Raw genomic sequence first — 130,717 nt, 5'->3', positions numbered from 1 at the left:
GACAGATAGTTGATTGTTGAGTCTCATTCCCAGGACGTCAAATACTGACATTTTGAGCAGCAAGCAAATGATAGAAAAAGAAATCCAGGCAAAGGGGTGCAGGGATACACCTTTTCTTCCCCATCTGAGTCTCACTTTCTGTCTCTGTCATGTTTTATGTCTTTTACATGGTTTCATCATGTGATTTTGGGAAGGAATGGAATAAAAGGAATAAAGCTAAAGTAACGAGCCTGTTTTGAAAATGTAAAGAGTAGAAAGCTCTAGAAAACTCCTTAAGTACAGTGAGGAAGTATTTTTTACTTCATTGCTTCCCACTTCCTTATTCAAGTATTTTGTTTTATGGTTATAACAATTGAGCATCATATTTTATTCGCATTGATCCGCATAACTCTTGTCTCAAGAAGCAAAAAACCCCCAAAATATTTACCAAGAAAACACTGATGAAAAACATGCATCCACCTCATCCAATGAGCCTTTGCTGTCATATTCTTACTGTGTTTTTCCATATTCCACACTCAGTTCATCAGGGTATTTGTGAGCCGGATTTGATGACACATACAAACAGTTTGTCCTGAATAAAAAAAACCCCAAACAAGCACAGCCAGGAGCTGTTATTGAAATGTCCCTGCACGTGTAAACATACTGACACAGTGATAAAAGAGACAGAAAAATGTGGACATGTTGCCAGAAGTCTCACTGGAACAGGAACAGTTCAGATTTAAGGTTTGGGTTGAAGTAGGCAATCTGTTAGGCCTATTATCTAAATGTTTTGACCAGAAAGCACATTTTACTGTGTTTTTTAGCCATGGTAACACTCTCGCCGGCGTTGGTCTGTCTCAATGCTGACTGGATGGGCTGCCATCACATTTTTTACAGACATCCCACAAGATGAATCCTGCTGAGGTCTGTGGTCGCCTGACTGTTCCTCCAATGCCACCAAAGAGGTTGACAGTTTTTGTTTTGTGTCTAGACATTTACTGGATGGACTTCGGGGAAATTTTGCTACAGATATTTTAAGGTCCCAAGAGAATGGATTCTACAACCATGATTCCCAAAAATGTCGGGGCGCTGTGTAAGCTAAAGTGGCAACAATTCAATCAAGTTGACCGACGGTTTTGTGAAGTGTTCTCGAGCCCATGACGTCATATCTTTTATACCACCATGTGTTTTTTGCCTCTGTCATGCTTAAAGCAGAGAAGGTGAACCCAAATGCAAGAGGCCACAGACAGGCAATTCAATGGCATAACTTCATTCCAAAATAAATCACAGGAACAGTTTAACAGAGCAGATGACTAGAATAAGACTAAACTAATGGCCGGACTTAAAAACAAGCTAAGCAAACAAGGGGATAAGCTGTGGGAGGAGAGAGGTGGAGAAACACAGATGAGGGGAAAGAGCGGATGAAACAAGAGAGCAGGGAAAGAACTGATAGAACATCACACTGAGAACAAGACCAGGCTAATGAGGCTAACACAGGCTGGGTGTGGAGCAGGAAAAAGGGCAGGCAAAAAGACAAAGACAGGAAGTGGAAAGTGACATGAGGATGTCAGCTACAAAATAAAACAGGAAATGACCAAAAACCCAAACCATGACAGCCTCATCCTTGCTTGTGAATGACTGAGCCTTTTTACTATGTCCCTTTCATATCGACTGTTACCAATGAACCTATTTACCTGTGGAATGATCTAAACAGGAGTTTTTGGAGCGTTTCACAACTTTGCCAATCTTTTGTTGTCCCTCTCCCAACTTGTTTGAAACATGTTGCAGGCCACAAAATCAGAATAAATGGATACTTACACAAATTATTGAAATGATGAAGTAAAACATTAATTACATTGTCTTTATATTGTTTTTAATTAAGTTTGAGTCAAAAAGGATTTGCAAATGATCATATTCTTTTCTGTTTGAGTTCTCGCAGTGTCCCAACTTTTATTGGGTTTGTACAAGTTTGTGGACTTCACAGCCTATTGCTTGTTTTAAAGATGTGTTTGACTTTTAATTTTTGCAAAACTAATGATATTCCTTTGGTTGTACTTTGTGTCAAGTGCTAGTTAGCAAAATTAGCATGGCAGCAGGCAAAATACTTTCAACATATTAGCATGCTGACATTAGCCTTTAGCTCACCACTGTGTCCATGTAACCATCACACTCATAGAGTTGCTAGCATGGCTGTAGAATTATAGTCTTTTAAAAATAATAATTGGAGAAAACCCTTCAGGAAACAACTGCTCTACAGAGAGATTTTTTTTTAGTCTAAGAACATTTTATTGAAAGTTTCCTGATCTGAGTAACGCTCTCCTGCCGAGTTCATTCTTTGAGACATCTGATGATTGCCAAACTATAGCCTTGAACAATATGTCAAAGCGAAATCCAGGCGTTTCTCTTCAATGTGTTCCAGATGTTTCGGAAGCAAACATTTCATGTGCAAGCTCAAATCAACAGCTCTGTTGTTAAAACGAACGAAGTGCTGCCGTAAACCTTTTAAATGGGTCTGTTCTAACCCTGACAACAGGTGTCTCATTACTATTTTGTACCTTGTTAGTGGTGGTTCCATTGTGCTGACATGTATAGTGATGCTAAAGTATCACAACTGCTCCACTGTCTGTCAGGAGCAAAGTGTACAGTTGCAGTCGATGACTTGAAAGCTTTAAACTCAAAAAGAAAATCCAGATGTTTCAGTTTGAACCCAGTGACTGGGCCTGATGGTAGTGTTTCAGGCTCTCTCAGGTTTTGGTATGCAACTGGAGCGGTCGGATGATGTCACCTTCTTGATATGTGCCAGGAGGAGACATCATCAAGTTCACTCAGAAACCAAAGACTGACAGAGGAAATTTGAGGGATAAAGCACCACACTGTTTAGAGTGATAATAGCTAATTTAACTGGGAGGTATTTTCAGGCTAATTAAGTTGCGGCTGTGTCTGCCGCACACTTCAGCGACGTGCACCACCGAGTATTAGTTGTGCAAAAAAAGGACTCAATGGCTGTAAAATGACACCTCGGAAAAAGTTCCAAAACCTTGAGGTATCGCCGAAGTAATGCTAACGGTGCACTTCTCCGCTGCAACCCCAGCTTGTGTGAGCGAGGAAGTGAGGGAGATGAAAACCGGTCAACTTTGCCGTCTTCTCGGCTTTTTCCATCAGACACAGCTGAAGCCTGGATGAGCTAACCACCTTCTTTCCAGGAGAAAAAAGCACAGCCATTGAAACCCGTCCAGCGTGGTGTGAAAATGGAAGCCGTATCGTGAAAATGTCTGGAGGCAGAGCGGCGCTACACTTATCGCTTTGTAATGTACCTGTTGCTGCTGGTCTGCTCGTGCTCGAGTGTCATGTTGCAAATCACATTTACATCGCTGAGCACATTCTTCGCTTATTTCCATGCTCGAAACTTCCAAAGCGGTTCACTTGGCTCGTCTGAAGGGGGAAAGCGTGAATTTCTTTTCAGGTCTGCAGAGCTGCTGTAGAGGCACATGGTAAAAGCGTTATGGCCCAAAGTGCCAGCAGATGTCTATAAAAGAAAAAAAAAAGAAAAAGGAAAGAAACAAGATGCTGAGTGAAGGAACGGAGCAGTTTCATGTCTGCTTAGTCTGGGGAGGAAAACTGCCCCTCCAGCCCTATCGACAGGATTCCTCAGGGGACACGAGTCCTGATTTGTTTCCCTTAATGAATTATCGGTCTGAGCTCCGGAGCACAGCAGCAAATGTGTTTACATCCCAGTAGCAGTTCGACTGCACACATGAATCACACACCACTTTGTCAAACATGCCAAGCTTCCAAGTTTTAAATCTCAAAACGTCTCAGTCGTTTCTTAAGTGAGCTTCCTAGAAATATGAAGTCTGCATGTGGAGCAAAGTGATGCCTGAATTTTTTTTGTTTCACTTTCATGGTTTAGCAGACAGGACTGCTGTCTCACTCCTGGACCGACTTGAGTGACATGGACTTGACCTCCGCAGCGCAGAGGATTACAGCGTCCTCCTCCCCGAGCATCTGAGAGAAACAAAGGCAACAGATGGTCGAATGAACACACACGGCAGGTTTGGTAATCCCTCCTCCTACTCCTCCGCCTGCTGACTGCTGACGGCTGCCGGGGCCAACTTGACAGCGGGGCCAAAAGCCGACTTTCAGAGCAGATTTGTGGCTCCATTGACTTAGTTTGAGAGAGAAATCCTGGCACTGTAAGTCAATTCGGGTAATTATTGTAATTATTGTCCTTTCACTTAATTACCAATCGGAGCAATCTGTAATCATCAAGTCTTACCCTGATGGCTTTGCAGAAGTCACGATATGTGTGTTTCTTATTCAGCTTCATCCAGAAACACATGGGATTATGTGGACACTTTCTTCACCTTCGACCCTGTAATGAAGCGATATTTTTGTGACCATTGAATTCAGGTTATGTGGCCTTTTAGTGTGGACAAGAGCTAAACCAAGATTTATTGTCTCCCTCACAAATGGATTCCTTTGAAGGATTTCTGAAGGCCTGAAGAGGTAGACTTCACAAGGAAAAATCAAGTGTACGGAAAAAAACATGATTTACGTAACCTAAAAACCTAATTTTCCACTTTTTTCCTTTAATCTTGGTGTGACCCCTCAAATCCACAGATCCAGACCCCTTTACTGGAAACCACTCATTTTCAGTGACTATGCACACATGTAGAAACTTCGGAAAAATGCTAACTTGTCACGTTGTGAAGCAAAGAAAATGCAAATATTTATCGCTAAACTGTTCCAAACAGACATGTGTGTCTCTCGGCAGAACGTGAGTCATATTTGTTTGTACCCAGAACAGCCATTCTTCATCCTCGGAGGATAAACAGTATACAGTATACGGATGTTTTCAGTGTCAGACTTGTTTTCCTGAGTCCAGTCAGTGTTTGACTTGTCATCTAATAGTTTAATTCGTAGACGACAAACAACAAGTAGACTGAGGCGAAAGGAATTTGAAAGCAATGAAAGAGTTAACTAACCCAGTTTCAGTTAAAAGGGCTCTATGTTACAATTTGTGGCAGTTTACGCTAATTAATCACTTTCATTGGCCATATGTGAGTGTTCGATCGGAACATGAGGTGAAACATGAGGCCTGCCTCGTCTCTCGGCCTGAGGACTGTTTGTTTAAGTCGTTGAACGCAGCTGGACTGTTGATTTCTTTTCCGAAGAAACCAGGTCGGATTTTGTGTGACAGTCAAAAGGATGTGACTTTCTGCACGTTCTTGAGTGCTTCGTCTCAGTGCCTCCGTCCGCCCTGCAAACAGAGAGCAACAGTAGCTAACGTTCGTTTAGAAAATGGAGGCCACTAACGTAAACTAACGATCGGCTTCCAGAACAACACAGAAGTTCCGCAGAACCCCCTTGAAATAAATGGAAAGGAAAAAAGGAGTCCACAGCCGTGCGAGCAGCTTTCGCAAGACTTTGCTCTGGAACTAAATTGGAGCTAAATGCTAACGTCAGCATGCTAACATCACAGTCAAAAACGCTATCATGTAGATTTTCTTCAGTGCGGCTCTTCTAGACTTAGCATTTTTAGCATGTTCACCACTTACTGAGTTTGTTACTGATAACAGTACAGCAGGAGTAAGACCAGGCTAATAAACATTGAAGAGAGTTATATTGTTTCACCGCGGTTAATCAAAGTACTCAGACTTAGCAGCTATTTCAGCATTTCACCAGCATGATTCTTCTTCCGGGGATATTTTATACAGTGACGCACTGACTGAAGTGGCATGTTGATAAATTATTTTCTAAAACATCAATAAGCACTTACTTACAGTACTCCCAGCGCTGCTCCTGCTGTCCTAGTCTACTGTGTTAGCATGCTAGCATTTGCCTGCTGAGGCTTTTGGTTGAGTTCAACCTGCTGGTGGTGCAAGCTAGAAAGCCAGGGGGTTGCCAGCAGTCTTATAAAATGCTTTCCAGCAAAAAGGAAAGCTAATAAATGCCAAAAGTCTTGCCTGTGTGTCAGACAAGATGATCTCCGAAGGCCCTCACAGCAGATTGTTTTCAGGGTTAGAGTGCCCTTTTGGGTCAAAATGACCAAGAGCCCGAAACAACTGACCTGGTGTTGCCCTCCTGTCGGCTGCCCTGACTACACTTTTCTATCTTTCCAATTCTGTGTCTGTCTTTTTGTCCCTCTCTCTGCCCTCCTTCACCTCCCTGTCTTATTGCCCTCCACTCACACATCGATAACAGGGAGGAGGGGTGACCCAGACTTCAGACTGACTGGTTCCAGATGCATCTCACTGCCCAGACATATCAGAAATGTGCACATCAGGTGGCTGAAGGGCTTTTTTCTACCTGGTAGGGATTCCACCTTGGAGCCATGCCTCCTGTAACATATGTTTCGTGTTGCCTGCCCTACAAGTGAAAACATGCTTAGACTGTAAATGTTTCGGAGAGGAGCTCTGGAAATGGGACTTTTCACCTCAGCACTGTCAGTGCTTTTGGTGTTTGTGTAATTAAAACGCCAATTCACGCTCACAATCAGCATCCATTTGTTCTAAAAGTGCCAACGCTCTGAGGTTAAAGGGTCACATCTCCACCTGGCACCAGTGTTTGATCTCAGGTTCATATTAACACTCTTTTAGACACACCTTGTACGGAGGCCAAAAACCCCCGGCTGCACCGATCCAAAGCCAGGCAGGCGTCTAACACTTTGCCTGGCTATGAGAGAGGACATTCCAGTGGGTTGGACCCCAAACGCTTCCACATTCTTCCGGAAAGTCCCATAAAATGTTTTTGCTGTTTTTCAAGTGGGTCTCCTGAGAAGTTAATCAGGTCACAGCAGCCTCAGCAGGGTGTCAACAGGGGACAGGAGTTATCCTCAAAAAACCTATTTTCCTTTCTCTCCTCTGCAGGATTAAAAACAAGCATTTCCAATACTGACTCATCAGTTTGCTCCCAGGATCGTCCACTCAGCATTAATCAGCATTAACAATTCTTTGGCAAAATGAAAAACGGGGAGAGCCAAGAAGTCAGGCTGATGTACAGCTCGGAGCGGCTGCACCAGAAAACAGAAACAGAAACTAATTTTATGGACTTATCAAGAAGATTCATGACCCTGTGTCACGTTTTATTTGCGCTAACGGTCCTAAAACCACACATCAGTTCCATCATGTTAATGTAGTATCACAATAACAGGGTGTGACAAACTCCTCTGACTGGTTTTTTGGAGATGACAAAGACACCTTGTGTGTCTCATCGCATTTCAAGCGGTGAGAATAAACTTCACACTGCAATCTCTCACACTTAGCTGGGAGGAGAACGTGTGATTCATTAATCCTCGTACTTACACATGTCTAATTGGGCTGTGATGTATACGTGCGTGTGGGTGTGTTTTGTTTTTTAAAATGATGGGATCTTTTCCTTGCCACAGGCCTGGACAGGTAATGCATTTGTTGCGTGTGAGTAAAGTCTCCGCGGAGCGTTTTCAGGACGTCACATGGTGAGGACTTGCTTATCCAGAAGAGAAGAGATTGCGAAAGCCAAAGATCTTAAGATAGGGAGCGAGTTACACATGAGGTAGCCGTGGAAATTGCAGGGGCTGGAAGAATAAAGAGAAACAGGCTCCGGCTTAGATCAGACAAATACGAGGCCTGTAAACTGTGCTGTTGCTGTTACATTCGGACCACAGCCTCTAATTGAGGAAGACTTAGAATGAACTAAGTATAGCCTCAGCACTGCTGTGTCGCCACATGGAAACTGCAGTGGTGGTAGTTCTAATCTGAACACTTCTGTATCTTTATAAGCCTTTCATTGACCTTTCTCACCTTTGGTTCATTAAAACTACATTTCTATTCCAGACGTGTTTGCTGAATTTGAACATTTGGGGTTGATATTTTATGGTGACAGAGAGTGAGCTATATGTCAAAGACATTTCAGAGAGCAGAATGAGTCCTTACACAAAGTATCTCCATTTGTGAAATGCACATAAAATGAGTTTACAACTTGAGAGTATGAGTGGCAACAGTATTTTTTCCAGCATTACATGCTCATTAAAAAATAGTCTGCCGCTGGAACTTCTGACACAGTGTCAGGGGTGAAGTACTCGAGTCCAGCCTGGAGAAATTTTGTCTTTTATCTTGGACTTGACTCGGTTTTGTGGTTGTGTTGACTTGTGTTTGACTCAGCTCTCGGTCTTTCTGTTGAAGTCTTTGGACTTGACTGAGTCCAGTTGACTTGACTTTAGAGCACTGTTGTCAGTGTCAATTCCCAATAAAAACACAAAATTCCTAACAGTAGAATCCCCCTATTGTTCAGCCTGGGCCATAGGTTTACATATTGTGGTGTCTCAATGATTCATTCTCACCATAAGTTTGGGGAAATGTAACCTTTTTTGTTGAAGAGGATCCTTTTTCTAACCAGAAACACAAGTCTCACACAAGGAGAAGCCACACTCCGAAAATCTTAGAGGGGGTGAGTTGTTGCGGGGAGATGACAATAAACTGTTGGAGGAGTTTGGAGTTGATTTCTCAGGTCATAGCCGAACAGATCTGGACAATCTGCAACAACTCAACACATGAGATTTCAGAGCGAGACTTCTCCTTGAGTGAGACTTGTATTTCTGGTTACATAAAGGATATCGCTCTTTCACAAAAGTTCAAGGAATAATTTTGGTTACGGTGTCAAAAATATTGTTAGAATATCAACCTCAACCTGTCAGGGGCAAAACAAGCCCTTTTAGGTGATGGAAGTTTGATGGACAGAGTTGCCCCAAATAATTATATTACTGCCATTTCAGTTTGATTGGCAGCTGCCTTTATTTTGGCTTAAAAACTACATAGTCCTCCTTTAACGTGTGTACACCTGGACTTGTCTTGGACTTGACTTACGTGGTCCGGACTGCTTCCCTCCCAAAACTCATCCAAAGAGGACCGGGTTTGGTACAAGTTTATCAAAGCACAATCACACTGAGTCGGAATGGTTCAGGTAGTGAAAGGTTTCCAAAAGAAAGAAGCAGAAGACTAACTAAAACTAAAGATGTGGTTCTGACGTTTGTGTGACTTCTTGTCAACTTCTGTGGAAATTCAAAATCACATCCTGTGAACTGAAGGCGTCTGAACAGCTGCCTGAGATTGCAGTCTAATGAGCTGCTGAGGTGATGAAGTGTTGCAGGATCCAATATGACTGCAGCAGTGATATTCAATCCAAAATTCACATTTTGAATGTTAAAATAGTCACATCCTATATAGACTTTGAAAGGTGCCGGTAAAATGTCTTAAAATGCCACAGGACTGAGATGATACTCCTGTGACCCTGGTTGTTCACTTATGAAAGATAGGATGAGAATAAAAAAACAGAACCAGAGGGAGCTGATGGGTCATTTTAACAATTGTTCTAACTTGTCATGTTGGAGTAATATGAGACGAACAAATATGCTTCAGTGAGCAGTTTTCCAAATAAAGTCAAGATGTAAAAGTCACAGTGGTGAAAATATCATTTCAAGATTGCTGTGAGTGTATTTCAGAGGCTACTGAGACACAAAAAGCACCAGAAGACCACCCAAACTTGGAATCAGGAAGAAATTAGGGCATCCTGGTTAAATATAGCTCAATACGAGGCACAGAGACGTAGACAGATAATCCAGATTAAATGCTCATTACCAGCGATTTCCTAACCACCTATTATTCTGTGTGATCCCCAAGAATGATACAGAAGCTGTCAAAGCCATCCACAACTCATCACGGCGGACTCTGACCGAGATGTGCTCAGCATCAGGTCGGCTGAGCAACACATGATTGGCAGTTGTCGTCTGCACTTAGAAATAAACACAAACCCTTTCTCAAATAAACCGGATGATCACACAGATCGCTCGCACGTCAGACCGAGCTCAAGCGATTCCCAGACGTAAATACTCGAATGGAAACTGAGTGTGTTCTGGCCGTGCGTAAACAGGTATGATTACTGTGTCATCACATTATCTGCTCATGCTAAAGGAAATAGTAGCTCCCTGTTCTACACATGAAGCTGCGTTCCCTGGCCATCTCTTCCCCTCTGGGTCTGGGTCTAGAGAAGTTCCCTCTAGAGACAACAGCCATTTCCTCAGAACACAGTCTGCATTCCTGAGACTCTGTCCAGCCCCTGTAAACAACATTCCTGCTTTGGGAAACAAAAGCCGCAGAAAACCATTATCTTACTGTCCGATCCAAAAGCCTCCTGTCTGAGATCTCTCCCCCTCGTTCATTAATAACTGCCATTTGTTCTCTGTCTTGGCGTTCCCAGCATTTTGTTGGAAACTCTCAGATGAGTTTTGTGACAATGATTGAGCTTCACTGTAGACGACTTAACACATATACACATCCTGTTCTTCCTCTGTTTTACATCGATACTCATTGTTGTCAGTGGCCAAGAGCCTCATAAAGACAAAGGACCACTTTATAACAACAGAGACAAGTAGCTTAAAAGGTCATTTTAAAAGTCTTATCGGTTGAGGGTAACTATAAGTCATGATATTGTATTCATTAGCTCTGTTATGGAGAAATCCCTGTAGCTGTTATCGACTGATTAGTCGCAACCGGAGTCTCTGTTTATTGCACAGTGACAGGTGAGGTAAACAACACTGTGCATCCTGGCAGTTGACTTGGCAGAATTCTGAAAGATCATCTTTTTGTGTTTGGTTCTACTTATCTAGCATACACACAAGCTTAAGCCACCACTTTATCCAAAATCTGTTGAAAATGGGTCATAAGTATAAATATATATAAGTTAACTCCACCAAATGTACACATTAAAGTGTGTTTACAGGGGATTACTACTGCACATGAAAGAGTTCTGGCGCCAGAGGAAGCTGCATGTAATCTTATTAAAAGTGCCCCCATTAATGTCAGCCAGTGGCTAAATTGCATTATGGGTAATGTAGGAGCCAGGTTTTTCAGTGTTGGACAATGTCAAAACAAATGATCAAATTGATACAGAAGAACCAGAAATACATAATTTTTAACATGCCATTTCAAACCCTAGCACCTACAATACCCACAATGCAACTTTATCAGATTATATGCAGCTTCTTCCACGGCCAAAAAAGCCTCCATGTTACTTTTAAAGTGTAAAATTGGTGGAGGTACCTTTAAAGACATGGAGCGATGACGTTTAAGTTCTGTAAAAAGACGTGAGAGAATGTGAACAGTGACAAGTGCAACACTGAAGCAAGTTTGGTCCTTTAAACTTTACAGAAACAACGGGGCTAATCTTTGGGTTTGTTGACACCAGCTGATGAACATAGAGATGAGGAAAATGCAGAGCGATCCGAAGGAGTTAAGTTTGAGCAGTCTCAAAACTCAGTGAGTCAATGCACACGTTGCTAGCCAGCCACAACCAGTGTCTGCACAGCTGGCTTGCTGGCTTTTTGCGGCGAATAAAGCAGAAAGCACAAACTCCAGCTGGCAAATTCATGCAAGTAAAGGCTTTTTCTTCCATCCGAACGCTGCTTAAAGTAACGTTTAACTATTTGTTATGCAGTTTATCATCTGCAGTGACCAAGGGTGAAGACTTCAGGAATTTCCCTCCAATGTATTTTGGTTCTGGTTCAAGGCTGAAACAGCTGACAAGCAAGCAGTCAGTGAAAGTTAGGTACATTCAAAAGGGGAGCAGACAGCCAATAACAGGAAGAGCTCATTAATTATCTAGCCGGCAAGAAAACAAGTAAGAAGGCAGAGGAGTGTTTCTGTGGTGGTATGCGTGTTAAATAGCTTGTCAGGAGGACAGAGATGATCACATGACCGGGGAACAGACCTTCAGCACAACAGAACGTTTTGGCTTGTCATGGCATAGAAAAGCACATGTGTAGCTGACAGCATTAATAATGGCTCTGGTTCACATAAACGGTCGGTTAGTATTGATCCATCTAGATTGTTGCTGTCAGGATCTCTGTCTTCTCTCAACTATAATGGAACTAGATGGCACTCAGCTTGTGGTGCTCAAATACAGTTAATAAACTGAACAACAAATGTCTCTGTCCTTAAACCATGGCCTGGTTACTCCAGATAATCCAGAGACCCTTGTGTTGAGCAGCCCCATGTACAAACTGCTCAGTTTGCTGGTTTGTAATCTGTTTGTGGGGTCGAATACACACAACTGCAACTTTGGTGGTCAAAGTTTCCCAATGGGAAACTCCACGTGCCGCTAGATGTGATTTTTTCCTCACCACCAAAGATCACCTTCCCTTGCATAGAATGGAAGTGAAGCCGGATACGCACCTCTGGCATGGCCATGCACTTTTTAAACAAAATTAGTTTACAGCTAACCAATACTGCCATCTCACCAACCATTGTTAGCTAACGTTACAGCTGAGCTGAGGAGGACGCCACTACATCCCCTGCTGTCATGAGCAAGAGCCTCTTGTCTATAAGAGGATAGTTTCCTTCTGTGCGATGATAAAGTAGGGGGGTATGGTTTCAGGGTGACCTGTCCCTGTTCAGGATCTGCTGTTAAACAGTTCTACAGTTCCAATATCTCCCTGTATGCACTCACAGAGTTTGACGTTTTTGGGTTTAGGGGATAACTCACCGTGAAATCAGTAAAGCGTTTGAACTTTATGCTTTTTAGCCCTGCAGCTCTGCAGACCTTGTGAAGGTTCAGTGCTTACAGCTTAGGGGGAACTGGAAGTGGGTCACGATACCTTTTGGACAGGCAGCATCAGGAACGACAGGAAATGGACAGAAAAAACACAGCAAAGTTGTGCTGAAGCTATAATTATAGCAGTGTCCAATCATAATTCAAAATCATGTGTTGATGATGAAATGATCAGCTTTCTTTTTATAACTGTTAACGATTTGCATGAGATTGTTTATTACTTGTATCATTTTGTTCTGCAACGTATTCAAGCGCTAAGTGGGAAGAATCTTTTGCTTTTCAAACAGGCCAAAAAAAGGGTTACGAAATTCATAAAAATTTAAGCAGCCTGCCATCATCAGATCCCTGACATTGATCAGTGAACGCCTGCAGCTATGTTTTGGTTGCACAAGCCAATAAAATCTCGAACATTCGCCTTCAATTTGAAAAGGAAAAGGAAAAATGCTTGTATTTAACAGACACAGGAATGACCGGTGATAATTTTGACAGTCCCAGCCATCCAGTTTGGTCAGGCTGTCTCAAACCAAAGACCCCACTCCCCCCCCACCCCAATCGCCCCTGGGACGGTCTAATCTGTCCGTGAAATGGACAGAGCAAACGTCAACACTGGAAAACTAACATCAGACTGCAGAAAGTATACAGCCAAGCGTGATTAAAAGGTTTTTATTCCAACAACACAGACGTCCAAGCACCACTGTGATTCACTACTCCCTGATGTACAGTATGTTTTGGTTCAGATGATTTCATACAGTGCGACATCACTCATGTTTAGTGAGCTTGTACTTTGACCAACAACAGCGTTAAAGTAAGAGTGTGACTCAGTTTTAAAAATGGGGGAGTATTTTAATGTTGGAAGAAAATTTCACTTGTCCCCTCAAAGAAAAATCATCCATCACCGAACACAAAGTCAGACACGGCCAGTCAGCTTCATTCAGGCAGCCAGTCGGTCCAAATGCATCATAAGGAGCAACTTTGCCATGAACATTGCATGACACGCGCTTCCTTTTTGTGTTATTATTCAATGATGAAAGAGAAAAATGTCAGGGCCCTGATTTCGAGCATCTGAGAGCTATTTTTCAGGCTTTGTGCTCATTTTGGGGCCGTCTTCTTAAAAGATGGAAAAGTTTCAAGACGTCAAATATTCCACTGGTTAATGTCATTGGGATTTACACCCAGAAACTTGAATAAAACCCAGCCCAGAGCTACATAATACCTCTTTATAATTCCCGTGACAGTTTAATAAGCAGGCCAATGACACTTCAAAGGTGAAATTTAAAACACCAGTCCCTTGATAGCATTATCAAACAGTGCACAAGTAAGAATGTGGACCACATTGCAGGAGTGTATACGCGGACGTGGTTAATCTGCTTCCATCACGCCCTGTGCAAATGTCAGAGCTCAAACACAGAGCAAGGGGAAGAAGATAAGAAAAAAGAAAAAAGGAGTTCTGCCCCGGTTGTTCGGCTGTGGAGGCGTGCCAACGCTTTTCCCCTACAGGCGGCAGCTCTGTGATTCTTTCTTCGCCACGCTCCTTCAAGCATTCCCCGATGGTTAGAGACTAAACTGTGAACAGATATTACCAGCAATTAGACAGATCCCAGTGAATGTTCCAGAGAAGAGCAGAGAAAACATCCACCCACTTTGTAAACAAGTCACATTCCCGATGGCTGACAAGTCCAGAGAGCTCTTACAGTCGCGTTAACACGTATAACGATGGACTGAACTGAGGACCCGGCGCTTCCTATGATACACTAATGTGGCATAACAGTTGCTGCTATTACGTTCAGTCTGAATCTGAAGAACATGTGGTAACAGTTTGCTAGTGTTGAGAATATGGTGACAATGCAATCATCGATGTCTCATGTTGTCCACCCACTGTTTTACATTCTTCAGTTTACAGTTAAGCTCGAAACTGTTTTGTTTTTCCCCCTCACTTTCACTTTCAACTTCTATCCTTCAAATATGGATTATTTACTCCAAAGCGGATTTACAGACAAATTCTTGACCTTTTCTTAGAAAATATCTTTCCCTACTTGTAAGATTTAAATCAGCACAGACTTAGCAAGGGTTAACAAGTATTTATTGGCATGTGTACAATTAAGATGATCCCCTGATGGAGTCCAGACACTGGTGTTGCTCACTGGATGGACGAAGAGAATGGCTGAGATGTGGATGGGTGTGAAAAAGAGTGAGCTTCTGCTGAAATCAGACCTGGTGTGCTGGGGCTGTCGGACCATCCGCATGTTTTCGAAACCTAACCAATTGTTTTAGGGCCTAAACCAAGCAGAGCATAAAGCACAATGTTGTCACAAGAGAAGAATAGAAAGGTCAACCTAAACAAACAAACAAACAAACAAAAAAAGTTGTAACATATATAAAGCTGAGTTTTAACATATCTGTTGTAGTAACATACTTAACTAACATTAACACTGGTGTATGCGTTGAAATGAGTTTGCCAGAAACACAACTGAACATTATGTACAAATATGTCTCCGTGTCAACTTGATCTGTGTTGTGGTAGCCCAAAACAATCAATTATCGCTGCTTCAGAGTACATCATATGTACGGAATGTAGGGGATTTTATCAATTATCGCTACTTTAAAGCACATTTCATTTGGTAAATTGACATGCTGCACACATTGCAAAGTGCTCTTGAGTGTTATTGAAGAACTCTGTTCTTTTCCATCCACTGTATGACTCAAATTGTTATGTGGTGGCCCGTATAACAACGTCGGTGATGAAAAGCAGCAGTGGCAGACAGCTCTGAGTGAATTTCCAGAAGGGCTCTTCCTTAAAATAACTTCCCCATCAGGTCCTGCATACCACGTCTCTGTGTGCTGAGCCCCGTCCCGCCCTGATCTGACCACCACCTCACCCGGCACGTACACCTTCAGGACCACCTCAGGACCACACTTCCTCTGGTCATGTTACAGTTTGGTGCCTTCATTCTCCAAAATCAACAGGGAGGACTTGCACAACTTTTCACCATAATCAAAGACCCACCTTATTAAAATAACAAGGCCCGAAACTTTGTCGAATTGTAAAAACAATTGCCCGTCAACAGGCAGAACATGTTTTACATTTTTTTTACACGTGCGTGCATTCAAACTGATGCAATTTGTTTCCCTGCTTCCTGTAGTGACACAATAAACCCTGGAGGGAGTGCTCCACCCAATCAGCTGGATGGAGCTAGGACACAAACCAGATCTGAAGGCATGACCCCCCCGGCTCCAAGGGAGGGATGACTGGGTCCACCCTGGTGATTTCCTGCCCAGTCCAGACTCATGGCCTCTGTTCACGGTTTTGGAGGGCATTAGGACGGATGAGGGGTTGGCAAGGATGGAGGTCGGGTGGTGAAGGAGGGGATAGAGAAGAGGTGCAATGGGGGGAGGGATGAGGGATGAAAGGAGGGCGGGAGGCAATATTAAACCAGCGCTGTGTTGTTCTTGGCTCACTCTGTAGTCTGTCCCACCCCACTGCAGGGTATTACACACACACACACACACAGACACACAGACACACACACACACACACACACACACAAGCAAAACACAACAGAGATTTCCATGACAATAGTGTTCCAGCCAGTGGGAGTAACAAAGCCGGGTGACCACAGTGCATTTCTCACAGAGGAGGAGAGGTTTAAAGTCTCTCTCAGCGCTGGACCCGAGGAATCATCTGCTCCGTCAGTCAGGCCGCAAAACCAAATAAGCCGCATGGTGACTTTGGAGGCAAGCTGGTGTCTAGGCAGCTCGCGAGTGGGGGCCTGTGGCGAGCTGAGGAATGAGTCGCGTCAGGTTAAAAAATCACGAGAAAATCAGTTGTTGTAGTGTCTCGTTGGCAAAAGGCTGTAGTTACGTAATTTTGTTTTAAAACCATATCATCCACAAGAAACCATCAGTCACCAAGACAGAGAGTGGAACACACAAGGGGTGAACTGGACTAGAGGCCTTATTTTGACCCCTGAAAGCAACAAAATTGTATCGTCCCATCTCGTCAAACACAGATGCTTTGGATTGGTGCCAACCCTAAGAGTCTGTGTTTGACGATCTGAGGATGAGACTCTCCAACTTACTGACTATCTTTTTCCAGGAAGTTGATTTTTTGTTGTTTTAAGGATAATTCCAGTTTATTTCAACTTGTTGCCCATCTTTCCCAACCGTAGCCTAAAAATCGCACGACACTCACAGAGGTCTGTGAACACCGAGCAGCAAAACTTCTTTGGTATAGAAAATGAAAATGAGTGAATTGTAAAATAATTACCCAAACATCCATTACAGTTTACAGACTTTGTCCATAATTTCTGTGGAATTAAGAGATCGTTAGTGACACGCTTCCTGGAATCTTGTAGTTGTACTCAATGAACTCACTGCAGCTGCCCAAGAAATAGTTCTCACAAAGTCTAAAACCACTACATATTTGTGTTTTGCTACAAATTAAACAAAGACGACGTTAACTACTGACTTTTACAGTATGGGCTTTTTATTTGAACCTGCAATTACTAATTTCTTCCTCTTGGGGGCAGCAGAAACAAGCTGTAAGCACACCACTGACATATCACCTTTTAAATAAATATAGCAAAAAAAAAACCAATTCGCAGATATGGACCAATGTCATCATTTATTCTGAGTCGTGTGTGTGTGTGTGTGTGTGTGTGTCCAACCGAAAGGGAAATCAATGCTGCTTAATGATGCACTATGTTCACCAGCTTGTTGCTAACTTTGTGTGCTATTTGGTGCTGGGCAGGTAACGTACAGAACAGCCTTTAAGTTGCATAAAGAGGGAAACAAAACACAGCTGCTGCAGGCTGAAAAAGCTAGCAAAGACTCAGACACGGTGGTAAAAAGTTCAACAATCATTCGTTTAATGAAAACCAGGTTGGTGCACAGAGGGTTTATAAACAGGGCAGAGGTACAAGAATCAGCAGTCGGTAACCAAGGCCCGCCAGTAAAGTGTCACTGAGGTACAAGAGGAACTGGCACAGAGGGAAGGTGACAATTAGACACAGGTACAACACATTAGGGCGGGGCAGGTAATCACACAGTAGGGGAAACACACACGGGCAGGAAGTGCAGGACCTGAGAGGAGACAAGAGGTTAGCATCAACATATAAATAGGGAGGATAAGAAAATGAAACATGAGGAGAAACAAAAAAGTGTAAAGTAACTAACAGGATGAGGCGAGCAAAAAAAAAACAACCAACAACCCAAAAAGGACTCCAAAGGTGCTAAAGCTTTGTACAGCTGAAGGTATGGGGTTAATTTTGTGTGTTTATGCAAAGAAATGTGAGATTGCAAACCTTCCAACAGAGCTTCAAAGAGCCAATAAGGAAATATTTCCCAGAAACTTTTCCATTCCAAAATTAATTGTCAGCATGTTTTCTTGCAGAGACTTTTTAAAAGGAAGGTTAATCAGCACACCTCCGAGGAGAGAGCCAAGCTAAGCTAACCCTGAATCTGAGATCAATTAAATCGGGACATCATTAGGACTGAACAATGCACATGTTTCCTTGATGGTAGGGTTCGGTGTGTACCAGCCATGCTACAAAGAGTTAATGTATAATGTAATTACATGGTATAAGTTGCCTGCTGTGAGTGGAATGCAGCTTGACAGTGTCGTTAATGGTTAGGGAGGCATTCAAGCTACAGTATCCAGGGATTTCACAGCAATGACACTACATAACCTGAAACGGTTACGGTGTCTATTTTCTAAGTCATCTCTTTCTTCTAACTCTTCTTAATGTGTTATTTAACACTGTGAAAATACATTTTCCCCAAATATATGTCTGCAGGTAAAAGGAAATCTGTGGGATAGTTCCAAAAACTGTAAAATTAACAGATTCCTATGGGCGGGACATCAATACTGCTACAATACATTTATTAAGCAACATGCTGATATCCAGGCTTAAGGAACGATTAGTCAGAATTAGTCAGTCTTCAGGACAGTCAGTTAGATCACTGCTAATCCTGCTTCGTGAAATACTCAACAGGGTGCAGCTACATCTGGCGTCGGGCGTGACATATTGTAAATCTTCCAGTCCCCACACTGTCTTTTAAGATGACACTCGACCTAAAAATCTGTATTTTGAGTGCCAAATTACTTCCCAGCAGGTTTGATAGGTGGCTGTAAGTGTTTTGGCTGCAAGAGAACTGTGTGTTCTTAAGTGGATTTTAGTTTGACAAAGCAGACAAAGAGCAGCTGTGGCAATTCAGAACTAAGGCCTCCTCATCCTCAGTTGCAAGGAAAACATGTTTGCAGTCAACGTTTGATATGCTCATATTTTTACATGTCATTGCCCTATGTACCATAATGATGTTTCTGCAAATCATGTCATATAACATTCACATTAAATGTTCATGACCTGACTGGCATATCAAAACGTGGGGAAGGCAAGAATAAAAAAATCAAAAAAAAAAATCCTGTGCTAGCGGTGTAAATGCCAACTCATTGGCTAGCTGTTTGGCTAACTGAGCTAAAAAGCTAACAACGGCTACAGTTATAAACAGAATATGGTTAGCAGCAGTTAACTACTCTTGTGTATATACTGCCCCTATGTGTTTGGAGTATGAGTTCAACTGGTGTCCACTTCTTACATATCGCACCTTCTTGGGACAACTTCCAGCCATGTGGCAACAAAAACCACAATATTTTTGCATTACTGGTTCTCTTGGCTTGGACGCTCTTGACAAAACAATGAATCTTAATTACAGTGATGCAAAAGAAGGGCCAGGGTGACGGTGACTCACTGTCTTTCCTTTGAACTGAACATTTACAAGGAAAAGCCAACAAAACACACCCAGATGCGCTGCGGTACAGTTGGCAACAGGGTGTTCGCAAAACAACAAAAACCTCAATCATGCATCCCTCATGCAGCTGTCTGTGCGTGTCCTTCTGACTGAGAGGCCTTTCTTTCTCCAGGAGCGTGGTTGACTCTCACTCTGGCCCCGGCCCAGCACATTACACTGCTCTCCTGACCCCAACATATGGCCCTGCGGACCCACCTCCAACCTTCTCTGACAGCTGCATGTGTTACATGTGGTTAGAATGAATGTCAGATGATAGTTTTACAGAACAGGCACAAATATTCTTAAGAAAACAACAACAAACAAAACAAAAGCAGAGCTAGTTAGTGGAGTAAATGTTTTTAATGATGATGACTTCTATTTATAACTTGATTTTGAACCAGTTGTCAATAAAATATCTCCACCTGTTTGGTATATCAAACATTTTACTCGTCTGGCTTGGTGTACTTTGGTCACAACATACATTTTGATGGATACCGATAAAATTTATTTGCCCATAATGTCAACAGTGATGGTAGGCCATGAGGTATTTAAAGGAGTAATATATAACATATGGCCAAAATTTATGTTTTAAAAACTAAGCAACATTATCATCACGGTGCGAGTAAACTACAGTGCTGACGTTATGACAAAGATGTCTGTTTACTGTGTTGCAGAGAAGTGTTGCTTAAGTTAGCATGCTAACCAGCTAGCCCCGGCCCGTCCTGTCTTGTAGTACCACTTTGTACCAGCAAGGGGCGATAGTCTGATAGCCCCCACATTTTCAGCTAGATGTCGTATAGGAAATGTCCGCATAGGAAATGTCCAAAATAAACTCACAAAATGTCAAGAAATTAAACACTCTTTATTCTAATTTTCTACCTTAACAGAAAAACACATCCATACACCTTCATAAATTCAAACTCAATAACAAAGTATTGGTTTTTCTTGCCACAATCTCCTGTCTCAAGTCATTGGGTCAGATGAGAAAATATTCCGCCTCTTACTCACCAATGTTATCTGGGACCTTGGATGACAGTCTAAAGACAGGGGCTAGACAAACTCTAGGTCCAGTGGCTCAATTGCCAACTGAACCGTGAGCTAACCGTAGCTAGTCACAGTCAAGGATGGCTAGCAAAGAGCAGCAGTTGTCTGTTACAGGGTGATACTCTGGTGATATGCTGCCCCCTATGTTTTTGGAGCTACCTTCAAATTCTGACTATATTCTACAAGTTATACCTTTAGTTCTTCTATCTTTATGACAGGTAGGCTATGAATGTACAGTAGGCCTATAGCTCAGAAGAGATACTAAACTTCTGGCTAAACTGGTTTTCTCATGGAATTAGCAATATCAGTTCACACTGAAAAGCTGTTTAACCAGGTCACCCAGTGCAAGTTGATGTCAGCAGTCACTGAGGGCCATGAAAGCTTTTACTTTTGCAGCTCTGCTTGCCAAAGTATCTTGTTTTACAGCAGAGACAGCACTTTTATTGGGATAAATAAATGAATGCAACCCACAGCAGCCCATTAGCTGAAAATCCAAATAATGAGACATCCCAGCACTGCCCACGCTGTTTGATTGACGCGTGATCTCTGAGAAACTGCGGTGCAACAACTCCACAGCTTAATACCAAACGTGTTGCCAAAATAAGAACAAACAGGAACTTGTGGCGCGCCACATCAATTAGAGCGAAGTTGACACAGCGGAGGATTCGGTCCGACGGCACCAATCAGAGGTGGTTTTATTTTCAGGCCGTTGACTTCTGCACCAACATGAGAGATGTGAGGGAAAGTTAGGAACAGCATGAACCAAAAAAAACACATCTACGCTTGGAGGGCTTGTCCCTTTGCATGCCACTTACTGCATGTCGAGGGCTGATGGAGTCTGTAGATAATGCAAGTCCAAAGCAAACAGGCACTTCTCTTCTTCTGAGGCTGACCCGGAGCCTGCCTTTAAGAGCTGAAGCCAATGTCAACACAACACGGCTCCGACTGATATTGAAGGTTAACAAGCTGATGTTCTGGGGCTGGAAATAATGCTGACTTAATTGCCCGATGCTTCGCTCGTAAAATAAGTTTGTGACAGCTGAGTTCATACATCTGTCAGATTTGGTACGTTTTGAGCAAACACACTGACATATTTTGTGATCCTGGCAGCCTCTGTTGGCGCTGTATCTGAAACTTTAAAAGCAGTTAAATACAAAACAAAACAATCAGATAAAACACTTTGTCTTGTCGTCGATTTCCACAGTTTAAGAGTTCAAGTATCTATCTTCATGGCATCTCAGAAATGCTTCCTCCTCCCTGCTTTTTGTGTTTTCATTCCTTCTGGTCTTTTGGGAGAAAGGAGGAGTCAGTTTGCTCCAAACTGATGTTGGAAAACATCCGCCAATCAGCGGCTCATTCTCTCTTGACAGGCCAAATTCTTATAAAAGGGGGTGTCCTGCATTAAGTAACACATTTTGATTCCAAAACAAGAATCTGAAGCAGTAATCGGAGATCTGGCGAAAGGCCTGTGGTTACAAGGAAACATCCAAGCATGTCTGTGGTAGAGGACGGAGTGGTGTCAAGTTAGTATCAGGAGAAGGAAATCCTGTCTTCTGCATCTCTACAGGGTTTTGCATTTTTGGTAGGGAAGCTTACATTTAGAACTCCGCAAGCAATCCTTCAACGTCAGAACATGAAATCCATCTCCGAGTTGTTAAAAACACCTCCGACTACATGCTTATAAAGGCATGACAACAACATAATTCTCCTGCAGCTTTTGCTTCGACCTTATAAATGGTTTGTTTTAGTTTAAATGTAGGTTCAGAATCAGTCAGAAATGAGGCAATCAGCATTATTGTGAATGAGTTTTATTTGTATTCTTTGGAGTATTCAATTTTTTGGTCACATTTTGAATCAGGCTTAGTGTCAGCAGCAATGACGTACACTGCCCTTATTGTCTTCCCTTCAGCTTGAGACTTGACATCCACAGCAGCACGGTGACATAAGCAGACACATGTGGAGGAACAGCTGTGCCAAGCAGCTTATGAAACCTGCAGGCTGAGCTGAGACGGACCAGCAGCGAGCCAGCGGCACCAGCAGACGACAGGAGAGCAGGAAAGTTGAGAGAAACACTGAAAGTAAAAGGGCATTCATTGGAAAGAATGACGGATGGAGAGAACCTTGTAAATGCTGATGAATGGCTGCAAGAACTTTTCTGGTCTGATCGAGTGCCGGTTTGCACCCGACCGCCACCTGGTGGTCAAACACACTTAAAGCATCTATTTAAAGGGAGATAACAAAAGATTGAGAGAAAGTTGCTTCTCTGGGAGAAATGGGGAGCTTTCTTTATAATTAATAACCAAAAATAGACAATGTTGTGTCTCTTTCTCAGAAACTCTATTCTTATAGATATATTTCACTTAAAGGAACAGTCTCTTGTTTCTAATGTCCTCTCTTTGCCTGCATTTATCTCCGCCCTTCAATGTAAATAAAGTGTTAAAACTAGTAAATCATTTTACAATATGACTATTTACATTTCCATATTCATGAGTTTGGTTTATGCATCCATTTCCATTACATTTCAACACAACATACATGTACATAATACCAGCTTGAAGGCATACCATGGAATGAAAACTGATGGTTATCAGGTATCGTGTACATTTGCTATTGAATTTTACCACATGTGCTATTATAAATATATATAAATATATGTAAGTTTATATCAAGTGTCATTTCTGTCAGGACATAATATTTTGTGTAATCATGACAAAGTGTTTGTTCAACCAAATAAACCCTTCTGTTTTCTCCTTTAGGGGTCATTGTAACTGTGTAATAATGAGATCAGTGGTATTTTCTGAGATGGTAATCGTATTGTAAAGATCTCATACCATTGCAACCCTGCAAATAAAATAAAAACTAAATCTAAATACATAACACTTAATTCAACAACATGCACAGTGTCATGTTATGCTGAAAGGTAACACAATTGTATGTTAAAGATAACATGCCAAAAATGATCACAGGCAACCAGAATACACAAGCTGTCCTCGGAATAAACTACTTTTGAAAGTAATTCAAATATATAGAGCCACTTTAAACTATATATAAGTAGTGAAGCAGTAAAAGGTTCAGGTAAGAATTGTAGGAAAGTTTTCTTTTCATGTGGCCCATTTCAAAACAAAAGTAAAGGGGCATAATAGCATAAAATATAAAACAGAAAGACACAAGTTCAACCAGAAGAATTCAAACAGCAATAACATAAAACAAAAGAGCAAAAACAAAATAATATGTTTTTATTATTGTCAGTTTATTTGAAAGATCTAATAATGAGAGGTAAAGTTATCCAGTTCCTTTTAAGTCTGGCTGGTTGATTCGACAGATTTTAAGTTATAAGCAACACATTGTTTTTGCCTAAAAAAAAGTTACTAATATTACGAAACAAATGTAAAGTGTCACATGTAATACAACCCTTTTTTCTACCATGTTGAGCCAATGTGAATAAATTGAATAACTTACACTGATTAAATGGAATACAGACTCGTACATAAACCTTTTGTGTGTATTCAATTATTACATATAAGTGAAACACAATGTGTTTTTCAAGTGTTTGTTATTCAAGCATAATACATAACGTTAATATTTTTCAAATGCATTAATAGATCACAAATCTAGTCTTTACAGTCAATCTGACCCTTTACATTGAACTTATTTAACAGAATTTGATGGAAAATGTACATGTAACACATGTAATACTTGAAGCCACTGTGTTCGGCGGGAGTGTATATGGACAGAACTATCCAGTTTGTTCAGTAACAACTAAAACTCCATATTACATTTTAAACTTCACTGCAAACACAAGCCAACACTGGAGAAATGTGCTCCCTGCACTTTTCCTGTGTTTGCCAATGAGCTCCTGCATATTGATCCAGCTGGAGAGGAAGTTTGCTGCTCTGCTACCTAGGCAAGAGTTACGTTACAGTCATAAAGGCAATAAAACATGAACATCTCTGCACTTTCGAGTGACACGCGTCAGATATTTAAAACATTTCTTAATGGGCCAAAGTCAACAACAATAGATCGGCAATGTCACTGATAAAACAATTTACACAGGTTTTGTTGCTTGAACAATTTTATTTCTATTAGTGCCGAGAACAAGCTTAGAGGCATCCTGCAGCTATAGACATTGTTCCAGAATCTAAACATTGCTTTGTATTACCATTACTTTTATAGGCACATTACACTTTAATCTCTGACAAAGCACATGACTCCTATGTATGAAATGATGTATGGGGAGAGACAGAAATAATAAATAATGAAAAATGGGGGATGGCGATGAAACTCAATCACTCAGATGAGTGACAGAGTGGAGTGATGGGCACCTGCACACACACACACACACACACACGCGCGCGCGTGCACACACACACACACACACACACACACACACACACACAAAAGCATACTTTGTAGTTGATCAGTCTAAATAAATGTAGTTACATGTACCTATACCTTTGACGCAACACATGATATATATATTTCGAGACGTTAATCAAGGCCAAAACTCTTACTCAGTAACAGAATATCTACACATAAAACTGTTAAGATGTGGATGTGATAGCCTGAAGAGGGAACCAATATTTTTTATTTCATCTATGTGTGAGAGATAATGTCACTGGAAATACACAAGTCTCCCGAAACACATCACTTCCTGAGCTCTGTGCTATCTGTAAAATCTCTACTAACATTTTCCTGCTCTTAAAACACTACAAAAATATTAGATCAATAGAAGATGAATACTGAAAAGAAATTATTGTATATTCAGTATATGACTAACGAAGAATAAAGAGTCATCGATATACAGTATGAGAAAAGAAATGTACAGCAAATAGTCCAACAGTTTTGAGAAAAATAAATGTTTGAGTCTCTCTTTTCTTTAGTGGATCAAAAAGGTTTTCTGACTCTTTCATTGTACACTTTCAACTTCACTTTACTTACTCAACATTCAACTGCCAGATAACCAGCACAGGTCAGACGTCTAAAGAGGACAAAGACTAGTCTGATTTACAGTAACGGTCTTATTAGTGAAACATACAAAACAAGGAAAACCATCTGTATATTCAGCTTACATAAGGAATGCTTAAAATCAAAAATAGCTTTAAAAACTTAAAAACTCTGTCGATGTCTTCATTTTTAAGTCAATGCAACATAACCACTGGAGCATTCTATTTACTTTTCCCCTCCCTAGCACCAACCAGTTTTTGTTTTATGAATTCTTAATTGCAGACTTGGAAACTGGAAATATCCCAGTTTGTGATGACTTCATCCTTGCCTGTCAGCCGATACGGATGTGTTTAAGTCCAACACTACCGAAATAACGTCCTGCCTGTGGTCTGCAAACCGTGCGGTCAGTGCTGTGCCAGTCCAGTGAATATTTACAAGCACTTTGGAAGCATGCAGAAATAATAACATGACCTGACTCTGACGAGCTAAATTCAATCAAACCTGTTGCAGCAACAAGTACTTTTTAAAACTGTTTTGAGTAGGCTATTAGACCATCTTCTCTCCACACAAAAGTCAAAATGCTAAAACATTATTCTGTGATGACATTAAAGTAATAGTTTGACATTTTGGGATCCAAGTTTATCCACTATCTTAAAGAGGGTTATATGAAGGGATCAAAACCTCTCTCATATTGATCGGTTCAGTATGAAGCCCCAGCCAAGAGAACACTAATTTAACATAGCATAGAGATTAGGGGCAGGGGAAGCTTGCTGGTATTAGTTAGACAGAATCAGGAAGTCACTGCATCTAGCCAAGAAGTCATCAGCATGCAGGCCTCTGTTAAACCACAACATGTTATTTTTACACTGTGGTTGGGTTTTACAAAAGAGACATATAATAACATAACATATAATTATGAGCTCTTACAGGTGCTGGTAAGTGATTATTTGTTGCCATTGGACAGGATCAAGCCTGTCCAATGGCAACAAATAATCTAACCCTGTCTCCCCTTAGTCATTATGTTTAGCATAACTAATGTCTCCAAGCCATAGTTTCATATTTAGCAGAAAGATATGAGAGTGGTATCAATTTTCATATCAAACTCTTAGTCAGAGGGAAGTAGCTTAGTTTCTAAAATGTTGTACTATTCCTTTAAACTGAATTTAGCCCTGAGAAACATAATACAACGGTACCTTAAGAACATAATAAAGAGAAAAAACAAAGAGGCAGTTTTTCATCTTCTTGATGATACAGCATATATTTACCTCAGCATCTATTTACAAGGCTTATCAACTTTCCTGATGAACCAACAACTAAAATCAAACTATCACAAAGACTTTAAATTACCTATCCACTGAAATGAATAATAATGGCCTATGATATCATATGGAGTACAATGACAGAGCACACCCAAAAATACTTTTTGCAAACACATGGCATGTTTATGTCTTCATTTGTGCCCTTTGACAGAGAGGAATGATAAAACTAAAATAAATAGACATGGCATGAGCCTCCTTAGATCAGAAACTGCCTCTATCTTTGCCAATATGTATTCAGTGTTTCATTGCCTGAGAATTTGTCCACAGTTATAATGAGATAAGTAAATAACCAATGGTGTCAAAAAATTATTTTCTTTTAAACTGGTTTGGCAAGAGGTCAATAATACTGAGAGGAATGATTTGAGGAGGCTTCCAAACACTTGAGGATCCACCTCCCTTCTGTGTCCCAATCTCCAAGTGTCTCAGACCCAGTATTGGTTCTTTTTCAGGGCCGGGTTCGTTGTCCGACAGTGCTGCAACAACTCCGGATCTGCATCTTTGGAGTCCATGTTGGACATGGGGATGTTATTGGCTGGGTCAGTTTTGCGAAAAGTTTCAGTGCCGGCCACCTCTCCGTTCTTGGGCTTGATTGCTGCTGTCTGGACATTGTGCTTGCCTGTCTTGTTTTTACGGATCAGGTAGTAGGCCAAGATGGCTGCCAGCAACAAGAGGAGGAGGATTACCAGGATTGGGATAAGAATAGACCAGATGTTTCCAGGTCGGGAAATCTGTGGTGTCCCAGAAGATGTTGTAGTGGGGATATCTTTGCCCCTCCAGCGAGGGCTAGCTGGAGTGACCCGAGGGATCCCATCCACAACAGGGAGGTCATTACTGTCCATTGACGGAGTCCTCAACAGAGTTGCGGGATAGACACCAGATGCATTGTAGGGACCTGTCTGGAAGGAAAGCACACATTCTGCAGGAGGCACCCCGTGGGCTTTGAGAAGGAAGCGGGCTTCATCCTGAGTGACACCACCCCGTGATCCAGAACTATCCAGAATTTCCATAGCTACACGGCCCTCATCCAGGTCCTTCTGGCTGAATACGTCCACTGGCTGGCCTGCACCAGGACTTCCAGACCTCACAAAGCGAGCCCCTTGTGGCTGTTGGATGACAGTGAATGTTGGGGAAGTTCTGGTTTTGTTTGCCAGAGGAGTTGAATCCAGAAGCTTCCTGTCCAGTTGCACAAGAGCACCTTGGGGTAAGAGTGGATCCTGAGCAATGTTGGCCAGCGGTTGGACAGTGATGTTGAGGACCGAGGAGACATTAGCTGCCCGGCTGCGGGCTACAAATGAGACACTGTCTCGAGGTGAAGTAGACTTGACAAAGCGGACACTGACTCTACCTTCTTTGATCTGCTTCTGGGTGAAGGCGGATGTTGGCTGTCGGTCGACCATGACAGCTGCATATTTAGGAACACTTGTGATCTTGTAAAGGATATCTTCCTCAACAGGACCTCCAGTAGTGGCCTTCAACATCTCCTCAGTCACCAGGGTCTCATCATCGCCTTGCTTCACCTTGATCTCAGGGGCTTTGTCAAGTAGCAGGGTACGAGCTAAGACCCCAATGTGGAGTGTATGTGGTTCTGTTTGGTGTCCTCCATCTGACACGATGAATTCCACGAAGCCATCCGCAAGACTGCCATCGCTGTAGAAGCCCACCTGCCCTCGATTGACCATCTCTTGTGTGAACTCAGAAATGGGGTCCATTGTGAGTGAGTCAACCAGTCGACCGTTGCGAGGGGCTTTGGTCACTTTGAAGTGCACCTCATCTGGCGGACTGTCTTCATCTTGAGTGTTAAGATGCTTCTGGGTCAAAATGGTCATTGAGCCTTGAAGAACCTCCAGAAGCATGTCAATAGTGACTAGTTCAGGGGGGTCAGAGCCCCGCCGTTTGACTGAGATGTTAAAGATCTCTTCCAGAACCACAGCCTCCGCAGGTGAAGCCACACCACGATCGTCAGACTTCAGACGGGCCCTAAAAGAGAAGCTATCAAAGGAAGCCCCCGAGTCATCATGGAAATACTCCAGGTTTCCTTGAGTTAGATCTTTCTGCATGAAGAACGGGGCATTACGTGGCAGGTCCTGACCATTCAGGGTGATACGGCCATGGTCAGGGAAACGCTTAATCTCAAATATTACATCTGCATCACCTCGCTGAGCTTCAGGTAGGCTAGCCAGAAGGTTGGAGGCATCAAGAATTGACTCATCAATGACTTTCATCTGGCCCTGCACCATTTCCAGTCCTGAGCAGAAACAATAAAAACAAACAGAATATTTAAAATGTCGTCAAATTCAGTTTTCAAAAATACTTTTTATCCAGTTTTGGCTGTCTCCTGTTGGAAGTTAATGAGGCAACACAGTACATTAAGGCTTTTGGCACATTAAGAGAGACAGATGGAGCGGGGGGCTTGTTAGTTTGGAAGCAAAAGATAAATCCCTTTATGACATTAGATGTTCAGGCAATACAATACTAAACTATATTGTACATGAAAAGATATTCTTAAACTAAAAATTCCCAGCATAAAACATTCACATCTACAATGTGAATTTGACAAGAATGGACATGTTTTTATCATGGAATGATCTGCAGATATCTCAAGATCAGATTCAGTAGAGACCTAGTTGTGACTGCTGGATGGATAAGGATTTTTTATTACAACCAACAAGGCTAAAAAACCAAGTTCGAGTCACAGCAATTGATAGGTGGTGAGGGGCACCTGGGGATATTTCCTTTCAAAAGCAGGTGTTTTTTTTAGCAACACTAGTGGACACTACCAGGTATTTTTGTGGCTATTTGTGTGTCTACACAAATAATAACGATTAAATACATTAATAAATGCACAACAGCTGTGTCAATTAACATTAACATCTGTGGAAATATATATACAATAACTATGGTTGCGTTTAACTACTAATGTAGTGGTCATTTATTTAGATTCTCATTTGATTTTAAAAAACTCGTCCTTCATTGATATTTTGTTACCTTTGTTCTCCCACAGCTGTGTGGAGATGTTGCTGTGAGCAGCATAGTAAGAGACAGTGATGGGAAGGATGTGACGGACATCTGGTGCTGGTTGGGATGACAGACTGAGCTCTATGGAATCCCTCGCCACCCAAAAAGGATCCTCAGGTATCTGGTGCTCGTAGAAGACTGCTCCTGACTCCAGCTACGTATCAGAGGAAACATGATGAACATGTTGAACATGAGGCTTGAATGTTGAGTTGATCAAAATATATTGTGATATAATATCACAATTTGCAAGTTTTACATTTTGGAGTGTTACAATAGTTATCAAATAAGATGATCACACAAATAAAGACAGCCAAGTTAACTTTATTCTGTCTTGACATTTGTGTCTTTTGAAATAAAACATTATTGAGTATAAGTATTGAGACACATAATATGAGTATTCTGGATACAAAAATCTATAATGCTGCCAACAATAGGATTTAATCCATCACTATCTTGTCAATATGAGCTTGATTTCAGACACCTAGTTTGCAGTCAAAGACTCGAGTGATTTTGCAGACAAAAACAACCAAAAAATATCTTATTGCTCTCTTTCCTCTGACTTGTGTGCACCAAAGTAAAATGGGAGCTGAAATGGCCGCAGCAGTGGTTTGGCTCAGCTGGACTGGGATCCGGGTTTGAGAACTGGAATGTGACGGCCTGTGTTCGCTCTCTGAGGTCACTGTGTCCTTAACTCAACCCTCCTCTCTCTCGCTCACAGGGAAGAGTATATTCATGCATGCATGCACAAACACACACTGCTGAATAACTCAAATCCTGTTTTCAGCTCAACGTAGTGTTAGATTTACTGTCACACTCTTAACAGAGCAGTTCGCAGGGAAAGAATTTGTTCTCATGCTCATCCAAGCAGATGTCAGATGTCAGGAAAAGGAATGAAGAAACAGTTTCAAATAAGACAGAGACGAGAGTGAGAACACACTGCCACCGTGCATGGCAGACTGGACCTCAGGTGGTACAACATGATGTACCCCTTAATCTTACTCCAAACCCATTTAACCCCCCCCCCCCCCCCTTTGGTTATATAATCAGAGTAGACAAATGGAAGAGTTTTTTTGCTTCACAGACAAAATTTAAAAGTAAAAAATGCAAAAACAGATTCGATGAACAAACCAACTGTTGAAATGTAAAGACTACATCCTCACAACACTCATTTAAAAATATTTCTAAACATTTCTATTGTGCTCAGGATTCAGAGAACCTTTCGTATTCTTTCCTTTTTGCGTGTAATCTGAATATCATCTTACTTACTGCCACTTGTGTAGTATCAGTAAAAAATGCTGTAATAATGTCCTTCAAGTCAAAAATATAGTTTGCCTGTGCCCCCTGTGTACATTAAAGTACTCTAGACCCTCGTCCAGTATATACAGTGGCTTTAACAGAGACATCGCATAGCATCAGCATATTAGCATGAATGCTCCTGCTAAAGGTGAGCCTTTGCCTCACATGGCACTATGGCATATTCAAGGAGGCCCCCTGCTGGTGAAGAGGAGGAACATTCATAATCTGTACAAATGGACAGTGGTAACAGCTAAGTAACTGAATTTTTGGTACAAATTTAAGTTGCGGAAAGTCAATACGATCCATTTACAAAAACCTCTGTGTGCACTGTTGCAATATGTTTAAATACATCTCTTAAGTAACAGAAATAGGCAAATTGTTAAATTAGTGCAACTCATTGTAATATAAATATAAATGTATTAATACAATATAAATAAATATATATTTCATAACAGTGTCATTCTGAGCAGGCTTTAAAAGTATTCAGATGAAAGGGGAGAGCTGCAACTGTATTTGACAGAAAGACAGGAGAGTTCTGCAGCTGCAATTTGTGTAAAAGGAGGATTATCTGCACTTATATGCTTTAAGGAGTCATTATGTCTTCTTATATGTCTGTCTGGTGGTCTATGCAGCAGACAACTGGAGTGCCTTTAACAGCTGTGACTGCTTAGTTACACAAACCTATTAATAGACGTGTGAGGGGATTTATTTGAAAAAGAAGAAAAATGTATAATAGTTGAATTCAACCCCAGTGCAACTCAGTATTGGTGGAAAATCCCACCAAAAGGTGCCTTTTCCTTTGGTTTTTTGAAAAATATGTCTTGATTGATTGTATTTTACTTTTTACTGTTGCAAAAAATGTACTATTATCATTAAAGTTTAATATAGAACATTAATTTTAAGAAGGAAGGAAAGGTAATTAGTTAAATTCCTCCCTGAAGAAATATATACGAGAAACACACACTCACAGCACACACAGAAAAAGTAATTACCTGTGATTGTGAGAAGCGGGTAATTTCCTCATACTGGTTCCTGTCATTGGCCAGGATGAGTCTTCCCAAACGAGGTGGGCGGATCAGCGAGTAGCTTATCTCATTTCCATCCTCATTGGTTACAGCCCCCAGATTGGCACTTGTAATAGGCTGCCTTGTTCCTGTGGAAACACACACACACACACACACACACACACACACACACACACACACACACACACACACACACACGGTCCTCTGAGTGCTGAGATGATTCTGTGGAAAATGGCCTCTTGGAAGTTTAGCTTGTGAAATTAAGCGGAGTCTGGAGCTGCCTCAAACCTTCGCGGTTACAGTAACTGATGCACATCAGCGTGCAGAAGAGTTTCCCGATGGTGAGAGTTTCATTCCAACATTTTCTATCCAAGCGTTCAAACTCATCTCTTATGTCATGCTTAAGAGTGAAGTTTATTAATAATAGAGATGAGGTTATTTCCTGCACTCACTCAGGAAATAGTTTAACTCTTCAAAACTTTTGGGATGTTCAGTAACCACTTAAACAAAGTGACATTTCATTTCCACAGTAGAGAAACAAAACAACTTTTTCGTGGTACACACAAACATTTTAAATCAAATGTTGACTGTAAGAGGAAGCTTAAAGGGTTTTGTAAGATACAAAGACACAATCCTCATCTTGTGAATGTATAAACACTATAATGCACCCTTGTTGAATTCAAAACACTAAGAGTGTTACACAGCCACAAGCTTCCTTGGTCTGGTATGACCAGTAGTTCATCATAGGGACAAATCTGAGCATAGATAAAGTGTAACTGACATTAATCAGTACATCTTCTAGGTTAATGACTTTTCTCTATTTGTGCCATTGTCAGAAAATGTACATTACACATAAGTCTTCAGAATTTTCAGTTTTAATAGAAAGAAACGTTTTGCATTAGATCACCTCAATTAAAAGTAAGAAGGGAAGAGGGACACTATATTATTGTTTACGGAAATGTCCTGTTATCGAAGAGGTTTTTGATAAAACAGGACATCAGTATGTTTGATTATGATCTTCCTTTATGTCTTAAATATGTCAATTTGGTTAATTTCCTACTATAGATCACTTGACAGAGAGAATAAAAAAGGGATCTATTTTTGTTATAAGCATGCCAAAGATACATTTGTTGGGTTTTGGAAAAAAAACACAGAAAGCATTTCTCAGTAAGTGGTTCAAATGATTTTAAATCTGCAAAAATAGGCAAACTTTGAAATATTTCTTAAAGATAAACTGCTAATAAAAAAAAAACCCATTATAAATACACTGGTTAAAGAAAGACCTATCATTGTTTGGCTGTAATGTCTGGGTCTGAAGGATATCGGGGCCGTACCTGGAAATACCATGAGTTCCTCCTGCGTTACCATGGTGATGGTTAGCGGCCTGGCTGTCACAACAAATCGGTAGAGGGGAGACGTGTGCTCTCCGTCTGTCACAGTGAAACTGAAACCTCCAGACTCCTCACCTGGAGGAACAGAAGAGTTTCGGATGTGAGTTACAGTTCAGCATTCATTTAGTTACTCAGTCTAAAGATTCAATTTTCACTCCTGTTGAAAATACACTTGTGTGAAATTGTTTTGGGCTGGGAGGGTCCACTAGGCAAAACAATCAGATTTTGAATTTCCTCTCATATTTTGATTCAAATAATGCCATATATTCATTTTTTTTTTTTTTTCATTTTATTATATTACTAATTCTGAATGCAGAATATAATTTAAAACTTGCCGTCCAGTTGTAGCCCTGATGGAAACTACACTTTTATCACAATAAATGTTCTTTTATTACTTTATTATTTTTCACTTTTATTACAGTTTCTACTGTATCATGACACAAAATGGCCACAGTGTATCTTTGGGGTTCTCATAGTGTTGTTGATCAGGCCCAGTAATTATTTTTATTACAATTTGATGACTTTCCCAGGTATTGAGAGTTCTGCAGACAAGCCCAGACATTGTAGAAGGTGCTTTAAGAAATGTACTTGTAATACCCACAGTGTAGGATAGAGGTCGCTATAGATCACAGATTCAGATACTATAATGGATGAAAAACCTTTCAAAAAGGAAGTTAGAGGCATCACAGTTACTTCCTGTAGTCCTCGTGTTCCTCACCCTCATGAATGAAGATGACCTCCCCTCTGTTTATGTGAGACTGTGTGAAATTGAGGATGCCCTCCTCGGGCGCCTCTTTCAATGCCACCATCCCGTTGGTGGGCACCTCGACGTTGTAAACCAGTTCCTCTGCAGGGGTATCCTCGTCGTCAGTGTTCAGCATGCTGGAGGTGATATCAGCTTCCTCTCCAGCGAGAACCTGTGAAATATCAAAGACAGTGGGAGAGATAGAGAGAGAGAGAGAGAGAGGAACAGAGATGAATGGAGACCACAGATTACTCAGTCTGAGTTATGTTGGGAGGATTGTGATTCCAGCCAGGAGGGTCAGGAGTTTATTTTGAAAAATATTAGAGGCAGCAAAGTGTATAAAAAGACAATACGATGTTGTCTGAACTTCATAATAGATAGAAAGATGGATAGAAATGATACAAATAAAAGACAAACAGATCCTACAAACATCCTGCCTCCAAAAGTAACTATTTAAAAGGTTAATTATTTCACAGTGGCAGTCTAGACGCTCCTGTTATCAGAAGATGGAGCACAGCAGCACGGGGCTGAATGACTCTGCCTAGTTGGAGGGGCTTTAATGGACTTCTAATGGTTGGCTGGCTGAAAGGAGCATTAATTGAAAGAAATGGGCCAGATCCCCACAAAGACATTCTTAAATAGCTGGATTCAGTTGGGAGAGTGAGCCGAGGGTGCCTCGCAGTGAGAGGTACATATTGATCTGGAAAGCCATTCGCCTGCTGATGCCCCTCCCGCTCCTCTTCTTTCTCAGGACACGGGATGAGGAGTGAGAAGCCTCCGGCAAGAGGAAGAGGAAGAGGAGAGGCCCCGGTTGTGAATATTAAAGCTTCAGGTGTCAATCAGTGAGAGGCTTTTACATTTATAAATTCATTCTGTGGCATACGTGTCAAGTGGTATTCTCTGAGGAAGCACTTGTAGAGTAATTAACTTTTTTTGGTGAGCTAAGTCTCTCTCAACCTGCCATGTCTACATTTGTGCCACTTACTAATTCCCTAAGCGAACAATAATGACTGACCGGCCTTAGAGAGTGGGTGTGTGAACCTGTGGCGTTCAACTGTGGGTTGCATGTGTAAGTAATGAGAAAAATAACCGTTGAGAATCAGCAAAGGCTTAAAAAGTCAACCTGTAATAGATGTGGTAGCCTATAGGCTGGAAACTACGCAGTGAGAAAAAAGATATCTGTACTATTATGAGGGATTTATCTGAAGGTTAATTCAGGTGCAACGCTCATGTTTATCGTTGATTTCTAAATGGCAGAAAATCGCTATTTTCTTAGCTGTGCTATACAAATCTTTGCATGACGTCCATTTGTCGACAGTGCTCCGTGTTGATATTTTCATGGGAACTTGAAAATGCACCGCTAAATTGAGCTGAATAGGCAGGGTGCATTAACGAAAGCTTATTAAGGTATTGAATGCTTCAGGGTGAACTTTCCTCTTGACATGCTGTAATAGCAGCCTAAATACATTGTTTCTAATCCAAACATTGATGAAGTCACTGAAAACAAAATAGACTCGCTCATGGGCAGAAAGTGCCCAGAGATACTCTCATTTACAGTGGTTTTACAGAGGCGGACTCAGGATATTTGAGGGGCAGGGGCCAAATAAAATTAAAAAGGGCAGCAGATGTGTGCGGTTGGGGAACTGGCCTGAGAAAGTTGTGTTACATCTCACACAAGAGGGTACTTCACCACGTTTATTCCACTGGAAGGGCACCCTTGAGAGCACTTTGTCATGTCGAGTCCAAGAGCCTACAGCCATGCTAGCAGCTCTGTGAGGCTGTATAGGCAGAGCGGTGCTTTTAGCTGAATGCTAATTTCAGCATGGCATGCAGACAAGCTCACAATGATGAGCTCTGTTGATGATAAAATACAAAGTAGTGACCTCTTAATATGAAGAGCGATCCTATAACAGAAATGTTTGGGATCAGTTAAGTATCATTTCCGCCTCGATCCACACATCAGTAATTGGAATGTCAATACTAACGGATATATTTTATCATAAAAGAAGAGACAGACTCATTCTGAGGGGGCATCAATGTCTGCATCAAATTTCACTGCAATCCAGCAAACGTTTGCTGAGATGTCTCCTCAAAAATGTTGATCTCATGGTGCTGAAGTGGGAAAAGTTAGGGTGTAGTTGTTGAGGTCTTCTGAAGTGGTGCTATAAATGACAGCCCACATCTATACTGCTACACCGCTTATGTGGCTAAAAAACATGTGTTTCAGTTCCTCCTTTTATATACTTTCAAAGTCATAGATATTTTTTTCATGTTTTGGAGTCAAACATAGAGACCAAACAAACTGACAAAAATTGCTGTCTTTTCCATTCCCCTGTGTCATTTCTGGTATTTCAGACCCATCTCAACTGGTTCAATATAACAAATATGTTTTGAAGTGTATAATTTGGTTGCCATCCAGTCCACTTCTCATAACATCCCATTCAGTCCGACACTCCATCAGAGCTTTATCGCCGACATCCGTTCGAAGCTGTAATCCATCATTACAGTCTTTGATTGTGCCTCTGCTCCTCTCAAATCATAACTTTTAGAACTGGCGACGACTTCACAGACAAGGAGGAGTTGAGATTGTCTGTGTTCACGCACAATTTCTCCTGCTGTACATTAAAGGGATCATTAAAAGCAGGATCTTGTATTCCCGTCTGGAAGTTGTAACTCAGTGTTCCTGCCTTAAAGCACCAACGGTGAGAAATGTTGTCCTTAACCTTTAAATGAATACTCTCATTACTCTCTTCATACTCACTTAGACATGAACATTATGTCAGATGCAAATATATAGAAAACATTTAGCACGACAAGTATTATATCATTAAAAATATATGAGAAGCTTGTCGAAGCAAACTTAATTGTCCACCTTGTGGCATCTGGATGGAAGCAGCAGAAATAGAAAGATGGTCTTCTAATGTGACTCTTTTTCAAACATTATGAGCACTGACTTGACGATTAACATGTCACAATATGTCTAGACGTCTGAGATAGGATAAATGAAGATAAAATACACCTTTATTGATCCCTACAGGGGAAACTGATTGTTACAACTGCACAAGGACAGAAAATAAGCACAGAGAAATAGAGAAAGAAAATAAAAATGTGAAGGTTTATGAAACTAGACAGCAGTGATCAATAGCAGCAGAGTCAGTGCGTCTAGGTGAAAACCAGACTAAATCTGGTTGAACCATTTTCAGACGTCTAAGTTACATATTACTATTGTTTCATCAGCATTTAAATGGCTATTTTCGAATGTGTACTCAGCCCTGCCAGCACTGAATACAGTCATTTAGATGCTTCCTGGGCAGCCGTGGGTGTGGGTAAGCCGAGGTGCTGATGTTTGGAAGTAAACAGTTGGCTAAATTTGGGATATTCCCCGGACAATCAGGGAACGGACGTGTGTGAGGCCTGCCGCTTGCATTTGTGGACAGTGGGGACCGCAGGGAGAAACACTAAAGTACACCTGAATCTAGAATATTTATATATAAAGGAACAGTTCATCCAAAAATGAAAGTTTAGCCATTATCCACTCACCTCCATGCTGATGGAAGTTGGGTGAAGTTTCAGCATCCATGTAACATTTTAGGCGCTGATGTTGGAGACATATTTTTTCACCCTTGATATGTGGGCCAGCTCGTGCACCCATTACAGATGGGGTGCTTGCTAATGCTTTTAGCTCAAGGTGAGGATTTGAGCTTAAGAAGTGTGTCTTTGACATATTTTCAAATCTATTTGGGAACTCTGATCTTTCCCAGACTTTTGTGTGTTTTGTGCACTTCAAAACATCACTCAGGGAGAGTAGATAATGACTGAATTTTCACGTTTGGGTGAACTGTTCCTTTAACATTTGTTTCACATGCCAATTCAAATGTGTTAATATGACAAAGAATTAAAAATAGGCCCTCTGAAATTGCTCTCTGAAGGGTGCGCTTGCCTCATTATCCTAATATATTATCATTATATTAATGTCACGTATCTGAAAATGTCATTTATATATTGAAGTTATTTCTGGGACAATACATAGTCCAACAAATGAATGAATAGGGAAGAATGTCACCTCATCCCACTGTAAACAATACTCCAAGTCAGTGTTAGGCTGCAAGGATATTTTGATATCATACGGGCCCACATCAGCATTTTATCCTCTCTGCTGCTGAAGCCTGCGGAGAACCTGTGATTTCAGGCTTTGTCGAGCCTCTACCTCCTCTGGGCTGTTTACGTCTCGTGCCTGCAGAAAGCAGAGCTGGAAAGTTTGTCTGGGAGCACAACCTCTGTTGGGGGTGTGGAGACTGAACCCAAAAACTCAAATCTGGACAATGTTAGGAAGGTTGAAGTGGATATGCTTGCCTCGAGGCAGAACACCCACCATCCCCTACACATCACGGATGAGATAGATGCTCTTATGCTTTCCTTTCCCTCTGTTTTATCCCTCCCCTTATCGAGAGACAGAGGCTGATAGTCCTTTTGGTAGCTCTGGACATGATATGCAGAGATGACTTAGCTGATAATAGTGCCACCCACCTGGCCAATTTTCTCAGCATTAAGGAGCATTGTTGCAGAAAATCTAGTGTTACAATACCTCACCATTATTCTTCAACCGCGGCTAACAGATCTGATGTTGAGGAAAGGGTGGGAACAAGATAAAATATAGTCTTAATTTGGAGCCCTTAAAAAAAGATTCAGAAACCAGATGCATGGGACACCCAGATGCAACCAGGCTTCTAAATGGGACACTCCGGGCTGAAAAACCAATTTCCACTGTTCTCTCCAGCTGAAAGTTTCAAGCGGGTTTCACCTTTTTACCACATGCTGCACCCCTGATTGGTGTGGTCAGAAGTGTGCTTTGTAGCACCTGTTACCACTTCCAGCAGTGATATCATTTGGTCCAGGAGTGCACCTACATTACTGCAGGAGGGCGAGGAGCTGAACAGCAGGAGGTCAGCTGAAGGATCTTTTGGGGGTGTGATGTCACTTTTCAAACTTGCAATTTGTTCTAGACATCCAGAGCAAAATTAAATCTGAGGAACCCGAAGCACCAACGAGTTTTATACACGAGATGACTTTATTAAGAAGTAAGAAGTGTGAAATATAGTTGGTAAAAACAGAAACCTTTTTTTTTTACCTCTCTTTTCTTCGTAAGGAAAAATCATCTTTCTAACAAAGGCGTTCGTCAAATCTGTGATTTCCTTAGGTGATAATCTTTATGGCCTGAACAACAGACTATATATTTAGTGTTGATGTGTCTAAGAATCATTTGGACTATTTTAAATACAAGCTTAATCTTAAGGAATACATAAAAGATTGCTAATTACGTGCTTAGTGCCAAACTATGCTGGAATGAAAAATGCCTTGGACTGATTTTTTGGCTTGTTTCTAGTGTTTTCCATGACTTTCTATGGAGTCATTTCTAGGGAGTTTGAATTTGAAATGTTCTTTGATTGATAGTCAGTTGCTTTACCAAACGATTATGGGTTAATCATTATTAATATATTGAATATAGTAATAAACCTTATAATGAGTTTTATGTCTTTTTGGATTCTGGAAATTAAAAAATACTTGAATGAATTTCCCCGATCAACTGATGTGAGACAGAGCTTTATATATTTTGGCACTAATGATTATTGTAGCTTGTGATGTCCATGATGAGGCTGATAATACTCATGTACTCAAAACTGATTACCTATTGTGCTGAAATGCAACTCTGTACTCTCTCTTCTCTCTGCAGGAATGAAAATAAAAAAGGGCTTCAGTATTCAAAATGAGGTCAGGTCACTGGGTTCGAAGTATAGTCTGTACTAGATGTGATGGACATTCTAAACACTGCAGAACTCACTCCCTGGCACTAGATGGCCACATCAGCCCACGCTGAACTCCAGCGAGGCACCAGGCAATCTAGGGCAGGTAATCTGAAAAATGGCCTTGCAAATTCATGGTTTATATATAAATCAATGCGTTTAGCACCAAAGAAGAAGGGCTGCAAATTTAATTTGATCAGACACAATGGCCGATATTTCATTTGCAGGCAGTAATGAAGGAGCTGCCACGAGCAAATGACTTAGTTTGCTGATGACTCAACAGGATACCAAACCGGTTCTGAAATCCTGAAGACTCTGAGGGGCGCCAGATGTCTGTATCCCAAGCTGCCAGGCAATCTGAAATCTTGCTGGTTTAAGTATAGGGGACACAAGGGTGTGTTTCCAACTTTATATCGGGGAGTGGGCCAGTAAAGGTTTGTACAAACTACTGGAAAAAGACAACAACAAGGAAGATGATTGTCAACGAGCTGCTGTGTATGTCCATGAAGAAAAGACGACAGTGGTGGTGATACATTTCGAGCTCTCCATCTTCAGCGATGGCATATAACCACCCAAATACCTGGTGTAACGATCTTACATCTCTGTATTCTGATGAAGAATGTACTTCATCCATCACTAGCAAGATAGATCGATAGATAAACAGATAGATAGAAAAAGAAGATAGGCTGTCAAAAAGTAACACTGACCCAGTGGGACAACTGTTCAGAGATATAGCAAAGTTGAGTAGAACCAGACTGAGACAGAATGTAAACCCTAATCGAGACCAGATGTATCCCACAGACTAGGCCAAATGGGATCAATGGTGAGCTTTAACAGAGGCCGATCACGGCCATGTTAGTCATCTTGTCTGATCATCTGCTGCAGAGGTCACTACACACACACGCTTCCTGCCTTAAATCAATCCAAGTGCCGCTGGGTCAGCCCCGGCTCTGTGCGGAGAGACGTCCATATATTATTGTGTTACATTCTGCAGCCGCAGCAGAGCAGGCACAGGGATTGGATGCCGCCCTTACTCTGCCAGAAAGCCGTGGTCTTGTCGACCATCTTGGTTTTCCAAAAATACGGGTTGCCAGGGAGACGTGGAGCCGCAGGCAGAGCAGGGAGGGCTGAATGACACAGTCGGTTTCCAGTTCTGTGAGCTGATTATTGCTGGCTTTTTCCAACTGCCTGCCTACTCGTACAGTAGAATCTACTTCATTGATGCCTCAAAACTTCTCCCTTATGATGGAGGTAAATCACTGTGTGTGGCAAAAACTCTCTGAACTTGCTGTAGATTCAGTTAAAAAAAGATGCAGTTACATCAAATCCTTTATAATTACAACAGTTATTTTGGTGAAAATGTTACTGAGATAGAATTAGAGAAGAAACATATAGCTAAGATCTGCCTACAATGTAGAAAATGTACATGCTAACACTAGAAGGAGAGTAGTTTTATGCACATGTCATTGAAAGATTATTAGAAATCTGAAATATATCTATGTAAAGTTAGATTTTGGTGTAAGGTCTTGACAGTAGCATATGCCAGAGTACTTTGACTTTGACACTGTATGACATAAAATATGTTTTTAATACATGTTAAATATTTGAATGTTTTTCTGAGGAATGTACCTCTAAATCAGCATGCTGTAATTTATATTTCAACTTTAGTCTCCCAACATGTAATATGAATAGTTAAGTTTAATGAACAAATGTGTTTTACATGACTATGTTAATATAGTTGCATGGTAATAAATAACACCCTCAAGCTACTCTATCACAGAAACTCATCTGTTTCTAAATTACATGTTCCATATTTAAAAATGGCATCATTTTATGTAAGTCAAGTGTTCAGTAGGGGATGTTGCACATGATGCAGTAACCGATAGTTATGAGATCCAGGGTTAAGTATAGGCACCGTGATAATGACAATATGTTCCTTCATTGGCCGAATGCTCTTACATAATATCACAATATTTTTAGGTTATATCATGATACACACCATATATGAGCACATTCTCACTTCAGACGTGTCAAATGCGGCAGCCTAATCAGAGGTCCTGTATTCTTGTCCAATAGCGTCCATAGTTTGATGTTATCGGTCACTTTTTGAAGTGCCCCTCGATTGCAATAGTATAAAAAAGTGAGAAGAGTCATGCAGGAGCAAATGTTATACAATAGCAAGTAACAAAAGAATATAAATAGCAATAAAACCATTTAGTTTAAAAAACGTATAAAGCAATAAGAATAAAATAACAGGCAATGGCAATAAGTCGCATATTATATATGTAACATACCAAAATGACGTCACGTACATTACTAACGAGACTCGTTACTGGTTATTTTAAGTATGATCTTTTCCTAAACCTTAGTAGGAGGAGTAGAGTAGTTTTAGTTCCTAATGCTTCCCACACTGTGACTGTTTGACAAAGTTAAAAACATACTAAAAGTCATAATGTGCCAGTATGTTGACTGTTTGTCTGCATGCACTATATTTTTTAGTCTAACTGGACACTGCATAATGATGTATTAGTGCGAAATGTGACACCCTTAACGTGGAAAACTAATGCGAAAGGCGTAGATAAAAAGCATAAGAGTCGGAAGCTTAAAGCCACCAACCAAGCTGCTGGGAGTGTGAATATACATGTCTTGATATCTCCTCAAAAGCACTTCATACATGCTAGGATTGGGCAACAAAATCTAATACCACAATACTTTTGACCAAGCACCTCAATATCACCTCATAACACAATATGATATTTGGTAAGTCATTATCAGTAATGTGGATATAATGACTAAGAGGGTTACTATACGGTAATGTAGGGAAAAGACAACACTTATGTCATGATATAATGACATCCAAAATCTAAGGCACAATATCGTCTCATGCCATGTTGAATATATAATATCGATTTACTGCCCAGTCCTCGGATATCTGCATGTTTGCGACTGTATTAAAATGTACGCAAATATTGTTTGGCTGAAATTCTACTTGTTCACTGCCCTTGTATACTTACGTGTCTAACATGATTCACTTATTCACCACATTTAGGAGCAGTCAGGGTGAGAATATGCTAATCCACTTCTATTTCATGGCTCTTTATAAAAACAAAAAATATGCTTCGGAGGCCACTGCTGTACAGATGCAGCCCGCCTCACCGTCTGTGAGGAGGTCAGTGTTCCTCTGTGTCCGAATGAAAAATCTCTGCATTTATTGTCCACTCTACTCTTTAATTCTCTGTTCATACAGGATTCATGGCAGTGGACTGTAGGCACAGCTGGGTCTATTCACTATAGTGGAAAAAAAAAATGTCCCCCCAGGGATTAATAAAGTATTCTGATTCTGATTCTGATAGATGTGAGAAAGATCAGCAACAGAGTTCATGCAGAGTTCAGAGTCCATTAGCTCTAAAAACTAAGATTTCATCTCAACTTAAACCTCCAGTGGAAGATGTAGACATGAGATTTTATCAGCTGTTATGAAGCCCCTTTTCAGCTGTTCATTTCGTATTTTTGCGTGGCGGTGGGCATTCGACCAATCATGCAGTGTCTGGTACAGGTGGAAATGCCCCACATCCTGTCAGTCACAAGCACAGGTTGAACTAGTTCTCATTTCCACATTTCAGGAGAGAAAGCAAAGTTATTCACAAAAGTAACATGGTGAACTGAGCCCTGGATCCAACGTACAACTGTAGAGAAGTTATCTTTTCCACAGTTTCATCTTTTTAGGTGAAAAAAAAAATTATAAATCATTTCTATTGTTTTGAAAGGTCAGCGGAAAAAAGCTATTTCTTTCCTCTTTCACATAAAAAAGTGGTGGTTGTGGTCAGCTTGAATTCTCATCAGTTGCAACAAAACTGAAGGAAAAAAGTATCCAATAAACTGAAAGTTTACGTTTTATAGGTATGAAAGACTTTTCCTACAGCAACATTTCCATCCAGTTCACCCACAAAGTTTGTTGGAGGAAAAGCTCGCACTAACAAATGCACATTCAAAGAGCAAAACATTACCTCCAGTCCCGTGTTACGTGTCAGTTTTGGCGGCTCATCGTTGACGGGTATGACAGTCAGTGAGATGGTGACTGGGAGGCTCCGGCGCCCAATCTCATAAGCCGAGGCAGAGAGTGTAAAACTGTCCTCTGTGCTCTCGGTGCTGTCATGCATGTAGACGATCTTTCCAACTTTCATCTGGAGGAGACAAAAAAGGGATCCAGGTGTCACTCAATTCTGAATCAGACCTGAATGGGAGGAAACATCATATAATGGGCGGAGGCTGGGTGAGACGAAAAGGTGGAATACATATTTACAGTGTGACTGTGTCTCTTAAAACACTTATCCAAAGACCACTGCTTTTGAGAGCGCATGAGGCCATCGCATCGTGTCCAACTTGGACAAACTCCAGTCAGAACTGGAAGAAAACAAACTGTTTCCATCTCTCTCTTAAATTCCTAATTTTAGCTGTCTGACTCCCCTTATTTCATAATATTCCGTTTACTAATTGTTTACATCACTTCTCAGCCCATGAAAAAAATTGTATAATGTCTTCTGTGGCTTCGGGGATCCTGACTGTCTCAGCTTTGGCTTGGAGAAAGTCTGCTTTTCACAAAGTGTCTGAAGAGTTTGAAACATGTGGGCGTTAACAAGACAGGGAGTATCTTAGGAAAAGATTATGTCATTGCATCATGGGAAAGGTAGGATCAAGGATTTGGACATTGACTCATACTAGACAAAAAGTCATGATGTCTTGGTCTCCACTGTTTTGTCTGTCGTGAGTCTGCGGTCTTTATGGGAAGCAGTAAATATTGACACTGTTATATTGTTTTGTTTTGTTTTCTGTCTCATATTGTCTCTGTGTACAGTCCAAGAGGGTTGGTTCACTCAGTATGTTAATTTGCTTGATATTTATGAGCTAACGAAATTTCGTCAGTGAAAGAGACAGAGAGACATTTGATCTGGAGGAACACTGTCACCACAGAACAAGCATTTGCATACATCAAATACGTTTGCATGGGACACTGCACAACTTCACACAGGATTATTTCCACGGCACTTTGTTACTTCTGCTGCTGATAGTTTTGGAAGAGTATGCTCATGTGTCTGAAAAACCTTACAGAGACAATTACTATGGAGATAGACCTTATTGTTGAATAATAAGATCCGTTTTGTTGCCAGAAACACTGAAATCTTGCCAGAGGTGAGCTGTTGCAGGAGGATGACGAGGAAACATGAGTCAGAGTTAGGGAGAGGAGTTTAGAGTTTATTTCCCAAGTCATGGCTGAATATTTAAAGAATGTCTAGATGAGGCAACACATGTAACTGCTCACCTCGCAAGAGCTCAGCGCAGACTAACTCTATTATCTCAAAAAAGGTCTCTCTCCTTAGGAATTGTTTCCCTAATGTTGTCACATTCTTCTAAAACATCCACAGCATATCAGTGGCAAAAACAGGTACTCTTAGTGGATGAAACTGTGACAAAAGGACTACACTGCAGCCATTGCAGATGTGTGGTGGCTGCCAGCTAAGGCGACCTGCTAGACTGAATCCAAAACTCTTGGTCAGTAGAAATCATTTACACACCCAGACATGTAAACATAGGTCCCAAGTTTATTAATGCCGGAATTCTAATTTAAAGGTCTTTAAATTTTCACAGTCTGTTCTAACTTAGGGAGACTAACATCTCTGTGCAGTTCACACAATATCTTTTGTTGTCCTAAGGAGACAGTATGTTTTCAAAGTTTTAAGATAAAGGCTATAATCAGATCTTGAAGTCTGGGAGCAGCACAGGAGAATGTCCCCTGCGGAACGAAACCTTGAGGGAAACCAGATGCACAAAGGAATCAGTCATCCAGTGTCAAGTGAGCTCGATAGAAAACAGCACCTGCGGCCCGGCCAAGCCAACTCTGTTGACTTTCTGCATACAGAAGAGGAATCTCTGCTCCCACTACCCTGTCTTCTTGTTTCTCGGCCTTGTTGTCCTATCTGAATCAAATAAGCTGCCTACATAATATTTTCAGCGTCCTTCTCCGCACGGAGACAATTGAAACTTTGTCTCGACAAAAGCCACTAAGCTGCAGCGATGACAGGACCTGCCTCAGAGAGCAGGAAGTGCCAAATGGATCCCATATGACTGACAACCCTCTGGAGTAACAACCCCCATCATCATTACTGATCGGGGAAAGTCAGCGAGACAATCAGTCTGCTCGCTGGGACAATAAACAGTGGGTGGTTGTTGGAGACGCGGCTTTGTTTTCTTTGTTTGTTATACTGGCCACATTATTTAATTCATTTTCAGTTTAGATTGATGTAAAATCTTAGGTTCTGTGTGCCTACTGTTTTGTTTGATAATTAGCAGCATAAACTTTGGAAAAATGATCACTTTGTCCTGAAAACATTGTGTACTCTGCTGAAAATAAAGATGCCTGTGTGGACTTTATGGAAGACCTAATTGAGACCTGATGGGAGAGCTGAACCTGATTAAAGCAAAGGTGTATTAGAGCAGAGTGACTCAGATTTCCTTTATTTCCTTGGATCCATATGTTACTCAGTGTGCACAGGACTTTATTGTTCAGACCTGGAGTAAATCACAGTTAACGCCATAGTTAGCAGAATGCCATGACTCAGATGGTCATGCGGCACATCTGGGCCACATGGCACATAGAGTTACTTAACATTCTTGTGGTTGGTGTTCCTTCAGATCTTCTGCATGAGCCACTTTCAGTTTTTTCTCACTGTGCACCCCCCTCATGATTCTGTACGCTTACATAACCTCAGTGAATCACCACTACAAATGACTTTATCACAAAATTTCTACACACGCCAGTAAGTCCAGTGTTCATTCCCAGAGGCGAGGGGAGACTTTCTCAGTCGAGCTTGAAAGTTAAAGGGGAAAAAAACGCAATAAACCACATCCGACAATCATTTTGGAACAATTACAGTCTGGTTTAAATGATGCGCAGATTTAGGCTTGGACATCATTCCTTCAGTATGGTTCTCATTTAGCTGACTTTTTTTTCACTCTCTGAATATAGTACATTAAATGAAAACAGAAAGAAAGTACACACAGTACACACATAAAAAAAAAGTCTCAGAGAAGCAGTTAAAAAGAAGAGTTGGTTTTCTTCTTGACATTTCCATAGTGGCAGACGATGATATCTGTGTTCATTTTAGCCTCCCCGCTACCAACTTAATCATGGCTGTGCACTAGACCCATTCGAGGTTACTCACTGGGATCTTTGAGAGACAGTATGAGTGAGTCTGGCAGTTGCAAAGCGCGGGAGTTTTGTGCGCACTCACACATTATTATAGGAATATACCAGGCCAGTTTATTTTGGCTTCAGGCGGTCCAAAGGCATCGTCAGTTTTTCCACAATGGTTCAGCAAAATAGAGAGGAGTAGGGGCAGACCAGGGCTGGATGTAGGAGCTATAAGATGTGTTTCTAACTAGCCCAACTAAATTATGTGGTCTTTTCAGAATGCATGAGGTTTTTCCACCGGTAACTACTCATGCATTTTTGATATTTTCCTGAAGCTGGGGCCCCTGAACCACATGGAAGGAGACCAGACAACTGAGCTGCAGCAGCTCCCAGATTCCCCATCCCCTCTCTATCTGGTACAACACAACAAATCCAAAACAGCTCTGAGTAGTAGCTGGGGAAAGTTTTATGGTGACGCTTTGCTGTGGTAATCCTCTTGAAAAAAACATCATGATCTAGTCTTATGCTCCCTGGAGTTATTAAGAGCGGATGAATTATGGATTATTGGGTTTTTGGGTCTGTTGGGAAGGTTTTGCTCCCTGACTGATAAAAGTATAATAATCTTTGTGTGCTTTGTATGGACAATCATATTTACTTAATACTTTATGTGTTAGGTATTGGTCCAATGTTTTGGTGGATTTGGCAAAACATGTACACATATGCTAACCATCTGGTAAAGAAAGAGTTTTATTTTACAGGGCATCTTTCTTTTCAGTAAGCAGGGGCAACACAAAGATAGAAATTTGAGAGGAAACATCAAGGGGAAGCCACATGGCAAAAAACAATTTTATTATATAAAAATCAGGGTCATAATTTCATTTTGGGCTACCACTAGAACAGATTCACATGCTCCCTAAAAATCCCAGTCTCCTTTAATTGGTCAGCTCAACCATGCCTGACCTAGCACCGCTTACAACAACAGAGCAGTTTTGCTAAATCAATTCTCACGTGCAAAACCAGTGGCGAGGCATAAATTATGCAAATGGTATGACACAAAGTCACGGAATTAAAGGTGGGACTACTGATGAGCCGTTTCTGTGGGAGAGGGGAGCATGAAGAACAAACTACATAAAACACTGAGGGAAAGGACAACAAAAACCACCAAAAGTATAAAAGGTCTCCTTTAAGATGCTCAAATTTCTCCTGGCACTCAGAATAGAGCTATAGAAACTGGTACATGCATGCACCAAGAATAATTAGTACAGGCACTATACGACATGACCCCACACAAATTGCAACAGAAACTCTTTCAATTGTTCTAGTCTCATGAATATGTCATTTATAACATATCAAAAGTCCTAAGGAATCCAAGTGGTGGAAAGTATTGAAAAATACTGAAATTGGGGATGCCACATTTTCCCATAACCGCCCATGTTAAAAAATAGATTTATGCATGTCTTCTTGACTGATGTCCACACAAAGGGTTCAATACTGTCCACTATCAACCAGAAACTGTGTTTTAGCGTTCATAAGTGGGTATCTCTTTGGAACCTTTGATTCTTATTAACTGTAACTGTCAGGTAAATTTACTATGGCTCACACAAGTCTTATCTCTTTTACCTCAGAACATTTTTGATGTCATCAAATTGATATATTTCAACAACATATTTGCACATTCATGATTGTTGTGTGAAAGAGAATGTTACTATTATCATGTAACATCAAATTAGCCTCCATTATAGTTAGCTAACAGTAGCTAGCTAACATTACTGTAGCTAGCTAACTTTATATGGTTGTGTTGTTGACAATCGTTTAGCTTGATGTGCGTAACATGATGAGACAGACTCTTAATTATAGGCCAGTCAATCTAGCCCAAAAAAACAAAAAAAATGCAAAAGAAATGTCTCAGTTTTTATTGGTCCTAATACCCTCCTGAATCATATACTAAAAGTCTACTGCCGTAGATGGAGTTGAACATATTTTTTTTTAGATTAAAGGCCAAAGTTGTGCCCAACACTCAAAGTAAATTGAGTAGAATAGGGGAAAATGTTCAATTAATAGCTATCACTATGAAACTTCTCCAGTTGATTTGTGACATCATACCAAAGAAAAAATGTATTGCAAGCTTTTGAGATTTTATGTTTATATTATGCAAATTAGGCCTTAATTTGCCATAATTTGCATATCTCTCTATAAAAGCACGGAATCTCTGTGTGTGTGTGTGTGTGTGTGTGTGTGTGTGTTTCTGTTAGTCAAATATCTCTGCGGATCAGGATCACACTGACCTGAGACTTTCAACATGGCTGCTGCGTGGTTCAGTGGTGTGCATCTAAGCATTTGCTTGGACTGCAATGATACCGTGACTAAATTATTTCATAAATGCTTTACAAATTCTGCCGGCATTGTCCACCGGAGCCACCACAGTCACGTGCACCAGAGCCAATCACTGCACACCGTGGCCACGTGCGCACCAGAGCCAATCACTGCAGAGCTCAAGCCCACGACATACCTGAAGAAACAAGCGGATTGATACCTGCAGCGGCTTGAGCTGGACCGGGATTTTGCCAGCGGTTCGGTCTCGTTCTCTTCTGTGCATCTAAACTGACTGTTGTGGATTAATGAGATTAAACGAGTCCGGACCAAGTCTGTTTGGGTCTGAGGAGATCCGGAGACGCGCGGACAACACAGTGGAATCGGAATCTGTGGATGTTCGTGTAGCTAGCCGCTAGCCGCTAGCTAGCTGCTAGCCGCTAGCTACACGGCCCACACCCCGAGGCGATGGACCGGACACATCGGCACGTCCACAACCGGACCTAGGGTAAATAATGTCCGCCACGCTTTTTCGCGAACATTGCCGTCACGTTTGCTTTGTGTCTGGTGCAGGAAGAAACGGTAAAAACGGGCTTTTGTCACGAAAGTGTCCAAGCAGCAAGTTTGGTTGTTGAGGAACAGGAAGTTGTGGGAGGGACCTAGGCGGATGATTGACAGGCAACGACGGCCGGACAGCAATATTGAGAGTTGAGAGATTTGTGACATTTAGCGTGTTTGGAGTGTATAGTTAGTTTGTTATGTAGTGTTTGGTGTAGTGTGTTTAGTGTGTAGTGGAGTCGGTTTTTTGTTTAATGAGTCAGAACAATGAGAAGATGCTGAATGTGGAGCAGGCAGTGCAGCTCTTTATTCAGCTGGAAGGAGCTCAGGCAGACCTGAGCATAGCCTGCATTTAAATGTAAATAGTTAGATATAACTCCGTAAATGTTTAAAATGTATGCACAAATTTAGCAAACAATTTATATTTGCATTACAAGTAAAAATAGTTTGTTAAACATATTTGTGGTTTTCACAGTAAAAAAATCAAACTTTTTCTACTCTGATTTTTTTTGTGGTTTTAGGTCCATTGTGTTAATACAGTATGTCAAAATAAAAAAATAACTGTACATTCACACATGTGAGGTTGTGCTGAAAATAATGACACCAAGTAAATAGTTTTTAAGGTGAAATATAATGGCAAAATCAAAAATAGTCAAAAACAGCCAATTATACCCTGGAATATCGGATTTCACAACAAACCTAAATATCCCTGACGTCCCACCTTCAAACACAGCCTCATTTGGCCATCCATGAAAAAGCTTCTTAACCTCCCACTTTTCTATAAGAATACACTTTTCTTACGGGCACTGCACTAGTATTACAAAACACAAAATTTAAAAATCAGATGAAGCCAGATTAAAAATTATTGTTTCATTATGTTGACTCAATACAAAAAGACAAAACTGAAGAAGGGACTGTGTCTGTTTCTCTATCACCCCATACATTAGAAAATACTATTTAGAGTCATCAAAAAATCTATTTTCACCATGTTTTTAGTATAGAATGCAGAAAATATCAGGCTATTGAAAATATATCAACAGAACTCCTCCCTAATCAAACACAAAATATAGATAGGAAGAAATCTGTAAAGAATAGTTTATGTAGGTGTTACTGAAGTGGAGATTTCTCCTCCACAGTGTAGCAAGTTTCCCATCCATTCTTGAACTTGATGGTAAACTCTGAATATAACATAGCAGATGAAGATGTTGGTGGCAAATTGCGAGGGTGGATAGCCATTTTGCTGTCAGTCACCTTACTATAAAAACGTTTCAGTCTGAGGTCATTGAGAGAATCTGCTTCTTAGCCTTTGTAGATGTGTATCAATGCTTTCCCCCCTGCAGCAGCAATTTCCTCTTTAGTAGCAGATTGTTTCTGAAAAATGCTGGCCTGTAGTCTGAATGTGTCACTTTCTTGAACCAGATGCAGAGATACCCCTTTCCCAACTCCAAACACTCTGGATGTTGTATCACAACCAAGTATAGCATGTGCGAATAAAATGTTGCTGCTCACATCATCACTCAATACATCTCTTGCATGCCCTAAGTTCAAAAACCTACAACTCAATGACCTCAGACTGAAAAGTTTTTATAGTAAGGTGGCTGACAGCAAAACGGCTATCCACCCTCGCAACTTGCCACCAACATCTAAATCTGCTATGTTTCATTGCTTCAGAGTAGGGGTGTCACGATATCGATCGAAATTAATTCACAATCTCAAACTTCGAATTAAAAAATGGAATCGTTGATGCTGCCACGCCCCATGTCATATCCGGTCGGCTTACCAAGTGGAAAAAACACACACGAAGTGCTGCGAGTCAACCTCCTCTAACTTAGCTACTAGCTAAGCCAGTAGCTATTAGCTACAGCCAGTCAAACGACAGCATGATGTTACACCAGGGTCCAGTTCTGTTCGGCTCACGGACCATGGTCGGGAAGCACAGGGAGATGATTTTCATTATTTCACTGAAGTTGTTAATAAATGTTTTAAATTTGACAATGTAATGTAGTACATTGCAAACAAAGGTCAGATATCATATTGCATAAAAGTCTAAAATAAAAATGGCATAGCAACCTGTGCATTAAAAAAAATAAATGTAAAAATCGAGAATCGAATCGAACCGTGACCTTTGAATCGAAAATGTAATTGAATCGAGGATTTGGAGAATTGTGACACCTCTATTCCGGGTGTACCATCAAGTTCAAGAATGGATGTGAAACTTGCTACCACCAGAGGAATGGGGCTGAACGATCCAAGACTCATGCCTCATTCCTGTCCATACTGACCAGGACCCTGCACCTCAATCTTTGTTCGAGCTTGTGCGCTGCAAGTGCAAGTCTGGTTGCTACACAATGCGCTGCAATTGCCGTCGTCAAGGCCTCAACTAAACCCTAGCTTGCAGAGTATGTGCAAATATGTCGGCAAACTTGGATGAGAATGAGAACATGGATTGAACTTTTTTTGTTGTTGCCACAGAGTCAAATCTATAAGTGTTATGGCCTATCTCCTATTTAGTATATTGAAGTGCCTACTGGGCTTTCCCTTCTACATCTGTCTTTTGAGTTGTTGTTTTGGGTACGTATTGTCTATTTATAGATTTCAATATCAATGACTTGTCTGTTAATAGTGGTTTCCTCTGAAAAATGTATTCCCTTTTACTATAATCTTTAAAGGGTGTTTTGTCAAAATTAGGTTTTCGTACACTGTGGAGGAGACATCTCAACTTAATTTTTCTTCCTATCTATATTTTGTGTTTGATTAGGGAGGAGTTCTGTTGATATATCTTCAATATATGACATTTTCAACATTTTATACCAAAAACATGGCAAAAATAGATTTTTTGATGACTTTAAATAGTATTTTCTAATGTATGGGATGATAGAGAAACATAGACACAGTCCCTTCTTCAATTTTGTCTTTTTGTATTAAGTCAACATAATGAAACAATAATTATTAATCTGGCATCATCTGATTTTCAAATTTTGTGTTTTGTAATATATGCAAATTATGATACATTTTATGAAGAAAGGCCTAATTTGCATATAAACATAAAATCTCAAAAGCTTGCAATAAATGTTTTCTTTGGTATGATGTCACTAATCAACTGGAGAAGTTTCATAGTGATAGCTATTGATTGAAAATTTTCCCGTATTCTACTCAATTTACTTTGAGTGTGGGCACAACTTTGGCCTTTAATCTCGGAAAAAATATGTTCCACTCCATCTACGGCGGTAGACTTTTAGTATATGATTCAGGAGGGTATTAGGACCAATAAAAACTGAGACATTTCTTTTGCAAATTTTTATTTTTTTTTGGGCTAGATTGACTGGCCTATAATATGGCCACTATAAAGGATCGGAGTGTGCAAATTCATCTCGGGCTGCATGTGATGATGATGGAGATGAGCCAGACAACTTAGACTTATGATGACCAGCGATGTTAAAGTTCAAGTTCAAGTTAACATGTTTAAAGTGAAACATGTTAACTTGAAGTTGATGTTCATCAGTGCCAACATTTATGTTGTGCCAATTTGGCAGTATTTTGAAAGTAATATAAAACTGCTATTTTAAGTGATATTCAAATAATTTTCTTTTAAATGTATGTTAATCAATCAATAAATTAATAAAACATTTATATGGATTAGTGCAAAATGATGTTGCCTTGCATACAAGTATATAGTTCATAGTGATGTTACTTTAAAATATTATTTTCGGAAGCAAAAAAGTGGTACATGGGTATGGTTAAGAAACACCTTTGAAAAATATTTTCCACCACTTGGATTTATTAGGATTTTTTTATATGTTATAGAGGAGACATTTATGAGTAATAAACATTTATCAGATATTCTGTTGCAATTTGTGTGAGGTTTGCACCTTTTTTATCATAAAATGCCTGTACTAAATCTATATCAGGGGTTCTCAACCTTTTGCAAGCTGGGCCCCCCCAAAGCTGGTTCATTGCAGTTGGGGCCCCCCTCCTCCTCTACCCCCGCCCCCCCTCCACACACACACACACACACACACACATACACGCGCGCGCGCGCGCGCCGTCAGGTGCCCATGAAGGAAGAAGAAGAAAAGTCAAAACAAAAACAGCTGTCCAGAATTGCCACAGGCCCTGTTTTTGTGAATTAAATATCTGGGGGCGGGTCGGTAAGGAGACGCTGAGTGGCCTTGATGCCTGTCAGTCATGATGAGTCGCGTCTCGTCAACTCTCTGCTGTGTCTGCAGCTGAGCACTGTGCTGCATGTCTCTCTCCCCGGCCAGGAGAGTTATTATACCGTAAAATACCAAATAATAGTCGGGGCATTTATTTGTTTCAATCACTGAACAGACCATGCATTTGTTTGGGACAGGCATTTAATTCCTTCCTCTCACAAATCCGGAATGAAAATGTCACAAACTTCTCCAGCTTCTCTGTGAATTCTCCGGCATCCCTCTGCAAGTGAAGTTGTTGCAGCGGAGGAAACGATTCAGCCAACCCGCACTCGCTGCAAACTCCTCATCTCTGCTGTCACTCACGGTGGCGGACATTTATTTTGCCCTGATCATTTTGCGGGACACTCTCTCGTGGCGTGCCCGTTTGCTGATAACTAATTCCCGCATGTTTATCTCAGGCTCCTCGCTAGCCTTCTTCCTCCCTCCAGCAGGCAGCCTGGCCCTGCTGCAGTACTCTTCGGACAGACGCTGAAGCTCAGTTTGATTTTTTCGCCCATCTCTCACTCTCTTGGGGCCGACAGAGAAACGTCTAGCGGCACTCCCGAGTTTTCCTCTGCATACTTTACGACAGAAAGTTTTAATTTCAAGTCGTACTTTTTATTTTTTGCTGCACCGGAGCTATGGCGATCATTAATGTGATGCTGACTGACAGGAAGCAAGCACAATATGTGAAGACGGCGAAGAAGAAAAACGTGCAGTGTCAGTGGTCACGTCTTCTTTCTTGATTTAAAAAAATAAATGAATTAGACCCGGCATTTATTTGGTTATTTATCAAAATATACACCTGCACTCTGCGTTTAAAGGGACCCTGCGGTTAATTGAAACCCGGCTATTATTTGGTAATATAAGGTACATTTACATCCCGCTCTGTACGCCAGGGCTGGGACGGCGGCGGCCATGCGCAGCCTGGACGCGGAGTGCTGTGTGTCTCCTCTCTGCTCCGACTGCAGGCTGGACTGCTGCGCGAGGTACTGAGAGACTGACCGCCTGTGAGCGCTTTTGGACGGGGGAGGGACTCACGGCAGCACCCGCTGCTCGTCGAGCACAGTAACTGCAGAGTGATAACACCAGTAAAAGATAGATTTGTCGGTAGACGCTTTTGACATAAAAATCGCCAGAAGGATGATTTGTTTGTGTGTTTAATACTTGCATGTCGACATGGGGGGAATTTTCGTGATTTTTATTTTTTATTTTTTCCTCCCATCCTGTAACCTACTCGCGCCCCCCCTTGAGAGTGTCCGCGCCCCCCCAGGGGGGCGGGCCCCACCGGTTAAGAACCACTGATCTATATCAACTGAACGCATATAGAGGAGAAGGGCTGGATCATTAGGCAAAGGCAAACAGTCAATTACCTCAATCATTACCCAGCGGCTAATCAAGTCAATAACAGTATAGCACAGCATGGGGTAACATAGTGGCGAGGAATGAGACTTTATTTGATTGTTGATTAAAAACTCATTTAGATAGGTGAGAAGATGGCTCAAACAAAAGTTAAAACCAATAGCGATATATAAGGAAAAAGGCAGCATTGTTTGAATGAGGAGGAGAGGGGATGTGATTGTTTAGAGATCTTTAGTGAGACTTTCATAACAGCATTTTTAGTTTCAACTCCATTTTTCTTTCATCATATCACTACATACCTCTTCCAATGTAAAGTAAGTAAGTTCTTCTCCATCCAGGTAGCGGAGGTCCCCGTGCTGTGGCGACTCTTCCACAACAAAGTCGATGTTTGCTGAGCTGTAGAAGGGATGTGAGATGTTAACAATCTGTGCATTAATTGCCCTGCTGAGGCCTTCCTTCACTGTAAAGTTGAAGGTCTGGATGGGGATGATCCTTGGCACAATGTTCACAGAAAGGCGCAGGTCCTCCACGGTTGTAAAACCATTACTGACATCCACTGTGAAGGCGTCATTACCCTGAAAGAAATGGAGAAAGTTATTGAGAAAGATAAACCATAGACACATCAGAGGCTGAGGCTGTCTTTTGTCTAATTTTACTCTCACTGTGAATATGACAGGGAACATTGATTCACTACAACAGAACACAGTCACAAATGACAATCAACCTGGACGGATGCGGAAACGTAGAGAATGAGCCCCTGATCAATGTCCTCTTGAGTGAAGGTGTGAATGTAGTCGAGGACAGGGGAGGCTGTGCTGTCGGAGCTGTTTGTCATCTTGACCACATGACCGAGACGAGGGGGCTCTTTAATGGTGAACACCATCTCTGTAGGCACAATATCAGCCTGATCCACCTAAAACAAAAAGGAACGCAGTTGATATATCATGATTTTTTATATATAATGATAAACTTGCAGTAGTATTAAGTTGGACTAATTAACAGCATATGGTACAATGCAGAGATTGAAAATGTGAGGGGGAAAAGCTGCAGACTTCAGAATAACCCTTTTCATAAAAATGTGCAGTTAAGGTCAATATCATGAGCATTAATTAACAGACAATATGGTTCTTATATGTTCTGACAAGATGTTTGTTAGCATTAATAAGACTATATTAGTGTTAATAATAACATGATATTTGACATTTATAAAGCTTGTAAAGGCAACCTTAGTTAACGGTTAATAAGTGTATAGTTAATTGGTTATAAAGGCATAACAATGTCTTGGTTAATCTTCTTAATCTATCTAAAGCAAGAAATATACTTTGTAAAGGTTCACCAATGACGTAATAGGTAAATTAGTTAAACTCAATAAATGTATGTGTAATACTATTCTAAACAATTATAAGAAACTCATGTCTTTTATCAACTGTTCAAAAGTTTCTTATAAGTGCTTATAAATTCTGATAATTTAACAGTTAACATCTCTCATCTCTCATAATATAATGTTATTATTAACACGCATATAGTCTGATAATGTCAGTACTTATAAGCCCCTTATTACCTATTAACGGATGCTTATGATGAGGGTCTATTTATTTAGTGAAATTACTTGATGAGCTTTCTGACTAATCAAAAGTACCTCTGAATCCAGCACAAATATAAAATTGCCTAATTTTTGCAGACTGGCGAGGATTGAAATTGTCCTCCACTGCAATACAACAGGAAAATAGTGGAACTACTTACATCTGACAAAAATAGCAGACTGTTGTGCAACTGTTCCAGTGACATTGGGTAAAAAAAAAGAAAAAAAAGAAAAACATCTAATAAGCCTTGGAAAAAGAATTGCCAATTTCCATTTAAAACTGGAAGTAGTGTTTCTAGAGTACACTACATTCATTTGTTGTATGCTAACCAACAGGCCACAATTCAATTTCATATAAGTGCAGTTCAAACCTAATAGCAAGAGTATGACATATTATCTACTTGGTACCCTGACTGTATGGTGAAAACTAAATAAAAAGACATTTGTTTTATCTGGCAACATTAAAGTCATGTAGGACATTTACACGCAAGCAGATTTATGGTCATCCCACTTTGAGAAAATGTAATAAACTCTGGAGCCTGGAGTGTTTAGCAGTCATGCTTGTATCTCACAGTATTTCAAAAGATCATACTAGTTTTCATTTCATTGTAGGGACACACATTGGAAAAGCTCCCAGAAGCAAAGTCAATATTTTACCTCTTGTAAAGGCCACTCTGTCAAGACTTTGTTCTATACATATTTCAGTGGTATGCGTTTAGGTGTCTAGGTTATTCTCCATCTGGTACTACTGATGTAAAATGTGTGCACTGTGGTGAAATTAAAGTTTAAAAGAAAGAGCATTTTCCTCTCAGAAATGTCCCTCATCATTTTAAAAATTAAGTTAGATATACAGAGAATGTGTTATGAATAGACCGATAATTTAAACCTCATTAATTGCATTGAAGATGGAGTGCAGGCTGGCTCATCTTATAAATTACAGTGGGCTTCAGGAAGCTCCTCAGGGGATACTTAGCGCACTGTTTTCCACACTTAATAGACTGTAATTTAGTTCATAAACTAGATTAAAAGCATCAACTTTACAGACATATTTAGCCCTGCTTTCATGTGGTTATCATGTAGATTAGAGACAGGGTTCCAAAAAAGAGCAGTATGATTGAATGAGTCATGTGAAAGATCTGTTTCAGAAAGAGAAAACAAACAAACAAAAAAGACAATGTTGTGCCACACGATCAGTGCCACACTGTGTAAATATTATATTCTGTCTTTTTTAATGAAAACAAATGCAAGCTTCATAGATCAAATGTCAGCATAAATATGAACTGTACCGTGGAATCACATAAAGAAACATTAAAATCTACCAGTTAATAAAAACATAATGTGATCAGTTAACAGTACCTTGAGATTATCCTGGGTGATGACGGTGTGCTCTCCCTCATAGGAAATGATGACCTCATTGGTTATCACCTCGGGCTCAGAGAAGTAACCTTGCTTGAATATTTTAATCCTGAATGTTCCCTTCTCAGAGTATCCTCTTGCTTGGACGGTGAAGCCGAAAGAGTCCTTGGACCTCAGACTCTCATAATTATGTTCATACGACACAACACCTTTTTTCAGGTCCTCTTGGGTGAACACTGATGCCTCAATCCCACTCACAATTATCCTGCCGTCGCTGGGTGGCGACGTTACCTGGAACTTGATCTCGCTATCATCTCTGATGTCCAGGTTAGAGTCAGCACTCAACAGAGTGGTGTTGAGGGTCTTGGTGCTACCATGGTCGATGACAATGATTGTGTTGTTTACTACTTGCAGGTAGGGCTCACCCGCCTGAATCTGAAGCAGTGCAGTGGTCTTGTGGAAGCCATCCGACACCTGCAGGGGGAAACGCTCCCGGTCTGCTCCGTGGTGAATGAAAAGGACGTTTTTATCTCGCAGGTCTGCTTGTGTGAACCGGAAAAGGGACTGGGAAGGATTAGATCTTGAGACAATGTTGCCAGAGAGGATTCCCTCACGAGCGTAGACAATTTGGGTGTCGTTGAAACCTGAGTCTTCATCCTTAAACTGGATGACATCAGTTGTTAGCAGACGCTGACCGTGGCGGACTACATTAAAGACTTTATCCACAACTCTAACAGGTGCATGCTCATTCTTGGATTGGATAGCAATTCTGAAAATGCCATCGACTCTTTCCTGATTGTCTGAATCTTCTGCTGCCTGATCAAAAGTTGAAAAATGGAATTCATCATTGCTTGTCTTGGAGCCATCATGCTTGTAAATAAGCCTGTCAAGCTCAAGGTCTTCATTGCTAAATACTCTTATTGCCCCCTCGAATCTAGGCTGCCCTGGTGGGGAGTCCCTTATCAGTCGGCCATACTTTGGCTGTTGTATGATCTGGTACACATAATCTGTGGAACCTGAAGACTGCATCCAAAGAAAGTTCTTGTTAAGAGTTTCTTCCCCACCCTGCAAGACAACCAGCCTCTCGTTGGTCAAAACAGGTGCATGTGCATTGCCGAGGATGTTGATGGGGAATGTGTACAGAGGGGAGTACTGATCATCAGCGAGGACTCTGAACTGGAACTGGTCTGTACTCTGCACTGCTCTTTGCACACGTACCCTGTAGCTAACAGTATTGTCCATAATGTCCTTCTGTGTGAAGATGTCACCCTCAGCCATCTCTCTGTCTGACAACTTAAGACTACCGAGAGTTGGAGGCTTGACAAGAATGTATTTGACAGTTTGTGGATCTGGGTTTTTCCCATTTACCTCGGCTTGAAGCTCTGTGAGTCTGATTGTTTGCTGCTCACCGGCCTGCATCTCCAGCGCAACCAAGTTAGAAACTTTCACTTGTGCAGGACTAATCTTGACTATGAAGGTGTTGTTCCAGAGGGAGAACTGTCCCAAGTGGACGCTAAACTCGATCCGCTCGACCACAATATCTTCTTGGTCACTAGAGTCTGTGCTGACATATCTCAGGCTGCTTTGATCCAGATCGGATTGATGGAAAGTTGTAACCTGCTTGTATGTTCCACCACTTGTCATTACCTGCAGCTCTCCAAACATCAGAGGTTGTGTGATGTTATACATAATGTCTCCATTACGGGGATGAGCGAGGACAGCCAGATTTTGAACACCAATGGATGCGTTGCTGCCTTGAGTCAAGAGAAGGCCGATGTTGGTGACAACAGTCATATGTGGCGGTGTCACAGACAACTTAAAACTAGTTGAATGACTTACTGACTGTCCATCAGACACTTCCAAGGTGATTTCAGCAGCACTACCACCTCTGTGTACAAAGTAGATATTTCCATCTTTCAGCTCCCTGCAGGTGAACTCTGAGATGCTGCGTCCTGGATGCTGACCATTTTCCAAGTAACCAACTTCTATGGAAGGCTCTGAGGTTACAGTTACTACTATTTCATCACAACGGGTGTCAGAATCCATGATTTTAATGAGGGTGGGGCTCAAACGGGTCCTTCCGTTTTCTGTGATTGTGATTTCCCCTCCACCAAGTTGTGGTATATCATTGACAGGGAGAATTTCAATTGGGACGACGTACTCGCGAGGAGTTTTTAAACATTCTGGAAGATTGCTGTTACTATTAACAACAACCTCTAACTGGATCTGATCTGCATGCCTCTCATTTCCATCATGCATATACTTGATTTTCTTATTGACAACATCGAGAAGGGTGAACTTTTGTGTACGCCTTGTGTTGGTGTTAATATCAACCAAGCCATACCAGGGATCATTTTGGAGAGAAAAGATGATCTCCGACTGACGAATTCCTGCAGCACTGAGGTCAAATGTTGGCTTTATGTGGCTGATATCAAGAAAATCTTCGCCACCTTCAGGCACTAGTACTGGGGTGATGTCAAGAAGTTTTCCTACGTTTTTGAATATCTCTGGTGTGTCATCTGTTGGGTGGCAATGCTGTTCATTGAAGTCCATATTGACATATCGGATGCGAACAGGTGGAGAGGTTGTGGTTGACTCTGTGTCATAGTAACTTGAGTAGTCGTAGTCTTCTCCTTCACATTTTACATGAACATCTTTGGTCACTAAAGCATCCTGCAGGCTTCGATCCTTCTGATTTACTTTGATTTCCCCCAAGCAACCAATGAAGGATTCGGCTGTCATTTCCTCCTCTGCACGATTTAAGGAACCGCTTTCACGAAAGACATCCTTCATTTTCCCCTGGATGCCTCCTAAATACAAATTTCCAACCAAGTCCAATTTGTGTGACTTGTCCAGAGGTAGGGAGGAGGACTGGCTATCTACATTGATAACAAAAGATTCCTGACTGACTTGAACCTTAACTCTGTGCCACTGATCATCATCCAGTTGTACTTGGGTATTGTCCAGTACCTCCGCCCCACTGCCTAGGTCCAGCATACCTCTGAGAAAACCTTTAACAACACCAACAGCAATGAAGTCTGACTCGCGGCCAGGGTGGAAAATGAGCAATGCATCTTCAATGGTGGTTTTCATCAGGAACTCTAAGACCCTTGGAGCACCACTAGCCCCACTCCAGGTTGGGAAGGACACAAAGGAATCAGGAGTGCTGAAACTAGTTGCCTCCCCATCACCAGCCTCAAACTCACTGCTGCAAGATTCCTTTGTGTCTTGGCATTGTTTAAACAACATGCCGAGAATATCAAACTGATGGGACTCGAATTTGACCTGAGTCATGCAGCCACGGAAAGGGGGAATGGCATTGCTGAGGTAGGGAGTATCCAGGTCTCCTGTTCCTCCAAGCCAGATGCCCTGGTCAATATTGAGCTCTTCTCCGTCATCATTCACAGGAACATATGTTGGGTAGAGCTCGTCAATTGTCATTGTGAGTTTGCCATCTTGGAGCGTGAGTGAGATCTTGTGGTCCAGGAGGTTGTTTAGCTGTACTCCTTGGGATGAGGTCAGAATCACCTCCCCTGTCCCCATATTCATCCGTGCCTATGGAGCAACAAAAATGTTTAATTTTATTTAATTTAAAACTCACAATACATTTTGCAAATAAATGTTCCATGAACTGTAAATAACTAGCTGCTTTAGCTTGAGTAATGAATTCAAAGGTTTCTTTTCTTTTTTTTAATTAAAATATTGCAAACAAATTTGTTTACTTTTTACATTTTCTAAGTTTGAGGACTCAGTTCTTCATTTTGCACAATAAGCAGTTGCTTTTCTTGGAGCTACTTTGTTCCAGCATTGGTACAAAGATAATATAAACCTGCTCCCTGTCGATTTATAAAAAATATAGGTAAGTAGTCATGATTTTCATTATTGTGAAAACAAACAACCTTGTCTTTCTTCAAAATGTAGCCTTTCAAAGGCACAGGGAAAATTTCTATTTCATACATTTTCTTCAAACTATGAATAAGAAGTGTATGTTTTTACTCTCGAATAATGCATGCTGACATAATCTGCTAATATATCACGTTTCTTTGGTAACTTACTGCATTTTTATGAGTTGATTGAACTCTGTAAAGCACATCCATCAAACTCATTATTTAAAGTCAAAAGACTTAAAACTAGAAGACGTTGTGTTTATAAGTTCCAAAGTTGTATAAAAAAAGAATCGAGAAATTTTAAGTTTGATCAACTTCAATAAATACAACTTGTATATTTACATGAAGTTAATCAGAAATAATGAGTTGATTTCAATAAGTTCTGGCATTTGATAGGTTGAGTTTTTATGGACAGCACTTTGATAGATTTCAGGGCTAAAGGGAATGCCTTCCCTTTATGAAGACTACAAGACCGTATCTATTATAGATGAAAATTCCAACCCAAATACTTGTATCAAAGCTCACGACCATACTCACTCACTTACCCGTTACCTTAGAGTTGAAGCTTAATTTTACTGTAATATTAACATTTATGATCTGCAGTGTGTCAGTGTGACAGTGTGACAATTCCTGATGTATGCTCAGAGTGTTGACTAAGCTATATCTCATAAATTAACTAGTCTGTGTTTTGCTTGAGTAACCTAAATGACATGACTCTGACACTTGCATGGCAGGCAAGGAAATTTAATTTTTGCTCAGTGCTTCTAATATCACCAGGAGGAACAGAATATGAAAGATAGGTAAAGGTAATATTTTCTTTTATAAGCCATACCCTGAGAATTCACCTCATTGGACATGTAGAAATGTTGTCCTCTGTATGAATCTCTGTGATAGCACACCTAATGCTAATTCTGCTGCTTTTTGAAGCTGTCAGGTAATTAATTATAGATGTGAAATGTCATGGTTCTCATTCCAGTGAGACAACTAGAGAAGACAGCAGAAAAATCAAATCAGTTTAGGTTGTTGTCAAAGTGGCACCTATTAAATGTGTCAGAGATGTGTCCCGAAGCTGAGTGGTTGTCAAAACAACATTAAATATAACACTAGTCACAACATATTGTAAGGGATGTTTTGAGGATTATAGGCAGAGAATGTAAGTAGGTTGTTATCCAAGTGAAATAATAACACTGATATCATTTTATTAACATTTTCTCTGCTTTAAATGATCTTTCAGCAAAACAAGACAGAACAAGAACGCCTACTCATTGGAAACTGAGCACATAATAATGGAAATAGTTTACTTTGACATTAAATTTACATACTTTTGTAGCACTCTGCACTCTGTTTCATGTATTAACACTGCTTTCCCTATTTCAGGTCATTCTCTCAACATTCTTACAAAGCCACCATCTTAATGCCTCTTATGAGTTAATTTAGTCATATTTTGCTCCCATTTAAATTTTATTCAAGTAATATCCAAGTTCAAAACAGTGCTACTATATATATATATATATATATATATATATATATATATATATATATATATATGCAAAGGGAAACTTCTGCTTTACCAATTGGCTGAACTGAAGTGATGCAACAATGCTCTATTGTAGTGTCTATTAATATTTCAGGCTCCTCCAGTTTTTTAACCATTCACCTGTATTTTCCCGTTCTGGAGCTCTAGGAACAGGTAGTCTTCCATTCCTGCAGCCAGTAACAACAGCCCACTCCGCCGACCAGTCTTGATCTGTAGCGACAAGTGGAAGGTGGAGACATCCTGGACGGCTTGAAAACTGCAGTAGCTGTCCCCAAAGTAGGATTCTGTGATAAATGAAATATAAAATAGAGAGATAAGAATGAGGCATCATGTTAGCCCAAAAATCAAAAGCATATGCAACTGCAACAGTCACTGAAACCCAAACACATATTTTCTTTCACTGTTCATTTTTGAATAAAGAAAAAAATGCACCAAATTCTACTTGCATACAATTGTAAATTACAAGGCTCACTATACTGGGATTGGGATAACAGAAGAAGACACCTATATGTGGCTTTACACTCATCATACAACTGCCAGATGGCAGCCCTGTGCATTCTAGTGTGGATGTTTGGAGAAACCAGTTAGATTAGCATTTTTCTGCATCTCACGTTACACTGCAACTTGCTCTGGACTGATTTTTATATTATCAGGTGTCCTCCAGCTGCTCCTGGCTGAAGAGGAGCTCCTCTGGCCTCAAAGGGACGCTCTTACTGAGACATCAGTCATTACCCCTGCAGAGGTTCTCTGGGCATATAGAGTGTTGGGGTGCAGGATTTCCCAGGCTTGAGCTGTCTCGTTTCCAATGATATGCAAATTCAGCCACCTGCCTAGGACTGTGCTCTCCGGGCCCTCGACAAAATGTAAACCACGGAGGAAGTCAATTATTTCCCCCTGCACACGCTCTGAAATTGAACTGGACCAGCTCCAAGACCCCGTTTCCCCAGCATTGGGTTTTCCATGGCCTTAGCCAGGAGATATAGAAAGGGGGCTTTCCATTAGCGACCCACTTGCCCTCAAAAGGCCCTCACGGCAATGAGAGACAGAAGCTCTTCATCACTGTGAAGAAGGCAGTCTTACAACACAATGCTAATGCTTTGAAATATTTGGGATTGTGAGGCAGAGAGCGACATTTCTGTGTCAAAGTTAGAACATTCCTATGAGATCATGAAGACCAAAATATTCCCTCAAAATCAACAGCAGCATCCAGTGGCCTAGCAGGACGGTGGGCTCGATGCCATGAGGCAAAAATCTCATAAAATAACTTCTCAGACACAGCTGAGTCAGAATATAGAGGAGAAAACACAATACTAAACATTCACATTCATAGCTATAAATGGAAAAAGTATTTTCATCCGTTCGAACGTGTCTGTGGGAGAGCCAATGTGTGCGTGTTTATGTGTGTGTATGCCTTTTAAAGGGCAGCGAGTGTCTGTGTTACATCTACATTAATGCCCTGCTGCCAACTTCAAAACACTGAAGGGTACTTTTGTCCTTTTGTTTCTCATCCTGTGGATGAACCCCTCCACCTGAGATCAGCACCTGAAACTGGAAATGTGAAGACAATCATCTTGATGTCAGTGAAGACAAAAGCAAAGCTTTTTTTGTGCCCATGCTTTTGTGATATCACTAAGAGGAATTTGCTTTTGGTTCCAAGGCTGCTCTGTGACTCTGTCGAGAACAAAGTCAGTGATGAACGGTCACAGTACTGGGCCAAAGACACAGAGACCATCAATATGCACTGCTACACAGCATCCATCGCCTGCAGTCAAAGAACAGCATGTTGGTGGCTCGGGAAACTTCTTCTAACATTATCACATGTTTAACTTGGTAATCCACATTGTGTGAATAACATGAAAGTAACGAAATTAGAGAAACTATTAAAACTAAAGTATCAAGACTGTACTTTACTGATACTTTAAACCCCGTACGGAACTGAACATGCAAATATCGTTTGTATGACTGAACTGTACGGAATTATCACAGTTAGACATCATTCATTTTCAAAATGTCACTGTTCGGAGGCTATTGTCGCTAGCTGCGGCTGACTGTGCCAGAGGCTATTATGATACAGTTCAGAGAGTTTCTGGTAAGGAGAAGGTATTCCAAATGAAAGAATAGTGCTAATTGCACAGGAGCCTTCAGGCTGAAACTGAAAAATGGGGGAACAGAATCTTTTCTTACAGGCAATTGCATTAACAAAGAAAACCGCAATGAGCTCCATGGTTCTTAAACCCGAGCTTTTGTTGGATTGTTCACTGAGCATGGGGATAAAAAGCTGAAGGAGAGAGCGATGCCAAGACAATTCTGCCTGGGGATTTTCTGGTTCAAATTCAGCTTGCTGCTGTTGCCTTCAGGAAAAGAGAGCACATTTTCTAATGATACACACAATAGCTTTACTCTCTGCAGTGTACCTGGACCTGGAATTCATTAGTTCCCCGGCTAAGCTGTGTAAAGCTCAGGCAGAGAATAGGCTTCATGTAAGAAAAGCACATTTTCAATATGCTATCTGTATAAATGCCTCGCTCTGTGACACTGCTTTTGTCTCCGTGCCCTTGCTTGTGTCTAACAGGTATGCAAACAGGGACTCACACCTACAGGATGAAAGAAAAACACATACGCCTGAAGGTCTCCTGCTTTTCTGCTGCAACATAACACTCAGCTGTCTTCTCCATCTTTCAGGGACTCAGGGCTGGGTGTAGATGGGATCTAGCTGAGGTGATTTCGCTGACAAGACATCATTATCCATAAAGGATCATCCCTGCACCTTAAGTGTGTGAGCTGGAGCTGTGAAGCTGCTGCTACACTTGCTGGAAGTCTGTGGGTGGAGGTTTAACCACCTAAGAGGACAGTCTCTGATCCCCTCTAGCTACCACGCCCCTCCTCACACTACTTTATTGTGCGTCAAGCAGAATCCTGGTCTCAGGCCAATGCAGATGGCTATAATTTGATGACTGACTGCGCTTGTATTCATAATGCTCCGAGGAAACCGAGTCTTCCTCTCTTTCACAGAAGACTGAATGAATTACCCCGTTGTCTCTCTTTCCCTTTCCTCCTCCTCCTCCTCCTCTTCTCCATCCTCTTTTTGGTCCCAATCTAGCGACACATGTCCGGAAAAGATATGGGGAAGAGAGACACGCTGACCACAAGTGCAGGAAGATTGGAGACATTCAGACAACTTTGTGTCCTGTGACTCGTCTGCGCCGATGAATCAGAGTCAGCTCTGACAGATTTCAAGTGAGTGTGAAGATGCGCAGGAGAGACACGATTTGAGCCTCTGGGATGCTGATTTCTGCTGCCCTGATTGTCAGATACTCATATCACGTGCACAATATTCTTCAAGATGTGTCTAATGCATATTAGTCGGACTGATGTTAGTGTTATGTAAAACAGAGCGACACCCAGCGCTATCTTTTCATAAACATGACGATCCACATTTCTTTCAAAAGATCTGATCTGCGTTCTAATGCAGAAGTAAGGATACCCAGTGTGTGTTCCTCTAAAACAATGTTGCCAATGGTAACGCTGCCTTCAATCAAAACAAACCACCTACTTGCATAACCCATGGTTAAAACCACAGTTAGCTTGACTATAAATAGTCGTGATGTCGGTCATTTGTTTCCTTAGCTGGGCTGTGCCTACTACAACAGGGTATAATGGCTGCTGTATGTAATTACATGAAGGATAGGGTGTTGTTAACCATAGATAGAACTGGAGAGCTTTGTAAGGGTGTAACTGTGTTTACCATATGGCAACGCGGTCATTACCATAATGAGCAATTACATCTCCCATAAGGGTCAATAGCACTTGTGCTCGTGATAAACATCAGTTTTCTGGTGATGTCTGCTGATAGCAACCCAATGGACTATCAGAGTGGGGATTATAACAGGCAGGGGGAGTTGTACATCAGCAGGGTCAACAGGTTTATTAGCAGAAACTGCTCAGCAATTGTGATGAATGGTTAATTGTCAGTTATTAAGTAAAAATGCCAAACATTTGCTTGTTTCAGCTTTCTGCTATTTTTCTCTATTAAACATATTTGTGAATCAAATTCCTTTTTGATTCAGGAGTCAGTGTTGGAAAACAATAAATACATTTGATAATCATATCAATTGATCAATCAAACATATAATATTCAGAGATCAATCCTCACTCAAAGTAACAATTTCCAAACTTGCACAGGTGAATGTGATCCAGAACAAAAGCTCTGCTATACACAGACATTAATGTTCAGATTTGATTTACCTGCAGGTTTATTTATACATTATTTATCAATTGTGTAGTTTGAAGTGGTTTTGCAAAGGAGTGCATTCATATTTAGCATACATACATCAGAAGGGCAGAATGTAAGAAACTACTGTTGAATAATAATGGATTCCAGTAGTAGACCACCAACCACTGCCACCATAACCATAATGCAAAATGATCCAAAACATTCTCAGCTTTTTTAAAGTAGAAAAGTAAAGTAGATCAGATCGCATTACATGGTACAGGTGTACCAAATGAAGTGGCTAGCAAATGTATCTTGTGTGTTACAAATCATGCACTGCACAGTCATCCCGTTTCTTGTGCTGTAATTTGTCAGTGTGGGGACGACCAGAGACGGAGTGTGTCCAAGAAATTATGTCTACCGTATATAGTAATAATTTGCAACAGCAAATACATCTTGAGGATAAGGCAATGCCACCAGGGTTACATTTGTCAATACAATAGATTACAATGTTTCCTGTTGAATGTTTGACGCAAAAAAAGTGTTTCTTTCGTTTTGCCTGCATCCATACTGTCACACTGTGAGCAGAAGAATGTGGATCCAAATGCAAGAGACAGCACGGTGGCAGTTGACATTAATTCAAAATAAACCACGGGAACAGGATAGCAAACTGGATAGCAGTTTCAGGGAAAGAACTGATGACTTGACGGAGACTGAACTAAAACTATACAAATGTAACTAATGAAGGGATGAGGTGTGGGTGGAGAGAGGCTTAGAAACATAGGTGAGGGTGACGAGTAGGGGATACAGGAGAGCAGGGAAGGACACTGGGAACAGGGCTGGGTTGACGAAGGTTAAGCAGTGATGGGAAAGCAGAATGGGGAGGGGCACAGTAACACAAGAGGGAAACTGAACCCTGGAAACAGAGACGCCACAAAAACACAGAAAACCCAGAAATGACTGGGACATGACAAAAGCTTGCCATGCCAAATCTTAAAGCAGAGTGTAATGAATGTCCAGTTCAGCACATGAAAGGCCCTGCGGTCAAGTCAGCAACAATACGTTATGTACAATGTGTGGTTATACTTTTAAAAATAAAGCTTGCTGACAAACACTTCACGTATTGTGACACATTATGACTTTTGAACTGTTATTAACATTGTCAAACAGTCGGCGTCTGGTTAGGGCTAGGCTCCAGACCAGAACTACTTGGTTGGGTTCAGGAAATGATGATGCTTTGGGTTAAAATGACTACGTTCGGTCTCGTGACTCATGTGAGTTGTGGAAGTTACCGTGACTCATGTAACCATATTGGATACGTAGGCTAATGTGTCAATCAAAGGTTGTTGATAGTAGTTATTGATAATCCTAAGTATTTAGTGATACACACTTGCCTCTTTTATTGTTGTTTGGTTATCAGATGTGATGCATAGAAATGTACAGTGTACACACTATGAACACATGTTTCCACTAATTATATCCCCTGCACTGATCAAAGCAGACTAGCGGCTCTTAAAAGGACATGATCCCATTGGTGCAACATGTTTACAGACCTGACTCTGAATACAGCAGTCTGTATAGGAAAATACTGCTAACCCCAGCATTGTTAAACAGCAGAGAGCAGAGCCACAACTCTACATACCTTGACAGTGCTGCTTTATCTGGACCCCCCTCCCCCCTTCCCCGCTGACTTTTCAGAAGTCACCAGGGACACACTTTTACAGGTTTTATGGAGCCATTTCTCAGACCAGACTATGTCAGTGTGAAAGCAAACACATCATCATTTTAGTCCCCTTTCAAATCCCCATCTACCGCTGCATCCCTCTGAGACGCTCCACTGTGTTAGCCGGAGAGAAGAGGTACAATACATAAAAAAAAACAGGCTTGTGGAGCCACAGCGGGTGGCCTCCTCCCGGGCAATAATTAAAACTTTTCAGACTCTCTCTCTGTAAAACTCGCACTTACACAACAGACAAGAGGTGGCGGCAGCGACGAAAAATTATGACCTTTCCCTGTGAAAGGAGAATGGCAGTGTAATGTCATTTCAGCGTAGGAAAAATAGACCTGTGAGAAAAGGGAGGGAAAAGTGTGGAATGGATGTGAAAGACTCAGTGTTGTCTGGGGTTGTGCTGTTAATGCGAAAAGGGGGTCTGAAAGGCTGGGTCTTCACGCAAAATGAATAGGAAAAGCCCACAAAAGGGCCTTTTTTTAATGGCAGACTTGTTTTTGTTGAGGCCAACTGATGTGTTGCATCTGCTGCCATTCTTCATTCTTCATTCCTCCATCAATAGGTGGGGATGAGATGAAAACAGAAAATCAGGAGGAGGCTTCAGGAGGAGTAGCTTTAAGAGCACACGCCATCCAATCAAATCACTGGAAATGATCGTTTTATACATGAGAGAAACCCGTCATGAACTCTTCTCTGAGGTCTGTACATTCTCTTGCACGGCTGCCAGTGAAAATATTTCCACAAAATGTTGGCTGTCTTTCAATTTCATGTTAACTTGGCTATATGTGACTCGAGGCATCGGCAGACAAAGAAATACTGTGCTACTTCAGAAGTCCACAATGGGACATTCTCACATTTTTTCAAGACGGGTTTCAGCGACAGGGCAGACATCTTTCGTCAAAACTCAATATTCCAGCCGTACAAGGCGTGTGGCGAATCAACACTTTGTTGGCTCATCACGCTCAACTAAAAGACTCGTTGCTCAAAATGACTTTGGACCGACATTGTAAGACAAACACAGCCGTGAACAGGAGCATTGTGGTGACTCAGGGCTCTGCTGTAGTTTATGACTGGCTAATACAAAGCGTGCCTGTGTCAGCCCAGCCGAGCTACGGAAGCCATCAACTGCCAAGGTCCCAGTGGGTGGGTCCTGTTAAAATAATCCCCCTGTGACATCACAGGAGTGACCCCCCTCCAATACTATTTCAACCTATATCCCCTCCTCACACCAACTGACCCCCTCCGCGCCCATTCACACAGCGAGAGACACTCTAACAAGTGATTGTTTATACATATAGCTGTGACTTTCTCTGTTTTCCCTCAGCTAGCGCAAGGCTGTTTATAGACTAAGCTGGAAGACATTTTAACACACAGGTAATGAATTCCTGTGTGCGAAATCTCCCCATGTGAAAAAAGTGAGTAGAACAGTGTGTCAAGGGAGAGGACAGGAAGGAAGAGAGTAGTGCCAAATAGCCAAGGAAATCATGTATAGACTACTTAAAATAAGAATTTTACTGTGAACCATTTCTCATCTTGCAGAGCAGAAAGTGTCCTGCGACTTTACACCCGCCTTATCCCTATAAATCTAATTAAAGGTCAATAAAGGATTTTCATTATCCCATTGTACTTTGTTAAAAAAAAAAAAGAAGCTTAAAGGTGACAGCACAAACTGGGAGCGCTGCATGTAATGCATGACTGGCTAGACTGCTCTGGCTTTGTTCCACAGTACTGAGGGTTCAAGGTAATAGCAGCAGGAAATTAGATAGCAGTTAAGTACTGTACAGCCACTTGAGTTTCTAATATCTACAATGTCAACACCAAATGGCAGAGTAAAGAGGTCCCGTGTCCTGTTGTTACATCGACTCATTAGCATGGGTAATTAAACTAAATGATTTCAATGTTGGTTATTTTAGGCCAACAGTTCGAGGGCTTCATTTTTCTGTGAGACAGTTCGATTGAAGGACATTTTGTTCACTTGTTATGACCTCTCTCATTTAGCAAATTGTGTAGGTTTCCAAAATGCTACAAATGTGACCTCACACAGTTTTGTGTGCATTGTAGCTGATTAAAGGGATCCAGCTACCGAGCAACAAAACTACCCTTAGGTCTGAAAAGCGGCTCTAAAAACGTTTGTAGCTTCCTCCTTTACTCATAGCAACGCTTGTTTGTTTCTCCCCAACATAGCTAAATGCATCACTTCCTTATGTTGCACCAGCTCATAGTTTCAAGATTCCATTGGAAGCAGGATACTCAGCAACTTTTTATATTTAGAACATAATGAATGTAAGTATCAATGGCAACTAGACATTTTAATTTGTTCCGACACATTTTGGCTGTGAATCGGATTTCCAATTTGAATCCATATGTTTCTAACAATTGGTAAGCCATCCAAGTTGCACAATATAAATGCCAGCAATCTCCGGGGCTGAAAAACAGCTACTCGAATGCTCCCTTGAGGCTGCCTCCAAAAGCGAGTCAATCCCGATAGACACATCAAAATGCCCAACTTTACAGCAGAAATAAACAGGTTTACAGCTTGGCATAGGAAATGGTTTTGGTCTCCAAAGATAATCTCCTTCTTTATGCCAAACATGGTACGTGTGGTGAACATTTTATATAAGTTGCTTGTTTAATTTATGTTAAATGCTTTGGGTAACAGCTAGATGCTAGATTTTTAGCTAGCTGTCAGCAACTGGGCTTCACTTACACCCATACTCCACCTATTTACCCACTTTTGAATGAGATGGGGGTAAGGCAGGTGGCAACTGGTGGAGCCACAACACAGAGCTTCACACAAGCCCCAAGAAGGAGCATCAGGCATCGAAGCCAACTTTCTTAGAGGCCAAACTTTGTGATTGTGGGGCCCAAATAGACTTGCCAAACACAGCAAAATTACCTGTTTCACTGTCAGAGTTTGAGCCATTTGGTCCAAAGAAATGTGGAAAGTTAAGAAGAGTGGCGAGATTATATACTTTAATCAGTCATCTTAAGTCTCTATTGTGCACACTCTATGGGACTATAAAAGGAATTATTTGAGATTTTGGGACACATGCAAAAAAATATTTTCTAGTTTAAAAGTTAAATCAGAATATCTATACCACTCATGTTTATCCATTACTTAGTCCACCATTGTATACTGAAAGCAGCAGCAAGCAGCTAGCTTGGTCCTGCTAAATTCTCAAAAACACATCGACCAACACTTCCTCTGTCTTTCATCCTAACACAACAGAAATGTACAGTATACAGTCATTCATTACATGAAGTCACTTGCTCGAACCTTTTCTTGGAGAACAGTGGCTCGGCAGAGTAGGCTAAGCTAATGGCCTTCAGGCACAAGCTCCATATTTAACCGAGAGCATGGAAACAAGAGTGCTACTTACCTTCTCATCAAACGCTTGGCATGAAAGCCAATCAGTGTATTTCCCAAAATAACAAACTCTTCCCTCGTATGAAATGAAGAGAGTGGAGAATTCTTTTAGTTCTGAATTTGGAATTTTCCAGCTTTGACGTCAGCAGTCACACATTCGTGGAGCTCACTTGTGTTCCTTGTGTTGTGACTCAAACATCCCTCTACAATTCCTGGTACTTCACTTAATGTCAGCACACTGCACTCTCGAGGTTTGTGCGTTCAGTTATTTCTGTGGGGTTTAAGTTTCCATTATAGGCAGTGTGCGACTAGGAGGCCGTTGCACACTATTGTGAGCGTCTGAGGCATTATTGAGACTGTCACAATTCTTTACGCTTGAGTGAGCAGAGAGTATTTGACAGCAGTAGAGTTTGGTCCCATAATTTTCCACCATCAAACTCGTTTTGGTGCATATTGAAATGTCTGCATGTTCCAGGTTCTTTCCAGGTCTGCCTCATTCACCGTTAACAGTCATTTCTGACATATCAATAGCTCCATTCAGCCTCCTCTCAGAGTGCCCTTATGACTGCTGTTATGAGTACGAGCGCAGGCATCACTCACTCCACCACTAATTATCAGCATGACATTGGCTTTTCAGTGGGCTGGAAAACACTTTGCTGAGTAGCAGCTCACTATCATAAATCATTCCACTTAAACATCAGCGCACAGGGAGAGATTTAGGACCTGGGCCCTGAGAAACCTTGCTCAGCTGGGGTCCTTTGCAGGGGAACACTTGATAGAGATGAGGTTTATGTTGGACTTGGGCAGCAGATTTTTCCCAGGCAGATCTCATAAATTAACCTACTCTCTTTTTCTTTTCTCCCCCTTCTTTGTCCAATTTATATTTACTGCTCATAGGGGTCTCATCTATGTATTTTTTAATACATTAATGCTGATGTGGTACTTTACTTTGAGAAATATAAACATGTTTTTCTACAAAACCCTTTGTTTCATGGCTGCTGTGGCTCAGGAAGAAGGGCAGGTTGTCCTATAGCACTAAAACCTGGCTTCTTGTATCCACACGTCAGTGTTTACCAAAACCCCCAACCCCAGCATCCTTCCAAATGGCCAGACATAGCAGATCCACTATCATTGCTGTTTGTGGGAGGCATTTACTGAAGCAGTTTCTCTGCCAAGGTAGCAAAGTACCAGATAACTGCAGTTGGATGTAGCCTCTCATACCTATCGCCAGAATAGGTAAGCATATTTCTGGAAAACCAAAGATAAGTTAAAAACTGATTGTCTCTTTGTTGTGTTGCCACATTATGATTGTTTAAGCTGGATTTTCATTATTTTAGGAACCATTTGGTTAGGGTTGTGAAAATATCATGGTTTGGCTTAAAATAACTGATTTGGTTGCCACGATTCCAGATGCAGATCGTCTGATTTCTTGTGACAAATATCCGGTTTTGATCGGCACAAATGCTGGAAATGTCTGCAGGTCTCCATAACAAGCACCTGGTTTCAACGTGACAAAAATGGATACAAATGCCCCTAGGTGTACTTTAAAATATCCACTAGTGTTACTCAAACTGTGGTGGGCTGTTTGGCAGCCTTGACGATAAAGTCAGCTAATAAGCATTTGATGTGGACGTGATCTGCCACGTTTGCTACGAATGTCAAATTTGGACATATATGTGGTTTGCTGAAACCTAACTGCTAACATTATATCTTGGTGACTGGGCTGAGTCACTTGACCAGTGCTTGACGTTTATGGACGGTGGATTGACCACACACAACATGGACTGGGACAGGAAAGGAGTATCTTTGTGGGAAAGGGATGGAAAAGGAGTAAAAACCACTCATGTGTCACCCTCTTTTTGTAATACAACCAAAATTTGATGCCAAGTTTTAGTCTTTGTAAGTTTTCGGAACTATTTCAGGCAATTTCAAAGTAAGTACCACACCTGAAGACCCCCATCGGTTTCATAGCTCCACAGTTTTCCATGACCAAATTTGATAGTAAGGTCTTTCTATAAATGAGGCCCACAGTCTCCCTGTGCTCTAAGAGGGGGAAACTGTGATACAGAAGCTCCAGTGAAGGGGCCTCCCAAAAACCCATATCCGGCTTTAACCCGGTCCTGCAAAGTCAGTGTGTGTTTGAGATCAGAGCGTCACATTAGTTCCGTAATGAGAACCAGCTGAAGGCACACACCACCAGACTGACCCTCTCCAGCTCAGACTGCCCCCACCCCAACCTCCCTCACTATTTCACCCCTCCCCCCGAAACCCAGGAGACACCTCTCTCTCGCATTTAGTCCCAGATAAATGCCTTATCCAGATGTTCGCTCTGAAACCCTTCCATCAACCGGCGCTACTCTAAACCATTCCAGCGCACACGCCCAAAGACAGAAGTACATGGTGCAAACATAAACACTCAGCCATGCACATATTAGTGGCCAAGAGCGCACACGCATACACACTCGCTCACTCTCTCCATTATGAGTTAGACACTCACAACCTAACAGTCAGCCCTCCATGGCCTGCTGGCTGAGTCAGCCCACCGTCTCCCGCCATTCACACAACTGTTTTCCACCAGGCTACCGTTGAGGAGGCCCGCCCTGCTCCACCCAGCCCGTCCAGCCACTTTTGTCTCTACAACAGCTTAACTCTCATTCAGGACAAGTTAGGAGCACTCTCCGACTCCCCCACCTTTCTTTCCCTCCCCTCCATCCGACTCTTCCTCTACCCGCCACTTTCAACCCAAAATAAACAGGCTCTGATGCCGAACGCCCCGGGAATACTGCAGCGTGACTTAAACAGCTCTCCAATGTTCCAGCTCCAACTTATACATCCATTTAGTTTTTCCACAATTTGCACTGTTTGGTTTCATTTTTGAAGTAATGACTTGAAGATGGATAGCAGTGGTTTCAGTGGAACATTTTGGTAGCTGGTAGATGAGGGGACCCCTTTGGGGATTTGCACATGAAGAGACTTTCTCCCTTCAATGCACCACAAACAAATGCATTTTTAATACAAGCAGATTTGATTTCTGTTTTGGCTTTGAATCAATGCGATTTTGAGTTGCTGATCAGTTTATTTTTGTTGTTGCAGCGACATGTGAATTATTAAACACTTATATAAAGTATGACTCAAACCAAAACAGTCTAAACAGTAATGATTATTTGAAAAGGCACTAAGTGGCACAAGTAAGGATGCGGTCCAATGTGAAAGTTTATACTTTGTTTATTTAACCTTTCTTTAAACAGACTGGAGTGTAACCACCTTTTTCCAAGGGACGCCCTGCTCCACAGGATAATATACACACACCTGGAGGCTAACAATACAGTGGGGGCTGAGTTCCTTGCTCAAGAGCTCCTTAGCAGTGGTGATGAGGAAGGAATGAGCACTCCCAGCAGAGAACCGGTTCAAACTGGCAGACTTCTGGTCATAAGCCAGCTTCTTTTTCACATCTTAATTTTCACAATTGTGCCATCTGCCTTGTGAAGTCATTCCTACCTACACACGCCATGTACAATGTACATTCAACGTAAACACTGGTTTTGTTGGGCCTGAACACTCATGCCACATCTGTATTAATGGTTTAAACATGTGGTGACAAAAGTGCCCCTGGGGGGAAACAAACTGCGTCCTTGCCAAATCATTCACTGACAGTGGCCACTCTGCACAACGCAGTGGGCCTGGAGGAGCGTTGTGGCAACATGCGTCCTCCAACACAGGCCTCTGTTTACTGTACATAACTCATGCCCTGTAGCAGCAGTGCTGTTTACAGATGTAGCAACAGTTAAAGTCCAACCGTGTAATCTATGATGGCCGCAATAAACCTTCACCTTGCTGGTGCAAAAATATTGAATACATTCTTTACAGCCATCTGTCAAAGTTTTCAAAACAAAGGCTCTGCGGTCGCTGATAAATTTACCAGTTTTTGTTGCCCTTCGAAGATCACACAAAAGCACCTAGATCAGCTGCTCACAGCTACTTTTACCCAATGTCTAAATAACTTCAATATGGCTGCCAGCCATTCCTTCACCTGGAAGCAGTTTATTAACATGTGAGACAGAGTTATCCATCTTGGCCAGTACCGTGCTGGGTGGGAAAATTCTATTTTTGCCGCTGCTGGGTCCTGTCGAAAATCCAAAGGTGTTATTGGATCCAGAGAGGTGCAGATGCTGAGTAACAAAGGCCTTATTCTTGTATAGGCTCTTAATGAGATAATGCAGTGTTGTCAGATTAAATGGGAGAGATGGTGTGAAAAGTAGGTCAGACACCTGTATGGTTAGAGTTTGGTCGTGTGGTGACTGTTGATGCTAAGCCACTTTCTTTAATGTTAAAGTTGGTTCGGATGCCAAATAATCCACATCAACCAACAAAAGGTCATTTAATCAGGAAAATGCGGGCATAAAATAGATCATAATAATTTTACAGAAAAAAAACAATGTTGTCTTTTTCTGGTGGACACAGTCTTCTTGTCTTTACGTGTAAATGTCCTGATAGGGGTAACTTGTGACAAGGGTCATGAGTCATATCCGAAAGCCACAGTGCCACGAGTTCATGCGCATCACAGCTTGCTGAACCTCAGGGATGCCTCGAAGACAGAGAGCACAAGAAACCTCACAAAAATTTTGCAAGACAAAATGTTCAGACAGAAAGAGATATGATGAAAAAGGACGCAGAGAATCTTGGAACCATGCTTCTGGGAGGCTGAGAAAAAAATCTTCAGAAATATCAAGAGTGAGTGCATAAAAACAAAACAAAACAAAACTGAGAGCTGCATCAGACGAGCCTTTTTCTTCTTTCTGTTCCTGTAAATTGGCACAGAACAACAGCAGATAGACTGACAAGGTCCTTATTACATCCAATTTGCATTTAGATGATAACAAGAGCAGGGAGTTTGAATGGGCTGTTGTTCCAACAACTTCTCTGTGACTCCAACAGATGTAATTACGAGTAATGTACCTCATTGCCTCTGACTGATTACAGTGTTATTTCTTCATATCATCTGAGAGAAGTTGCTCATAATCTTCTTTTGTGTAACCCCCAAATGTGCATGGCTGATTCAACTAAATGCTCATCGCTGTGTTTGAAACGACCGTATGTATTGCAGACGACAGTGGAGAAATCAAACTCCCTCCCCCTGGTGTACCACCCACCTCGAGGATGACAACAGCTCAGCACAGCTTTTGTTGGAGGATGACTGCTTCTCAACTACAGGACTGATCTATGGAGGTGTGTTAGTCCTGAAAGGGAAACTGTTGTGCCGCAGTCAAAGATCTATCAACATTGCCCGAACACTGGATCCAGGGGCTAATTGTCTGTGACAGCTGAATGTAGTCCTAAGGAGTGCTCAGAGGCCGTGAAGCATATATACATGGTCTTAAAAGGCAGGCAACAACTACTGTGTTGGTTGTAATGCACAGTGGAGTTGTGTGATCAGCACAAGTTGTTTAAATCTTGCACCTAGCGTATGTTCGACGAGATTTTGGGACGTGATATTTCCAGGGTCCAGGTTTTCAAGACGCACTTCAAAGGCTTGGATGGACATGAAACTATGAAAATATCTGGCAAAGTCAAAGGTACTGTTCAAACCCGCACACTTAAAACATATGGGCAGAGGTCAAGTTCCAACTCACCAACAGCATTTTGGTACGAAGTTCATCGAAAATCTGTCACTTAAGATACAGAGCGTGCATCGTAGAAGGCGTATAACCCTTTTAAACACAAGTTAAATCAACTACCTGTTATCAACAACATATACTGTAAGTCTTTGCCCCAACCACAGCCAGTGCTGTGCATGAACAGACTAACAGAGCACAATGGAGGTCATTTAAAAGAAAAAAAAAAATGAAAGAGAAATGAGCATGAAGTAGTTCATTTTAATCTGTGTGAACCGAACTTTAAACCAGTTCTCATGAGTGTGTCATTTACATTTGTTTCTGTATATCAGCTGAGGAGATGCTCTCTGCTTTGTCTAGCTTCCCTCTGCCGATCTTAATAATGGCTAGTTGTCTTGGATATGACTCACACTGGTTCTGAATTGCCCGTGGGAAGAATGATCATGTAACAGTGTCCGTTCTTGATTAAATGCTCTGCCTCCTTTTCAATTTTCGGAGCATGGCATGTTAAATTCCTTTTCTCTGACTCACTACTTCTCAGACTGTCGTCCCTCGTCTTGTCTCTCCTTGTGTGTGTGTGTGTGTGTGCGTATGCAGAGAAGCTGTGCCAGTTCAAAAAAGAAATTGTTCAGCTAGAACTGAATGATTCTCAGTAATTAATAAGTAAAAGGTCTGTGTGTTCATAAAGGAAGATGTCGGCATCCAGACCCCGATCACAGTCCATCTGTTAGTATCCTCGGGGTGGATGGAGAGGGGTGGCTGATTAATAGTTTATTTAAAATGAGGATCATCATATACTCATTGTATACTGTTTGACCACAGTAAAAATGAAAAAATAAAAAACAACAAAACAAAACAAACAGGGCTGCGTTTAAAGAGCCAGTGGAACAGAAGCTAACTGGGATCTGTAGCTCTTGACATCTGCACTGGACATGATTTACCATTCTGCACAATCCATTTCTCAACTGTCTCGAGGCTTTTGTGTCTTGAGGCTGCTTCATCAATAAACTACCAAAGCATCCATTAAGATTCACCTGGGCTATGTTTCAGAGCACATTTGCCTCAGACGTGTGTACACTGTGTTGGAATGTATCTGCTAATCCAGATCTGCTGCATTCTGTGAGCTTTGTCATCCATCATCAGGTGGACTAATCTCGCCACGGCACAATTACGTGTACTGATGAAAGTGCCACACATGGGTGAGTAATTTGATGGTATAAGACATGCCATGGGCACAGATGGCTTGCGCAGATTTTGTGCATAATTCCCACATCGGTACACATAGTTTTACATACAATGCTGACAGCTCCTCGGCTATATTTAGATTTATGAACACATTTGTTCATCTCATTGAGGGGCTAGATGGCTTTCTGCCCACTTTGCTTGGTGAATATTGACAAGGCTGTCAGACTTTGATGAATCCAGGAGTTGGAGGAGCATTATGTTGCAAACCCAGCATCATTGAGAGAGAGATCATCAACAGGGGTCAGTAACTGAGAGGCAGTCAGAGGCAAAATTGAGGAATGTCTTTTTTAGTCACTGCTGGAGGCGAAAGCTCAGTTCAGACCGAGTCACTGTCTCGACAGAAGACTAAAACAAAGCCCCTGACTAAAATCGATGCTTGCCGTCACAAAACTCTGCCGTTGAAAACAGAACAGAGCCTGATAGAGGCAGCCATTGTAAACTTGTGTGGAAAGAAGAAAAAAAACAAATAGAAACCCCCGGAGGATTTAAAAGTCTGTCCAGACAGCTGATAAGTCCTGTAGGCGTATTGATTCTATGAAAGCTTTTACTTGTTAAGTATGAGTCTGTTATTGAAATCTGTTGCTTCTTTAACACAGATACAGAGATACAGAAACAGACAAAAGCAGGCTTCTCGGTTCTAGCTGGTGACCGTCTAGATGTATGATAACTGTTGTTAGCTGTATTGAATAACGATGTAACGATGCCAAAAACTCACAGTACGATATCATCACAATATAAAAAAAATAATAATCACACGATGGGTTGGTAGTTCTCACAATACCGAGATGCTATTGCTGCATTTTTTTCATGGCGATTTTGCAAAATTCAGTCTATCGTTACATCCCCCGTATCGAATCATGCAGACAAATTCAAAGCTTCACACACCTGATTGGACTCGTTGTCGACTCGTACTCAGTTGCTGTTCGAGTTTAGAGAGCTGTTAACTGTAAAATATGAAGGCATTAATAGCGACAGTATGTTAGCAGGTAGTCGAACTTTCAGCATACTGTGACACTGCATTACCTATTCTGTTTGCTACTTGCAAATGAAGCCATAAAATAGGTCTACAGTATATTAGCATGAGGCATACTAAGAACAAATTGTGTACCTTGTTTAAAATATGGAAATGAATTCATTAAAAATTCTACCTCTGTGCCCCTACTCCCTGTGGATGAGTGAAAGTATGTCATCATGGTGCTATTACAGATAATGGGCCGCTCCGTCCTTCACCTTCTTCTCCATTTCCCTTCTAATGTTTTATGATCATGTGCTTAACATGATGTCACCCTGACAGGTCCGTCATACAGTATTTTGTGTGCACTAGATCATTTTTGGGGGTATAAAGCAGACTTGTACTCTCTGCTGTAAGATTTATATTTTAAAGCTATAGACTTGTCATTTGTTGACCAGCTTAAAAACGGAAGCCAAGCCTGTTGCAAACTTTAAGATCTGCGTTTCGAGCTCTTTATCAATTAGTCTGTGATCACTTTACATCAAATATGATAAGCTGAGCAAACGTTATTTATTGTTCAGACTGCTCAGGAAACCTGAATTGACCTCAATCAAGCAAAAACCGCCATAGCTGAATCTCCAAGTGTCTTGAGAAGCAGAACATTAATGAGCTCTCTTCTATGGAAATACAGTCAATACATGTTTTCCCACAAGAACTGATGGCCTCAGTTGCAAATTCCATGCCTTCTAGTGCACGTCAAGATGCCAATTTTGACAATTTCTGTTTCATTAGGATGCTATTCGGATGTGCAGAGGGTATCTTTGCGGGTTGTTTCGACTTAATTGACAAGTCTTCCAGGACTCAAGAACAAGACTCGTTATGGAAAAAAAGGCTCCAACAGGGTTCATTTGCTGTGTGCCAAATTTGAATCTTATGACTAATAATAACTTTAAAATGTCCCTTTGTCACTCGGCAGAGCTACAATTTCTTGCATTCCTTTCTATAACAGTTCCACTTTGGTCGCTTTACTTCAAAAAAGAAATTGATATATTAACTCACAATAATACCTAATGTAGCTTATGCAGATTTCACAGTGATTCACTTTAATCAATGTCTATTGACGTGTGACTTCTTAACTTCGTCGGCTCATCTGTAATCACACTGTGAGTGTTAAAATAAACTCAAGTGCCTTTAAATTCCTTCTCCCAGCAGACACAGAGGAGCACTTCAATCTGTGTAGAAAAAAAAAAACAAACCCTTGATCTCAATCACAGAGCCAAACATCCAAAAGTCAGGAAAACGGCTATAATCCCCTTTTAAGATTAGATTTTTGGGCTTACAAGGCTTCAGGCAGGCTTTCACCGTTAGACTCACTTTTCTTTTGACCCGTTGCAGAAATCCCCCCTGCACACCTGTATTCGGGACATTCATTGCGTTTCATTAGCTGTTACTTAATGTTGGCCGCATAAAAACTATTTGAACTTTAGCCAAACAAAAGAAATGCAAGGGGAATTATCATGCATTATCTTCCATGTGGCTCATTTGCAGGGAGAGACAGTTTGTGAAAATTTAACTTTTCCATCCTCTTTTCTGATGATATACTTTCACCTGTAAAACACGGGGGGAAAATGAAACAGGAGGCTTCCTACAGTACAAACCATCCACAGATGTGTTCACTGGTCCTTGTGCACGCTAAGTAAGCAAACCCTGCGGAATGTCAATACGTGTGAGAAGTGATGCGCCACACGGTCTTGACATGCATATACTACATTCTCATACCTCACAGGGAGATCAGATTCCATGCCAGCGGATATGGTAATCATAAATCTGAGGATTAGCTTTTTGTGTATTTCACAGATCTGGATGATCTGTCAAGCTGGCAGCAAGCTTTCTGCAAAAAGTCTCTAACAGCGAGTCTCGAACATCAGACATACAAATGATAAAATCCTGGTTACTTCACGGTGTTAAATGTATCCGCCGCAACTTTTTGAACCTTTGATGAACGGAGAAATTCTAATTAGATTCTTCTTGTTTTTTAATCCAGTGAGTAAAAATAAAACATTGCGCCCATTTCCTCAAATATGAATCTGTCAAACACAGGCTTGACAAACAGAAACATACAGTGAAGTCCTCAACTCAATCAATCAACTGATTGTCAGCAGACGCAGGAAGACTTGAATCTGACTCTGAGACAACTGAAATGACAAACAGACGTCATTATTTGTTGAATAGAGACTTTAGACTTAGATACTTAAAGTTATAACCACCAATCTTACACACATTAAAGTGTGTTTAGAGGTTGTTCGGGGAGTACTGCTGCATATGTGAACAAAGTAGTATAAAATATTTTGTGGCTCCAGATGAAGCTGCATGTAATCTGATGAATTGCATCCAGTGATGTCACTCAGTGACAAAGTTGCCTTGTGGGTAATGTAGGCACCAGTTTTTGGAGTAGAAGAATAATAATATTCGGAATAAAAAGGTACTTCAGTTGTATCAATTTTGATCAGTTATTTCTTAAACTGTCCATCATGAGTCCTACAGTTTCAGTAGTGTAATGCAAAACTGAGGGCCTACATTACCCACAATGCAAATTAGCGGCTGAGTGACATCACTGTAGGCAATTTATCAGATTAAATGCTGTTTCCTCAGGAACCACGAAAAGCCTCATAAAACTATTTTCACAAATGTAGTAGAACATTCCTAAGACCTTTAAACACACTTTAAGTTCCATGTCTGTCTAATATAATACATTACATATGTTCAAATGTTTTTTATTGACTAAAAGAATTCACTGACATCACCTGTGAAGTTGCTGTGTGCTTGTTTACTCCTGTCTGAGATTGCGGATGAAATGAAAACAGCTTAAGAAAACCATGAATTCACCAGCCACACAACACAAGCTAACCCAGTTGAAAGCTATCTGAGTGTAATTAAAATTCCTCTGGATTTAAATACATTCTCGAGTGTGCACGCTAACGGCTCTTTTGGGAGCTTCTTGGACTAATCGGAGAGACTGAGAAGTGTGTTCCTTTTGCTAATGGGTGAACACATGATTTCACAGCTCCCAATGCGATTATACTCTTATTAGGGTCAGACATTCATAAAGACTCATTAGCAATTTTTCCCATCATGTGTGTGGGTGATATCATTTCTATCTCTTTTGGTGTGTGCAGCCGTCTTCGCTTTGATTCGGCTTCCTCACTCCCTTTGAACCAATTTGTAAGCCACCAAGCGGCTGCACTCAAACTTAACCCAGACTTAATAACAAGCACAAAAAGACAAAAAGGCTAAGAGCCACTCTTGGCTGGTTTGATGTCGCAAATGTTCAGATGGATGAGTTTTGAGCAGACTTTGAGGGATCATGTGATGGATAGTTTTCTGACAAATTAAAAACCGTTAATTTTGGACGGACAGCTTGTACACACTTCTGTTTCAGGCACAGAACATCCCGAAAAAACATATGTTGGTCATGTTGAGTAGGAAGGGAAAAGGTGCAAAAGCCAAGTTACCAGGCTCAATCTGAGAGAACTTGGCTTCATACTGAAATTACTTTTAATTATTTGTGACAAAAACATCTCGCAGGCAATTCACAGCTGCTCTGTGCTCTCCTTTTCTGCTAAAAATAAAGAGCCACACTTGTCTGAATATTGGCAGCCCACCTGCAGAGATAGTTTACATTCGAGTTAATTGAACAATGTGCAAGTACTCAACGATGGCAGCGTAATTAACGGTTAACAAGCTATCGCTGCAAGTAGTTGGCTGTGTATGTGGCAGCCTTTCTCAGACAAACGAGCCCCGTTATTTCAGGCGAGTTTCATGCAGTTTGATCAGCAGTGTTTTAAAACGCTGCATTACATTTTGTTTCCCTTTCTTTTGAGTCATACAAATGGTGTGGTACTGGATTTAGCCCCTAAATTGACTGTATTTGTTCTGTCAGTGTACTCTTTTATAACTTTTAATATGAATCTTGACAAAACAATAGCAGACATATTAAACAGTGTGTTTTCTGGCATAGATTAGCTGAACTTGGTAAAAAAAACAACAACAAAAAAACATGACCGCTTTCACCAAGTTATTATTATCATTATTCCAAGAAATAGTTTTAATTTAATTCTAAACGATCTTTATGGCAAACATTGTTGTTAAAAAGTTTTTTGATAGAACAACAAAAGGACATAAATGTGGATAAAAATAAAACGACGGAACTGAACTTACTGGCACCAACATAAGTGAAAAGCTTCAAATGTATGACTCATCCATCTGTTTCCATGCGTCGCATGGCCACACACGACAACTCTCTCTGTCACACACACACGCACGCACGCACATACACACATAGACACAAGAGGATCCCCATTTCCTGCTCTCACAGAATCATCTCAATGAGCCACAGACACGCTCAATTCAATCCACTCAGGCAAAACAGTCACAAACACACAGCCCTCCATGCAGATAAAGCACCTCCTGATCAAGCGAATGCATAAGCATGCGCTGGTGGCATGAAGGTTAAAGAGGAGGGTTTATGACTGCAGGGGTGCCAGTTTGAATCCTAAACTGAGCTGGGGGTTGAAGTAATGTCATATCCTCCCACTATAAATGAGCTGCCTTTGAGCAAGACACACAAGCTGCAGTTGACGCTGGGGGCTCCCTGTTGTGAAGGTGCCTAATGACATGAATGTGGGGCTGCTGAGCACTGAAGAATTCCTTATCTGTGAAGTGCTCATCACCAATGCGCGCGTACCATATGGAGAGCGGATCGACATTTACAGTTCTGCCGCATGAAAACCAAACACTCGGGGTGTGATGAGCAAACCTGAAACTTTGAGACTTCTAGTGAGCTGACAGAACTTTGGAAAACTAAAGTGCACCACATGCACGTACCAAAACCTTGCAGGCACAAAAGGCACTGTTTTGCGCTGCTGATGACATGGAATGTGTTTGCTACGTTTTACTGCGTTTGTCCTTTAACTCTGCCAAGCTTTGAGGTGGTTTTGGATTGAGGAGAAGGAGGCTCTTTTTTTAAACATTTATAAGTTGCAGGGCGACTCCGTTGCAAAAGGGAGGAGCCATCCAATCCAGGCTCCGGAGGAAACTGCCTCCCCAAAAAAAGCAAACCAAACAAATGGCACAAAAAGTTATTTTTCAGGAGGCTACTGTAAAAGGGAGCCTTTGTGTCCTCAAAAGTCTGCCCCAACACTTGACTATGCTTGACTCAGAAGCTGAAAAGGGAAAGAACAAATGGAAAGAAAGACTCAAAGAGAAAAGTACGCAATGTACCAAGTGGGAGGAGGGGATTTTCTGGTGAGCAGGGAAAGATGTATTTTGGGGGAAAAGAGCTCCTTCTGGAAGCTTCTGATCCGCTGTTTCACCAGAAGGCCTTGGCCTGGTGTCAGGGCGTTGGTCTTGTTTCCAATAGCGTCACTTTCTGTGCGACAGCATATTCATAAGGCCTTAATAATGTGTTTTATTTTTAACTGCTTCAGTTTTGTGATGTGGCAGCGCTAACCGCGACAGTCATGTTCAATGAGAAGTTGCAGTTAAACTCAGGCACATTAAAAACTACAAGTGTGGATTTATTTTGACAGGAAACTCAGTGGAGACATGTTGTACTGTTTGTCCACAGGGAAGAACCTCATGTGCACCGAGCACCTCTCCTTCAGCTGCAGTGCCGGATGACTGCTAATGGATATTTATGCTCTAGGCTGTTGCCACGCGACTACAGCACATCCATTTCATGCAAAGAAAATTATATTATAATTATAGACATGCTACTTAAGCCTTTAGGTCCCTGGACACTTTACAACAGGAACATACAGCATGCTGTCCTCCCAACTAACAATACTGTTCAAAAGATGCATGCTGTGAATAAAGGCTCCTCATAAGCATTTGCTACTATACTGCTGAATCACATGATATCCATTTAAAAATGAATATGCAGTTCACTGAGAGGTCCCATATTACTTCTTTACATGCTTGTGGAATCAAAAGTAGTCCAAGTTAAGCCATTAACTGCCTCAGTATGGCAGTGTAATGTCCTGGATATTATAATGGCTTTAAAACATGTCTGTAACACAGCACATGTCCTGTTTCAAAATTCATAACACTGGTCATGTGAATCTGATGTAAATGAGTCCCGGCCTTTAGTTATGAATACATTCACAGTTGTTTATTGGAATATAAATGAGGTTGAGGAATTGAATTCCACGGGCCAAATGAAGCCTGTATATTTCTGACTACTAATGAAAGCTGCTCCGAAAATGCACTGATTCTCGATAATCCTGCCAAAGGCATCCAATACCATCCAGCTGGCATTCAGATGTTCTGCAGATGCGCCTCAGTTCTCCAAGAATAAGGGCCCGTGGAAATAAATGCATCCAGAACAGTGCGAAAGTATGGAATGCGTGAATGATGCATTTTCGTAAACATGCTTAGCTGGTGTGACTTCCAGGCCAACGGAGTTAACACTGTGGAGACAGTGGATGCTGTGGATTAAGCTTTGCGCCAGTACGGTCAAATGAGGTGACGGTGTTATCTCATACACATGTTTGTTGCTGTGATACACTCTTAATGTTAAAGCGGAAATTACAGAAATTTAAACACCTACTAGAATATTGTCATCTTTCTGGAAACATACATACATACATTGCTCTGGCACAATTGTGTTAGGAACTGATGCCATACAAGGAATAAGATGTGATTTTATTTTTGATACTTACACTTTGCAAAGTATTGTAAACATCAGTTACATCTTTACAATCAACAATTCCTTAATAAATGGTTCATGAAGCCATTTATTGTTTGCTAACAATGAAATCCCAACCCAGTCTCACATCAACACATGTAACAGTTACGTGGTCCATGGCGACGCAAGTATTAGCTTCACAATAATGGCTCTAAAACTGTGAGATCCTTTCTTTTCTAGCTGCCTATTCTTTTCTATTGTCCTGCATCCTTGTCTGTTAGAATGACAAAAATGGGGAATGTTTCTTTCAGTTTCACAGACAATTGTAAAAACCTTTCTTTTGGCAGAACTATTGAGAAGTGATCAACATTGTATCATATATTTTTTTTTGAATTAGCTAGGACATTTTAGACTTTTAGAAAAAACCAGAGAAGACAAAACACGCCATCACGCTACAATTTAAGCTCTAAAATCATTGTTTTTATTGAAAGAGTAATATCGTTTCCATAACCTGACACAAAGAAAACAAGAAAACACATTGATTCAAACAATCAAACAAGCTATGTGGATCTGGCGATAAAGAGTGAAAGCAACCACCATAGCAACAATAGAAAGTGTTGCCTGTTGACTATTTTATGGCCAAATCTGGATAAATCGCCATAATAACTAATAAACTAGAGATCATACAGATTCACCGAAGGGGGAAAATAAAACACACCATCCTTTCAGAAAAAGAAAAAAAAAAATCTAAATGCTTTATAATGCAGAAACTTTTAGAATATAGCATTTCACACTGATAATGAAACAAATGTCCACCACGTTTCCTAGAGAAAAAAAGTCGCATGAAAAGGAAGCAGGAGGATTAGAAAAAGAATAGGCAGAATAAAAAGCAAGTATATCACCACTTTAGAGCCATTATTGTGAAACCAGACCAGACCAGACCAGTGTCAGACTGGGTTGGAAATCACTATTAACTAAAGTCTAATTAAGTATAAATGTATAAAAGGTTATTACAAAGTGTTACCGTAAATGTGACTGATACAAACACGGGCAGAAGTCTTTTTCAATTAGTTTAGTTGCATATCATTGGTTGAGGGCACAAAACTACAGAATTAGGTCAAAGTGAGATGAACTGAAGTGTAGCGAAAAAAGTCAGGAGAGGAAAGAGAGAGCTCTGCCTCTTTGAATTAAAAAAAAAACAAACTGCAATCCAAAGCTGTCCCTCTTATCTGATTTCATTTCGTAATGGCTGCCATTGTTATTAATATATAGGAAAAAACCCACTGCATTTATGTTTTCCACATACATGTTAGTCGCCCTGATCCTTTTCTTGGCGTGCGAGAAGGAGACTGAAGAGAAATGACACAGGAGGGCGAGGCTGGGTGGAGCCGGCCAGTGTGGGACAGGTCCTGTTGGATTTGGCAATAAAATGTCCAGCTCTGCACCACCACCACATCCTTCTCACACAATGCGTGTTTCATGTCTTCACAGTGAGTCACTAAAACATGCCGTATGCCCATATGAGTCTTTCCTGCACTTGAAGTTCACTGGTTTAACATTATCTATCTGTATTTCACTCAACAATGCTGCAGAGCCCCTTTTCTTTTAAACAATATACTGTATTCTAGCTGGACAAGACTGACTGGAAGGAACTAGATTATATCTGTAACAGGCGACACCTGCTCAGAGTTAAAGCCCCATTCATAAATCCAGTGCAACAGCCTGTAGCAGTTATCCAACTCCGATATTTCTCGACAGACAGACTGTTTCAGGGCCACTAACTTTGTTTCCAAATGACCTCACTCTGAAACGATGTAATTCAGGAGTCAGCAGTGAGTTCACGCGGAGACCACCATCAATAGTTTATGACTTGCATTTAAAAGAGGCCACAGGAGGTCTGTTCTGGTCAAGGTAAAACCATTATGGTCCGTGGATGAATCATACATTTGATCGTCAGACTTCACATAACCCACCCAGAGGACTGAAAACACAAGCTCTGGAAAAAAGCTGTCTGATAAACGCAGGGTCATTAGATCAGAAAATAAGGGGCTCAAATGGAAAATTTGACAAGATGTAGGTGCTGCAGAACACTCTTAGGTGAAAGTGTAAGACTAAAAATCTCAGTCCATGCTAGCATTTGTATCGTCAGGAATGTTTTTCAGACTCAACACCATGAAGGTATGAAGGTCAGAAGGCCACAGTTTTGTTTATCCTGTGCAATATCTCTACTTAATGTATCGGCACACATCTTGACAATATTCAAGGTTTCCAGAGAATGAATCAGACCAACTTCTGTGACCCCCTGACTTTTTGTCAAGGGAACCATGAGGTTTGCTTTTGTAGTTTGGAGTAAAATGACCTGTACATACAATAGTGCCCTTCAGATTAAACTTTATTCAAACTCTCTTCGTTCCAAACTACTTCCAAACAAGACTGGCACTCAGTAGAGCACCTACGTACCTCAGCCAAGGGTCAACAGTCTCCTTTTATTCAATCAAGCCCAATTCAATATGAAAGAAACATATTGAAATCTGCTGGATTCATTTTTTTTTTTTTTTTTTTTTTGTATCTCGACTTTGTCGAATTGTACAAAAGTTAGGCCTACTTTTTTCATTAAGATGTAATATGCATGCATTATTCCCTGAGAAATGGACAAAAATGCTGAAAAATGCCCTATCTCACAATCCTAAGGAAAGTCAGAAAAAAAAATCCAAGATCAGTCCTTTTATCTGGGTCCGCATCAAAAGTTAATGGGGTCTATTCTGGGTGGAGACCCATGATGTTCGGATTTAGCTGAAAGTGGCGCAGTGCCCAGGTAAAACCTGACAAAGTATGGCTGACTGTGAGTCTTGTTTCATAATAATGTCTAGTGGAGTGGAAATTTTGACCCGAATGTGGCACTTAAGAAAAGGTCAGAGATTCACAACAATCAACTGGAATTCTCCTCTTTTGGACTGGTGAATAATTATTCAAGTTTCATGGCAATCTAACCATTATTCATAGAGATGTCTCGCTTTCGACAGGCTGACCCAACAGCCCAGTTAGATTTTAGGGCAGAAACCTTAACAAATTAGAAATTATCTTAATAAGTAGCCCAGCTGAACTTCAGAATGTATATTTGCATTTCATTCCCCAATAGAATCAATTTATTTCCTCTAAATTTCGGCGACTAATGACTCTTGCAGTCTACCCAGGGGTACATATCAATCTTCTATTAGTTTTTGTCACTTGTCTTTTGTGTTTCCGTAACAGCAGCTTAAGTGTTGTGTGCACCAAAGCCAAATGCTACCTTCACTCCTGCTGCAGCTGTTTTACATTTTCATTTCCACTTGACGGCACTGCTGATCTAATTCCCTGCATCAGCTCACAAACTGTATCCACTCAGCCCAACAAGAGGGGCTCCGAGAATGCTGACCTGCATACACCGAGACAGATGTCAGGTAACGGCTGAACATTCCCTGGCAGTAATGCACAATTTCAAATTTCCAGAGACCGCCGGAACATGTTTTATTGGAATGCAGACTGGATTTCACCTTTCAGCAGAGCACTATAGGTGTCGCGTTGGAAACAGGCTCCTCTGGAGGCGATCATTACCAGTAAAGCCTTTTTTGGCGAGATAGAGTTGGCTGCTCAGCAGAGTACGGTCAAAAAGTCAGTCTATTATGAGAGGTACTGAAGGTTTCATATTAGAGGGGAAGGGAAAGTTACAGCCATGTGTTAAACAACATTTGTTATAGGCTGCAAACAGAAGTGGTACCCTGAAGTGGGCTTGTTTAAGTTTTGTGATTGTGCCGCCTCTAATGAGGACGTTCATAATTACAGCTAATCAGTGGTCTATTATTCCAGGCTACTCTTGATTGTGTACAATTTCCATCATTTTTATAAAACTGATTAATTGTAGAGGCATGAGAGGTTTACATTTGCTGTGCGAATGCGTCAGGGAAGCAGACAAATCTACACATACAAGTTTTAAGATAACATGACAATCTTCTCTACCTTTGACAACCATGTTCAATGAAGTCTGGAGAAGAACGCCACAATTTGGCAACACAGTGAATCCAGTGAATTTATTCCACTGTCATCTGCCAGGAAAATATTTGTGCTCCGAAGTAGCTCGGTTGTTGGACGACTCCGCGATTTCTCTGCTACAGCAGCTGCTGAGCGAATTAGTGTTGAGACTCCCACCAAAATACACAGCGTGACAAATGACCTAAGGCAAATCTTTACTTCTGCAGGAACAGGAAAAACGTCTTTGAGCTACTTTTTGGAACTCGGCATATTTCTCTGTCTCTGATTGATTGTATCAAACTCTATTTCTGTGCTATCACTTCACCGCTCAACAAACTGGTGTGTTATCTGGTTCGAAAATGTCGGGTGGCAAAGTGGAAAACATGAATTCTGTTTAGAGAAACTCTCTTTTTTTTCCTTTTTAGATATTCCTATTTGGAGTTCAGTTCGGGCCGCACTGTCCGCTATCAGATCTTTCTATTTTCAACTGCTGACATCTCTTTTGGTGGTAGTAGAAGCTTGTGTGTGTAAAACTTTCAACTCACCCTCCTTAAACTTGCTTCCCCATCCATGATGTCTCAATTGACTCATGGCTTAAACCTGATTAAAGTGTCTCCTCCTCCTCCTCCTCACCTACATCTCCCATTTGAGCCTGAACTTGAGCCAATTAGTCAACCCAATAAAGGATCATAGCTTTCCGCCGGATTTACCTGCTGATGTGGAAGAGCAGATGGTCTTAATATCAGTACATGGACTTTCACAGATGGAAACCAGTGAGTTAATAGTGTTAGCTCATCACCTCAGTGATCTTAACCATTTGTAAGGAGAGAGGACGGCCAAACACCAGACATCCCCCTCAGTCAACTATGACGAAAACGCTTTCAGTGTGACACAGTATGTCTTTCCATACATCTGTAAGATTTATTTACTCATTTAATGAACAAAGGAAAATAAACACCGGGAGCGTTTTTTTCCTAATAAATTAAAGTGCATTAGAGAATCAGGCACCCAGAAAGAGAGGGTTCAATTTTTCACCCTTAGGCGGGCCTTAAGCTAATTGCCATCCAATGGTTATGTGTAGCAGAGTGCTCTCTCACACTGTAAATTAGTTATATAGCCTCTGGAGGTTATTAAAAAAAGGATTTGACCACATTGCTGTGAGATTGGAATACCTTAACAGGTCATGTGTGTCATTATTTTGCATTGAAGGAAGAAATGAAAGCTTGCCGTCTCGCCGCGTTCTTCCGACCATCAAAACAAAATGTACCTGAGAGAATTGCAATTAAGGTCAGCGAATATAAACTGAACTCAACAATTTTTAAAACATCCAGAGTACCTCCTCTGTGGTCACCTTTACAATTGAGACTTGTCTTGAAGACAAGTTCAGGAATGTGTTTCTGGCTGTAAAGTGACAGGATGCTCCGGGGTCACACACGGTCAGCTTCCCTATCCTGTGTCTTTTCGTTCCCCAGGGCCCTATTCCCGTGGCCCAGTCTGGCACAATCCGGCACATCAGGCCACAAAAACACTGGTTGTTCTTGGTTTGCACACATCCCTCCTGTCATCTGCATTTCTTCTGGTTTGGCCGATTGGTTTGTTGACCTCGGTGCATTCAGATGCTGCCGTCAGTCACTCAAAAGATCCTGATTATTTTTCTCGTTTCTCTCAATCTTTGTTCTCTTCCACGAGATAAGGTTGCTTTTAGGAACATGTTTTCCTTTTCTTTGTTTGTTTAATCGAGCATGAAATCGTTTTTTGAGCTCGGTCTCCCCAAATTTCACGAAATGCGAATAATGTCTGGAAATGCAAATATGTGCTCGGAGAAACGCAAGAAAAGTGAGAAGCACGTCTTGTTTTGTTGTTGTTGTATTTTACCAAGGAATAATATAAGGGCAAGAGTCAAATCAGTCACCTTCACACATTCAGGTAAGCGTTTGACTTTGTCATGATGTGAGTTTTACGTTATATATTTAAGAAAAGCGGGACACAGATTAACCCATTGCTTCGATAATCTTTTATTTAATTTCTTTAGATCAGCTTTTCAGCACATGTTTTCCATCAGTCAGTAAATGTCTGACTGACATTTACACTTATATTTTATACAGCTGAGTTTTAAGTCACGGTATTCACAGTGCGGTCAACATGAACTGGACATAGAGTCCATAAAAACGTCATTTGATACAGCTGCTTCATTTTTGTCGATCCGGGCAGCCCCTGTGGATGATGAGCACGACCTACTCCTGTGTTAAAGATAGGAATATTTGTGCGTTTGCTTTGAAAGCGAGTGAAAAGAAAGAGGCATTTAAACGTCATGCATTTTTTTTCTTTTGCAGGATGCACGCCATGAGGTCATGGATATTTGTGGCTCTGTAAAATCAATAACTGTAAGATGATGACCGTGAAACTAAATGATCTTCCTTTCAGTCCCTTACTCTTCCACCAGACTACAGAATATCTTCTTTCCTCAGGATGTGAGACTCCATAAATCATCCTCAGCAATCTGCCATAAAAACTAGTTTTAATTTTCATGACTCATCCAACCAGGTTAAATCGAAAATTCTAACCCTTTGTGGAAACAGCTCTCAGTGATGGACTTGTTTGCTTATGTAGGCTACATAGAGGCATCAGTATTACATTGAAACAAATTAAAAGTGCTTGTAGTAATGCCAAAACATCACAGCGTCCACCCTCTAAGAACCAGCAAAAGTAGGAAAACATGTTTACACTAACTTTAATATCAACTAAGTCAGTCTACAAAATAATTGCATATTTTGCCCAACACACATGTTAGGGAGACGATGACTGGCTTCTATCTGAGGAGTATAAAAGAAATACACTTCCTCAGAATGATGAGTGTGCAGCATTGTCCTCCTTTCTTAGGTAGTTCTACATTTTGGAAGGCTTTCCTTGCCAAGAGTCTGACGAGAAGATGACACTAGACAATAAATACAAAGCTACAGCCAGCAGCCCTTTAACGGCAGCTCAACAAAAAGACAGGATTTTGTGTAATCGATTCAAAAAATGAAATATGAGCTTTGGAAGTGTGGGGAGGCAAATTATGATACCTTCGGGTGGAGCCAGACTGTTTCCCCTTCTTTATCGCACTTTATCGGTCTGCTAATCTAACTCTCGGCAGGAAAGCAAATAAACGTATTTCCCCAAATGTCTCGTGAGCAAGAACCTCACTCAATTTCGCTGGTTGCTCTATGTTTGAGCAGACTCTGCCTTCAATTCTCACCTGGAAACAAATTCAGCCATTTGGGGGCAAATCCTAAAATGTAACGATGATCAACACTTAAATCTAACACATACAACACATTTAGATTGGCTTCATTTTATACGTGATAACCCGAGTAAATTAGTGAAGCTAACGCAATTTTCATATGACCGACGCCTACAAGAGTTTGTTCTCACTTCACTATATTCTATGAAAACACGCTGATCTTTTTCAGCATCTGTTCTGCCACAACTGAGTGAAAGATCCAACACATGATTGCACAAGATGTTTGGCTGTCTGGCTTTGCAAACCAGTGACGTGTGCTTCAGCTTCACCGCGCAGCTGTTCTCCGCTTCATGCTGCTGCAGGCGGTTGTATGGTCAGTCGGACCAAACTTCATGGGACACATCGCTTCCTCTGGTTATTTTAAGCCTCCATAACCAGTGGGATGACGGCATTTGCTCTGGCCTCCTAACACTGGGATCTGTGTGAACCGCAGCATGTACGGAATACACGCCCTCACACACTCATAGAAAATCCCCACCCTGGATCCCCTTTCCTCCCCCTTCCAGCTTTCGTCAACCTCATGTGAAGCAACAAGCTCTTTTGTTAGTTCACCCGTCTAGCTATATTTATCTGGTGCAAGCCATTCCAGACTGTCATCTACCCGATCCCAGGCCCGGTGCTATCCCCAGCCCCCTTGATTCAGTCTGAACCCAGACTGTAATGAGGCCGTCTGGCGTCAAATTACTCAGAACACTTCATGGTCCCTCGGTGGTGCTGATGAAGATTTTCAACAGGATGGGAGCTAGCGCTGATCTGCCTTCGTGTCAGCACACTGTGAAAAGTGGCCCTCCTAACTGTAGCCTCCCGCCGCCATGTTGTGGGAATGATAGAGCAGGAGAATAGCTATTTGGATGAAGATGTTCTTGTTTATTTTATGTAGGTTGGAATCATCCTCACGGAAAATGAATACGATTCCAGCACATTCTTGACAGAATTGCCAGAATCTGCAAAAACTAGAGCCTGGATCCTCATCAGGGGTTCCATGTTGTTTAGATTTTCTGAGATTACACAATAACATGCATCCAACATAGTATTGGCACAGGTAGACAGATAGATAGTTAGTAACTGCTGCTGACTTTGCTGCTACATCATGGGTTAAGTGCAAAGACAGAAAACCCAAGAATATTCCAAGATGGATACAAATTTCAACAAGCTCCCAAGGTTCAGGGCAACTGAGGCCCGTTGAATTGCCGGCGTGTGTCATCTGCTCCCCTGTGCTGTCAATCAAATCCATGAAGCCGTCCAAGCTGAGGCATCACTTTTTAGGCAATTGTCTAAAACATCTTTGTTTAAAATCAAAACATGCATATTTAATCAGTCAATGATAATCATCTCAATAGCTTATTATTGTATGCACTATAACACCTTTATACATTTATACACCCAATAGGCAGTGCAACTTGTTATTGTGGGCTCAGTTTAATATGCAACATCATTTTCTATAATGGGGGTCCTTGGCTGATAAAAAGTTGAAGACCCTTGAACTGTCATTACATTACAACACTTTGGGACCAAATGTGCACTTATTACTACAATTATTTTGTAACGTGCCATAGCGTCTCGCGGCTAAAGCTTGATCTCCGAGTCTCGGAGCAAAGGGCTAATAACGTCTCGAGTTGAGAACTAATTAGAGCCACAAAAAACAATTGGTTTGGAGTCTGATGTCTCATGATTAAGCACTGTGGCCTCGTGCTTGTGAGTCATACACCCGCTGGGCTGGAGGGAGTCCCTGCACTCACAGTGGATTTCTCTATATCTAAGAGAGTGAGTCATATTCATGTGCGAGCGACTGTCCCTGCTGGACATGTAAAAATAGCAGACTCAAGTCTCTAAGGGTTAGAGCTATGTAGAATGAAACTCATTGAATGTGAAACGCAATATCCAACACATGAATGTTTTATAATGTCTCTTTTAATTTGATGCATTTGAGTCATTACTACTGTGTGTGTCTGACTTATTATAGAACTTGCTAAAAAGATCCAGGTTCCCAGGAGTAGGAGAGAGCAAACATACAACACATCTGATAACAAACTGGTCCCTGTTTGAAGAACAACTTTCGGATCCAAGCGAGCCTTCAAAACTTGACTAATTGCAGCACACTTGCATTCTTTCACCACAGTTGTTTTGTCTATATTAGGTAAGAGAAGCGGAGGGACAATTTGATTAAAGCCTCCAGCTTTGGGTGCCTAACTGACCAAGCCGACTCCAGATGTTGGAGTGGAAACCTCAGGCTTTCACTGACGGATGAATCAGCCCAAACATCGAAAACACTTCCCATGATTCCCGCTCCTTTTCCAGCCCCATTGCAGCCTTTTGTTACCAACACTGGACCTATTCCACTGATCGGAGCATGTGAGTTAAATGCGATGCAGAGTGTTCAACAAAGCGTGCGTTGTTCTTAAATCTAAGGACAAGAATTTATATCATCTGATGTTGTCAAATAACAGCTTCTGATGATATAACCAGATGATAACATTCACCAAGAAACGGAAGAAAAGCTGTTGAGAGCCGACATTGGGAGGTGAATCATCTGAGTAATTCCATAAAGCCCTTTGGGGGTAAGAAGACACTTTGCATTTCTGTTTTCCTTTTAATTTATTTTCAGTGGATAAGAGAAACAATGGTGGCCAGAGTAGAGGTGATTTCTCTTTATTCAACCAAAAATGATGAAACTATTCCCCCCCCCCCCAAAAAAAAAGAATAAAAAAAAAACCATAAAGGCCGTAGAGGAGACATCTGGTCATGCATAATTCCTGCTTATTGAAAACTTGGCAGTTCTGTGATGATGAGGATTTTCTCTGGAGTTTTCATTTTGGGCACTAAACTCCCCAACAGCTCTTATCAAAAATAAACATGCAGAGTTCAGCTGCTGCGGTTGGGAGGGGGGGTGTATAAGCCTGTCTGTCTCAGGGTCATAACACACATTTTCACATTTTGATTTGAAATGTTCCACTTCAGGTCTAGGCCCCTTTGTGGTCTTGCAGGTAACCTCGTGTGCATTATTGACAATTTAGGATGTCAGGGTAGGTTGTATTTCACTTGTTCATTTTTTTTCAGTGCAGCTGGTTTGTTTTATTATGACTCTTGTATTTTACAGTTTTGACTCTTTATTATGTCCAATAATCGACTCTGACATTATTATTGTCCATATCCTGTGTCCTGTCTGCCGCTACGACTCCATATCAACAAAAAAAATCACAAAATCTGATCTAATGTTCCAGATTTCCAGTTTGGGTGAGGACATACAGTTACTGAAACATTTTTGCTGTGTCCACTGCTGGAGTTGTCTGTGACTGAAACTGCTGCATTGTCCGCCACTTCAGTTCTGACTGAAAAAAGTCAACAACTGTGGGATAGAGTGGCCAGAGGATGAATACTGCTGACTTTGCTGATCACCTGTCTTTACAACTCACACCAAAATGTAAGGTAATCAAGTTCATCTGTCCATTATTTATGGCAAGATTTATGAACAAATGCCTGCAGAATGAATGGTAATCCCATCAGCCTTAGCTAAACCCTGTGTTTCGTGCTCATTGGCAAATGTTAGCATGCTAATGCGTCAAACTAAGATGGTGATCATGGTAAATGTTATTCCTGTTAAACATATACATATTAGTAGAACACAAGTTTGGACACTCTAGAAATACAATATAATATATAATATATTTCATGTTATACCTCACAAACTTCATTGAGTTCATGTTTGTAAAATGACTGCATTCTTTTATTATTTTTACAGAGCATTTTTTTGGTTGTATGGTCTCTGTTAGCTTGTTAAAATGTAGCTCTAAAGCACTTTAGGTAACTACAGCCTGACAGAGCTTCTAGCATGACTGTCGAATCTTAGACTCATTTTTATTGTAACTGGCAAGTGAGTGCAAAGATAATCAAGGATCTTGAGTATAATAGGCAAAATAATGTATTATTGTTACATGTCTGTAAAATCAATCAATAATAATCAATCATCAGTAATCAGCAAGACACAAAAACGTGTATGAAAGTGTAAAACATGTTATGAGGTGCAGTCCTTTGAAGTAAATCTGGATTTTCCTCCTTCACCCATGCAGCTTTGAACCAACGTTGCTGCTGTGAGTAAGACTTTCTCCTTAGATTTGCCTAAATTGCATGGCGACAAGCTAATCACAGTTCAACAACAATTTCAACTCCCAAATTGCTGTTTCCAGACCTGAAATCTGGGTGTAGACCATCCGTCACTTATGCGCTGCGAAACCCCCTCCCACCGACTTATCTGATTGACACGGAAAGGGTTAAAACAACACAGGAGCTCACCATGAGACGGCTTTTGACCTTCGACCTAGGGACAGAATCTGGGCCTGTGTTTATGTACAGAAACTCTTTTGTGTACACACCCAGGGCTAAATAAGGTCTGTGTGTGGGCCGTCTGCCCGCTCGAAGCAGATCACGGCCCTAAAATATAATCCGAGCAGCCTGCCGTTGACAGCCAGCAACCTCAAAGAGAGCAATGTGGGAAAGATCATCTGCCAGGGGAGTATAGAGTCCTCAAGGCGAGGGACAAGTCTTATTTTTTTCAGTGTTCTTGCATCACAATGAGAATAAACAGAGCTGTTATATGTGCTTTTGAAGTCACTGAGCCCTCTGCTTCAAGTGTGACAACAATGATGGTGATACATTCAGAGGGAAGAGGAGCATTTTTTCCCTTATTGTGGAGGGGCTGTGCATCTGGCACATCTGTGGAGCTGTGAGGGACAACTTGATAGCTTCATCAAACATTTCTCCTGCTGTAAATGATTATTCTGATTTATTACAACTTCAGCCTCATATTAGTGTCACGGCCATCATTCCTGTCGGTAATTATAGATTTGTTCTCACCAAGTTAAACACTTCGATCAGACTTACTTTAAAGAAACCCGCTGGCACTGGCCTCCAAATCTCCCTTTCACTATGTGTGTGGTAGTTTGTATTAGCAATTTGTTTGGTGATTTCATATTTCATTCAGCAAAACATTTGTTAAGAACGTGATAGTGTAGTATAACTTATAGCAATGACTTGACCCCCCTCTACAAGGCGAGGTAGATGCAGTGTTACCAAATCACCAAATTACCACAGAATAATAATCACACAGTGAACCTGGAGTCTTTGGGATTCCAAAGAGTCTGAGGCCCGAGGGCAGTTTTCCAGTCGGCAGTCTAGCCTCGCCCCAAGGTTAGCCAACTTTTTTGGAAGAGAAACCAAATTTGAAGAGTAAAATTAACAGCCAGACCACGGTTTGTAAACACCCATAACAATCGATGTGCATTTTGAGTTTGTTCGCTTTCTGTATTATCTCCACATAAAGTGGTTTTGGCCAAGTTTACATGGCAACAGTTTTGCTAAAAATGACAATGTTGAGAAAAAGACCCACGAGCACACGGAGCAGCCAAAAAAAACGATTTGAGATTGCGGGCCAGGCCAGTAGGTGCAGGTGTAACTTAGCAATTAAACACCACAGGATAACACCACGCGCCTGCACACACACACGCCTTCTTTCATAGTGGTGAACCAACACATCGCAGTGATGGCGCAGCAAATCCACACTTTGCTGGAGAGGCATTAGTAAACTCAGTAGAGTCAGCAGCAGAAAAAAAGCTGAAGAGTCCACCACTGTTCATGTTGTCCTCCTGTCGGTTTTTAGGCTGTTGTCGTGTGAATGCAGGGCCAAAACGCAACAAAGGTTCAACGTTTTATGCAAAAACCATTGTCTTGTAAACATCCCCTTAGATAATCTGTCTAAAAATGTTGGCTTGTTTACCCTCTGTCTGGTTGTTAGAGCACTAACTTTTCTGGCCTTGTTGGACTTTTTTTTATGAAGGGCATCTCCTTGTAATAAAGTAGAATTATCCTTTAAATGGCTTTAAAAGTTTAGTGAAATAAATAATGAATCGATCGTCAGTCCTGCCTATTCTCAGGCATTATTTTCCGTTTTTCTGTCTTTTAGCCTGCAGGCTTATCTGACCACAGCACCTTACTGTGAATGAGCAGCATTGGCCCAGCATCTCGCGCAGGGACAGGAGGTATTGCTGGTACAGAAGTCGAGCCTCTAACATTTCCATTATGGGGCCGACACTGTAATCACTGGGCAGACATGCCGCCCACCCTGTTGCTGAAGGTCAGATATAAAATTCTACCTGTAGTAACAAGATGAAGTTATAGAGAGAAAAGGAACGGGTCGAGGAAGGTTGCCCACAGAGCTAACTTTGGATTCTTGCAATGATGTTTTCCTCGGGCCAGAATCCCCGAAAAATAGTTAATAAACCATGACTCACTGAAACTTTCTCTCTGAAGTGCCGGATAAAACATCAGGCAGGCAGAAGTAGGGGAGGTTATATCATATTAGAAACGTTATCAATATTGATTGTGTCCCATGCTCAGAGATGTTATGAGGGTCTCATAAAGTTTTCCCAAGTACAGGAATGTTTTTAGAAGAAGTGCACTTGTTTTACAGCCAACAAACCTCCAGAATTTATTCTCTCAAAAACAATGACACGGTAAAGACATTTGTGTGTGCATTTCGTGCACTTCTATGAAACTGTTCTCACTTTTCCCAACATTCTCCCTCTTCCTCCTCTTTTCAACCATGGAATTTGTAGTGACGTATTTTGTTACAGACTACAGCTTATATTTTGTTTACAGTGCCTGTAAAACTCATAGCTCTGACATTTCTCACAAGGTTTAAGTGACCACATTTTGGGACATTGAGCCCTCCAGTTACATGTGGAGCAGAAGGATCTGTGCATTCTTCTCTGCATTTATAAACACTCTGATTTTCTGTTTGGATTTACTCCAAACGCCCCATTTCTATTCTGTCCTAACATTTCCTTGTGTTTCAAGTTTGAAGAGTTGAGGGGAGGGTCACAAAGTGCGCCTGTCTGTGGGACCAGCACAACACTAATCTCATCAATTTCCCAATGCAAATATTGGACTTATTAATCTTCTGCGCAGACACTTGTAGTCACACCGCTCTCCCTGCCAACTCTCAAGGAACACATGGAGGCCTTGTATAGAGACACTTCACAAAGCCCAGGCTAATTTCATGTTTATTTCTCCTTGTTACCATGGAGACATTATACTCTGGGGGAGATAGCAGGCTCATACGCAGTCTTGGGATGCAAATCCTCTTGTTAAGCTTTGCAATTGAAATTGCAAACAGATTCAGGAGCAAGGCGTCGCTGAAACACTTGAAAAATGTGCACAGACCATTAGACAGTGTTTGTGGTAGATGGTGTTGTCTTTTTGTTTGTTTTTACAGCAATTCAAGACAAGTGTCCACAATTAGACAAGTGATAATTCAATAGATGGTCTGACAATGTGATCTAGGCTTTTTCCCATCACACATATTGGTAGTGTTTTACACAGACCGTCGTCCGTTCTGCCAACAGAGTTGGACAGGAGCATTATTTTCTCTTCTGTGTCTTCATCTGTCAGGTCAGATTTGTATTTTTTAGAAAATGCCAATATTTTTATAAATAGGTTCTCCCAAAACTAAACAAGACAAAACAAAAGACAACACACAGAGGCCTTTGTGGAAAAAAGGTCGGTAATGGGGCAAGAAAGAAGTCATTAGCTTTTCACACAGAGGGGAGTAGCAGCGGACGTGGCTTCCTCAGGAGCACACAAAACTTTCAAACAGACTCGCATCACCACATCAAGCTTTATGTTGCTATCAACAGAAAAACAGCACAAAAACAACCCCAAAACCCTATTACCAGGCCGACCAAACAACATGTGAGCACTGGAGAGCAATTTACGGTTTGGTAATAACTACCTTGGCAATTTTTCCAAACTTTGGTAAAGCAGTGGTTAAAGAGCAGCAGTCCAGGCCACTGAAGAGATACAGAGCTGCAGGCTGTTTCAAAGACTCTGAACAGGAACATGTCATGTCCAATTTTAGATAGAGCCACGATAAAGTATCAAGCTTCCCTTCCCTTTTGAGGAAAAAGAAAAAGTGCTGTCACATGACCGCTGAGTACAGAACCCTGCTGGTCGTCTGCTTTCAATGTCAAAGGAGATGTGACTCTTTTAAATCCGATGGAGAAATGATAGTCACTGATACACAGGGTCTGACAGGGTTGGCAGGTATTTATCAAGCTCGGATAGGTGAGAGACAGTGTTATCAATCACAGGTGCAGCGTTGAATTGAGGGCCATGACATCACCAGGAGGCTAAACCGGCAAGTCCTCAAGCGTGAATGCTAAAACATATTGACCGTGAAAGACTTCATCTTACATCTTAGCGCTCTCACATTTCCTTCATATATTCTACGTGAAGAGAAGATTATGGAATTGATTTGGCGAGCTCCTGCTCATGCTCGCACTGTGTCATAATTGTTCCTGAGGCTGATATGTGGGCGGCAGAAACGCGATGGCGTAAGACTATGGAAAAGTGTAGCACTGGGGAAAACTCATGGAAACGGCTCACGGTGCTGTGTATTCACTTCTGCTACTGAGCAAGATATTCCTGAAGGTACGCAAATACAGCATTAATGGATGCAGGTAGAACACCTCCACACTTGGAGACTGCACGGTGCCTCCGCAAGGAAAGGCGCCAATGACGTGAAGAATGCTGAGGCAGAAGAAATGAAACCTTCCGTAAGCCATCTTGGCGGTTGGTGGAAGGGTCCCCCCCAACAGCTTGTGGCAAGCATTTTGTGGAGCAAAGGGGGGCCATAATCTAATCAGTGACTCGGTACATCTGGTCAACATTAGCATTCGGTTCTCCAGGGTCAGTGGGTGAGCACTGTTCACACTGAGGCAGCGAAGAATCTGCCAGCTGATAATTAGATGAGGAGAAAACGGTTCCTTTGGACAACTTTACTTCTGCTATGTTGGAGTTGCACGTTTCTGCAAACCATGGATATGTTGCATGACAAGGCATCCTCACAGACATGACCATTGCAGAATAACAATGAAACATGAACGTGACCTTTGTTATACAGTCGCTGTTTGGTTAGGTTTAGGTTTAGGTTTAGGTTTTGAGTTTCACACTCAAATTGACATTACATCTCCAAACCCCTCCCTCACAGACTTTTCATTCTTTACACTAATCCAGGCTCTACATTTGTTGTGATTTGTATGTGTCATACACCACATTGACAGTTCTCAAGTCTAAAGCAAGTCCAAAGTCTTTGGCAAGTTATGTGAAATTAAGTCAAGTTCTTAGATAAGGCAAGTCAAGTCCCATGTCAAGTAGCTTTGTCTCTATCCAAGACACAGTATAATGATATAATTTCCTAACCCTAACCTGAAAGCATTTTGGGCCTAAACCTAATCAGACCATAATCAGAACTTTGTCATAACATAAAACGGATAATTGAATGTAAATATATGTAAAGTTTCAACGTATCACTGGTTCGCAGATATGTATGTTGCCAAAATGTATTCTGGGTTGATCTAACTACTATAAGTACTATGTATATCTGCATGAGGCTATGCACACTGTTATACTCAAGGTTTCTGTAACTGTGACTACACTCTGTCAGCAGTCGCCATTTGTTCAGTGTACAGCTAATTCTTCGGCGGAGGTGTCGCCGTCACGCCAGTCGGTGGGGTTTATCTATAAATGAGCACACAGAAGGGCGAATGACTCTTTTCATGCTTGTGGTGAACAGATCACAGTGCAGAAGGACTGACTCCAGCTCTCCAGCTGAGCTTTGATTCAGTGCCACCGAAACAAAGTGATACTCCTCCATTCAGAGATCAAGAGCCACTTTTTCACTTTATCTGCCAGTGCTCATGGAGAGGTTTGCCCGGACTTAATTGGAGTGGAATTTGCTGTGAGAGTTGGAAGATCTGACAGCCGGCAGAAGACAATGGGCTCAACAGCTGTTCTAAGTCCAAGGCTGATCCTGCCAACTCACCATATGTACAATTTTGCGCGGAGGTGAGTTTGTTGAGCTGTTGGACGATGCTGTTTAAGCTTCCCATCCACATACCGGATTCGCCTCAGCCAAACACTGTACATCCCCAATGTGCTCCCTCTCAGGAGAAGAGCGCCTGCATCAAATCACTTTGAGAAGGGTACATCTGTAGCGGACTTTACTCATGCACTGTGGGGCCATTGTACGGGCCTCACAGCATCCCCCTCCCCAACACACACACACAGCCTCTCTCACTCCCTTACTAGCCCCTCGATCACTTTCATCTCTCCTCTCTGGGTGGATACGGAGCAGATCTGCCTGCCACCGTGCACTTCCCTCTGAAAGAGCCATTCATTGCTGCCGGCAGAGGGACCTCAGCTCACCTCCTAACCACAGAGGGATTCAACTTCACCACCTCCTGCCTGTTGGCAACAAGCCTTCAATGCAAACATTCTCCAGATAAATGCACTCACACAGTCAGCGGGGCACAGACTGAAAGGCAAAGGAAAAAAAAATGAGAAATTGACAGATGTCGTCTCAGTCCTTGAACCGGGGTCAGAACCCTTGCCACATCTTTCCCCTTGTGTATTGAGTTTCTTCCCAGAAAAGTGAGGTTTTACCGGTGGACAACAAGAAAAGCAAAAGGACGTAAAAAGAAAAAACTGAAAACCTGTTCTGGAGTTTACTTATAAACACACGTGCAGGTGCAGGTAAAAGTCAAAAGTTTAGAGCACACTTATGAAGTATAGTTTTCATCAGCATGTCATGCTTTGATTTATGCGTTGGGGAAGCCTCAGACAGGGAGAGTGATCTGATCTCCTCCCGTGCATCTTTGACAGAGGGCAGCAGAAGGAGGGAACAGGACACTTAGAGAGTGATTTGCAGTGGCACTTACCTCCGTGAGCGGGGCTGAGGAGGCACAGCAGCAGGGTCAGGAAGGCACCGACCAGGACCGAATGTAGGGCTCTCATGTTTTCGTGCTGAAAGTTAAGTCCTCCACTCTTACGTTAAAGACACTCCATTCAGAAGGGACTGAATGAGTTTCCAGTTTTGGGACCTGCTACAGGATACTTCTCTATGAAGGGGCAGGGCTGGGGAGGGACCATGAGAGGGACGCCCTCTTTCAACTCCCACCCCCCTCCAGCATACTTACATACACACACACACACACACACACACACACTCCAAGATTGGAAAATCATATCCTGTCTCCTGCCTCTCCCTCCTGCCCCTGCACTTACTCATTCATCCAAGTTCAACCCACTTACCTAAGTTACTCACAGTTCCCCCTGATGAGGCGTTGCTCTCTATCTTTTCTGTCTCTATAGACATGTATTTTCAAAAGCGGTAGTCGACTGACACGTTGTTACTGTGGTATCTATCAGTCATGTTAAACATCAATGTCAGCATTTAACAAGATATCCACAGTATGCTCCCTACACGCTTGGATCAATTTAGCAAAGGAATTTCTTCAAATTGTCACAAATATAATCTACAAGAGTTGTGTACAACACACACGTACATGAGTTTTAAAATGTTTTCTCGACTCTCAGCACAACCATCTTTCGTGCCTGCACCATGTGTCTTTCATTGAATAAAACACTATATTTATGATCCACACTGGACGTGGTCGGAGTGGATGGCAGGCGTACAAAATCCAGGGCTGTCGCATCAGAATCCATGTTTTGCATCCAGTGTGTGGTTAAACAATGTTTAGGAAAATATGTTTTCCATATTTTCAGTTCCTAAAATGTTCACGAAATGTATACTCAGTTTGTGAAATAGTTTTCATTTTATCATTATGATTTGTGCACACGAACAGGGTTCAACTCGACTGTCACAGACAAAAGTGGAGAGTTACCCCGAGATTCCACCAGACACGTGTCTGCAGTGTTACGGCTCCGATCCGGTTTTGCTCCGCCGTCCGGCAACCCCCACAGGTTGCATTTTGAGTTTGCCACGGGAAAGTACGGTCGACAGCTGGCGTCGGGAGACCGAGGAGTTCCTGCGATAATCACATAATCACTTGCGACTGCAGTTATAGGTATATGTGAAATAAAGACAACAACAGAAGTGTTCCTGACTGAAGGATTAGCAGAAGAGCTTGTGTCTCTCTCTATGTTTTTTTTTAAAGTATTTTTTTGGCCTTTCATGGCTTTATTGATAGTTCAGCTGAAGAGGTGACAGGAAACAGAGAAAGAGGGGGAGTGACACGCAGCAAAGGGCCCCAGGCTGGGAGTCGAACCCGGGTCCACCGCAGGGAGGACAAAGCCTCTGCACATGGGACGCCTTCTCTACCAAGTGAGCTAAATGGCGCCCTGTGTTTGTCTCTTTTTTGAGATTTGTGTGGTGGTGTCAACACAAAGTGTTTTATTTTTAAAAGTAAGCAGATGTCATATTATTGTTTCAGTGCTTGACTTCCTGTCTGCTCGGTGCTAAATTCAGCTGAATTGCTGCGTCGTGCTCTGGCATCCGCCGGATATAGAAGTCCTGTGTATTTGTGCCGGAGGGCTTCAGACTGCCGGAGCTGGGGTGGAGCAGATACACAGCGCACCAGACCTGGTGGAAGTTAGCACATAGACTAAAGTGAAACTTGTCAGCTCCGCCGGCATGGCAGAGACGTAACGCAGAGGACACGTATCTGGTGGAAGCTTGGGGTCAATCCCTGTGTACATCATCCCATAGATGCATTTATTTGCTTTTTTCCAAACAGCCATGATACCATGATACTGGCTTGTTCAGCATATATCTGGTATTGGTTGTTTTAAGGAAAACTTGGGTTAAGCATTATGGAGGAGCCAGTACTATAGAAAGTTGTGGCAATTAGAAAACCTGACTCTGTCTCGTGTCTGGGAGATGGCAGTAATGAAACACATCTGTTTTTGTCTCTAGTTCCTGTGAGATTTTCTGTGCCTTGTTGCAAACAAGAGTCGCCCTTGCTCACACAGGACAGTCTAAGTTAAAGACTACATTGGATTTTTGTACTGTGTGACAAATCACCACAAGTTGCTTTTTTAGGTTTTCTACCTTATAAAGGCACAATTATTTTTTAGGTGAAGAAGTCATGTACATGTCTACCTTACCCATCTTCATACACATGTTCTTCGAGAGCTGTAGTAGACTGACATGTTGGGCAACACTTAACAATAACCATCAATAATAAATGGAAAATGTTTAGTTAAATTAACTTTTGTTGATATTTGTGTAACTGTAAACAATGAAATGCTTAATTAACGATCTATTTAGCAATTGTAAAAGTTGATAAACATCAGCTGCAAGTTATAATGGCCATTCAGATATTGGTTTAAGAGGATCTACACAGTAATTATTAAACATTATATTTATCATATAAATAATGTTGCAAGCATCAGTTGCAGCTTTACAATAAACAATCGCTATACGTGATCATCGTGAAGTATCATGCAGTATTATGCAAAGTGATCACAAGACACAACAACCGATCTCAGACTGTGTTTCTAGGCCTTTGCAGTCCATGAGCATGTGAGCATTTTAACACAGCAGTTTCAATAACTAAACACATTCTCACACATATACATTAACATATATACAGTATCAGTTTACAAACATGCTCTGTGTACAACCCCACAAATCAAACACCCCAACATCAGTACTGCCTGGCAGCCTCTTTGTCAGTCTGGCTGATCCAGGATTCGAAGAACTCCCTCCTTTTGTCTCCTTCAGTAATTGAAGTGGCCTCTGGAGACGATCCGCTGCCTTCTGCAAGGATAACCCTTTTACTTTTAATTAAAGACAAATCAGGTTGCCCAACTCTCTTTGCACTTTATCTTCCTCGCCTTTCCCTTGATCAATGTCTCGTTCTTTATGTTTTTGTTCAACAAACCTGCTCCAAAGCTAATTAAGCTCACACTTCAGCACGGGGTAGAGGTGGGTTGTGTTGGATTTGCGTTTTCTATCTCCCTTCCATTGATAGGGCTGGGACAATGGAAAAGTTTTCCTGCACAAGTTATCGAAGGCACTCAAAGAACGGCTTTAATTGTGGTGAGCGTTGTCGCTGACTGACTCCACTTGGATTTAGCTTTTATTTTTTTGGTAATGAACATGCACACACTTTTCCAAAGGATTAGCATTTTCTGGTTGGTTGCTAAGATTAAACCTCCAGTTCACTCTCAAAGCCTGAGCATTCAATTTCACCTGTCTCACAGTCAACTGGTTGGCAAATTATTCCCCGTACTTTCTGACAGCTGAAATGGGAATACAATTAGAATTTTCTAAACACTTCCTCTCAGGTGTGGAAGAACTTTACAACACTTATTCACTTTCGAGTGCAGCCCGCGCAGTTCAATTAGAGTTTTTTTCTTTTCAACTGCACAAACGATTCCTCAGAAATTATCCTAAAATTAACTAGTATGTAAAATATGCCAAACCATTCCAAAACATGATAATGAGAGGGAGATTTTGCATAAAAAGTGATGAGTTTTCTAACGTTAACTTGCTCTTGAATTCAAATTATAACAGAGACACACCCGAAATATTAACTTTTGATATTTTCTTCCATTCAGAGACTGATATTCACACAGGGATACGGCTTTTCATCTGATCCCTCTGATCTGTGCAGAAAAGAAACAAATTCTCCTCCAAATGAAATCTTAATACGTCTTTTCTTTGGATCACCAAAGAAAAGACAGCACCTCAGGAAGATGAAGTGGACCTCTCATCTGACTCCTCCACGGCACATGAGCGTTTGTAGCTATAAGAAAACCTGTAAACTAACATATGGCACCTGTAACACAACACTATTTATTGCAGGCAAACGTCTTCTGACATCACAGCTTCCCTGATTATTTCAGCATGACATGAGCTACAATTAAAAATGCTCCCTCTGAGCACAAGCCAACCCGTTTGTGCCGATGACATACTCTCACCTCCCTTGGGAGGCATAATTTGTCCTGGAGGGATGTCACCCACTGATATGAGTGGGCTGATGCAGTATGTGCGGGCGCAGGCAGTCTTATGTAATCTTTAACACCAGCGGCCCCTTTAGCACACAATCACTTCAGCTGATGCAAGTAGATGCGTGTGTGAACCTGCTGCTATCAGAGTCCACTGATGCAGTTCTTGGTTGTTTTTTGTTTCTTGGCTCAATAATTCATGAACAGGCTTTGATTAAAGGCGTCCTGCGGAGTCTTTATTGTAAACAATCATGGTTTGTTTAAGTGCAAGGTGCATTATATTTATCCTCAAGGCCTAAAAACATGTTGAATATATTTTCAACCCCATAAAACATCTCCAAAAAAACCCAAAACAAACAACAGCAAAAAAACAATCTTTTGAAACCTGTACTGTTTACAGCAGCCTGTGCGCCTCTTGTATCCTCCTTTATTGCTGCGTGCCAGTGTTTAATGGTGGAAGTTGTGTCACGTTAACCCCTTGCTTGTGTTGTTGTGAAGCAGAAGATGAGAACAACATGAAAAAATACTTATGGAACAGATCAACCTCACACCTCGGTGTATCATGGCCCCGCTGATCCACGAGAGGACAGCTGGGAGTGTCATGGTTTGCCTATGAAGGTGCAGCAGAGGGCGATAATGATGGAAGCACATCACAAAGTATAAAGAACTGTGGTTGTCTTCAGTCACGCGGCTTTTATCAGTTGTTTTAAGGAAGTCATTATTTTCAACCAACCTACAGTGAGGATCTTTATATGCTGAAAACAGCTACCTTTTGTGTCTAGATGTTAAGTTTGATGAGCTGAGCTGAAAGAGGCTAAACGTCTTTGTAGAGCCAGTGTTTCCCATACATTGACGAGAATGTGGCGGCCCGCTCCGAAGCAGCCATGAATTAGTTACAAAATTACAAAAATGTCGCCTATGTCTTACTGTTAGGGTGAGTGAGTTATCAGAAACAGCTGGTTTGTTATTGTATATATATATATAAAAAAAGGATTTCATGTAAAACTGTTAAATAAATAAATAAATCCGGTGTTAGAGAAAGGAAATATTTTACCGTCATCTTCCACCGCAGTCCTTGACCTTAACTAGCATGTTGGATATTTAGCTTGATAATTAACTAGAGGATTAAAATGGTCACTTAGATGACTCCTCTCTTGAAACAAATAATAAAAATAGTATTTCTGTACAATAGTAGACACATTTTCATTCCAAGCCCATGCAGGGAATTCATGATGGCTGTGTGAGAGCATGATAACCAGATAAAAAAATATGAAATACCGGAAGTAGCCTATGACATAAGTATAAATATTACAGTATGATGACCCAAACTGCCCCCCAGCGCCATAGTCTCAGAAAATACTCTAGGAAACACTGAGAGCCAAATAGCTGGTGATCACTGTCTTTTGGATCGTAACCCTCAGGGTCTCCTGGTCATTGACAGATGTGTACATTAAAGAGCTGCTGAGCATCGTAATCATCGCTCTCCTCCATACTGAGAGTGAAGTGATGCCTTCCTGCCATAGGTACAATGTGAGAGATGGAGAGCAAAATATTCTGAGTCCTGTTGGAAAAAATAGCTTCTAAAATTAAGCTCAAGCTAAACAAGGCTTCAGGAGTCTGTCTCTGACAAGTCAAAGTGATGTCTTCCAAAATAACTAGTATTTTAGTATGAAAATCCCTCTTGGTCCCTCCCTTGCAGCTCAGCGAGGAAAGACTGTCTCCTGGGGTAAAGACTGTAACTTCAGGTCCCCACATGATGTGACTCACACAGACAGACGAAGCCTCAAATTAACTTTAGATACATGTTTGAATGCAGATTTATACCAAACAAGAACTTTTTTTTTATCCCTGCATTTCTTACAGACAATCTGAACCTCTTCTCTAAACAGAGATATTTGTGCTCCATCCCACCACATCTCACGTCTCAGGAACTTTCATGAGCGTAGAGGCAGGTCAGACAATCTTATCAGATCTCGTTTTCTCCGCCGGCCGATTTAATTTTCGCACAGAGCAGTAACTTGGGACATTTTGCCAAAATATCACCTCTCAAGTCATCTTGGGCATATAGCGGAGGAGCTCAGCTTTCACCACACAGTCTCAAATATCATCTTCGTGTGTTGCTGCAGCCGTCTGGCCAGACCGCCGCTATGCTCTCAGAGCTCCAGACTTGATTAAACCGCAGCAAGTATGTCAATGTTATTCCAAACCCCCCTTTTTTTTTTTTTCCACTGTCAGGATACGAACGTGAGCCAAATGCCAGATAATTACAGTGGTCTGTTTTGATCACTTTTTAAAGTACACTGCAATAAAGAACAAAGAGCTCTGGTGGCACTGGCAGCAGCGAGGACCCAGCTGTGGGAAAATAGAACATTTTCAAGACAAGAGATTTGTCATTTTGTCCCGGAGATAGCTCTTTTATGATTTTAAGCTTTTTTTGTCTCTTTATAATGGCTCCCTTTTCATTCGCTAAAAGTCCATAATATTAATTCATGAGCCCTTAGATATTTTATCTTTTTCCATGACGACCTAGAATAAACTGAAACCACCTGTGTGACACCAGTGCCCCCCGTGCCGTATGCGCCTCAAGCGTGGGTTGCTGGATAGGATTTTAAGAGTGGAAAAGTTTGTTGAGGAGGTTGCAGGTTGCAACCCCTGTCATTTAACAGCACAGGTAAACACTTTGATGAGCAGCTGTGAGAGAAAGCAGCGCAGCGAGAGGCAAAGTTCATGGTGACATTCATTCCGTACAGGGTAAGGCGGTAACTCTCAGAGAGGGGTCTGTTGTAGATCAGTGATTATCACTGAACGGCCTTAAAGGTCCCATAGTATGAAAAACACGTTTTCTCTGGTCTCTACATATATAAGCTGGTCCTCCCTGAGCCTGCCAACTCCCAGAATGAGGAAAGCAAACGATTCCTGCATAGTCTCTGCAGCCCACCCACTGGTAAAACTGGGTTCCTACAGGCCGTTCAGATTCAGCTCCTTTCGTTGTGTAACGAAAAGAGTCATTTTCATAGGCTCCTTCGCGCAGTGATAGGAGATATCCGAGAGGGGGGCGTCCATCCCCGAGGTATAGTTCGGTGTGTCCAGCGGTAAGATAGCAGTGTTTCACAATGTCGTCGCTCAGAGTTAGACACACAAATTGCTCTGTTGTTGGTTGTAAAAATCAACATCAGTGCCTATATGCTGTCCCAGCTAGAAGAGACAGTAGTTGTGTTTCATTTTTAATGACAACATGCCGGCTTGTATGTAGTGCTAACACCTTCACATCAGACTGCTTCAGTAACGAGGGTCAGTACAAAGCTGGCTTTGCCTTGACACTGACCCTCGTAAAAGGATCAGTCCTACCCATACGGGACCCAGGAACTGCACCTGAGCCACAGGTAAGAGTCGCCACGTTTTCATAGCATTTACAGTTGCCTACGAGTATGGTGAAGTCAGCTTGAAATTGGCTAACTAGTTAGCTGCGCTTTGGTCCACTATGCAATGGCTTTTGAAGCAAGTTTAATGTTAATAATATTATGAGGGAGCTTGGTTGTCACAGTAAAAAGTCTGAAAACATGTGCAGACTAGAGACAGAGGCGATGCAAACAGTGTCCAAGAGTTTGGAGACTGTGTTGGAGACAAACACAGCTTTCGCTAGCTGTTAGCCATTAGCTACATGGTGGTAACTGTAACAACACATAGAACAAACTAACATAATTCAGACACACTAACCATTCTGAAACGTCCTGCTGTAGCCCCAGAGTCTGTACTACTTCAGGAGCCTCTCCTTCTGGGTCTGATTCTGGGTCGAACTGGTATTGTTGAACAGCAGCATCTCGGCGAGCCATAGCGATACATCCACCTTAAACATTAGCACATGCTACTGCTAGCGTAAGCGGCATCGTCTCCCTGAGAGGTGCGTGTAGCAGGCAAGGCAGGCGTTGACAGACGGAGCTCATTAGCATTTAAAGGAGCAGAAACAGCCTGCTCTCAGTAGAGCTCAGTAGAGCGACTTTTAGACAGCAGAAATTCAGGACCACGGATGGGTTTGGGGCAATGCATTTCAAATACAGTGTTGTTGGACCTCTTACAGCTGTGTGAAATTGATGAAAAACAGTATAATATGGGACCTTTAAAGATGCTTCACCTAGCTTTTGGAAAAAGCATTTAGTCAGAAGAGAAAAATCCTAAATAAACAAACTGTCTTTATTTTCATAACTGAATAAACAAGCTGACCTGAGGGGACAACACGATTTCATTATGTTTTACTTTGTTTATATTTGGTGGACCCTGCTAGGATCTTCATTTCCTCTGAGGAAGGCTGATTTATATAGTAACGGAAATAATAAATATGAGTTTATTTATCACCTTAATATTGTAAACCTTACATTATTTTTTCCCTTCTTCTTACTATTATTATCATTATCATCATCATCATCATCATTATTATTATTATTATTATTATTATTATTATTTTTATTATTATTATTATTATTATTATTATTATTATTATTATTATTATATCAATATTACTGTTATCTTTATGAGTTTCTGAATTTCTTTTCCAATACTACATATTTCCCTTTAACAGATGAAGAGAAAAAACATGTGGGAACTATGTATGTAAGAATGTAATTATAAAAAAATAAAGCTACTTTAAAAATATCAATAGGATCAGTAAAAGTTGAACAGCTAACTGTTTCATTAAACAATTAATTTATCCAAGTTATTTAGCAGGAGATGTGACTAAATATTGATCTGCATTTGTGTCCATTTTCTGGTGTTTCATGCATTAAACTACTGATTTATTATTAGAAAAAGTAATCAGCAGATTGATCGACAATGAAAGCAGTTGTTAGTGCCAGCTCTGTTACAAAACGTACCAGATGGTAATAGAGTCCTCTCATCAATGAATCATCTCAATTCATAACTTCTCCTTTAGATTTATCTGATCCCTGGAACTGAATCCATATTTATAAACTAACTTTCTACTCTCGCTACTTGTGACCTGATGCATGGCAGAGATTTTTTTAATTAATTTTAAGCGTTTCCATCCAGGAACAAGCTCTGGAGTCCAGAGAGGAATTTATCACCTACAGTCTGAAGATAAGATTAGGATTGCAGCCTCTGTATATAATTCTGTATGTGGGCTCACTGCCAAACAGCCAAATACGCCCTGCACCGGAGACGTTAACAGGCTTATATGGATAGATTGGGGTGAACTCTTAATTCAGACAAATCTATTTTAGGTTGTGAAAATCTGTGTCAGCCCGACTCTCATAGGTAGAGGTGTGACAGTGTGATTAACAAGCCTCACACTATCAGAAAGGTGTTGATTGAACTTTGATTTTTGAGGCAGGCAGGACGAAGCTCTAAGAATAACTGGGATGATGATAAATTATGTGTAAATATTAAGGGATCTCGATCAATAAATGATCCATGATCCGAAGTCAATCCAGCCCTGACACATTAAAAAAGCTTTTCAGCTTTCAGCTTTAAAAAGGGACTCCTAGTGACCAACAGCCAACATTCTCACAGCATGACAAATATCATTTTTCAGACTTTTTTGTGCCGCGACGTTAGCAGACACTAGTTGTCAGAGCTACGTTCTCCCCACCGTAAGCCTATTAGCGTCCTTTTTTGACAGTCCATCGGCGGTGTCAACTTAATTCTCACCTCAGCTAATGCACAACGCCACTGGAAAATGGTTGACTCATCTGCAGCGTATACACATGTAATGTTGTTTCGCCCACATTTATTAGTGTTGCTAATTCCAATGACGATATTTTTGTCACCTTCAGTTTTGTTTTTCCCCGACTCCAGCAATTTGCTCGTCTAGATATGTTTGCTCACGGAGAGGAGAGGATTAGGCTTGCCAATCAAATGGCGGCACAGCCTATAAAAAGATATAGCTTGATAGCAAGTGTTTGTGTCCTAAACTGTGTTTTAATGTTCGCTTTTAACGTCATTCCAGGGTATTAATCTCTATTAGCCAGTAGTTTTCAAAAGGCACAGGGATCCTCACCACATCCAGATTGTTTATCTTTACCCTGACAGCTTTGTGACTTTGAATATCCATCCCTAATGTGATGCTTGGGGGTGCATTATCTGCAGATAGATGGGGATCCTCAGGTATTGAATGCTACTTCTGGAAAAAAACAAAAACAAAACAAAACTACATGAAATAAAAGAAATAAATGAAACAAAAAGATGCCTGAGAAATGGAGAATGAAGAAGCAGAAGTGTTTCTGAGTTGTTAAAGGAAGCACATAGCAGTCCTCCTTATTAATCTCATTCATCTATTAACCAGGTTTTCATTCCAATCTGTGCTAAATTTGTTAGGATTTCAAGGTTAAATTCTAACACTTACGCCTGCTCTGTTAACAGCAAAACTTCTCCAGTCTTATTTCTTGACACGCGACTCAGTACTGTGAGGCAGAACATCACAGCTGATCGCCTAAAACTGGATTTTCCCTCCATCAGAGCCAACAGATCATCAGTGTGACAGTGGGACAGAAATCTTTCTAACAATCAATTGTGGTGCCGGAGTCAGCATGTACACAGAGCTAAATTTGGAATTTCATGCGCCGTTTCACTTGATAAAGGGAGGAATGTCAGCCGTTCAGCTGCTCGCATATGAACTCGCTAAATAGAAGGAGGGATAGGAGGGTGGCAAACATTGTTACTGTAACACTGAGTCCCCCTGCTGTGCTCGGTGCAGCAAATATGCAACACGAAGTGGCGTACGAAGGTGCTAGTTCTCTTTGCCGGAGAGCCGTGGTGATTGCAGCTGAAAAGAAAAGACAACTGTCGAGGCTCGTGAAAATGTTTTTTTATTCGAAGCGAAGAGAGAACATCATTTGGTTTGTCGTCTGAAATCAATAAGTAATGTATGGCACCGTTTTCTTGAAAGAGCACAAACAGGAGGGGGACTGCAAGCTGAGCATGAAACCCTGGTCTCTACTGTACAAGACTGAATCTATACAACTCCTAAATAACCTACTGAAACTAATTCATGAATTTACCACACAGCTCTCTCCCTGTTCATTTCAATAGGGGCACATGGTCTTGTCAGCCCAGGACAACAAACAGCTGACTCCGGAGCCAGGGTGGCTGTAAGTGAGCTTTTCAGCTATAGTGGATATAGTTTATGAGCTATCTACCACTCTCTATGCAAAGCTAAGCTAATCTTTGGCCAGATGGAGATTTACATTTTCCCTACAGATGTGAGTAGGGTATCAATCCCATGTATATCTCTACCATTCTTCGAACAAGAGGGATAAAGTTGGATGTAAACTTGCGCTCAGATAAGTAATGATAGGGCGAGCTCTTTGAAGTGTAATAAAGATGCCTCTTTGTTATTGAAATAAAGAAAACTGAAGTATATAGAAGTAGTATATAGAAGTTTTGAAGCACTGCAGCAGCAATGAATGTGGGAAACAAAGAAGAAAAGTCTTCATGCCTGTAATAGAATTCATGTAGGATAGAAAAACAGATGTTCAACAGATGCTCACTCTATTCAGATCCATATATTTACCGTCTGGCAGGATCCATGATCTTGCACTCCATGCTTTAAATTAAATATCCTCACCGTTATCTTTTTTATCCTGGCAGAACACGTGTCTCTCACTTTGCACACATGCAGCCACTAAACGGGACATCATTCTAGCTTTGAGGAGCACAGAGAGACTGTATTAGTTACTGAATCGGAAACATATATTTATATCACATAAAGTGAAGCGACTGGCGTGGTTTGAATGCCAAGGTGTGGGTGGTGAGGCGCTCGTCTTCTCAGAGGTCAGCATGCAGCCTTGGCCACGTCGGCGAATAACACAGGCAGAGAAAAGTCTGGCTGGCAAAAGAAACTATTGACAGATGTGTTCTGCTGAAGTACAACATGGAATATGTTAATGGGAGATTTGTTTTCTAATGTTTTTACAGTAAAAGTCGTATCATTTCATCAGCTTGTCATCGGTCCAAGCTTCTCTGTCTGGAGCAGAATTTAGTTCCTCGTTAAACATAGGAGACTCGAATGACGTGATTACCTCCTATTCCGTGACCTTGATCGAGGAGAGGCCATGAGGAGACCCAGTATCATGTTTTGTAACATTTAAAGAAACCTGCTGGGAGCCTCGAAACCTGAAACGAATGTTTCGCTGCCTTTTGTGTTTGCGCCCGACTTGTTGAGACACAAAGGACACACTCAGATACAAAGCTTCGAACAGTGCGACAAGGCGATTATTAAAAAAAAAAGAAAAGAAGAAGCTCAATTTCAACACTCTCAGTGATTCCCTGCATTCTCTGTTCTTGTATTCTTCTTTGAGAGGTGCTGGCACAGATCCAAAGCACATCCCATCTACGCTTTGAGAAACGAGAATAAGGGTTTATACGGTGTGGAGTGGAGGCGAGAAAAGTTTCATCCCACATTGTCTGAAAGTTAAAGCCGCACAATGCCTACTAAATAGTACTGAACGTTGCACGAATACAGATAATAATATCAATCTATTGGGCAGCATTATACATTACAGGGTTTTTTAAATGTTTTTATTTGATCTTAACATGTAAAGTGTTGTGAGTGTGCCGGGCACAGATGAACACAGCTCTGAGGTACAACAGTAGGTTGCATGCAGCCGTTGCACCACCAGGGAGTCATGCAGAGCTCTGAGGTCAAGAGAGCATTTAGCACTGCCCTCTGGTGGAGGATCAAATGAGCTTTGATGACGACCCATCAGGCCTTTTTGCCTGCGCCCACTTGAATGTGTAATTGCAATGATTATAATGAATAGACAGTTGCACGGGGCAACAATCTACTGCTTTTTTGTCCACTAGAAGGGTCTGACAGAGGCATGACTCAGACAGAATCTGTTCCATGGGAAAGGATCTTATATGAAATGTTTCCGGTTCACAGAGTCGGTACATCGAATGATGCTGAGTGACACAGAACCACTGGAATGCATCGGCCGTGTCAACAAACATCGTGGTGGATAAACAGTCATTTCCGGTGCAACATTGCATTCTCACGCCGGTCAAACTGAGACGGACAAAAATGCAGGGTCACCCTCCAGGTCCCTGGGAACAAGACAGCGCACTGTGCTTGTAGAATTAATTCATGCATGTGAATGTAATTTCATTAGTTAGCCCTGGTTAGAGGTTGTCATCACCAAATGGCAACCGACTGAGTCAGAGACAATAATCTTGTCCCTGCGGATTACGCACGTGTGTGTTCCCATGCTAAATGTAATATTTTAGAGCTGGTGCTGATTTGTCAATACTTGCAAAAGGTCAGCTGGTTCTGTCCCTGAAATCCTTTTGTTTCATTAATAAAAAATCTCACTGCAGCTCATAATTCCAGTGACATTTAACGGCGAATTGTCTTTTCACGGCAGCAATCAATCCACAAAAGGTTTTCCGATTTTTCAGAAGCCACCGCTCTTATTTTTATGAGTTTTGTAAAACCGTGTGGCAGTCCATTCACATCTTATCAACACAACATCCCAGAGTGATAGAGGAGGTCCTGGAACATACCAGAGTAAGAATATGCAAAGTGGAGCCTGAATGGTCTCCAAATCACTGTTTTAAAACAAACAAGATTGCCTCCCGTGAGCTCCTGTCAGACTCCGATGCCTTGAATGATATTGACTGTGAAGTTTGAAAGGCTGAAAGCTTCTGTTCACAAAAATGGTCCCCCGTGCGAAGACGTCTATCCAGATACAAATGCACGGACACACATATATACGCGGAGATGTTTATATTTGTGGGCTGGTGTTGTTGTGCGAAATCAGCGCCCACTCCTGTGTCCTGTCAGCCTTGCAAACACTGCTCTACGAATGCACCAGTGTTGAGCCAATTTTTCATGCATTTGTGAGTTATGGTGTTTTTTTTCCCCTGCAGTCTCTCTCTCTCTCTCTCTCTCTCTCTCTCTCTCTCTCTCTCTCTCTCTCTCTCTCTCTCTCCACATCTCCTGTCCCTCCTTCCGTCCTCTCCTCTTACTCCCTCTCCCTGTCTCTCCCTGTCCTCCTCAGTGCACTGGGGCCATTGTAAAACACTGGCCTGAGTCCCAAGCCCTCAGGAGGCTCAGGGGCTCAGGGTTGACTGATCGCTGGATTTCACCACAGGCTCCAAGAACGGGGATTGTTCAAGAAGCTTTTCCTTCCCACTGAGACCCCTGTGGATTAAGGATTCCTGGCTTCTGTTGCAATAATAAGGCCTCACACACAGCCAAAAGAAAACACTGCAGCAAAGCTCAGCGCTGCCTCAACTGCAGATGCTGTGCGCTGTCACATTGTGCCCCTTCACAGTTTTTTTATTTTTTATTTTGATAAATTATTTCTTTATTTTTGACCCTCAGCAGCGATATGATACCTCCGACTGGATAGATTGATTGGTCGATTTTTTGCAAAAGCAAAAAAATCATCGTGTTTATTATTTACGTCAATAAAAAGTGCCATGAATTATTAAATCAATATAAATAAAATAAATGGCAAGTTCAAAACAAATTCCCTTTAATCAGTACAACATCTCCTGTCAAGCTAATTTGCATGCATGCAAAGTGTGGAATCCTTGCTTCGTGAACATCAAAACATTTTCTTTTTTATATTATAGCTTGCACCACGGAAAATGAAACAAAACAAACAAACAAAAACAGCATATGTTATAATGACTATGTATGTAGCTTGAGTATTTCCACTTGAAGGTGAGACACCTTGACTAAGTCGATGCAGTCCGGGAAAGGTTGTGGCTGAGATTATTCCCCTCCATATGCTGACACCAGCACACATTTATATATTAACACACCCATGCCTGTGCAGTGTACATTACATATGCAGACGCCAACAGCAGCTCTGCAGCAGCCAACTCCTCCAGAAAGATACAAACGTTTCCCACGTCCCTGCTCACAAGCACTTTATTACTCACTTAGCACTCTCAGCTGCGTGCCAATAGGTTGAATCAGAAAGCAGGAGTGAGCCAGATGCAATAAAAAGAGACACAAATCCTGACGCCAATAACGACAGTAGCATGAAGGGAACGAGGTTAGATCTAAAGAAGGAAAGACAGATCGATAGAGAGAAGCTTGAGACGTGATCACACGCTCAGACTCCTGTCAGCATGTTCACGGTCTGACCAGTGACTAGTCTGTAGTGATTGTTACAACGTTATTACTTCTTACTACGTGAGACCACACCCGTCTTCAAAACTGGACCTTCATTTTTAATCTCAAATAAACACCTGTAGGTTTCATGACTGCATCGAAGACTGTTGGGATGTAAACTCTTTCTACAGACAGATGTTCAAAAGAATGATTAATGTCAGGCTCTACCATGTTGATTACTAACAACAACAAAAAAAGGGATAAAAAAACCCAACTTAAATCACGTATGTTATAAATATAACCTTTTATGACTGATGGGAAGAAAAACACCTTTGTAGATAGATCATAGTGCTTTGCAAGACTGGGTTGACACATGATGTGAACAAAGTTTTGCTGTTAAAACAACATTATGTAGAAATTGGCATTTTGTGCAATTTGGCACCCCCTACAGTTCCTGAGTGAAGCATCACTGTCGTCAATACAAACCCCAAGTCTGTGACAGTTAGTCAGATGTAATGTAGGTGCTAAGTGTAAACAGAACTCATGACGTCATAACAATGTTATGTGTTGAAGACATCTTGAAGTAAAAATGTATTTAACACTGTGATCCGACCCTCTCACTGAAGCGACATAGTGCAGAAACAAGTGACAAGGGGCACAGTGGCTGAGACAGAAACACCATTCACTGCACCATCAAAACAACCATGAAGCTGTTATTTTTAGGTAAAAGAGTTACATAATGTTGCTTTAAAAGCTCTCAAGTTGAGGAGTGTTTGTTAGCAGTGGTGCCGAAATATAAGAGCTTCACCAGTTTGTATCCAAGACACCCAATGTTCACATTTCCAGGTACATTTTTTAAGCAGCTCAGTGTGCCGCGAATAGCTAGCTAATGATCCATTTAGCTCGTGAACTGACATTAGCAGCGTCTCTTCCTCAGCGGATTGATGCTTGCTTCTCTCCATGCCTTTGCGAAGGGAAGGAAACATTACTGGAAAAAAAGGATGTGTGTCTACACTGACACACACACACACAAACGTTACCAGACCACCTGTGGAGGATTGGCCGGCAACATAAGCGCGAGTAGTTCATTGGGTTACATTCATTGGTGTGAAAAAAAAAGAAGTTGCGTTAAACCCCCTTCTTTCGACACCAGTGAAACTCTGAATACCTGAATGATATCTTCTAACAGCACTCTGACACTAATCACACCCTTTGAAAATTCAGAGTGCGCTTGGTGTGGGATATAATTCTACGTCAGTGGCTCTTTTTGGGCTTCGTCGCAGCAGCCGAGTGTCTGTTCGTTGAGTGCCACCATCAGCAGATGATGGATGATGATGGTAGTTACTGCTATATGCAAGTTTAAATTGAAATGATCTGATTGGCTGTGTGAGAAGAATAGCGCTGCCAACCTGTACAGGAAATAAATAGCATTTTGCACGGACATGGGGCCATCTTGAGAAACAATGTAAAGTTCTCTCTTTTATGTAAACTGATTTTTGTACAGCAAATAACTGATGGTGCAGATGTTGGAGCAGAAGAAAATGAGGGGAAAAAAAAAAACGATGTAGATATGACACAGGGTTAGAAGAGAACCAAGACTGAGAATGGGACCGAGACAAAGCCAGCCGCCTCCATGCGGTGGGCCCTGTATGTGACGCTGACTGGCTCGGGTACAGTAACAGTACTCACTGCTGATGGTATATACAGGCTGCTGCCATAGGGGCTGCAGTTCCAGATGGCTCTCCGCAGTGTTTTTGATGCTACAGCCTCCACCATGCAAATTAGTGGCAAAGGCTGACCAACATTAGCTCTTTATGGAAGTCAGATTCCATTAACGCCATTGATTACATTAGCACAGAGAGCCCGGAACAGCCATTGGCCCCTCATCATCATGCCGTCCTTTCTCGCCCCACGATAAGGATGAAAAAAGTGATCTGCGTCTTGGGCACAGTTGTGAACGCGCAAATGAAACTTTCTGCGGCTGACATTCAAGCCTGAAATAACCAGTCAAGACAACGAGATGTAATTTAATGTAGATGAAGAATAAGGTCAATGGATGGTAATGACAAAGTTGGACTGGAACACCAGTCCAATAGCACTTCTTACAAGACCAGATGTTAAACCCCTTCAGACTCTGGAGAATTGACATACTGCCAGTTAATTAAATGAAACCCTTGACGGCTAAATAATGCCAATACAGCCACTGAGATTCTCTGTGCTGAGGCTTTCAGAATGGATTGATCTCACTAGCCTCCATCAACATGAGCAGTGAATTCTAATGTAAGCCGGTGTGAATATAACGAGACGCCCCTTCCATCGCACAATTGCAAGGATTACAGAGGCCCACTTTCCGGATCTCCCTGAGGTCAGGGGAAAAGTAATTGCTGGACTTTTGCACTTGATAAAACCAAGCCAGAGACAAATGGACGGCCTCCGTGGTTTTGCCTCAAAGTAGAACTAGTCAATAATTCCTCTGTTAATCCCTTCTCCTTGCTTTGAGATCTCTGAAGAAGGACTTGAAAGACAATTAAAAGGAGGTGGACGGGGAAAAAGAGGTGGATCTCCGTTGTTCTCCTGAGAACCGTCAGGCAGAATACACACACCAGAGATGCTATGCTATGTGTTATTCTTCCATTTGCATTGTGATTTTTTAGATGACTACACTTTTCTTCTGTAGGCGAGTCGAACATCACACAACCTGACAAACAGGTTGACTTTTTCAATAGCTAATGGTGAGGGTACGAGCCACAGTGGAGAACTTTTTTTACTTTCTAATGGCTGCAAAGTGGTATTGATCGCTTAGTTTTGCTTTAAGTACCGCCATATTGGCCAGATTTATTTAACCATCCCTCATAAGCAGATCTTGTTGGCAGATGGAGATAAAACAGCTGCATGTGTGAATATTTGCTATGTCTGTGCAAGTACACAAATATATACTAGGGCAGCCATTAATGCAAACTGAATGCCAATCGGTGCACGAGAATTGAAGGACAAACGATGTAATTGAGGTTTGTGACTCACATCTAGTATATCTGGACCATTCTCACTCCACCTAACTTGTCATATAACGTGTCCTGACACATTGGAGTCAACATCACATTAGCACAGTGTGCTCGCAGGACTCATAGCTTTACAAGTGGCATGACAGCTCCATCCTTGACAGTTTGCACCCACAATCCATTACTGTAAATGCTGCATTGTTGTAGTCACCAGTGCAGTCACGTCCATTACGGAGTTGTGGAAATGCAGTTTCACAAGTGGCAGGTGGCATGAGCATACAAAGGAGACAGGATTGCTTGGTGTCATGTCAGATTCCATGGTATCATTCTTTCATTTCACACATGAACACTGTGGCAACAGCAGATTAGAACAGAAATAAATACAGGTGAATTGATGTAGGTGACCTCAACAAATATATATTCTTTCACACTTCATTAAACACTTTGGGGAATCTTCATGTAAAAGACAAACAAACAATAGTAATATTTACATTCAGTGTTTTCATAAAAAATTCATTATGTGTCTGACAAATGTGTTGAACCCATTTCCTTCCTCGTAAAAAAATATAATTTAAAATATTCTTTCTTAGTGATCAGTCTTCTTCTTCCTAGCTTTTGTTGGTGCATTGCCACCTTAGCACAATTTATTGTAAGCGAAATAACTTAAAACTGGTGGAAGAAATGAGAATGAGTTGAAAACTTCAAAAATGATCTCATCCAAGAACATTTAATTTCAGACTTCAATCATCAATAAAGCATGTGTATTGGTCTGCTCACCACCAGTACAGCAAATTTTCCCCTCACATTACTCATGTGAGTTTGACCAAGGGATCATTTGTGTGTATTTGTGTTACTTGTGTGTGCCTCTTTGCCCCAAACAGCCCGATTACTTACTTTACATTAGCCATTAAGTACACAACTCAAACAACGGCGTGCAATCGAGGATGTGAGTTTCTGTGCATTTGAATTCAGGTCAGACTCTCACCAAACTCAGCACTCACCAGCAACTCTGGTTAGAAGTGATGGTTTGAGTTACTTATTTGCTCCAGGTCAGAGCAGATCTCATGTGACTCTTGGTGATTAATCCTCCAGAAGGTATGGAGACAACTTTTGATTTGTTTTGACTCACAGACCTGTAACGGCAGCAGTTATATATTGAGGATTTAACAGCTGAGTTGATGAAGTGATCAGCATGTGACTCTCGAAATAAGCTTTTACCAGGGGAATTGTGTGTCCTGGGTGAATTGTATGTCTTGCATAGCGAGAGCCTCAATCCCAACGACAGAGCACCACCAGACCACCATACCAAACACACCTTACCTCCCGAAAATAAGACACACACTGGCACACAGAAACAAGAGAACAAAGCCAAACAAAAGAATATGGGTTTTCGAAGTTGACCCATGAAATATCTATGAGTGAAAGACTGGTGAGAACCTCACAGGAGTGAAAAGCGAAGTCCGTCTTTCAGCTTGCCAGAGGCTCTCCTGTACAAGGGGTATGTGCTCCATGACAGGTTCAGCCTTGACTCTGGCTGTGAGCTTTCACCTGCAACATGAGAAAGCAAGAAGCATACTGACTCCTCATGTCTGCACATATGAAGTGGATTAGACGCTGGCAACTGGCTGCTTCATGAGAACATGTTGTGGGAAAATAAACAATTATAACACAGATACCATGGCAGAGTCATCCGGGCTTTGGGGACAGCGATTAGTCATTTTAAGTATGCTGGAAACAACGGTTTTGATTTCCTGTTTTGTACAGTAGTGGCGGAAAGTCAGTATCAACTCAAGCACTCTATTTTCATTCTGAGACTGAGAAAAAACACAAAACACATTATAAAAATGCATACGATGAAAGAAAGGATGACGGTTTTATTAATGTGTCATGCATACATTAGCTTACAGTTTAAGCCAGCCACATGTGCAGGACACATTTTCACAAAGCTGCAGCTTTATTCTTTGCAGGATCGTGGGAGCAAAGGCATCTTTCATGATCGAGTTTTTACGCCACTACTAAGTACGACAAATTCTTAAATCACTTACAGAAACATGTATAACTGGAAAACTAAGAAAATCAATCAGTCAAGTCTTCCTTTCCACGCGTTTTGAGAAAAAGCTGGGGAACTAAAACATAATAATTTCAAGTTCAATGCCAAGCCCTATCATTGGTGCACCTAAATGCAGCCGCTATTCCATCTGCCCTTTTGCCGCTACGACTTGCAAAAATGTTTGCTGTGAGAGGGTTTGTTGCTGTAAAATCTGCTGATAATACATCAAAAATTGGGCTTAATATAATCAGTTGATTTGAAAGAGGGGAATTTTGCTGACTCTTTGGACATGGGTACTTTCTCCACCACTGTCACACATTCGTGCACACATCGTCATCCTTACCTCTCCTCAGCCCCCCGCGTTGCATGAGCAGTTAACAGCAGCAAATGAGCAGATCCGCAGGTATAAACATTAGCGGCTTATATTTATCATGCAAGAGGTAAAAGTGAGGGTACACCTTTCATAGGCAGCACACTTGTAGAGTAGGTAGCTATGCGGATAAATCCATTTGTGTTACGGTGGGCCAGGAGTGAATAAATACCAATCTCCCAAAAGGACACTCTACTCTGAAGCTCCGAATGAGATTCTGATATTCAGGGCCAAGGTGTCTACATTTCAATCTCGAATGAAAAGCAAAAGAACAAACTCACTTTGGGAGAATTATGTTTGAGAGGTGTTCGGAGAGATACAAAACATTCCCTCGCTTTAAGCCTGAGCACGAGAGAGAAAGAGGAAGAGAGGAAGCGAGACACAAAGAGACAGAGGGTATAAGAGGACATATGAGGGCAGGCAGCACTGGCAGACTGAGCATAACAAGTATCTCAGGAGGAGCGGCTCATGTCTCTGAACTGCTCTGATATTAGGAGCTGAAACGGTGGTTTGATAATTGCAGCTGGTGGGATGTATAATCCATTCGGGGTCTTCCTTGGCTCATTACAGATGAAAACAATGACAATTTAGTGAACGCTTAACTGTGTTTTTTATACGTGTAGTGTATTACAGAACAAATACTCATTTTTTATTGTACCTTAATGTGAGAGTGATTTTAAAATTTGGATTAAAAAAAAAAAAAAAATTAAGAAACGCTACTTTGCTACTTTCATCTTAGGGTATTGCATTCAGCTCTGTAAGCACTAGAAAGCATAATCCTGAGGTAATGACACTTTAAAATGTTTGTGGTTTGGCACTCTAATGTGTGTTAAGGGATCGTACACACACAAAACACACATTACTTCTACAAAATGAATCTGAACACAAAAACCAGTCCCACAATAAGTAAAAGGCTGCAGACTCAGAGTCTGCTCCCGGACTTAGCCTCCCATCTGTCTCACGCAGTGCGGTCAGTATAAAGATGTATGCGTTCAGATCTCCACGGCTGTCTGCTCTGCTTCAGGAGGGAGAGAAGAAAGTGGAGACAGTCCAAAATTCCCCCTCAGGGAAGATCCAGACGGTGCAGTTCAATAGACGCAACACTAATTGGCCTTGCTTCCTCCTACATTCTTTGTGACACAAATTTCGGCGCTGACCACGGTCTAAGGGGGGAGCTGTTGCTTTAAGTTCAACATCTGCCAGCCCTTGTGATCAGTGGATGACAAGGCCGCAGTGTGAGTCTGCTGAGAGACAGCTCGTCACACCACAACTCATGGGAGCTCACAGACCTCATTTGCAATCAGACTGTCAAGAGTTTAAGCACTTAACCTGATGGAGATGGTTCAACAGCTTGCCTTTGGCTTCCTTCCCTCCCTTCTTTCCCAACCTCTTCTCTGTCACCTCTTCGAGGCTGCAGGCCTTCCAATTTCATTTGTTGCTGTCTCTTACAATAATAGTAATTGTTTTAATCTCCAGGGCTCATTGTTTCCACTCGTTATCTTCATTTGCATGATAATAAAAGAGACAGGCATTCTTCCAAATCATTCCAAATTCTTCTGAAATGATTTCTTAGTGAAATGAAAAGGTTGGGCACTGTCGTCATAATGGAGTCTATATACAGCATAAGATCCACGCTCTCATGTGAGACCTCATGGCAATTCAGAATCTACATTTAAAGCTGTGTCGCTCGAACAACTGACAACTGTGACATTTTCTAAACTTTCAGGGAAATATGTATTTCATCGTCTAAAATGAAATTAATCTGTGGATGTAGGGCAAGTCCTGAAGAATAGCGAATTGGCATAGTGGCCATAGACAGAATGGCAGTTTTCCTACGCACAGTTATTACAAAGACAGAAGAAGGTTGTCATACAATGACAGAAAACATTTGAAGAGACTGAATGGGCTGGATTTTCAGCTAATTTAATATGGGCAATTATGTGAGAGTCCGAAGAACCTTTCAACGTATACACCCAGAAAGCAACTTTTATAAAATGAATGAGACACTATCTTAGAACACAGTAGTTCTTTAGCCGGTTGCAGCACTCTTTTAACTGCTTTCTCCCACCGTGCTACCAATTCCATAAAACTGAAATGCTCGTTTCTCAGTTTCTGTGTGGGATATCTGTCATCTGTTGTACCTGGCAACCCTTACTCCAAACGCGAACGACCCTGCCTGATGTGTGTCACTTGCTCCCGGGCTGCCTGGCTCTGAAAATGCTTTGTGCCACTAAATATTTAGCAAACCAATTTAAACATTACTAAAGACTTCTCAAGTCTAGGACTCTAGGACTCTTAAGTTATACTGACACAACTGGTTTAGTTAGTAAATCACTACCAAAAGTTAAGGAGGGACCATTCTCACAAAAGATTTACAAATAGTTAGTGCAAACAAGTCCATGACGTGCAGTAGCTAAGGCTACTTAAGCCCGCATCTTTCATTTTTGGCCACTAGAAGGCAAAGAAACTCCAGAACAAGCTGACAGACACACAAGCTTGACACATTTTCAAGTCAATGGCTAGTACATCAGCATAAACTTAAATAATACATCAGCGTTAACGTATGAAATACTGATAAAGGCAGATTTCAGCTTACCTTTTAGTTTAATGCTAACAGGCGGAAACTAGCAAAATTGCTATAACCTGGCTCAATACATGTTTTCTTGTTTTACGAGATTAATGTTCTTTTGTGCATTGTCCCTGTTTTAAATAAATAAACTCCTAATCCTAAAAATCATTGGCAATATTAAATATTGTTAGAAATTAAGAGTTTTTTTTAAGGTTAACCACAAGAATACATCATTTTTTGGTGTTCCCAATACTGGAACAACTGACACACCTGCTTAAAAGCCCCACTCCAGCCAGTGTTTCATCCACTTTAACAGCTGACATTCATTTTCAATAAGTGGGGCTTTGATTCCGACACTTTCCCAGGATGTAGCCTGAGTCGAGACAAGCACCGCCCCGCTGAATTGTCCTTGACATTGAAACTGAATCCATACCAACTCCCCCGGGGGCTGCTCTGCGGCTTAGTTTGACCTCCGACCTCCGTGTGAAAGTTAAGACAACATTTTTTTAAAGGGCGTAAATACTGAAAAATGACTGATGGATGAAAGAACAACAAACCAGTAAACCAGGTGAATGGGTCAACATTGCTTCTGAAGTGAGCCAATGCTGAAAAAACACATTTTGCGATGATCCTTCCAACAGGCGGTGACATTCACATCCAACAATGTATGCAGAGACACCAGAGACACTGCAGCCTCACAAAATCACGCTGAAACATTTCTACTGTGACATGCAAATCAATATGTAAATGACAGATTTTCCAGCCTCACATCCGCTCAGTGAATTAAAATATGTGGTCCATAAGCGTAACTAGTGACTTTTTCTACATGGACCTGGGAGTTTCTCTGAAGAAACGAGAGCAGCTGCTTTTCTGAATTGAACTATCTGTTGTTTTCTTAAGGTGGAACACATCAAACCTGCTGTACTCGGTTCAACAGTTGCTGTTGGGGTTATTTTCTGAGGAGGAAACTGTTCTAAGTTTTCCGCATGATGTGTTTGATCCGGACGCTGTAAAAAATACAGGGAAGTGATTTTAGCTATGTATAAATTCTTAAATTCGGGCTTCCAGTACGCATGTGAATGGAGACACAGGTTTGCCATTTCACTGACATGACAGGTGGTTTCACAAGCATTTTATCGGCCCATAAGGTATCTCATCCCTGCAGCTCATGTAAACATTATCAAGCAGTTTCATGGAGCGGAGATTAGTTGAGTATTTCACTGCTATCTTTATGTACTGTAATAGACAGAAAAGTCACAAAACAGGCCAGGGCTGACTCAGAAGTGCTTCTTTTTATTTTGTTGAAAGATGCCACCAGAGAAATGGCTCCTGTAAAATGGAGGTAAGACACCAGCAGCACTTCAGTGCTTGTTGTGAGTCAGCCAGTAATCACTGAAACAGATTGCACTCTTCTTTCACAACTCAAAGAGACTGAGAGAACGGGCGAAAAACGGCAGCTGCCGTCTTTTAGTCTCGAGGAGATTGTCCTTCTGACTCACAGCGTGATTTTAGTCAGAAAACAACTGTGTGAACAACAATAACACGGTTCATCTCCATATCCAGCTCTGCAGAAAACAGAAGTAAACAATTTTCGACACTTTTCCATCATAACACTTCTCTATGATGGGAAGTAAATGTGCGATAACCATAAAAGAAAGAAAAGAAAACAGCCTTTGGACCTGACATGGGAAACGCCTGGATAACATGAATAGGGCAATAATGATAAGAAATAAAGACCTCAATGTCAGAGTGTCAGAGCAATGATAAAATTTCTGTTGATGTTTGAAAACTCTTTGTAACCTGTTGGAAAAAAAAAGAAACCCAACAGTTTCTAAATGTGTTAAAAATATGAGAAACA

General features: G+C 41.4%; 1 protein-coding gene across 1 annotated transcript; it reads right to left on the bottom strand.

Moving 5' to 3' along the window:
- Positions 1 to 23,622: 23,622 nt before the first annotated feature.
- cspg4 (chondroitin sulfate proteoglycan 4) lies at positions 23,623 to 105,929 on the bottom strand. Its single transcript, XM_030426342.1, has 11 exons — positions 105,762 to 105,929; positions 64,022 to 64,185; positions 58,478 to 62,032; positions 56,264 to 56,452; positions 55,839 to 56,114; positions 43,935 to 44,111; positions 34,100 to 34,298; positions 33,325 to 33,456; positions 31,958 to 32,118; positions 29,640 to 29,823; positions 23,623 to 28,899 (listed from the first exon to the last, which is right to left on the bottom strand). Exons 1-11 carry the CDS (start codon positions 105,835 to 105,837, stop codon positions 27,077 to 27,079), a joined length of 6,936 nt encoding a protein of 2,311 aa, XP_030282202.1. The 5' UTR covers positions 105,838 to 105,929; the 3' UTR covers positions 23,623 to 27,076.
- Positions 105,930 to 130,717: the final 24,788 nt, after the last annotated feature.

The sequence above is a fragment of the Sparus aurata genome, chromosome 8 (assembly GCF_900880675.1).
Source record: "Sparus aurata chromosome 8, fSpaAur1.1, whole genome shotgun sequence".
Classification (NCBI taxonomy): Eukaryota; Metazoa; Chordata; class Actinopteri; order Spariformes; family Sparidae; genus Sparus; species Sparus aurata.
The sequence above is the reverse complement of the archived record's forward strand: the minus strand, read 5'-3'. Positions and strand labels throughout refer to the sequence as shown.

Excerpts from the sequence above, each read along its gene's own strand:
- cspg4 (XM_030426342.1), bottom strand. The coding sequence starts at position 105,837 with ATGAGAGCCCTACATTCGGTCCTGGTCGGTGCCTTCCTGACCCTGCTG. Across the intron at positions 34,299-43,934 it reads CACGTAACACGGGACTGGAG|GTTCTCGCTGGAGAGGAAGC; the intron begins GTAATGTTTTGC and ends GATATTTCACAG. Across the intron at positions 33,457-34,099 it reads GGTCATCTTCATTCATGAGG|GTGAGGAGTCTGGAGGTTTC; the intron begins GTGAGGAACACG and ends CTGTTCCTCCAG.